Source organism: Canis lupus, chromosome 3 (assembly GCF_048164855.1).
Source record: "Canis lupus baileyi chromosome 3, mCanLup2.hap1, whole genome shotgun sequence".
In the NCBI taxonomy this organism is placed as follows: domain Eukaryota; kingdom Metazoa; phylum Chordata; class Mammalia; order Carnivora; family Canidae; genus Canis; species Canis lupus.
This window is the reverse complement of record NC_132840.1, coordinates 39,341,302-39,485,480: the sequence shown is the minus strand read 5'-3', so window position 1 is coordinate 39,485,480 and position 144,179 is coordinate 39,341,302. Positions and strand designations below refer to the sequence as shown.

Genomic DNA, 144,179 nt, shown 5'->3' with positions numbered 1-144,179 from the left:
TTTGAGTGTCTGCCTTTGGCTCTGGCCATGATCCCAGGGTCCTGAGATGGAGTCCCACATCAGGCTCACCATAGAGAGCCTGTTTCTCCCTCTGCCTATGTCTCTGCCTTTCTCTTTGTGTCTCTCATGAATAAATAAATAAAATCTTTTTAAAAATGCAGAAGAAAATAGAGATGATTTCTAAAAATCTTACCAGAGGAGGGAGGCTTCCAAATCTTAAAAAAATAAAATAAAATATTAAAAAAACACTTTCAAAAATAATGTTCACTTACTCTTTTTAAAAAAAATAATGAAGAATATTACTATCATGAGCCCCTCTGTATTAGATATCCATACATACATGTTTCTAAATTAATAGATATTTCTGGAAAAATACACAAGGAACTAATAACAGTAGGTATCTCTAAGTACTATTTTGGTACCAGAAAATAACCCAACTCTGAAAATATTTAGGTTATGATATTCTCCATCATAGTAGACATTGAATTTTTTGAGAGTTCATAATAGTTTAGGAATATACTTATATTATTGGATAAAGAATATATTATATTCATGACCATATGATATTGAAAAATATATACTATCATTACAGTAATAAATGCACAAAGACATTAGCATAGTAATTTTGGGGTAGTTCAATTAAGAATTTTCCATCTCTTACTTGTATATATTTCTGAATGTTCTGTATATATTATTAGTAGAGTACATTTTATTTTACAAAAATATCACCAACTCTGGGAAAAGCAGATTTACAAAGGTGGAGCTTAGCCTTGGTCCCGTTAATGACCTCAGTAATATTTATTAAGGGTGGTGACAAACATCTCCCCACAAAGTTTTCGGTAGAAGAAAAAAATCTACGTATAAGGAACTTTGGCTATGCTCTAAAATGCCTAGTCAAAATCCATTAAAGAGAGGAAGGAAATCCAAAGCTAACACAAAACATCACAGAATTCATACTTAATTGGGATAATACCTATTGGATTAGACTGGTATAGAAGACCATCAGAACAAATGAAATACTACTGAAAAATCAGGTTGAAGAACATTCTTCATGGTCCTTTTCAACAGTGTTAGGATAGGTTCTGGCATTAATTGTGCTTTCTTTGTTATGTTACTTACTGGAGCAGCATATGGCTGTTCTGTTAAAGCCACATAGATACACGTCTGCTCAAATAAATTAATGTTCCCATCTCAACTGGATGATTTGGCAGGAATAATACACTCACCAGCCGATGTGTAGACTGACCCACATGACTCCCTCACTGAAGGATCTAAAGTGGAACATTGTGTATTATGCTAATAAGCAGATAGAGGCAATACATTTTTAAAAAATATTTTTCTAATAGCATCTATTGACCTTTACCTAGCATCCTGTATATTATATATGTGTTAGAATTTGAAAATGCAGGAGAGAATCTGGGAAACGGTATGAAAATTGGGAAGGTACACAGGAGGCGTTTTTCAAATTAACAAAATAAGGGAACTGGCATCTCAATGTTTTACAAAAAGACTGTTTTCAAGGTGAGTTATGCATGCACACACTCATACACATGCATACATTTATATATACTATTTTCTAATAGGCAGATTGCCTGAAAAGTTTGAAAAACTTTCTAGGTCTGTATTATTGAAAAGCAGACAAAAACATTTTGTAGTAAGACTATTTTTATCCTGTTTGATCTGACTCCAATTCCTTCTATAAACTATTGCCAGACTCGGCAACTTAAAGCCTCCTTGCTCAAGCGGGTATGGAGGTATTTTACAGTGATGGTGTATTCAGGTTATGTATTCTGTTGTATTGCTGGAAACTGAAATGGACTCCCCTCCATTCTAGACATAAAGCACTAACTATAATTAAATATAATCAACATGTATAGTTTATGATCTGGGAGGCATACTTATATTTTAGAAAGAGCAGACGTTTTGATGTCAAGCCTCAGCTATTATAGCCCACTACATGATACCAAAGCAGTTAAGAGAATGAGCTTTCAATTCATTCTAACCTTGCATGCAAATTCTCACACCCTTCCTTACCAGCTGAGTGATTTGGAGCTGTCACTTGATTCTCTGAGCCTGTTTCCCCATTGGTGAAAGGAGATTGTCTAAATGTCTGGCACATAATAATTCAGAGACATTTTAAAAGACATTGTGGGGAGGACAGCCCATTTGAAGAGTAGAGATAGTGAGGGACATACAAGCCTGGAGAGTCAGTGACCATGTAGGAGTCTCAAGCTTAAGGATTTGACTATTTACAAGCTTGGTTAATAATGTTAAGAATTTACAGAGATACATTCCAGTAAAGGCTTCTTGAGGGGATTATTAAAAGGTATCTAATGTGTGATAACACATATTTTAGGCACTACTGAGTTCAAGAAAAACAATCAGCCAAGAAGTCGTTCAAGTTGTCTGAAATTCAACTCTACCAAAGCTTCTGATTCTACATCTTATTAACCATTTTGATATTACTTTGGACATCATGTCTCTGTAAGTTTAGATCTACATTTTAAACCACTTATTTTGTTTTAATACTATAACCCAGTTTTTTGTTTGTTTGTTTGTTATTTGTTTTTTGTTTTTTGTTTTTTCAGTTCCCTCACTCCTACTCTTCATCGAGGCCAACTCTTGATTTTGGCTAAGGTCATGATCTCGATCTCAGGGATTGAGCCCTGCATGTGAGATTTTAAAATTTTTTAGATGCTGTTCTGGTGCATAAGCAATCTTTTGTACTTATTGATGCTTTAGAGTCTAAAAGGTGAGGCTCGTGGGAAATTCAGGGTTGTAATGAATTTAACATCAAAGCCTTAGAAACTGCAGGTACTGAAGAAACAATGGTTGATTGAGGCTAAAGAGAAAACTTAATTTAGGTGAGGAAACATTTGGACTTGAATTCTTTTGAACTTTAATTAAAATGGTTATTTAATTTTTGGAATTACTTCTCACCCTGATTTAATAATTGATCCATCTTGTTCAAATTGGGAGACTTTTTGTATTGTAGGCACTATATTAATTTATATATTTTTGTGTGGCCATCATTTGGACTTATTACATAGCCTCTGGTGCACCATATTGGATAACATGCCTCTGCAATAATTCGAAATGGGATTCAGAACAGGGAATGGAGTTCCAGCCTGGGGTGCAATGTGGCCTTTAGTCAGTGAAACAGGCACACTATTTCTGATCCACTTCTATGGTCTTTCTGCCTGGAAGGCTGCTGCATAGACTAAACAGGTTGGGGCATATATACTCTCATGTGATTGTTACCACTTACAGCACAACCACAAGAGTCAGCTCTGCCTCTGGGGATAAAAGCTGAGTTGCCCATCATCATCCCAGGAGCAGAGGTTGCTTTTGATGGCAGAACTATTCTAAGATCATTGTTGTAGTGCTAACCTGCAGGCCTGTTTCCAAGGGAGATAGTCCACTGGGTATTGCCTTGGGCTGGAGTGTTAAGATCAATGAGTTGAGGAAACAAAAAATTCAGCAATTATAGGAAATAACATTTTTCTTTCTCCTTTTTCCTGTTTCAGTCCATAAAATAGGAATTCCTTCCCTTTCATAAATACTGGAAAGTAATCTTGTGCCTTTCTTCCTTCCATCCTCATTTTGTCCTAAGGGTTAAACCATTTTCTCAATTATAGCTTTATCTATAACAAGGTTGGCATCTTGATGATTAAAAAGTAATGCATGTACAAATACATATACAATTAAAAATATATACATATATACATATACAATTAAAAATAAATAAATAAATAAACCTCACTATGCCCCCAAAATGCCAGAGAGACTCCTTTTAGAACATTTACACATAGGGGTGCCTGGGTGACTCAGTCTGTTGAGACTCTGAGTCTTGGTTTCTGCTCAGGTCATGATCTCAGGGTCGTGAGATGGAGGTCAGCATTGGGCTTGGTGCTCAGTGCAGTGCTTGCTTGGGATTCTCTCCTTCTCCCTCTGCCCTTCCCCCCCTTTCTAAAAGAAATAAATAAAATCTTTATAAAAAGGACATTTACACATATATAATACTATTTTCTTTTTTTTATAATACCCCTTCCTATGTGTAAAACCAACACACCTTGTATCTGCAATGTATGAGAGTCCTTGGTTCTCAAACCCTCATTGAATATCATCTAGCTAGGATGATAATAAGAAGCTGTTAGTTCCTAACTTGAGACAGTGCTGAACAAAAAAATATGTTTGAAGCTATTTGCTGTTTTACATAATTCACCAAGGACAGGGGTCTTTTGTCACAACCTTTTCAGCAGATTATTAAAGGGCTCAGATATTTATGAGAAGCCGTTACTTCTTCTAAGAGAAGAGTTGCTTTTCAGGATCACCAGCTCACAGTATTTTAGGTGCATGTCTCCTCATCCAAATGGTTTATGCTAGAGCACCTGTTTGTGGTGAAGTAGGAAACAGTTGGCAGTGAACTACAAGTGTAAGAATTTGAAGGTAACTAGGTCTTATTACCGTATGCCTGTATAAAAACATTATTTCCCTACTGTGGATGGAGGAACAGAAGCCTTGTGTCTGCAAAGATATGAACATTTGTTTGGGAAATTTATGTTGATATATAACAGCATATGGTCTTTTTCATCATGGATTTATGTACAGGAGGCAAGCTTAATGTTCACAGTTAGAAGCATTAAAGATGGAGCCTCATGAGTGACCTACTGTGTGGCTGTCTTGTCATCTGCGATAAGAATCACAGTGTTTGGCACACACACACCAACTCCTTTCCCAAAGAGGAAAGGCCAACATTCCTGGTAAAGAAATTGATCTCTCAAATTATCAAAGGGACACTGAAACTACACAGAGACATAGAATCCAGCAAGGACCACATCTCCCTAATATAAAGAAGCCACTGTATTTCAGAGACTCCTCAAGCCTGGAGGTCAAAACAAAGCACATGATAGTTAGGAGCAGCAAGAGTATATTACTAGGTCTTGCTAATGAGTAGAAAATACTCCTTACACCTGCTTTCCCCCCATTTTTCAATTAAAAAAAAAAAACACTGGAGTGTATTTGGCAATGTTACGTTACTTTCAGGTGTCCAGCGCAGTGACTCACAGCTGTATATGTTATGCTGTACTCATCACAACTTTAGCTACCATATGTTACCATATATTGCTATTCTAGTACCATTGACTATACTTCCTATGCTGTAGCATTCATTTTTGTAACTTATTCATTCCCTAACTGGAAACCTATACTTCCCCTTCCCCTTCAACCATTTAACCATTCCCTCCCCACTCCCCTCTGGCAACCATCGGTTCTCTGTATTTATGGGTATGTTTCTCCCTTTCTCTCTTTGTTCATTTGTTTTGTTTTGTTTTACATTGTCCATATACGTGAAATCATATGGTATTTGTCTTTCTCTGCCTGACTTAGTTCACTTAGTACAATATCTTCTAGATCTAACCAAGCTGTTACAAATGGAAAAATCTCATTCTTCTTTTATGATTGAATAATGGTCCAAAGTGTGTGTGTGTGTGTGTGTGTGTGTATTATACATAAGTTCTTTCATCAATGCTTTACGGTTTTCAGAATATTGGTGCTTTATCTCTTTGGTTGAGTTCATTCCTAGGTACATTTTTGGTTCAGTTATAAATATTTCTCTTTCTGCTGATTTATTATTAGTTTATAAAAACACAACAGTTTTATGTATATTAATTTTGTATCCTGCAATGCTACTGAATTCATTTATTACTTGTAATAGTTTTTTGATGGAGTCTTTAGGATTTTCTATGTATATATAGTATCATGCTAACTGTAAATAGTGACAGTGTAACTTTTTTCCTTACCAATTTGGATGACTTTTATTTCTTTTTCTCATCTGATTGCTGTGTTATGTGAAATGAAAGTAGTGAGAATGGACATTATTCTCTTCTTTATGATCTTAGAGAAAAAACTCGCACTTTTTACCAGTAACTATAATGTTAGATGTGGGTTTGTCATATGTGGCCTTTATTATGTTCTCTCTAAACCCAGTTTGTTGAGCATTTTAATCATGAATGGATGTCAAATTTTGTCAAATACTTTTCCTGCATTTATTGAGGTGATTATGATTTTTATCCTTCATTTTGTTTATATGGTGGATCATATTGATTGATTTACAAATATTGAACCATCCTTGCATCCCCTGAATAAATCCCACTTGATTATGGTGGATGATCTTTATAACGTACTGTTAAATTGAGTTTGCTAATATTTTGCTCAGTATTTTTGCATTTATATTCATCAGGGATGCTGGACTGTAGTGTTCTTTTTTGTGTGTCTTTGTCTAGTTTCTGTATAATGGTAATGCTGGTCTCATAGAACATATGTTGAAGCTTTTCTTTCTCTTCTGTTTTTTTACAATAATAATAGGTATTAACTCTGCTTTAAATTTTTGGTAGAGTTCACCTGCGAAGCCATCTGGATTTTGTTTGTTGGTTACTTTGATTATCAGGGCAATTGCATTTCTAGTCATGGGTCTATTTGGATTTTCTAATTCTTTCTTATTCAGTTTTGGAAGAGAGTATGTTTCTAGTATTTTATCCATTTCTTTTAGGTTGTCAAATATTTTTTCATAGTAGTTTCTTATAATCCTTTGTATTCCTGTGGTGTTGGGTTATTACTTCTCTTTCATTTCTGATTTTATTTATTTGGGTCCCACACTTTTTGTCTTAATGAGTCTACCTAAAAGTTAATTTTGTTTTACTTGTCAAAGAACCAGCTCTTGGTTTGATTAAGTGTTTTCACTGTTTTTATTTTTTAGTCTTTATTTATTTCTGCTCTGTGCTTTATTATTTCCTTTCTTCTAACTTTGGGCTTTGTTTGTTCTTATTTTCTAGCTCCTTTAAGTGTAAAGTAAAGTTGCTTATTTGGGATTTTTCTTGTTCCCTTGAGGTAGGTTTGAATCTCTCCAAATTTCCTTTTTAGAATTTCTTTCTATCCCAAAGATTTTGGACCATTGTGTTTTCATTTTCATTCATATCTATGTAATTTTTAACTTTTCTCTTTGGATTTTTCATTGAAACCATTGGTTGTTTAGTAGCATGATGTTCAGCTTCCATGTTTTCATGTTTTGTTTTTTTTTCCATTTTTCCCCCTGTAATTGATTTCTAGTTTCATACTGCTGTGGTCTGAAAGGATGCTTACTATAATTTCAATCTCCTTAGAATTTTTGAAACTTGTTTTATGGACTAAGATGTGACCTATCCTGGAGAGTATTCTGTATGCATTTGAAAAGAATATATAGTGCTGGTTTTGGATGGAATGTCTTATAAGTATCTGTTAGGTCCATCTAGTCTAATGTATCTTTCAAAGACACCTTATTGATCTTCTGCCTGAATGATCTGTTTATTGACATAAGTAGGGGGAGGTGTTAAAGTCACCTACTATTATTGTATTACTGTCAATATGTCTGTTAATATTTGCCTCATGTATTTAGATGTTCCAATGTTGGGTGTACAGATATTTACAATTATTATATCTTATTGTTGGATTGATTTCTTTATTATTATGTAGTGTACTTTTATGTCTCTTTTTACAGTCTTTGTTTTAAAGTCTATTTTGTTGATTTAAGTGTTGCCATCCTGGCTTTTTCTCCTCTTCCATTTGCATGACATAGCTTTTTTCCATCCCTTCATCTTCAGTCTTTATATATCTGTATGTAGTTCTGAAGTGAGTCTCATGTAGGCAGTATATACATGAGTCTTATATTTTTTAATCTATTCCATCATGCTGTGTCTTTTGATTGGAGTATTTAGATTTACACTTAAAGTAATTATTGATATGTATGTACTTGTTGCCATTTTAAAAATTGTTTTCTAGTTGCTTTTGTAGTGCTTCTCTGTTCCTTTTTTCTTGCTCTCTTTCCTTATGACTGATGACTTTTTTTAGTGTTATGCTTGGCTGTCTCTTTACTTTTGAAATATCTATTACAGATTTTTGGTTTGTGGATACCATGAGGTTTGTACATAATATACTAAGTATATGGCGGTCTATATTAAATTCAAAAATTCTAGAAGAATTTCATTTTTAACTTGTCTCTTCACATTTTATGTAAATGTTTTCATACTTTACATCTTTTTCTTTCATGAATTATTTAATTTTTTATATATAATTGATTTTACTGTTTTTGTCTTTTAACCTTCGTACTAGCTTTATTATCTTTACTATATGCTTACTCCATTTATGGGCTTTTTTTCCTTTTAAAGTTTTCTTACTTTTAATGATGGCCTTTGCCCACTTACAGATGTTACTTTAACATTTCTTGTAAGACTAATTTAGTGAAAATGAACTTCTTCAACTTTTGTTGTCTTAGAAATTCTTTATCTGTACTTCAATCTAAATAATGATCTTGCTGGGTAGCATATTCTTGGTTATAGTTTTGTTTTGTTTTCTTTTCTTTTGTTTAGTTTTCCCTTTCCAAACTTTGAATATATCATGCCATTTTGTTCCGGCTTGTACAGTTTCTGTTGAAAAATCAGCTGATAGCTTTATGGGGCTTCCCTTGTACATAACTATTTCTTTCTCTCTTTGACTTTTTCCTTTTTTTGGTATATGTTTTTTTATTAGAGTTCAATATGCCAACATATAGCATAACACCCAGTGCTCATCCCATTAAGTGCCCCCCTCAGTGCCCATCACCCAGTCACCCCAGGCCCCGCTCACCTGCCTTTCCATTACCCCTTGTTTATTTCCCAGAGTTAGGAGTCTCTCATGGTCTGTCACCCTCACTGATATTTCCCACTCATTTTCTCTCCTTTCCCTTTGATTTCCTTTCACTATTTTTTATATTCCCAAAATGAATGAGACCATACAATGTTTGTCCTTCTCTGATTGACTTACTTCACTTAACATAATAACCTTCAGTTCCATCCGCAATGAAGCAAATGTTCCATCCGCATTGAAGCAAATGATATGGTATTTGTTGTTTCTAATGGCTGAGTAATATTCCACTGTATACATAGACCATATCTTCTTTATCCATTCATCCCACGATGTACACTGAGGCTCCTTCCACAGTTATCTATGGTGGACATTGCTGCTATAAACATTGGGGTGCAGGTGTCTCAGCATTTCACTGCATCTGTATCTTGGGGTAAATCCCAAGCAGTGCAATGGTTGGGTTGTAGGGCAGTTCTATTTTTGACTCTTTGAGGAACCTCCACACAGTTTTCCAGAGTGGCCGCACCAGTTCACATTCCCACCAACAGTGCAAGAGTGTTTCCCTTTCTCCACAACCTGTCCAATTTTGTTGTTTCCTGTCTTGTTAATTTCACCATTTGCACTGGTGTGAGGTGGTATCTCATTTTGGTTTTGATTTGTATTTCCCTGATGACATGTGATGCGGAGCATTTTCTCATGTGCTTGTTGGCCATGTCTATGTATTCTTTGGTGAAATTTCTGTTCATGTCTTTTGCCCATTTCATGATTGGATTGTTTCTTTGCTGTTGAGTTTAATAAGTTCTTTATAGATCTTGGATACTAGGCCTTTATCTGATAGGTCATTTGCAAATATCTTCTCCCATTCTGTAGGTTGTCTTTTAGTTTTGTTGACTGTTTCCTTTGCTGTGCAGAAGCTTTTTATCTTGATGAAGTCCCAATAATTCACTTTTGCTTTTATTTCCCTTGCCTTCATAGATGTATCTTGCAAGAAGTTGCTGTGGCCAAGTTCATAAAGGGTGTTGCCTGTGTTCTCCTTGAGGATTTTGATGGATGCTTGTCTCACATTTAGATCCTTCAATCCATTTTGAGTTTATCTTTGTGTCTGGTGTAAGAGAATGGTCTAGTTTCATTCTTCTGCATATGGCTGTCCAATTTTCCCAGCACCATTTATTGAAGAGACTGTCTTTTTTCCAGTGGATAGTCTTTCCTGCTTTCTCAAATATTAGTTGACCATAGAGTTGAGGGCCCATTTCTGGATTCTCTATTCTATTCCATTGATCTATGTGTCTGTTTTTTTGTGTCAGTACCACACTGTCTTGATGAACACAGCTTTGTAGTACAAGCTGAAATCCAGCATGGTGATGCCCCCAGCTCTGGTTTTCTTTTTCAATATTCCCCTAGCTATTCGGGGTCTTTACTCATTCCACACAAATCTTAAGATTATTTGTCCCAACTCTCTGAAGAAAGTCCATGGTATTTTGATAGTGATTGCTTAAATGTGTAAATTGCCCTGGGTAGTATTGACATTTTCACAATATTACTTCTTCCAATCCATGAGCATGGAATATTTTTCAATCTCTTTGTGTCTTCCTCAATTTCTTTCAGAAGTGTTCTGTAGTTTTTAGGGTATAGATCCTTTACCTCTTTGGTTAGGTTTATTCCTAGGTATCTTATGTTTTTGGGTGCAATTGTAAATGGGATTGACTCCTTAATTTCTCTTTCTTCAGTCTCATTGTTAGTGTATAGAAATGCCACTGATTTTTGGGCATTGATTTTGTATCTTGCCACACTGCCAAATTGCTGTATGAGTTCTAGCAATCTTGGGGTTGAGTCTTTTGGGTTTTCTATGTAGAGTATCATGTCATCGGCGAAGAGGGAGAGTTTGACTTCTTCTTTGCCAATTTGAATGCCTTTTATTTCTTTTTGTTGTCTGATTGCTGAGGCTAGGACTTCTAGTACTATGTTGAATAGCAGTGGTGACAATGGACATGCCTGTCGTGTTCCTCATCTTAGGGGAAAGGCTCCTATTATTTCCCCATTGAGAATGATATTTTCTGTGGGCTTTTCATAGATGGCTTTTAAGATGCTGAGGAATGTTCCCACTATCCCTACACTCTGAAGAGGTGTTTTCTTTCTTTTTTTTTTTTTTTTTTTCACTCTGAAGGGTTTTGATCAGGAATGAATACTGTATTTTGTCACATGGTTTCTCTGCATCTATTGAGAAGATCATATGGTTCTCGTTTTTTTCTCTTGTTGATATGATCTATCACAAGATTGCTTTTGATTGCTTTACGAGTGTTGAACCAGCCTTGCATCCCAGGGATAAATCCCACTTGGTCATGGTAAAAAAATCTTCTTAATTTACTGTTGGATCTTATTGGCTAGTATCTTGTTGAGAATTTTTGCATCTGTGTTCATCAGGGATATTGGTCTATAATTCTTTTTGGTGGGGTCTTTGTCTGGTTTTGGAATTAAGGTGATGCTGGTCTCATAAAATGAATTTGAAAGTATTCTGTCCCTTTTTATCTTTTGGAACAGGTTTAGTAGAATAAGTAGTGTTTCTTCTTTAAACATTTGATAGAATTCCCCTGGGAAGCCATCTGGCCCTGGACTTTTGTGTCTTGGGAGGTTTTTGATGAATGCTTCAATTTCCTCCCCGGTTATTGGCCTGTTCAGATTTTCTATTTCTTCCTGTTCCAGTTTTGGTAGTTTGTGGTTTTCCAGAAATGTGTCCATTTCTTCTAGATTGCCTAATTTATTGGCGTATAGCTTCTCATAATAAGTTTTTAAAATTGTTTGTATTTCCTTGGTATTGGTTGTTATCTCTTCTTTTTCATTCTTGATGTTATTAATTAGAGTCTTTTCTCTTTTGCTTCTAATAAGGCTGGCTAATGGTTTATCTATCTTATTAATTCAAAGAACCACCTCCTGGTTTTGTTGATCTGTTCTACAGTTCTTCTGGTCTCTATTTCATTGACTTTCTGCTCAGATCTTTATTAACTCTCTTCTTCTGCTTGGTGTAGGTTTATTTGCTGTTCTTTCTCCAGTTCCTTTAGGTGCAAGGTTAGCTTGTGTATTTGAATTTTTTCCAATTTTTTGAGGGTGCTTGTACTGTGATGTATTTCCCTCTTAGGACTGCTTTTGCTGTATCCCAAAGATTCTGAATGGTTGTATCTTCATTCTCATTAGTTTCCATGAATCTTTTTAATTATTCTCTTATTTCCTGGTTGACCCTTCCATCTTTTAGTAGGATGGTCTTTAACCTTCACATGTTTGAGTTTCTTCCAAATTTCTTCTTGTGATTGAGTTCAAGTTTCAAAGCATTACGGTCTGAAAATATGCAGGGGACAATCCCAATCTTTTGGTATCAGTTGAGACCTGATTTGTGACCCAGTATGTGGTCTATTCTGGAGAAAGTTCCATGTACACTAGAGAAGAATGTGTATTCAGTTGCATTTGGATGTAAAGCTCTGTAAAAATCTGTGAAATCCATCTGGTCCAGTGTATCATTTAAAGCTCTTGTTTCTTTGGAGATGTTGTGCTTAGAAGATCTATCATTTACAGAAAGCGCCCTGTTGAATTCTCCCAGTATTAGTGTATTATTATCTAAGTATGTCTTTACTTTGGTTATTCATTGATTGATATACTTGGCAGCTCCCACAGTAGGGGCATAAATATTCATGATTTTTAGGTCCTTTTGTTGGATAGATCCTTTAAGTATGATACTGTGTCCCTCTTCATCTCTTACTTCAGTCTTTGGGACAAACTTTAGTTTATCTGGTATGAGGATTGCTACCCCTGCTTTCTTTTGAGGACCATTTGAATGATAAATGGTTCTCCAACCTTTCATTTTTAGGCTGTAGGTGTCCTTAGGTCTAAAATGAGTCTCTTGTAGACAGTAAATAGATGGGTCTTGTTTTTTTATCTAGTCTGGAACTCTGTGTCTTTTGATGGGATCATTTAGCCCATTCACATTCAGAGTTATTATGAAAGATATGAATTTAGTGTCATCATAATACCTATTCAGTCCCTGTTTTTGTGGATTACTTTTTTGGGGCTTCCTCTTTCTTTTACAGGGTCCCCCTTAGTATTTCTTGCAGTGCTGGTTTGGTGGTCACATATTCTTTCAGTTTCTGCCTATCTTGGAAGCTCTTTATCTCTCCTTCTATTCTGAATGACAGCCTGCTGAATAAAGGATTCTTGGCTGCATGTTCTTCTCATTTAGGACCCTGAATATATCATGCCAGCCCTTCCTGGCCTGCCAGGTCTCTGTGGAGAGGTCTGCTATTAATCTCATATTTCTCCCCATGTAAGTTAGGGATCTCTTGTCTCTTGTTGCTTTAAGGATTTTCTCTTTATCTTTGGAATTTGCAAGTTTCAATATTAAATGACGAGGTGTTGAATGGTTTTTACTGATTTGGGGGCAGGGGATGTCTCTATCCCCTGGATCTGAATGCCTGTTTCCCTCCCCAAATTAGGGAAGTTCTCAGCTATGATTTGTTCAAATATGCTTTCTGGTCCTCTGTCCCTTTTGGTGCCCTGGAACTGCAATTAAATGTAGATTTTTCCTTCTGAGGCTGTCATTTATTTCCCTTAACCTTTCCTCATGGTCTTTTAGTTGTTTTTCTCTTTTTTCCTCAGCTTCCTTCTTTGCCATCAACTTGTCTTCTATGTCACTCACTTGTTCTTCTACTTCATTAACCCTCATTGTTAGGACCTCCAGTTTGGATTGCATCTCATTTAATTGATTTTTAATTTTGGCCTGAATAGATTTAAATTCTGCAGTCATGAAATCTCTTGAATCCCTTATGCTTTTTTTCTAGAGCCACCAGTAGCTTTATAATTTTGCTTCTGAAATGGCTTTCTGACATCAAATTGTAATCCAAATTTTGTAACTCTGTGGCAGAGAGTACTGTTTCTGATTCTTTCTTTTGTGATGAGTTCTTCTTTCTAGTCATTTTGCTCAGTGAAGAGTGGCTAAAAATGAGTTGTACTGGAAAAAGGAAGAAAAAGAAAAGAAAAGAAAAAAAAAAACAAAACAAGGAGGGGTGTCCTCTGGTTCTATATACTCTAAATCCCTTTACTTCCCCTGGAACTTTCCAGTGCTGCTCAGTCAAGAACTTGTTCTTCCCCTGTCCTTCCAGCTGGTCTTCTGGGGGAGGGGCCTGCTGTGCTGATTCTCAGGCGTGAGCAGGGCTCAGTGGGAGCTGCCCCGCCCCGCACCAGGTGCTAGGCTCAGTGGAAGCTGTTTGTCCTGTGAGGCTTCTGTCCCTTGTTGGCCCCGCCCCTCCCAGGCACAGTGTGACACCAGGAGGAACACCACCACTGGCGGTGACCAGGTCCCCAGCTCTGGAGGCAGCTCCCACAGTAACTACTGCAGTCTCCCAGTCGCACTGGCCTAGGTGCTCCGGGGTTGGCGGGGGGGGGGGGGGGGGGGGGGGGGCACTGACCTGTACAGCTTGGGGGCACCCCGCAGCAGGAGCGACCTTGTTGCCCTATGTCCTCCCCACTTTCCCCTATCCCGGGGGGAGCGCAGGATCCTGGGCTGTGTCTCCCAGCATCCTGGGATTCCAGTGCTGCTGGAATGACGCTACTGGGGCCACGGCTCCCGAAGGCAGCAGGGTGAACTACCCTCTGCCCGGAGCCCCCGCCTGAACTGCTCCCCAGGTTCCCCGGGCGTGCACTCCAGCCTTTTACCGAGCTCGGCCCATGGTGTGTGGGGTGCTGTCCCCCAGGTGCACTTCCTCTGTTAGTGACCCCGGGAAACTGGAGGCTCTGCTGCCCCTCCTGCGATCCTGCCAGAGTTCCCTGCTCAGCGCCTTTCCATACAGGAAGAATCCTGGTGCAGATTTTTAAAGTTCCTGCTTCTCCGGGCCTGGGCTTTCCTGTCCTGGAGGCTCTCCCTGCGGGGCTTAGTCTGGCTTCTCGTGGTGCCCCTCCCCGTCTTGATTCTTTTTTATTTTTATTTTTCTGCCTTCCTACCTTGTTAGAAGCACAGACTTCTCTCTATAGCGTTCCAGCTATTGTCTCTTTAAATCTCAGGTTGAATTTGTAGGTGTTCAGGATGATTTGAAAGTTATCTAGGTAAGTTGGTGGGGACAGGTGACTTGGGGACTCTACTCCTCTGCCATCTTGCCCCACCCCCTCTCTTTGACTTTTTTATTATGATGTGTTGAGGTGTGAATTTGTTTGGTTTCAGCTTGTTTGGAACTCTGTGATTCCTGAAGCTGGGTATCTGTTTACTCCCTCATGTTTGGCAAGTTTTTAGCTATTAATTCTTCAGGTAACTTTCTGTCCCTTTCTCTCTTCTTCCTCTGTGACTCAAAAAATGTGAATGTTTCTTTGCTTGATATCCAAGAGATTCTTTAATCTATCCTCAGCTTTTTGTTGTTCTTCTTTTTCTTTTTGCTATTCAGCTTGGGTATTTTACATTAATCTGTCTTCCAGGTCAAGTCATTGATCTGTTCTTCTGCATCCTCTAATCTACTGTTGATTCCTCCTAGTGTATTTTTCATTTCAATTTGTATTCTATAACTCTAATTAGTCTGTTTTAATATCTTCTATCTCTTTGTTGAATTTCTCCCTGAATTCATCCACTTTGTCTCCAGCTCAGTGAGTATCTTTATGACCATTACTTTTAGCTCTTCATTAGGTAGTTTCATCATTTCTATTTCATTTAGTTCTTTTTCTGAGGTTTTATAATGTTCTTTCAGGTGGAAGATATTCTTTGTTTTCCTCATTTTGTTTGACTTTCTGTGTATCTATGAATTAGGCAGAAAAATTACTTCTCCTAAATTTGAAGGGCTGCTCTTATGTATACTCACCCCCCGTATAGGCTGTTTATGCCTAGTACCTTTGACTGGCTGTCTGAAGCTGTGGCTGGCATGGCCTGGGACATTCTGTGCTGGGGTGTCCTGGTAGGATGGCAAGAGGTAAAGTTGGTATGGGCCAGGACCTTTATGGGGCTCTTTGCACAAAGAGCACCCTGGAAGGAAAGCTGAAGTGAGTGTAAGCCAAGGAATCTCAGAGCACTCTGTGCAGTGGGTACTTGGTACAATGATGGAGCTGAGACAGGGTGCAGGTGATGCTGTCCTAGGGTGCTCCACCGAGAGGACACTCTGAGACAATTGGAGTTGAGGTGGGCACCATCCCAGAGCATTCTGCACAGGGGGCACCCTAGTGAGTTGTATAGTGCCAAAGTGGGCATGGGCCAAGAAGTCCCAGGGCACTGTGCACCAGGGGTGCCCTAGCAAGTTGTCTGGAGCTGAAATGGTGTGGGCTTGGAGAGTTCTGGGCTGCTTTCCATCTGTGTCACTATGGCTAGACATGGCTGAAGCTGTAATGAACACTGACCAGGGTCATCCTAATATGTGTAGTGCTGAGGCCACCTTGCTGGAAGAGTTTGGTCTGGTGGGCTAGAGGCCCAGCTCACTGATATGGTAGGCTGGCTAGGGCACTCCAATTCTTTCCTCTCTACACTATCAGGTTTGCAGCATTGGGTGTGGGAGTTCCTGTTGTTACCATGTCTCCACCTCTCTTGCTGTTCTCTCTATGTCGTCTCTCTCCTTTGTTATGCAGAAACTATTCAGTCAATTCTCAGTTTTTCTTTTTTAGGAGGAATTGCTCTATAAGTGCATATTTGGTATGTCTATGGAAGAGTTGAGTTTAGGGTCTTCCTATGTCACCATCTTATACCCTCTCTTTCAGTACAACACCCCTTTACATTTGCTTTTGAAGTTAGAAAGTGGGACTTTTCTAGGTCCTACTAGAAGACCCTGGCAAAATAAGATTGTCAGTATTTGGGATTAATAAGCATTAGGGTTTGGATATAGTTTTACTGGTTTTCTATGGTTGCTGTTATGTTTTATTTATTTTTGTTCATTTTGCTAACCAACTTAATATTTATCTCCCTTTTGTTTTGTATATTTATGCCATCCAATCCACATAATGCTGGTAGATATTTAAGTTATGTTTAGAGGGTACCAGTTTTGAAACTATTCTTGCTATTTCTAGTAGTATATGTGAACAGTTTATAAACTCAGAACTCCATTGCTTTATCCAGGTGGTGAAGTAGTCATTATCCTGCCTTCTTAACAGGAATGCTATGAAGTTCAAATACAGTAATATACATGGAAGTGCTTTTTAAACTAGAAGGAGGAAGGGAAGCAGGGATGATATGAATATGAGTATATTTGTGTTTGTTCAGGCTACGAAAACAAAATACCACAGATTGTGTGGCTTAAACAACACAAATTTATTTTCTCACAGTTCTGGAGGCCAAAAAGTCCAGCAGGATTGGTGTCTTCTAAAGCTTCTGTTCTTGACTTACAGATAACTGTCTTTTACTCTTTCCTTCATGTACATGCATTCCTCATGTTTCGTGTGTCCAAATATCCCCTTCACTAAGCACACTAGTCATATTGAATTAGAGCCCACCCCAACAGTCTCATTTTAACTTAATCACTTCTTTAAATGCCCTATCTTTAAACATAACCACATTCTGAGGTACTGGGGATTAGGACTTCAAAATGGGACTTCAATTTGAGGAAGCATACATAGTTCAATCCATAATAATACTGTACAAACCATATTTTAGGGTTTCTGATTTTGTATAGACTTCTTGACTTTCTTTTTTATTATTTATGAAAAAAATTTATTTTAATTTCACAAGTTAATATGATTATGATTAAAGTAGGGGAACTTGGCCACATGCTTCCTTGCAACTATTCCACTCTATGACTTCAGAATTCAGTTATATTAAGAGATACCAATTAATTTGGAAAGAAGTTTCAAGATCTAGCTTTAGTTTAAAGCAAATTATAGGAGAAAACACACACACTCTATGTAAAATTATTATCATTCCTCCTAGTATGTTTTCTAGAAGTCCTGTGAAGAATCATATTTGAGAAAGCATACAAGAAATGTTCCAGCAAAAGTTTAGCATTAAAAAGTGTAATGAGAAAGTACCTCATCTTTCTGCTGATTCACTCTGTTTGATGGCACATTGCTAACCTCCATCTGCCTTTCACTCTGCTTCCATTCTTCTGGTCCTATAGCTGCAGGTTTCTCTCCTCTGCATCCCTTTCAACCCATACTTCTGTTCCCTATATCATAGCACAATTCCTCCATAAATAGTGCTAAGGCAACCACCTGCACCATCATTTGTCACTAGTATTTCTCTGTTATTTTTTCACTGCTATATTCTATAGTTCACATGCTGGCCCTTAGCATGAGTCTAATTATCTAATTTACCTGCATTCATATCATGTGGCAAGCTATCATATTACTAACAACCTAGATCTTCTCTGGCAACAGTTTATTCCTCAAAATATATTCCAGTAGCATATTTATATTTCCTCTGTTGTAACACTTGTCACTTTGTGTATACTTGCTTGTAGATTCCATCTTTTCTGCAGGATGAATGTTCCTGAAGACAGTAACCATGTCTTCTTCATTGTGATTTATCTTTAAATTAGCACAGTGCCTGATGTAAAGTAGATATTAGTATACTTTCAAAAGATAGGGTGGTATAGTGGTTTAGAGCATCCTGGAGCCAAACTACTTTAATTTTTGACAATGTGTGATCTTAGGTAACTTGCTTAGCCCTATGTTATCTCTAAAATGGAGGTAATAACAGTACTTACCTCTGAGACTTGTGGGAATTCTTATGGGAGGTGATATAGCTAAGGATTTAGAACAATGTCTGATGCATAGAACAATGTCTGATGCATACTAGAAAGGATTGGTAGTTACTGTTATTAGCAGTTAAATAATGCTTAGTTGAATGAAGGGATGAATGGGTGAATGCATTTTCAGTTGACATTTGGCAATAAGTTGCCAAGTTAGTATCACTAATAAAGTTTGAGGCATATTTTGTTCTAATTTTAAAAATACATTAGACATTTAAGATGTCTTTAAAGCAATCGCGCATTTTGTTTTACTATGAAATTTTTCTTTTCAACAGTGATAACATGGACTCTGTCAGAATCAATATTCTGGATAAATGTTTAAGAGGGAATGGGCTAGGATATAGTTTCCCATAGCATTTCTGATGGCATCTGGGATTGTATTCACATCAGATTTCCTTTCATAGTATATTGTCTTTTCATTTTTCAAAATCTATTTTCCTTACAGAGCTGATACATAGTAAGGCACTTAATATTTATTGAATGAATGAATGCATAGGGCAAACCATTTGAGGAATTATTGTTTATGAAGTTCACTGCTAGAAAAATACTGGAAAATTACAACTAGAGAATATCTTTAAAGAATAGATTCATCATGGTGATATTCTTTATGTTGTCTTTGTTCCTTGTCTTACATTATAAAATAAGCTTTCATTGTGATAGAGTAGAAAGATCCTTAGTCTAAATTTTTGGATGTATGAAGGGTGAATGTCATTTAAGTTCCATGGGGCTCATAATTAAATAAGGATAATTATATAAGTATAATTTTATAATAGTGTGTAGATTAAATGATATAGTTGTATTGAAATACCTATGCATAGTAGTATCTGTAAAGACTTTCATTTTCTTTCCTCTGGTTAGTCATCAGCCATATTTTTCAGTTTCTCATTGCAACAAGAGAATGGTGATGATTAATGAGACACTACAATTAAAAGCACCTTGGTGGGGAGCTCTCTTTGCTCATTCTGAGAAGGTATTTAATAAAAAAATTTCAAGTTGAAAATGTTAACTGTATGATGGAAAAATGAATATCAAGATCAGATAGCATTTTTCAAAGTATTGGAACTTTGGACAAATAATTGGAAGTTTGGCCCTCAACTACTTCAGAAATCTATAGACCAAAGAGTTTCTGTGAACTTGATCAAGGCCTAGAGGCCTCCAACTTGAAACAAATTATTGTAAGAGCAATATAGCTATAGGCATTTCTATCAATCATAGAAGTAAAAAGCAAAAATGAAATTCCCTGCATTTGAAACTATTTATATGTTTTTGTTTCAAGTTTTTATTTAAATTCCAGTTAGTTTATATGTAGAATAATATTAGTTTCAGGGGTAGAATTTAGTGATTCATCACTTACTTATAATATCCAGTGCTCATCAGAACAAGTGCCCTCCTTAATACTGTATTTGCATTTTAACCTATTTCTTTAATTTTTACAAAAGACTACCATTTAGTTATACAGGTACATCTTTCAGCTTACAATGGCTATTGTATGTCAGCTAGAGAGAGAGCTTGGGAGAATAGAGATGTGGTTTCTTGACCTATTCTGATTAGGTGTGCACTTTGGTCAAGTCACAACATCTACCAAACAATCTGCGTGAATCCAGGACAGCTTTTTCCTCAAAGCTGTGAGGTTTTTGTACAAGAAATACCCAGCCTCACCTATTCTAAGAGACTTCAAGGTAGAGAGGCCAGAAGAGGGAAAGGCTATGAAAGCAGTGGTAATTCTAAAAGCAACCAGTTGGCCCCATTTTAATGATAAATGACCAAAGAAGGTACCATATAAATCAACCATTAATCTGATTCTAAGTTTTCCCTTTTTCAGTTGAGTTCTTTTTTCTAATAAATTTTTGAGGTAGCATGGTGAAATGGAAAAGGCACTAAACTAGAAATCAGGAAGTACATTTCCTTTTTGGACAAAGGTTATTATTTCCTTCATACGTTTTCCTTGGACAAGTCTGTCTCTGATTTTTTTCAAAGTCTGACTTTTTTTTTAAGTGAGAACAAATTTTCAGCCCTAATTTATATATCCTTTGTGATAACTTAATTTGATGAATTTAACAAGTATTTATGTGCTGTTACTGGGTGCCAGGGCACTGACTGTTCCTTTATGCAATTCTTACATTCAACAAAAAATTCTTGGACATACACCATTTACTAGATGCCCTGCTTAGTTCTAGCCTACTGTCATAGATGCTACAATCTTGCGAGGGATGATGCATTAAATCCATTGAAGTGTTCAATACTATGCCAAAAATATGACTACATTACTATAGGAAAAGAGGATGGGATAATTAACTCTGCCTCAGGTAGTGGCAAGGTCACCAAAAGCCTCAGAGAGGGAGTGGCACATGAGTTTGGTCTTAAAGCATAGATAAGATTTCTCTAGGTGAAAAGATTAGCAAAACAGAGAGTAGATATAGAAATATTTGGCAAAATAGAAAATTATGACAGATTACTGCTATTATTTGTAGCACCCTCATAGTGTACTACTGCAGACATTGAAATAGCAGTGATGTAAATCAATCTTAATTAGTCAATTGTTCAGGAACACAAATTAGAGAACCCAGACCCTAAAACCATTCTTTTATCTTCAATGTTAAGTGTCCATTTATGTGACTGGTTTGGAATTGGTTAAACTATTTACTTCACCACTGTTTGTATCAGTTGGTCACACCATTGCTTTCTTAACATTTATAAAGTCTACTATAGACTATATGCCACAGGCTATATCCCAAGTGCTTTACATACATCTTTTTGCTTACTCAATGATAAGTAATGACCCAATGATAGAGATACTGTTATTACATTCACAGAAATAAAGTTGGACACCATGTGGATCGATGTGACTTGTCTGATGACATAGAATTACTCAGGGAGGTGGGTAGGGGGATGGGGGTAACTGGGTGATGAGCATTAAGAGGACACATAATGTAATGAGCACTGGGTATTATATGCAATTAATGAATAACTGAACTCTACTTCTAAAACTAATGATACACTATATATTAACTAATTGAATTTCAATAAAAATTTTAAAAATTCATCAGTGATGGGATTTCAAAACTGATATATCTGAGTCCAGTTCTCAGCTTCCATATGTTAATTCTCTAATGTATAAGAGAATATATTTAAATGGGTATATTTAAATCTACACTATATTATATGTAAATATGTTCAGCAGAGTCTGGTATATTAGATTCTACTTTGATAGCTGATTGATCTGCAATAATTCCTCCATTCACTTAGAGTAGTCCCATTCATAGAACTGGGACCCATGGTTATATTTGTGTTGTATGATTATGTCCCTCTGCCCAAAGCTGACAGTCTAAGAATGGACTCCTGATGAAATATGGGCCAATAATACTTTCTTCTCCCTTTAGATGTATTTTGCTCTCTTTGAACTCAATATGAGAGAGTTGGCCTTTGGTGATAAAAGCCACAGTATGACACCTGGAATTTGCCAGAGGCCATTTACTTCAACCTGGAGAGGAAACTATAGTTTGTTTTTTTTGTTTTTTAAATAACAGCTTTATTGTTTTAGAATTCACAACCATAAATTTCATATTTTAAAATGTACAGTTCATGGGTTTTTGGTAGATTCAGAGTTCTACAACTATCACCACTAATTCTAGAATATTTTCATTGCAAAGCAGGTCAACTCATTGAACTCAGATTTGCAGATACAGTTATTTTGCCTATATGTAATTTAAACATCTTTCCTAGACTCTCACCCACTAATCAGGAGGAAAAACTTGCCCAATATATTGTAAAGCCCAGTCCAATCCAACAATATAGCATGTCAATTCAGCTAAAACTCAGATTCTTTTAAAGAAATAGGCAAATCCTGGTAATGTATGTGAATCCTCTTTAGTTCAGTGGATAGGGGATGTGCTTTGTTATCAGACTGCGCTAGATTAAAATCTGATCTGTCAAACCAAACAGCTCCATCACTTTGGGCTAGTCATATCTCTTCCATTGAATTATTTTTCTGATAAATCAGGATAATAATTCATGGAGCTTTCAGAAAGATTAAGTGAGATAATATATGAGAAGAATCTAATGCAATCCTTGGAATAGGTAAATCCATTCTCCCTTGAGAGTCTAGGCATATGTAGGGAATGTAGGAGTAGCAGAATATACTAGAAAGTAGTATTTCCTCTTCTATAGTGTGAGGTTATTGTTGGGGCTGTTGTTGGAGAGAGGTGAGGGAGAAGCTTTCCCCTTTTGTGGTGTAGGGTTATTGATGGGGTGGGGGAGGCGGGAGGCATCCTTATCTGGAACTCTATTTTTTCAGCTTTCCTTGTGTGACCTGGGCATGATCTATATTTGTCTAGTGGTATGTGAGTGAAAAGGATGTATATTGCTCTGAGCCAGGGTTTTAAAGATGCAAATTTATCTTTTTCCCTCCCTCTTTCTCCATATCTGGCTCTGAAGCCCTTTTGGATGCCAAGCTATAAGACTTGAACTACTCCATGGAGGAAGACTGCACACCAAATAGGAACAGAGGTATGGAAGCTTGCACAAATGAGGAATAAGCTTTTATTGGGTTATTGAAATTTGGAATGTATTGATTATAGCAGTGAGTGTTATTCTAATACAATCTACAATAAGGCTCTATCCTTGGGATCTCATGGAGAAAACACAAGTTATACTATCCTGGGGTCCATTGCTTTGTTTCTTTACAGAATACCAAATCTAATTCATTTGAATCCATTGCCATTTATGTTGCCTTTATGAGAGTATTTTTTCAAAAAAGATCAATGAAATAAAACCGTAAAATTCATGAGGCTATTCCATGACCCTTGAATTATTTTTTTCTACCCTCCTTCAACATTCATTCAACAAATATTTATTGAGTGCATTGGTTGGATGAGGGGGACTAGTGGAGTTATATTTTAAAAAATAGAAATACCAGACTAGGTAATTGGAAGGTAGTGTGCTCAAGGCAAGCTGTAGATCATAGGTGTATTACAACAGCCTTCATGAAAACCTGCTGACTTTTCAAAGCATATTTGATGACTGTGTCTACCTTTAAGTCGTTAGCTGTTGCTTATCAGATATAATACATTTAATTTTAAAAATATTTTTCTCTCCTAAGTATTAATCCTATGTGAGCTTATTGCTAGAGGAATTTCTACCACAAGATGCTGTTAAGAGAACAGAGACTACCTAGCAGTAGGGTTTTGTAGAAAAAGCGAGGCTTTGGAGCCATTGAAATCTACATTCAAAACCTGTTTTCAACCTGAGACTCATTTTCCTTATCTGTAAAATGAGAAATTTAATGGCTATTTCTCAAGGTTTTAAAGAGAATTTTAAGTCATTTATATATAGTTAATAGTAGCCTAGTAAATGACAAAAGATAACAAGTATGATATTTGCCCCCCCAAATTCCCATCTAATTAACTCAAATTTCTTATGAACTCATGACTAACAAACACACTGCAATTATTGTGTGATTTAGCTCCTCCCCCTCTTTAACATATACAAAGAGCTCTCTGACCAAGTCTGACTCCAGTATGTGGGTATAACCATATGTGTATGCATGGTCACACATGTATACCTACCTCATGTGCACACATGGACTCTTACACATTTTTATTCTGTCAGAGCATTCATGATGGGCAGCCTAATTTCCTCAATCTGAAGATTCTAGAGATTTTTCTATTTCTACCTACATTTTAAAGTCTCTACTCAGTTTCCTGAGTGAAATTTGTTAATTTGTGTCACTATTGCATGCTTTAGGTTGTCTATTATTATTGTTTAGTCCCACTGAGAAGAGAAACCTCAGTGTATCACACCAGGAAACAAATGAAAACTCAGAATTTTAAAAAAGTCATCCTAAGCCACAATCTATAAATAAGCTAAATTAAAATTTAAAAAAAATTATCTGATGTTTTTGGAAATTGTAAAAGCCCTAGTGTGAATCGAATATGCCCAAGTTTGTTTTGTTTGTCTGTTTGGTAAAAACACTTAATTTGATGAGATGCTTAATAAACTTTGGCCTTTCCTCTGACAGTATGTATCTACCCAGGTGTGCTTTTTGGCTCTTTGCATCCATGTTATTGAGGGAGAAAGCCAAACATGGAGTAAATTTAGTGGTAAGATTTGTTTTCCATAGTTTTTAGGTGGGAAGGACAGATTTAAGGTATGAAATGGTGAGGACAGCACTAAATGCTTCGCTCTAACTGCTTCTGTGCATGAAGGTAGACAGTCTGATGCTCCTTTCAGATTTAAGAAGATTGATAACTCAGTCCCTGTGGTATACAAGAAATAAAAAATCTTTTCCATTCTGATTTTTATGCCTACCAACAGGGCTGTCACCAAAACCCATTTCAGAGGAATGAAAAATCATTGTCCTAATGAACAGGGTATAATGAACATTTACTGAGTATCTAAATATTTTGTCTATTTCATTAATTCACAATATTCTCAACAATGCTTTGAGTAAGGTACTGTTTTGAGTAAGGTACTGTTATTACCCATGTTTGTGAGGAAGGAGACAGACACAGACTAAATACATGGTCAAGTAAAGAGATAAGGCTTGAACTCAGGCAGTTTGGCTTTTCACAACTTGGCTCTACCTGCCCTCAAAAGCATGTGCCCAGAGGTACCTGTGGTGGGCAGCTGTGTAATCATAGTTAAGTATATGGGTTATGGTGTTACATATCTTTAAATTGTGGTCCTGGGTGTGCCATGCATACCTGTGTGTGACTTTGAGCAAAGTATCCCATCTACTTGAAGTTTATTACTGAGTAACATGATGAGATAATACCATCTACCTGATAGGATTCCTTAGATATGTAATGGAATTTGGATGCTGAGCACTCAATACATGTTAGCTATTACAATTATTTTTCTCCTACTAGCTTTTAAGCTCCTCAAGGATAAATTGTCCTGGTCATTACTAGATTGCTCAGTGCCAGCACCATGTTTAGTAAATGATCAATAGAAGTGGAATGGTTGAAGAAAAAACACTTCCTTTTTGAAGGGCATTGACTGTTCTCTGAATGTGTGTCTCTTGTCCCAAAGGGTCTCCTGTTTTTGTCGTTGGGATACTGAACATATAGGGGCCTTCAGGCAAAGATAGGCTCTTTCCATAAATAGGTCAGGTTATTTTCCCTCCATGAGACTCTATACACTAACACAAAGTACCTTTGGGCCAGAGTCTCATGAAAAGTGGTAGGCTGGCTGGTGGCAGAGTCATCTACACAAAAATATACATGGATTTCTCTGGGTCATTCATTCATTCACCAAATAGTCATGATATAATTTTTGTGTTTCTGGCTCTATAAAGCACAAGGAAGATAAAATCAAGTGACATCAGTTCTCTCTCTTCAACAAAACTGTAACCTGGGTTAAAAATGGCAAATACATGTTCCCTACATCCTCCCTAACCATGCCCACAATAGAATATGATAGTTGTCTTCATGTTGCTATGCCTGGGCCAAGAAGTTACTAGAATAAAACTCCTTAGTAGCAGAGTTTCTGGTGTATTTGCTATGCCATTACCAGGATGTGGTCATAATAGGTGTTCAGTATATACTTGTTGAATGAAGGGATTAAACACAATTGGCACTAAGGGTGAAATCTATTAGAGGTCTCAAGAGTTTGGGAAGTTATAATTCTGATTCTAGGAAATAACAGCTTATCAAGGAAAACTAGTCTTACCCTCTAGACTTATAATTGGCAAACCCTTCCAATAAGGACTTTCACATGGTTAGTTTAGAAAGGGTATATATATATATTTTTTTTTCCTTCCCACATGCTCCTTGTGACATATCTATTGTATATTACAGGTGGTATATGCTAATGCCCTTACCTCCTCTTTAATATTAATGAAAAATAAAGCAGAATGAACAGAAAACTGTCCCAATGTGTGACAAACACAAAAACTTCAAAAAACATTTGAGTATAACACATCTGGCATCTATAGTCACTGAGTGGTCATTAAAGTGGCAGAGACTCTATAGGCTAGGCTAGGTGGGCAATGGCCCATAACTAGACTATTATAAAATTGAATGATTATGAAAAAAATGGAAAGAAGAGATTTCAGAGACAGACTGAGGTTTGTTTCCAACTATTGCTATGTGGTTTTTTTTTTTTTTTAAGATTTATTTATTTATTCAGAGAGAGACAGAGGCAGAGACACAGGCAGAGGGAGAAGCAGGCTCCATGCAGGGAGCCCAACATGGGACTTGATCCCAGGTCTCCAGGATCACACCCCAGGCTTCAGGCGGCGCTAAACTGCTGCACCACCAGGGTTGCCCTGCTATGTGGTTTTGAGTGTTACTCAAAGCCTCTCTGGGTTTGCTTACTTAAGTTGAAAAATAGCCATGTGATCCAGCAATCCCATTTGTGGGTATACATCCACAGGAAATGAAATCAGTATCTTGAAAGGTATCTACACTTCCATATTCACTGAACCATTATTCACAAATTGGAAAGGCATGGAAACAATTGTCCGCCAACAGGTGAATAGATAAAGAAAATGTGAGATATACATATATATATGTACACACACATATACACATATGCACACACACAATGGAATATCATTCAATTATTAAAAAAAAGGGAAATCCTGCCATCTGTGTCAACATAGATGAATCTGGAGGACATTATGCTATAAGTGAAATAAGCCAGACACAGAAAGACAACTGTATTATTTCCCTTACATGTAAAATATCAAAAAAAAAAAGAAAAGAAAAGAAAAGAGGAAAAGAAAAGAAAAGAAAAGAAAAAAGAAAAGAAAAAGAAAAGAAAAGAAAAGAAAAAAAGAAAAGAAAAGAAAAGAAAAGAAAAGAAAGAAAAGTTGAACTCACTTAAGCAGCAGAGAGTAGAATGGTGGTTACCAGGGTCTGAGAAATGGAGAAATGAGGAGACATTAGTCAAAAGGTACAGACTTTCAGTTAGAAGATGAATAAGTTCTGGGGTCTAATGTAGGGCATGGTGACTACCAGTTAATAATACTATACTGTATACTTAAAATTTGCTAAGAGAATAAATATTAAGTATTCTTACCACACACCCAGGAAACGGTAATTATATAAGGTGATAGAAGTGTTTAGCTTGATTGTGGTAAATGTTTCACAATGTATATGTATATTAAGTCATCACGTTGTATGCCAGAATTTTTATTTGTCAATTATACCTCAATGTAGCTGGAAAAAAATTAAAAAGTCAGAATAAGAGTTAATACTACATACTTCATAAAGTTCTTGCAATTAGTTATGTGAAATTATCCAAACTGAGAGCCTAGTTCAGTGAAAGCCTAAATTATTAGTAATTTTTAGTCATAGCCATTGTTTTCTTGATTCATCTTTTACATCACAATGCAGTCAGTAGAGGACAATGTGCTTAATGTACCTACCACTTTTCTAATTGTCTGCTGGTATATGATGCCAATTAAATGAGTTTCAATTATGCAGCACTTGAATTAAAGGAGGTTGGAGAATTGAATTCTAATCAGCAAAAGAGCCAGTTTCAACCAGTGTGTATCTGTGTCCCGTGACCACTTGTGTTTGTTATATTATGAGTTTCAATTGACCAGAGTGGACTTCCTTTGCTTCTAATCCCTTGAGCCAAAAGTTAGCCATCTTAGCATTCTTTCAGCCACGTAGTAAAGTACATCATAATATAATGAAAGGACCCATATTTTGGAATGAGAAAGATCTTGCTTTAAATTCTGCCTCTGTTACCAGCTCTACTGATTTGGGGAAGTCACTTAACCTCTCTAAACATTAGTTTCTCATCCCAAATGTATAGCAATATAATGATTACTTTAGAGGGGTTCCCTGGCTTTAGTCCTTACCCCTTCATATTTGTATTCTAGTCTATTACTGAAATAATCTATCTAAAATCTAAATCAGAGACACCTGGGTGGCCCAGCGGTTGCACGTCTGCCTTTGGCTCAGGGCATTATCCTGGAGTCCTGGGATCGAGTCCCACATCAGGCTTCCTGCATGGAGCCTGCTTCTCCCTCTGCCTATGTCTCTGCCTCTGTGTGTGTGTGTGTGTGTGTGTGTGTGTGTGTGTCTTTCATGAATAAATAAGTAAAATATTTTAAAAATAAAATCTAAATCATATCATGTTTCTTCCTTGCTAAAACTCTTTAAAAGACCTACTACATCTGTATTAGGTGTGTGGGGGGGTTGAAAATATAGGTTCTCTGCTCCCCCCCTCAGACTTAGTAGATTATAATCTCCCAGCATGAGGCCAGTTATCTAAAATTTCATGTGGCTCTCCTGTGAATCACAATGTTTACATTCATTAGCTTAACTTTTCCATGATTTGATCCCAGTATCATTTTAGCATTATTTCACACCCACCTTATCACAGGCTATCTGCAGCTATACCAAAAGCTGATCACTGTCCTAACATGGTACGTGTCTGCCGTTGCTCATGTCACTTTCTCTGCTGGAATGAATATCACATCTAATTTTTCTACTAGGTAATCTCATCCACATTTTATAACACTCAGATAAATCTTACTTCATCTATGAAGATTTTTCTCGCCCTCCTCCCAGAAAGAACTGAATACTTTGTTTAGGCCCCCAAATATGATGTACAGACTTGAAAATCAAGTGGATGACGATTACATTCATTTTCTTGCCTATACGCCTCTAAATGGCTGGATTGGAGTTGTCTTATTTGTCTTCGTGTCATCAGCACTAGCACATAGTACATGGGCAACAAAATTTGATGAAGAAATGAAGCCCATCTTTTGAAATTATGCACTCTGGTACAGAAATGTGTAGCTTTGATGAATGAGGGCATAGAAACTACAAGTTGTAAATGATCTCTTTGCCTTTGATATGGTAAGAAACAAATCAGTCTCTCTCTCTTTGGATCATTAAACTTGGACCATTTCATTTGGAGCTTCGGAGAAGCTGTTTCTACTGAATACTGCCTTCTATTTTTTAGAGCAGTGAGTAGTTTCAGAGGTTGGTCTGCAGCTGTGGCATTAATACAGATGCTGACATGTCAGTACACCCAAGGAGCAATGCTTTTTTGGGTGGAAAGATTATCAAAGATTTTCATTTCAGTCCAACCCAGAGGTTCAGGGATGATATAAACAGTATGCTGTTTTATCCATCCATGATTGCCCAGGGAAGTGTGCTGTATTTTATGGGCAACCTGGCGGCAGGAGATATATTGTCCAGTGGTTTTTCTACCTGCTGTTTGATTTATGATTGAAGGTCAGCTATATTATGGCTCACCTGCCAATGCTAACTACCTTTTATAAAATTATGGTCCTTCTGAATGGATGAATGCTTCTTGGTTCACACTTTCCATCAGAGTTTTGTAGGTAACAGTTACTGATGCCAGTTGGTTCTTGGCAATAGCATTAAACTTCAAGCCATAGATGATGAGGACCCTTGGACCTTCTGATGTGTGGCTCAGGCCTTAAAATCTTTACAGGGAATACAAATGGTGATGCTAAATCAGGTTGATCTTTCTCCTACTCTCCTTAAACTTCTTTTCCTCTCTAGTGTCATGTTCCACTGCTGTAAAGAAGTTAAGGGTCTGTCAAACTGGTATTTATTCTCTGCTGAGTCAGGAACTCACTTTATAGCTGCATATTTTTTATTCCCTTTCCATCTAGGAGCAGTGATTTTGGGCTCCAGTTAGGTTATGAATTTTGTTGAGAAATCCTTATAGGAAGAGGGTACATCCACATAATATTCTGAAGTACTCAGTTGGCTATCACTCAGAAAATGAAGTATATAGGTTTGAATCCTGACACCCCTTATATTCCTACAGTTCTTGACCTCTTATAAGATGTTCTCACTTACAATCTCAAGGTGATGCAGTAGAATGTTGACAAAATATACTCCAAAGCTAGATAGAACTATGTTTGAGTCCTGCTGATGTCATTACGTGATTGGCCCTGAGATTTTCTCTGTGCTCACCAGCAATAGTGCTGACAAAGTGTCATAGACAGCATATAGTAAGCATCCATTAAATATTATTTTATAGTTTTTTGGTAGCGTTTTTAGCTGGTGACTTCATCAATGCCTACTTTCTCTTGTGATCATTAATAACAACATATTAACTCAGTGGATGTCTTTGCTTCAACTTTACACAAGGTTAAGAATTCTCTAAAGGTCATCTCACTTATAGTTCTCCACATATATTTATATTGGGATTTTAGCAAAAATATTTACCTTTTAGTATAATCTCAGTATTTTTCCAGAAATACAAATTTCCTAGAAATGATTATTCTAGTCATGCTATCTGAAGAAAATATGTCATTTTAATAATTTCTTACTAAGAATCTGACTTTGTATTGAGCCCAAGGTATAGCAGGAGAGATTCAAAGTATGAGTTCAGGTATAGCAAGACATGTAACAAGGCTATGCTTTGGCTCTTTTGATTACATGCTGTCCGAATTTGGGTCAGTAATCTACCTCAGTTCGTTCTCTCTCTCTCTCTCTCTCTCTCTTTCTTTCTCTTTTTTTTTTTAAATGAGTAACAGTGTACAAATATGAACAACAAAATTCAAAGGAATTTTTTGACAATGGATGAAGAAAACACTTAGATAAAACACTTATAGTGTCTGGCCCATATTTAGCACTTAACATGCAAGCTCCCACCCCAATAGCGGACTTGGCCTGAAGATGTCCAAAATCTAGTACCTACAGAGATAGGCAAAATGGAAACAAAAACATTCTTAGCAACAGGTAGGGACTTATAGTAAGTATTTACTATTTACTACTGTAATTTCAAAGAACTTCTGTTCCCCAAACAGTGGTATTGGGAAATGCCATTTGGAAAATGTCCAGGAAACTGCATGCATAGTACAATATATGACCTCTTTGAAACGTTTTTTGTTCATAGCCTCCCTAATAGTGACACCCAGGGGGAAAGTGAGGCAACACAGCTCAGCACTGCGGTCATCTGATCTCCAGGGCTACTAAGTTACCTAATGATTGAGTCCCTTGAGTACAGAGATCTCTTTTTTGGCTTTGCATAGCAGAACACAAGGCTCAAAGTCTCAAAAATTGCTGTTGAATTAACAGATAAATGAATGGAATTTAAAGATATTCAACAAAAGCTGCATTTATAATTTGCCTTGCATAAGATAGGAGCTCAAGAAATGGTTAATTAACTAATTAGTTAATGGGGATATAGTAGAAAGGTAGGTGACTCTTGAACTCCAGTGACTCAGGCATAATTGTAATTTTTCTTCAACATCTCAAAACATTTCAAATAACCTTTACTTTTCCTAATGAATGATTTTGAGATTTTTCCAAAAACTTACTAGCCAAAAACAGTCAGCATATTTTCTACCACTTGGCCAGAATTATAATGTGTAGGGAGAAGGATAGGCTAATTTTTAAATAGAGTAAGAGAGGCTCCCTGTGGAGGACTCGGTTGGCCTAAGAGTTCTTAGCTCTTACTGATTGGTCTAAAAAATCTTTGAAGGTGCAAAATAGTACATTTAGTTTTTGGTTTTCACTCAAGCTCCTAACCACAGCAATATGCCTAATTCTCTCCACTTATAAACTAATAAGAAAACTTTTCTTATTGAAATAGACCAACAGCATGTTGATTCATTACTGGTCCCCTTTATAACTCTCCATTATATTGAAGACTGGAGCTTCATAGTACAGACTTTAGGCCATCTTTAAGACATAACATCTTTCAGCTATTAGAAATTGTCATGGACTTTTTGAGTTATTTAAGCATCTGTGGAAACATGGACTACTACATCTCAAAGTGAAGTTCACATTTTACCAAGTATCATCTATATGTCTCATCAGTAGTTTGAAAATGATTAAAGGAACACAACATAAAACTACAATACTGGCTATTACAGGGGCACTAATTCCCAAAGCAGCATATTCTTTCAGTTACACTAAGTGTTACACTAGTGTAATCACTAAGCCATCTGGGTCTAATTGATTTCCATACAATAGATAGGAATGCTTTCTAAGAGATTATTCTATTACTAAATGAAGACTGCTGAAACCTTGGATTGGTTTGTTATTAGATTTTGAGATATATTGTTGATTCAATTTAGGCTTATCCACTTTTATTAAGACAGTCCTATGGGTTAATTGTTCTAATGCTAAGAATATATTCATGCTGCATGATAAAGGCCCTATATATTTTAATAGTTAACTAAAACACAACACATGATGACTGTTTCATCACTGCAGAATCTAGAGCTGCACTGTCCAATATGGTAGCCACTAACAGAGTGTGGCTATTCAAATTTAAAATTTAGTTAAAACTAAACAAAGTTAAAAATTTGGTTTCTCAGTAACAGTAGTCATGTTTTAGGGGCTCTATTGCTGCATATAGCTACTGTATTGGGCAGCATGTACATAGAACATTCCTACCATTGTTGAATGTTCTATTGGACAGCACTGATCTAGGGCGACCAACGAAGATATCCCAATTACAGCAGCCTTAATTAATGTCTGCAGGGTAAGCCACATGGTGTTGCATTTATCTCCATTAGCTCTGTAAATCAGAAGGAAATGTGTTTATCCTGGATGACGTGGAGTTCTCTATAGGTCATTTCTTGATTTGAGCTTCAGGATTCTGAAATTCCATATCATTATTTTTTTACCTGCTGCTCTCCTACCATTTTTCCAATTAACTCTTTGTTTCTCACATATTTCTTTAAGAATGGCGGCACACTGTCTGGCAAGGGGTAAGGAGAGTAAGGAAAAAGGATTAGAGGGTACACTGATGTCTAAGCAATAAAACCCTAGCATTCTGGGTTTAGACGTTCTCACATTGTAAGAAGTTCTGAAGTTTCACTTTAGAAAAAGAAGGAGCCTTTAAAGGGTTGATTTCTGCTTTTTCTGGCAAACCTTAACTTCCTGGTTCAAAGAAAAGACATGTATAAATGAGGCCCACAAGGCTTCTTTGACATCAAATCACTCTTACAGCACAACATTTTGATGAGTTAAGTGTAAATGAACCAGAAACATATGGATTAAATTTCCCCCATGATAGTAAGAGGTTAGAAAAATGGAGGAGGAAACGTGCCTAGGAAAATGCATTTGGGGGCTTGCTGGGCCCTCCCCTAGTGCTTAACACTCAGAGTGTACTGTTTTGCTGGAAGCAAAATGTAAAGTAGAAGCAGTCACCTCAGCTCTGTTCCTTATGCAAAGCTTCCAGGGGAAATTGGAAAAGACATTTGGGTTTCCCTTTTAGTTGATAAGACAATAATCCAGGTAGAGTGAAAGCTATGGCTATGTCTGGCACAATGGTGAATAAAAGGGAATGTGTGAATGTGTATGTGTGAAGGGGGTGCTCCCTTCCCTGTGACAGTGAGCAGAGTCAGTTGATTAGGTGGGGTGGCCCTGGCCCATCAAGGTCTCTTAGAAGAAATAACATTTTGTGAAAGGCAGAGTTTTTTTTTTTCATTTGAATACCAAGAGTCTCATTTGCCTTTTTGGGAGCCACTGAAAGATTTGAAGTGGAGGAAGATACATGATCAGATTACTCTGGCAGCCTTGTGCAGGGTGCATACCGAGGGGGAAAGATGTAGGTGAGGGAGAACAAGTCAGGGAGAGTAGGTGAGAGATGATGAGGTCTAGAAATCAGGGGAAAATGTAAATATTTATAAAAAAAAAAAGGATTTTAGGGCTTGGTGATCCACTTGATATAGAAGATGAAATGAGGTAATTAGGTAGAAGTTAAGTAATTTGTCCAAAGTCATAATTTTTTTTTACATCCAGCTCTTCTTTACCCCAAAGTTTGTGACAAACATAAACCAGGCAACCAATTTAATTGTCGATTCAATTCAATCACTGACAAGTATTTATTGAGCACATACCCTGTGTAAGATATTGTGTTAGATGTTTGAGATAATGCTGCTGAGTTTGGAGATAATTATTGCTGTAGCAGGGAAATTAGCTCATTAGTATCTTAAGATACTGTCTTCCAAAATCACTCCTGGAGGGCAGCCCAGGTGGCTCAGTGGTTTAGCACCGCCTTCTGCCCAGGGTGTGATCCTGGAGACACGGGATCGAGTCCCGCGTCAGGCTCCCTGCTAGGAGCCTGCTTCTCCCTCTGCCTGTGTCTCTGCCTCTCTCTGTCTCTCTCTCTGTCTCTGTCTCTCTCTCTCATGAATAAATAAATAAAAAGTTAAAAAAAAATCATTCCTGGAGACAGACCAGGTAATCAAAGAAATCTGATTTACTCATACTCCAGCGAGATTACTTTAGAACAGTTGCTGTTATACTTTGGTGTAAAGGTTTTGAAATAAGTTTGAGTTAAGGGAGAGCTGCCTGCTTTCTCTAAATCAGTTTATCTGTCTGTAACAAGCCCTTGGCCAGTCTCACTTGGCAGGCAGCAATATGCTGCATTAGAGGAAATTGCCACTGTTAATACTTATGGGCCCTTCTAAATCATTACTGCCATATAGGGTTTTAGACTAAGATGTACCAAATTAGGTCATTTACCCAAAGAAGTAACCCATTCCTTCAAAAGGACAATATGTTCCCTTTTATTATCAATAGAAGCAATAGCCTTTCTGTCCATGGCTGGCCTTGTTCAAGAAAAAAAAAAAAGCATCTCTGTTTTTCTTTCACTTCAAGACTGTATGATTCAATGAATTCCCACTTGATGAATTCTTGTTTAACATAAGGGATGAAAGAGGGAAATGGTAGGATCACTTCCCAGAACTTATTGCACTGACTGAAATACTCCCACAGCAAAAAAGGGGGTAGAGCTGATTTAGATGAGGTCTATCCACCTCTAATCCATGATCTTTCCATACCACCACCAGTTATGGAGTTGAGAGTGAGTAAATCTAATGTACCAAGTTAATCATCTTTCCTCCAAATTTTCTCTATGAAGAGGTGCCACAGAGAGGTGGGGTAAGGAGAAGATACACTGTAGACCAAGGAGTAAAGAAACCAAAATCTGTCACCTCTCCTGAAAGCTACAGACCCCTATACTTCACTATAGTATTTTTAACACAAGTTAAGCTTAAATGTAAAAGACATGATGGTCTCCAAATATATAGTATATTGACTGAGAAATACATGATGATGTGGAGATATGTGTATTCTTGACTGGGACTTACCATATCTGCTGTGTTTTGAGAAAGATCATTACCTTCATGTTATTGTCAACTATCAATTGCTGAGTTATGCTAAGTCCATGTTTACCTATATGTCTTCTGTGAGAAGAATAAACTGTGTTTACATACACAAAAAGGAATGCTAGTGAACATTAAATATTTACTTTAAGGAAGATTTAATATTTTTTCTCTCTTCTAAAACTTCCAAGGGCCATCCATTGTTTTCAGAAAAAAGTTCAAGTCCCTTAGAATGGCATGGGTCCTCACAAATGGCCTATATAAAATAGAGAAAATAGACTCTAGGGGTTAAGAGGAAGATCTGGAAATAGTGTGAGTTTGTGCCTGGGCTTAGTGAGTTCCCTGCTGTGTAAACTTGGCCAAGTCACATATCTTTCTCCATCTCAGGTTCCTCATCTTGATAATGAAAAAAATAATAACACTACCACCTAACGTTTTTTGAAGATTAAATTACTGTATTTAAGGTCTTAGAATAGTGCCTGACATATAGTTAATACTCAATAAATGTCACCATTACTCTTTTTTCTCCTATATTAACTCTAAGCTACTTTACCTAGTATTCAGTGTCTAAGCCCAGACTGATTGAATTAATGTTAGTCATTTCTAGAAATTACCATTTCCTTTCAATACAAGTGAATTATTTTTAAACTCAGGAAAAATATAGACTTTTTTCAATAAAAGACTATTTGATTAAATCTTCATGTCTATAATAGAAATTTTTTAAATTTTTGGCACTTTGTATCTTTTCTATACTTTTAACCTTCTTAGGAATATAATAAATTTTTTTAATACTGCTCTTTGCTCCACTACTATTATTTTTACTATCATAACACTGTTGCTGCTACCATTTCTTGGGAATTTACTATGTCAGGCAGTGTACCAAGTGCTTTGTATGAATCATCTACTCTAAGTCTTAAAAAAAAAAAGAAAACCTTAGGGGTATTTATTCATTCAACTCATATTTATTCAGGGCTTTCTTCTTTTTTTTTTTTTTTTAAGGTTTAAGTGGTTTTTTTCTTCCAATTTTTATTTAAATTCTAGTTAGGTAACATATAGTATAATATTGGTTTTAGGAGTATAATTTAGTGATTCATCACTTACCTACAATACCAGTGTTCATCATAATAAATGCCCTCCTTAAGACTCATCCCCACCCTTCCTCCATTAACTCTCAGTTTATTTTCTATATTTAAGAATCTCTTACAGTTTGCTTCCTTCTCTATTTTTTTCTTCCTTCCTCTATGTTCATCTGTTTTGTTTCTTAAATTCCACATACTAGTGAAATCATATGGTATTTGTCTTTCTCTGACTGACTTATTTTGCTTAGCATTATAGACTCCAGCTCCATCCATGTCATTGCAAATGGGAAGATTTCTTGTTAATGTTCTAGGCATTGAGAAGACAGTGCTTAGGTTAAAAAAAGAAAAGAAAGAAAAGAAAAGAAGAAAGAAAAGAAAAGAAAAGAAAGAAAAGAAAAGTAAAGAAAGAAAAGAATAGAAAAGAAAAGCTCCTGCCTTCATGGAGCCTCTAATCTGGTGGTACCTTCTGATGCCTCGTTTTAAGAAGGTACCTTTTTCCTCTGCAGTTCAGAGTGAGCAATCAGCCCAAAGTAATTGGATGCTAAATCCCATGCAGAGCCCCTTTCCAAAGGTGCCATTGACAGTTTTTGTTTTTCCTCCTATTTCCTACTTTTCCCTTCCTAACATTCTCCATTTCCTGTTTGGAGATCCATGGAATTCTGAGGAAGCTGATTCTATCTTAGCTTGAGAGAAACAGGTCTAGTCTAAGGGAAACAATGCATGCTTTCAACTCTGCCAACTGCAGAGATTGGTTCAGGGCTAGGGAGGTGATCTAAGCTGGCCAAATCACAGTGAATTTTCATATCTTTCCTTTACAAGCAGGGATAAAATTACTCTTTTTGTGGACAGCATGTGTATACAAGAAGCCTGAAATAGCTTTAGCCATTTTTACCTCCATTAGGGAACCCAGAGTAAGAATGAAATCAACTCATCAAGGAAAACAGAGCCAAGAAAATTTGAGAGAAAAGATTGGAGTCCCAATGACAACATGAGCTCTAGTTCAAACTATGCCTGAAGCTGCCATATTTCAGAATCTGTAAGATTCACGAGGCAAGAAATTCTCTTTATTTTTAACTAGCTTGATTTTGGTCATGTTTTTACTGTTTTTACATGTTTTTACTGTTGTTTTGTTTGCTTTGTAACTGAAAGCATCTTAAATGATAGAAAAGTAAAGGTCAGTGCCAGTTCTTCTCCCTGCCCGTCCTTATCACTTTCATCTCCCTATCATCTTTACTTTATCCTTCTTTTACTTTTCCTTTCTATCTTCTCTTTCCTACTTCCCTGCTGTTTCACTCTCCCAAAATTCATATGGCTCCTATCAACACTGCTGGTAGAAACATTAACAGACATAATAATGAACTCCTGAAATATTTATTTCATAGAAAAATACGTTAGGACTGGAAAGGACTTTGAGAGATAATGTGTTCCAGCCCCTTCCTTCAGGCAGATAAGCTATTATTATTCTCAGGAGGCAAATGAAGTCCAGAAATACTAACTGACTTGCTCAAGCTAGTTAATGTCAGACTGGGGAATAAACCTCCAATCATAGGATCAGAGAATCTCAGCACTCAGTAGCTTTAAGGATTTTAGAGATCGTCTGGATCCAACTCATTTATTTTCTAACTAGGGAACTTGAGTATTGGTGAGGGTTAGTGACATGCCTAAGGTCACATTGCTGATCTGTGGCAGATCTAGAACAAACACATGAACTTTCTGAATTTTTCTCTAGTGCTATTTCCACTAAGTTAAACTTTTTCTTGCCTTTTTAATTTATTTTTTAAGTGTTAGCTATTTATTGAAATTAATATACCAATACTTGATGTTCAATTCTCATTCCAAATGGCCTGTTAAATCCTCTATTTTGCCCTGATCTCTGTGGGAACTACATCCATTCATAACACCAGACTCCAGGACTCAGAAACAACTTTATTTTTTTTTAAGATTTTACTTATTTATTCATGAGAGACACAGACACAGAGAGAGAGGCAGAGATACAGGCAGAGGGAGAAGCAGGCTCCATGCAGGGAGCCCGACGTGGGACTCGATCCTGGGTCTCCAGGATCATGCCCTGGGCTGAAGGCGGCGCTAAACCTCTGAGCCACCCGGGCTGCCCACAGAAACAACTTTAATCGTAAATACTTTCTTCTTCTTTGTTGAAATCAGTTGCTTTACACATACAGTATCCCCAACTAATTTTTAATACAGTATTTTCTTTCTCTCAGTGTTAACCCTCTAGCATTCATGGTGGGAAGGGGATTAGATGCTAAAAGCTTGCTTCTCCACCATGGCACTTTGGTGAAGTCTGGATTTTTATTATAAAAGTACTTCTCTATCAACAATTACTTGGATGAGATTGTTTCTGGATTTTAAAGCTAAAAGAAACTGAGGCAGGGTTTTAGCATCTATAACAACAGGAAATTTCCCATGTTGCTCATCCAAACAAGTACTGTTTTTCAGTCCAGTGAACTAAGAGTTGAAGAGTTTACATTTTTCTTTTTTAAATTCAAACTTAGCATCTCTTCTTTTTGTCTGAGACTAACATAGCCAGAGGTCAAAAGCTTATCCAATCTTCCTTCTAAGTCCACAGTTCTCAACACTGGTCATGGTGAGAGGGAAAATCTTTCCCTCACTCGCCTTCCTAAATGTTTTTCACACTTGATAATGTTTCCTAAGGAAATATCTACAATTGTATCAGCCAGGATTTTTGTATTTAAAACAACTCCAAACTCTCAGTTGGATAAAACAAAGTGTTTTTGGTTCCTCCCCAACCCCTGCCCATTATTCATGCTGTTTGTGCAATCAGGGTCAGCCAGAGATTCCCCTTTGTGTCCTTATTGTACTTATTCACTACCCAGGCTAAATGGGAAACTTAATATTGCTATTACAGAAAGGAGAAAGAGTTCTAGAAGGTTAACATTAGCAAATAGATACTCTCGTCCCAAAGTGATATGTATATTACCTGTGTTCAAATTCATCGCTCAAAGAAATGGCCACATCTAATTACTAGCAGAGTTCGAAAAAGACACAGTATGTGTGCAAACCCCTACATATCATCACAACAACATTTACATTTTCTCTTGAAAAAGTGAGTTAACTGAGGAAGAAGGAGGAGAATTAGGAGGAAGCTGAGAAGGACAAAGAGGAAGGGCATGAGGGCTAGTGAACTTTAATAATTTACTTATGGGGCTTAAACATGGCATTTTCTTTATCTTGCTACTAGAATATAGACTTAGTTTTGTCCCTGGGAGATGAAAAGGGGCTGGGAACACACAGGGTAGGTTACAAACATCATTAAGTAGCTAGTAAGGGTCTTTATGACATGGATCCTGCTTATCTCTTTTTTTTTTTTCCTATTCTTTGCTACGCTCCATCCAAGTAAAAATTCTTGAGTTCTTTCTTTATTACTATTCCATATTTTCAATAACAATTTTATTTAATAAGCTTAGTTAATTTTTTTTACATCAACTGAATGATTACATTAAAATCAGCCCATGGGGGCACCTGGGTGGCTCAGTTGCTTAAATGTCTGCCTTCAGCTCAGGTCATGATCTTGGGGTCCTGGGATCAAGGTCCTCACCTCAGGCCTCCCTGTTCAGTGGTGAGTCTGCTTCTCCTTTTCTTCTGCTCCTCCCCACCCCGTCTGCTCATTCTCTCTCTTTCAAATAAATAAACAAAATTAGAAAAATCAGTGCACAAGTTCTATAACTGAAGTTGCCCTTTCTAATCTAATGCTTGTTTCATAAAGCTACAACTAATAAAACACTTTAGATCTTCATAGATTATTTTTAATCTATCAGACATACTGTTTTTTTGCAATATTATTTTGAAATAGAATAGGCCCAAAGTTTACAGATAAAACCCAATAACTTTCCATCTGCAATAAGGGTGACAACTTAAAAAACACTTGTTCTAGCACCTTTTTGCCCTAGTGTAGACCTTTTAATCTTTGAATATCTGTTAAAGATGAAAAACAGCTGTGCAAATCATAGCCTTAGAGACAAATGATCTTATGCTAATGAATTATTTTCTTTAGGTGATGCTTGGTTTTCTTGTCTATGGATTATTTTTAGTGTCCAACTTTCTGGTTAAATTACAACTTTTATTTTACCTGAGCTTTAATACTGAAAACTTATTCCTGAGTTCAATTCTTAGTTTAAAAACTAGAAGCCATTTGATATGGAGTCATGGATTGGAAGCAACCTGTCACTTTCAATGTCGCATTCAAAGAGAAACAACCTCTCTAGTAAGAGAAAGAAATAAGCCTCTTTAAAACTCTTGTAGCAACAGAGAACTTACTACATCAAGCTTCTAGTCCATTCTTTTTAGGAAGGACTGGAGTAGGGGAAAATTGGGGTTGATCATAATTTTGGAATGGGTTGAAATGTCATAACACTTACATTTAAACAAATCCGTGTTTATGTGCCTCTATGCATTAATCTTATTCTTGTTATTTTTGTACATATAGAACAAAAGTCTCCCTTTTTATATTTAATCTTCACATATTTGAAGTTAGCTGCTACAGCCCCTAAGCTTTTTATTTTCTTAATCTTATGTCAGATGTTCTTTATATGAGATGGATCACCATTTTTATTGTTCTCCTTTGGACACAGTCATTTGTCACGGTCACTCCTTAGGATATAGTGCAGCATATATGAATCTTCTTGTATTGGGATTCCACAAGATGTTGCATGATGTTACTTGTCATCATGTTTGGAGTAATTGTGCCTTAGAGAAGCTGAGTAAGTATACCTTAGGTAAATTTTTGTGGCCAATTAGGAAATAGGAGATCTCAATTGTTTTAAAAGTTGGTGTGAATATAGCATCGTTTTGTGTATAAGTAGACAAATGGAATACAGATAATAATCTATGTCCAAGTCTTATAAAGATAGAACCATTTTAAAACAGAACAATAACTACAGTAGTCAAATGACACTCCTAGTGACTCAAGAGGCCCTCTTTAAAATCAGGCATCAATTTACCCTTATGTTGAGGCTCTCCAACTCCAATATAACTCAGTCCCTTTTCTGGGTCTACTCTTAATAATGTATTCCCTTTTCTTCTACCAGAATTAATTAAACTACAATTGTCTTATATCGACAGTTCATGTCCCCAAAGGAATTTAGTTGGCATATGAAAACATCTTTCTCTAGTAGACAGAACTTTTGTATCAGTGTATAGTATAGGCTATGGTGCAGCCTATCAGTTGTCTGTCTTTAGGTTAGATAGCCACCCCTGGGCAAATCAGGCCTGGTCCAGAGAGAGTTGGGACATGTGTTATAAAATGTGAATTCTTTTTAATAAAAAAATACATATGGTTGTCACCTTATCAATAGCATGGAGACATGGAGAGATTATGGCTTCTTTTTGGGGATCAAAGGAAAATGAGAAGAAGAACTCAGCTATACACCTGGATCAACTCTTGATGTAAGTGAGAACAAGACAACTTTTCAGGATCTTTTCTGAAGACAATTTCCTTAAGTCTTATAATTCCGGAAGCTGCTACTGCTAAATAATGGGCTATTGATTAGAAAACCTCCAGATAAGAGAAGAGTAGATGGAACCATTGCCTGGTACATTAAAAAGCTTCATGAAGGCAGGGACAATAAGATACTTATTTTTAAAAACCCAAGCCTAATATTTAGCACACTGTAGATCTCAATAATAAGGGTAAAAATCCCTTAAATGAACAACCAAAGTACATCCCAGGATTGCTCTAAATAGAAATCTCTGAAAACAGCAATATAGACATTGGCCAAGCGGGAAGCAGGAGATAAAATATTATGATGAATTTGTTTTGGTGTAGTCCCAATAATTTTTTTGTTTCTCTTGCCTGAAGAAACACATCCATAAATATGTTACCAAGGCTTATGTCTAAGAGATTAATGCCTATATTTTCTTTTAGAAGTTTTATGATTTCAGGTCTTATGTATAGGTCTTTAATCCACTTTGAGTTCGTATGTGTGTATGCTGTAAGCGAGTTGTCTAGTTTCATTTGCATGTAGCTGTCCAGTGTTCCCAACACCGTTGTTGAAAAGATTCTTTTTTGATTGCATATTCATGCCTCCTTTATATAGATTAATTGATCATATAGGTTTATTTCTAGGCTCTCTATCCTGTTCCATTGATCCTTGTGCCTATTTTTGCACCAGTAGCATACTGTCTTATTACTATAGATTTTTAATATATCTTCAAATCTGGGAATGTGATACCTCCATCTTTGTTGCTCTTTTTCAAAATTGCTTTGACTATTCAAGGTCTTTTGTCATTCCATACAAATTTTAAAATTTGTTCTGGTTCTGTAAAAATGGTTTTTATATTTTGATAGGGATTGCATTGCATTTCTAAATGACTGTGGGTGGTATAGACATTTTAATAATATTAATTCTTCCAATCCATGAACATGTACATCTTTCCACTTGCATTGTCTTCAAATTCATTCATCAGTGTCTTAATGGTTCTCAGATTATAGGTCTGTCACTTCTGTGGTTAAATTTATTCCTCAGTATTTTATTCTTTTTGGTGCAGTTATAAATGACATTTTAAAAATTTATCTTTCCACTATTTTTTATTAATGTATGTAAATGAAACAAATTTCTGTAAATTAATTTTTTGTCCTGCAGTTTTACTGAATTCATTTATTTTAATAGTCTTTTGGTAGAGTCTTTAGGATTTTCTTTATATAGTATGATATCATCTGCAAATAGTGGCACTTTTTTATTCTTTTTGACTGATGCTTGCAGCTAGGCTTTGAGTACTATGTTAAATAAAAGTGATGAAAGGGAACATTCTTGCTTTGTTCCTGATGTTAGAGATAAACCTTCAGCTTGTCATCACTGAGTATGATGTTAGATGTAGGTTTGTCATATATGGCCTTTATTATGTGTGTTACCTATAAATCCACTTACTTGAGAGTTTATATCATGAATGAATATTGCATTTGTCAAATGCTTTTTATGCTCCTATTGAGATAGTTCTATGGTTTTTAATCCCTTTTTTTATTCTTACTGTGACGTATCACCATTGATTTGTGAATATTGAACCATTCTTACATCCCTGGAATAAATCCCACTTGATCATGGTGAATGATTTTTTAAATGTATTGTTGAGTTTGGTTTGCTAACATTTTGTTGAGAATTTTTGCATCTTTTTTGGAGAGGTCTTTGGTTCTGGCATCAGGATAATGCTGCCCTTGGAGAATGAATTTGGAATTTTTTTCTTCCATTTTTGGAGAATAGTTTGAGAAGAATAGGGACTAACTCTTCTTTAAATGTTTGGTAGAATTAACCCATGAAGCCATCTGGTCTTGGACTTCTGTTTGTTGGAAACTTTTTGATTACTGATAAAATAGTATCAGATTGATTAATAGTAATCAATCTCTTTTTTTTCTTCCTGATTCAGTTTCTAGGAATTTATCCATTCCTTCTAGATTTTTCAGTTTGTTGGCATATATTTTGTCATAATAGTCTCATAATTCTTTGTATTTCTGTGGCGTTAGGTATTCCCCCTTCATCTCTGATCTGCCTAAGGTTTATTAATTTTGTTTATCTTTCCAAAGAACTAGTACTTGGTTTCATTGTTCTTTTTAATTTTTTTTAAAGATTTTTATTTATTTATTCATAGAGATACACACACACACACACACACACACACACAGAGGCAGAGGCACAGGCAGAGGGAGAAGCAGGCTCCATGCAGAGAACCTGACGTGAGACTCGATTCAGAGTCTCCAAGATCATGCCCTGGGCTGCAGGCGGCGCTAAACCGCTGCGCCACCGGGGCTGCCCCTCTTTTTAATTTTTTAAGTCTCTGTATCATTAATTTTCTCTCCAATCTTTATTAATTTCATTTCTCTACTAACTTTTGAATTTGTTTTCTTTTTCTAGTCATTTAGGTGTAAAGTTGATCTATTTGAGATTTTTATTTTTCCTTGTGATAGGACTGTATCACTATTAACTTCTGTCTTTGAACTGCTTTTGCTGGGCCCTGTAGATTATGAATCATTTTTTTAAAAAATTTCCTTGGGCTCTGCGTATTTTGATTTCCTCTCTGATTTCTTGGTTGACTTGTTAGTTGTTTAGAAAATGTCACTTAGGGCAGCCTGGGTGGCTCAGCGGTTTAGCGCTGCCTTCAGCCCAGGGCATGATCCTGGAGACCTGGGGCTGAGTCCCACTTCAGGCTCCCTGCATGGAGCATGCTTCTCCCTCTGCCTGTGTCTCTGCTTGTCTCTGCTTATGAATAAATAAATAAAATCTTTAAAAAAGAAAAAGAAAAAAAAGTCACTTATCCACGTTTGCATTTTTTTCTACGTCCTTTTAATTGACTTGTAGTTTCATACTATCATGGTTAGAAGGATGTTTGATAGGATTTCAGTCTTCTTAAATTTATTGAGACTTGTTTCATGGCCTAACGTGATCGATCTTGAATGTTATGTGTACACTTGAAAAGATGTGTATTCTGCTGGGTTTTGATAAAATGTTCTATGTATATCTGGTTTGGTCTATCTGGTCTAATGTGTCATTCAAAGCCACTGTTTCCTTGTCAATTTTCTGTTTGGGTGGTCTATCCATTGATGTAAGAAGGTTGTTAAAGTCCCTTACTGTAGTACTATCAATTTCTTTTTTATTAATATTTGTTTTATGTATTTGGGGGCCCCTATGTTTGGTACATATTTACAATTGTTATATACTCTTGTTAGATTTTTTAACTTACTTTTTCTGTGGTACCAGTTATTTCTCTTCCTTCATCTCTGATTTGAGTCTATTTTTGTTTGAGTCTGGCTAAAGGTTTGTCAATTTTATCTTTTCAAAGTCCAGCTCTTAGTTTCATTGATCTTTTCTATTGTTTGTCTTTGGTCTCTATTTCATTAATTTTCTCTCCAACTTTTATTATTTTATTTCTTTACTACTTTGGGGTTTGTTGTTCTTTTTCTAGTTCATTTAGGTATCAAGTACCCTTCTTTGTCTTTTGCTACAGTCTTTGTTAGTATCTGTGTTACTGCCCTGGCTTTTTTTTTTTCTACTTCCAATTGTATGGACTACATTTTCCATCCTTTCGCTTTCAGTCTCTGTGCCTTTAGGTCTAAAGTGAGTCTTTTGTGAGCAGCATATATAGATGGTTCTTATTTTTTATCCATTCTGTCATTCTGGGTCTTTTGATTGGAGCAGTTATTCCACTTACAGTTAAAGTAATTATTGATACATATGTACTTAAGCCATTTCATTAATTTTTTTTCTGGTTGTTTTTGTATTTCTTCTGTTCCTTCTTGTGGTTTAGTGGCTTTCTTTAATGGTAAGTTTGTCTATTTTTTTCTTTAAATTTTTATTTAAATTCTAGTTAATAACAGTATATTAGTTTTAGGAGTAGAATTTAGTGATTCATCACTTACATATAACACCTTTTTGTTTTTATGGATCAGTCATAGGTTTTTTATTTCTTGTTACCATTGGGCTCATATGTAACATCTCAGGTATTGGGAATTATACATTGAATTTGTGATCCCTTACTTTCAAACACATTCTAAAAGCAATACATTTTTATTCCCTCATCATTTTATGTATATAATCTCATATTTTATATCTTTTTGTGTATTTGACTTTGTTTTGTAGAGTTAACCTCTATTCTGTAATTAATCTACATTTACTATATATTTGTTTTTACTTATGAAAATTTTTCCTTTAATAATTTTATTTTAGTTATGACCTCTTCTCTCCACTTAAAGAATCCCTTTAACATTTCTTGTAAGATTGGTTTATTGGTAATGAAGTACTTTAATTTTTATCTGCAGAATTCCTTCTCTTTCAGTTCTGAATGACAACCTTGCCAGGTAGGGTATTCTTGGTTGTAGTTTGTTGGTTTTCCCAGCACTTTGAATATACCATGCTACTCCATTCTAGCCTGAAAATTTTCTGCTAAAAAATCAGCTGATAGCGTTATGTGATGTCACTGTATCCTTTTGTCTTGCTGCATCTAAAATGCTTTCTTTAACGTTGGTGTGGACCTCCTCGAATCTTTTGGGGCTCTCTGTATTTTCTAGTCCTGGATGTCAATTTCTTTTGCCATATTAAGAAAATCTTCAAGTAAGTTTTCTGCCCCTCTTCTACTTCTGGGATCCCTGTAATGTGAATGTTATTGTGCTTGATGTCCCAAAGTTCTTAACCTATTATCATTTTTTATTCTTTTTGCTGTTCAGCTTGGTTGCTTTTCATTACCCTCTCTTCCAGATTGCTGATCCATTCTACAACACCTAATCTGCCATGATTCCCTCCAGTCTATTTTTCATTTCAGTTATTGTATTCTTCAGCTCTATCTCTTCAGTTATTGTACTCTTCAGCTCTCTTTGTTGAAGTTCTAAGTTCATCCACTCTATTTAATTATGATGAGTATCTCTAGGATCATTACTTTGAACTCTTTATCAGACATATTACTTATCTTTGTTTCATTTGTTTCATTTACTTTTATTGTGATTCATTTAGTTTTACTGTGATCTTGTCTTGTTCTTCTATTTGGGACATATTCCTTACTCTTCATTTCATCTGTTTGTATGTATTAGATGAGCTATGTCTCCAACCCTCCTGTCTACATATGGCTGTGGAAGATCTGTTCTGTGTATTCAGGTCATTTTCAGAGTTAGTCATATAGATGTAGCTGTTATCTCAATGTATCCTCGGGATAAATGCAGGATTTTATTTTTCTGCCATCTTCCTGCTTTCAAAGCTATCTTGTATATACTATTTATGTACTCGTTTTACAAATGTGAAAACTAAGACTTTGCATGATTAATATATCTTGCTGTTGGTATGCAGATGACAATTCAGAAGGTTTGTTATAGTAGAATACAACCCCCAGCCATGTTAAATGAAGAAACAGACATTATTCAAACAACTACTTGTTAAATGGACACTTTTAAAGTCAGGATAATATCTAGCATGTATAGATTTTGGACATATGGACCAAGGAAAATGTAATAAATAGAAAATATTCTTTGATACAGCAAAATGAATGGATTATTCTTATCCAGTTTAGCAAAACACTTAATTCTAACCATTGAGATTTCTCAAGCTGATGTGGCAGGGTATCTGCCTCTGTAAAAATCAAATGAGATATTATGTTAAATCACTTTATAACATGCTGTACTCTAACACAAATATAAGAAATTATTAGACATATATGTGACCCCAGTTGACCTGGTGAAAACTTGAATTTTCCTTTTATAAAATATTATATTTAGAAAAAGTATCCAACATTTGGAAAACAAGAACTGTGCAGTTGATATAAAGAAATGTATTAAGTAATTGATTCTGGTAGGAATTTATGAAAAATTTGGCAGTGAGTAGACAATCCAAAATTACCTAATAAATTATAATTTTACTTTAAGCCTCTTACTGATCTGCCAAAGAAAATCATTTCAATCATTTCTACATCTATATGTCCATTTCTTTATCACTAGCTGAGAGATTGATGTATAATAGTTCTTTCATATTAGGGTAGCCTTCTAATATTGTTAATAACATTAGGTTAACAGATATTACTAGCAATAACAAAAATACTAAGTACTAATGTGTTATTGCTAGTAATATCTGCCCAACAGAATTTTACAAATTATGATCTTAAGTCCAAATTTTTTTTTTTAGTCATCACACGTTTATCATACTGTTTTAATTCAAGTATATGCCCAACCTAGCCATGGAAGTTGAAGAGAAAAGATGGGATCTAAAGACTCAAAGCCAAGTTGAGAGAAATATCAAAAACTATGATTCCTTCCAGTTTTAGTCTCAGATTGACAATTACTGAGACCAGTTTCCCCCCGTTTGAGATATACAATGGTAAGATGTAGTTTTAATGTTTAGATTAGTTTTTTTTTAGAAAAACTAATGTTAGTTTTTCTAAAAATATATTCTCTCAATGTATTGAAGTCTACTTTCTCATATTTAACATTAATACATTGCACACAGACACAACATACTGTATTTAAACTGCATAGGGATGCCTGAGTGGCTCAGCAGTTGAGTGTCTGCCTTCAGCTCAGGACATGATCCGGGAGTTTCAGGATCAAGTTCCACATCAGGCTCCTGCATGGAGCCTGCTTATCCTCCCTCTGCCTATATCTCTGCCTCTCTTTGTGTCTCTCATGAATAAATAAATAAAATCTTAAAAAAAAACTCTGCATAGAAAAAGACTATATTTTTTTGCTTTTAACTTATTCAATAAAGCTTTCCTTGTCCTCTTATCTGCATTAGGAAAAGTTCCAGATTTCAAATAATCTGCAATTTAGAAAGAGAGGCTTAAAATAAATAGGACTAATACAAAGTGATCCATGCTCAGATCACGCTGTGTGGTAGAGAGAGCATGGCAGAGAGAATGTTAGTATGAAAATTGTGCTAAAGAAAGGGTTTCTGGGTGAGAACTAGTCCTCATAAATACTGGGAAATTAGGTTTAAGTATTTCAGTAGAACCCACAGGATAGGATGCACATAAGAAAATGTGGTCAGAAATTAGACTGGACAGTCAGTAGCTAGATCCTGAACTGATACAGATGTCCTATTAAAAGTCTGTGCTTTATTCTAAATGAGCTAGAGCAATTGAAAATAAAAGTCAGACTGACAGACTGACACTAAGTTTTAGAATGATCTCTCTTGTATCAGAGTGGAGGGCATATTGGAAAGATACAAGGAAAAGAATGGGGGTTTGTAGTAGGGATTAAAAAGGAGAGGAATAAACTCTCAAAATACTTACAATTAGAACTGATATACCTTGGATGTGGTAGTAGTGGGGTGAAAGAGGAGGATGAATAATTCAATTTTTACTTGCTCAAGGTCTAACCTCATGCTTGACATATTGAAATCACTCAACAAGATGTTCGTAGAATGAATGAGTAGAAAACTAAATGAAGCCTAAACACCATCATTACTATCTCATTATCATCAATATCATTGACTGGATGCTTATTAGGCACCATGCTCCTGTTAAGTTATTCAAATATATTAACACACTTTGGATACTCACAATAACCCTATGTGATGGGTTCTTTTAAATTTCCATTTTATAAATGAGAGAACTGAAGCTTTCTAAGTTACTAAGGGGAGAGTTCATACCTTGGGCCTCAGAGGTATAACTGGAAAATTTTATCTCCTATAATATTTTAGAAATTGACATATATCCACTGTTCTTAGAATTTAACAATGCTATAAAAAAACTAGTCTTAATTTTTAAGGAGACTGCCTTCTATATTTTACAGAATATTCCAGACATTGTTGTCAGAGAATTAGTCAAGTTGGAACGTCATGAAAGATCTATTGAACCATGCTCCAGTAAAGCCTTGAAACTTGGGAAAATATAACCTGTGTGAAAGAGAGCAATGTTTCTTTTCATCTGTGAAAATCCACTTACAGAAACAAAAACTAGGAGAAAGGTAACATGGTGCTTTGCATTCAGTTGCTCCAATGTCACTAAAAATAACACAAGTGATGCTGCATTTTTCTTCTCTCCATAATGAATGGCCTAAGTGCATTTGATAATTGCATATGACTGAGAATAATTTAATTGAAAGTGAACTGTGGCTTTGCTTTTTGCAAATGCAGGCATTTTGGGTTTCTCATTGGTTTATTATGTCTTACATGAGGCCTTGCCACCATAAAGAGAGGAAGCCCCTCAACACTTGAGACCTCATGGAGAGGTATCTTAACGGACACCATAGATGTCAACAAGTTAGGGGCAATTTGATATTATTCCTTGAATTTTTTCACCTCCATAATACTAAAAAATAATTCATCATTATCATTATCATCTTATCACAATTCCTATAATCTGTATAATGCTTGAGAATCTACAGAGCAATTTCATTTACAGGTGAAAAAAAGCAGGGTTTTTTTATTGCTTATTAAAAACAAAATTCAGAAAAATTAAGTGACTTCCCTAGATTGCATACTTGAAGAACCAGAGTTTGTACCTTAGAATCTAAACACAATATTTTCCCACTCTTAAGTGCCTACCTAAAGACATGATAAAAAGAAAAAAATCACAATATACATTCCTTTAGGACACCTGAGGAAGAGAGCCAAGAGGAATGGGACTTTATTACAATAAGAATTTTTTTAATTAAATATTTTTAAATGTTTAATTCCTAATAATATTAAATGGCATTTAATACCTGCAGTATTAAATCAGCAGTGAGCAATAATGATAAGAAACTACAAATCAAAAAGTGGTAGGCAGACCATTTGGGTGGCTCAGTTAGGCCTCTGACTCTGGGTTTTGTCTCGGGTCATAATCTCAGGATCCTGGAATGGAGCCCTGCATTGGGCCTTGTGCTCAGTGGGGAGTCTGTTTCTCTGACTCCCTCTCCCTCTGCTCCTCCCCTTACTTGTGCACCCACGTGCTCTCTTTCTCTCAAGTAAATAAAAGGTGATGGACAAGGGAAGATACAGAGGATTCAGACAGTAAACTAAAGGGTATGGCTCCTTACCTGCACTCAGACATTAGGAGCAGTACTGAAGACAGAAGCTAAGAAGATTGAGATTGAATCTCAAGAGTCAATACTTTCAAATTGGAAAGGAGGCTGGTGACCAGGTAGTCCTAAGAAGATGTCAAGTAGTATTCCATTAAGGTACAGCATATATTTTTTTTCTTTTTTTTTTAATTTTTTTATTGTAAAATATAAAGTTTGCCATCATACCCTTTAAGTATAAGGTTCAGTAGTATTAAGTACATTCATATTTTAACAATTGCCATTTCATCTTACAAAACTGAAACTCTATGCCTGTTACACAATAACTCCCACTTCCCTCTCGCCCATCTTCTGAAGACTACCCACTATCTCATTGATTTTGAGCACTCTAAGTACTTTATAAAAATTTAATAACACAGTTTATCTTTTTGCAACTGGCTTTTTCACTTAGAATTATGTCCTCAAGTTTCATCCATGCTGTAGTAGATTCCAGAATTTCCTTTTCAAGGCTGAGTAATATTTTATTGTGCATTTATATCATATTTTGCCTATCTGTTCTGCTGATGGACATTTGGGTTTCTTCCATGTTTCAGTTATTGTGAATAATACTCCTATGAATATGAGTGTCTTAGTCAGCTTGGGCTCCTGTCACAAAATACCACATATTGAATAATTTAAACAATTGAACTTATTTCTTAAATTGTTGAGGGTGGGAAAATCGGAGACCAAGATGCTTGCGGGTTAGGTTCTTAGTGGGAACCTCATCCTGGCTTGCTATATTCTCACATGACCTTTCCTTACTGCATGTGCAGAGAGAGAGAGAGAGATCTTATCTCCTCCTCTTATAAGTGCACAAATGCCATCATGAAGGCACCACCCTCAGGACATCATCTAAATCTAGATACTGATTTTAATTCTATTGGGTATAGCCACAGAAATAAAATTGCTGGATCATATGGTAATTCTATTAACACTGTTTCCCACAGGGGCTGTACTGTTTTTACATTCCCATTAAATTCTCCACATCCTTCCAACACTTTTCTTCAGTTTCTTTGATAGTAGCCATTTTAATGGGTGTGAGGTGATAGCTCATCATTGTTCTGATTTGCATTGTCCTGCTGATTAGTGATGTTGAATATCTTCATGTGCTTAGTGGCCATCCACATATCTGGAGAGCAATGTCTATTCCTTTGCTTATTTCTAAATTGGGCTGTTTTTATGTTGTTGAGGTTTTTTTTAAAGATTTTATTTTTTTATTTATTCATGAGGGACAGAGAGAGAGAGAGAGAGAGAGGCAGAGACACAGGAAGAGGGAGAAGCAGGCTCCATGCAGGGAGCCTGATGTGGGACTCGATTCCGGGTCTCCAGGATCATGCCCTGGGCTGAAGGCAGTGCTAAACCACTGAGCTACCTGGGCTGCCCTATGTTGTTGAGTTTTAAGAGTTCTCTATATATTCTGGATATTAATCCCTTCATAAGTATATTATTTATAAAGAGTTTATCACATATGGTGTCTTTTCACTGTTGATAGTGTCCACTGATGCATGTAATTTAATTTTCAAGAAGCCAAATTTACTTCTTTTGTCATATCTAAAAAATTACTGTCAAGTCCGTCATGAATCTTTGTCCTGTTTTCTTCTAAAAGTTATATACTATTATTGAATTTTCAGGTAATTTTTATATATGATTTTAAGTAATGATCCAACTTCATTTTTGTATATGCAGATATTCAGCTTTCCTGGAACCATTTATTAAAGAGACCGTCCTTTCCTCCATTGAATGGGCCTTGTCACCTTTGTCAAAAATTGATCATATATGTGAGGATTCATTTCTAGGATCCCTATTCTATTCCATTGGCCTTCATGCCAGTACCACACTGTTTTGATTACTATAGCTTTGTAGTTTTGAAAGCAAGAAGTGCAAGCTCCTTAACTTTGTTCTTAGGCTATAGGGGGAGAAGTTTGCAACAATGTCTGTCTGCTTCTGTGTCTGAACCTCTATGATCAGAAGCAGCAATCAGTGATCAGTATGCAGAATCTTGATTTTTGAAAGACATGATCCTTACTGCCCACCCTGGCTCCCATAAGCTGCATGTAATATGCTCCTGGAACATGCATACAGATGTCTACCACAGGGCTGGAGGACTGCTGCTGAGCTAAGAGCTGATTTTGGTTGAAATTAAATACAGTTTACTGGCTCAAGCCCTTCCTTAGAAGTTATAGGCCTTCAATAGATTCCAGAATTCCAAAATAGTTACATCAGACAGAATGTTCTATTGCAATTGTTGTCCAGGTGGGAAGACTGATTCCTAGGGCTTCTTACTCTGTCATCTTCCTAGAATACTCCTCCTATAGCATACTTTTAAAATTCATTGTCTCATTAATGGTCATGTTGATTATTTACAAATTTATAGCTATCAGGAATAAGACTATTAAGAGAATTCTTGTACATAACTTCTTAAGATGACTTATTTTCTTTTATCTTGGTTAAATAGGAGTATAATTACTGCTTAGGTCATGTGTATTTAACTTTGTGATTATATACACTCACCAATAGTGTATGAGACTTCTACTTCAAGTTTGGTATGTTTTCATTTTTTTTTTCATTCAAAAGTATTTTGTTTCATGATTTTTTTGACCCATGAATTATTTATAAATTGTTTAAATTCCAAATATTTTTAAGACATACTTTAAGTTTCTACTTAAATTCCACTTAGTTAATATACAGTGTAACATTAGTTTCAGGCATGCAATATAGTGATTCAACACTTTCATATGACACCCAGTGTATATCACATGTGCAGTCCTCAATCTCATCACCTATTTGATGCATTTTCCTCACCCCCTCTACCCCACCTCCATTCTGGTGACCATCATTTTGTTTGCTATAGTTAAGAGTCTGTTTCTTGGTTTTCTTTTTTTTCCTCCCTTTGCTCATTTATTTTTTTAAATCCACAGATGAGTGAGATCATATGACTATTTCTAGTTTAGTCCTTGGGATAGAGAACATTCCCTTTATTTTAATCCCTTAAGACTTGGGACTAGTTTTATGGTCAGTCATATGGTATACTACAGAATATACATTCTTTATTTTTTTTAAGATTTTATTTATTCACGAGAGACACAGAGAGAAAGAGAGGCAGAGACACAGGGAGAGGGAGAAGCAGGCTCCATGCAGGGGGCTCAACATGGGACTCGATCCCGGGTCTCCAGGATCACACCTCAGGCTGCAGGCGGCTCTAAGCCGCTGCGCCACCGGTCCGCCCTATACATTCTTTAAGTATACATTTAACATTCACCAAGAAATTAATATAGTGTTTTAAACATGTCCACGAGGACAAGTTGGTTGGTAATATTGTTTAGATCCTATGCTGTCTTAGTTGATGTTCCCCCAAATTTCTTCTCCCAATTTCCTACTATAAATTGTTTAGAAAGGGTTTTTTAAATCACCAATTATAATCGCAGATTTTCTGTTATCTCTTTAGTTTCTCTTTCATGTATTTTGAAACTATTAGATGAATACACACTTAGAATTATATCTTTTTAATAGATTTATTTCTCATTATGAAGGTCTCTTTTTTCTCTGAGTACATTCTGTCTCTTGCAGTTGACACTAATATAGCCACACCAGCCATTTTACACATAATATTTGTAATGTACATTGTTCCCTATCCTTTAATTTTCAACCAATCTATGATGTACAGGAGGCAAATGATTGACTCTTTTTTTCTATCCAACTTGACAATCTTGTTTTAATACTTAGTATATTTACATTTAATATAATTATTTGTATGGCTGAGTTTGAGTCTAGTGCTTTGGAATTTTGATTTTCAGTGGGCCTATTATATGTCCATCTGCTTGTCGTTGACTCAAATATTTCAATTAATCTTTTTTCTTGTGTTTAGGTGTACTTTTTTAAGTAAAGCTCTAGAGATTATGAAATTTTAACTTATGTCATTTATATCCAGTATTGCTTAGCCATTTGTAAGTTGTTTCATCATGTGTTTTACTTATACATGAACTATAAACCATACTATTTATTAGTATTATTACCTTAAATTCTTTTATAGAAATTTAAAATCTATTTCTTGCCCTTCTTCCTGAAGTTTGGGACATCTACTTGGTATTATTTCTTCTCAGCCTAATAACCATCTTTCAGCTTTTCTTTTAGTGTGGGTCTGTGGAAGACAAATTCTTTCAAATTTTATCTTAAAATGACTTCAGTGTTGCCTTTATTCTAGAATATTTTTTACTTAAATATTTAGTTACCTTTCCTTTTATTTCTAGATCTCGTGTCAAATATTGGAATAAAGTACATTAAAATCAGTCACTGATATCTCAAAGAAGGAAGAAAGTCATTTGATTGTTCAATGTAAGATTCATGGAGATGACAGGGTTTAAACTGAACATTAAGAAAACTAGAAAATTAGGGGCAATAGACATACTGGGGAAGGATCTTTCTTTTAACCCTCAGGTTGGGGGCCTCTACTCCTTATGTACTTCTTTCCAAGGAAAAGGGAGAAATATATAGGACCATGAAGATAATACAGCAGATGAGAGAATGACATTCATTGAATCACACTGGAGTCACCGTGTTGAAAAGGTAACATAAATCCTGTTTCACTCTTCCAAACTCTCTGGAACTCTGTGTTTTTAGTAAGATTGTGTTTCTAAGAGTATGGAGATTCCTCAAGAAGTTTAAAAGTAGAACTACCGTACAACCCAGCAATTGCACTACTAGGCATTTATCCAAATGATACAAACATAGTGAGTCAAAGGGGCACCTGCACCCCAGTGTTTACAGCTGCAACATCCACACTAACCAAAGTATGGAAAGAGCCCAGATGTCCATTGACAGATGAATTGATAAAGAAGAGGTGGTGTGTGCATGTGTGTCTGTGTATGTATAAAATGGAAAATTACTCAGCCATCAAGAGAATGAAGTCTTACCCTTTGCAATAACATGGATGGAACTATAGTATGCTAAGCAAAGAAAGGCAGAGAAAGACAAATACCCCATGATTTCACTCATATATATAATTTATTTTTTAAGTTTGTTTTTATTTAAGTTCTATTTGCCAACATATAGTATAACACCCAGTGCTCATCCCATCAAGTGCCCTCCTCAGTGCCCATCACAAAGTTACTCCAACTGCCGCCCACCACCCCTTCTGCAACCCTTTGTTCATCTCCCAGAGTTAGGAGTCTCTCATGGTGTGTCTCCCTCTCTAATTTTTCCTCACTCAGTTCCTCCCCTTCCCTTATAATCCCTTTCACTATCTCTTATTTTCTCCGAATGAGCAAAACCATATGACGATTGTCCTTCTCTGATTGACTTACTTCACTCAGCATAATACCACCCTCCAGTTCCATCCACGTCAAAGCAAATGGTGGGTATTCATCTTTTCTGGTGGCTGAGTAATATTCCATTGCATATATAGACCACATCTTCTTTATCCGTTCACTTGTCAAAAGACATCATGGCTCCTTCCACAGTTTGGGTATTGTGGACATTGCTGCTATGGACATTGGGGTTCAGGTATCCTGGCTTTTCACTGTATCTGTATCTTTGGGGTATATACCCATTAGCGCAATTGCTGAGTCACAGGGTAGCTCTATTTATAACTCTTTGAAGAACCTCCACACAGTTTTTGAGAGTGGCTGCACCAGTTCACATTTTCACCAACAGTACAAGAGGGGTCCCCCTTCTCCACATCCTCTCCAACATTTGTTGTTTCCTGTCTTGTTAATTTTTGCTGTTTTCACTGGTGTGAGGTGGTATCTCATTGTGGTTTTGATTTATATTTCCCTGATGGCAAGTGATGCACAGCATTTTCTCATGTGCTTATTGACCATGTGTATGTCTTCCTCTGTGAAATTTCTGTTCATGTCTTCTGCCCATATCATGATTGGATTTTTTGTTTCTTGGGTGTTGAGTTTAATAAGTTCTTTATAGATTTTGGAGACTAGCCCTTTAGCTGATAATGTCATTTGCAAATATCTTCTTCTATTCTGTTGGTTGTCTTTTAGTTTTCTTGACTGTTTGTTGTGCTGTGCAGTAGCTTTGTATCATGATTAAGTCCCAGCAGTTCATTTTTGCTTCTGTTTCCCTTGCCTTCATAGATGTGTCTTGCAAGAAGTTACTGTGGCTAAGTTCAAAATAGTTGTTGCCTGTGTTCTCCTCTAGGATTTTGTTTTTTTGTTTTTTTTTTTTAATAAATTTATTTTTTATTGGTGTTCAATTTATCAACATACAGAATAACACCCAGTGCTCATCCCGTCAAGTGCCCACCTCAGTGCCCGTCACCCAGTCACCCCCACCTGCCACCCACCTCCCTTTCCACCACCCCTAGTTTTTTCCCAGAGTTAGGAGTCTTTCATATTCTATCTCCCTTTCTGATATTTCCCACTTCTTTTTCTCCTTTACCCTTTATTCCCTTACACTATTTTTTATATTCCCCAAATGAATGAGACCATATAATTTTTGTCCTTCTCCGATTGACTTATTTCACTCAGCATAATACCCTCCAGTTCCATCCATGTCGAAGCAAATGGTGGGTATTTGTCATTTCTAATGGCTGAGGAATATTCCATTGTATACATAAACCACATCTTCTTTATCCATTCATCTTTCAATGGACACCGAGGCTCCTTCCACAGTTTGGCTATTGTGGACATTGCTGCTATAACCTCTAGGATTTTGATGGATTCTTGTCTCACACTTAGGTCTTTCAACCATTTTTTAGTTTATCTTTGTATATGGTGTGAGAAAATGGTCTAGTTTCATTCTTCTGCATGTGGTTGTCCAATTTTTCCAGCACTATTTATTGAAGAGACTGTCCTTTTTAAGTGAATCTTTTTTCCTGCTTTGTTGCGTATTAGTTGACCTTAGAGTTGAAGGCACATTTCTGGATTCTCTATTCTGTTCCATTGATCTATATGTCTGTTTTTGTGCCAGTACCACACTGTCTTGATGATCATAGCTCTGTAATACAGCTTGAAATCCGGCAGGGTGATACCCCTGCGTCTGGTTTCCTTTTTCAATATTCCCCTGGCTATTCGGGGTCTTTTCTGATTCCACACAAATCTTAAGATTATTTGTTCCAACTCTGTGAAGAAAGTCCATGGTAATTTGTTAGGGATTGCATTGAACATGTAAATTCCCCTGGGTAGCATAGACATTTTCACAATATTATTTCTTCAAAACTATTACCATAGAATATTTTTCCATCTCTTTGTGTCTTCCTTAATTTCTTTCAAAAGTGTTCTGTAGTTTTTAGGGTATAGATCCTTTACCTCTTTGGTTAGATTATTCCTAGGTGTTTTAGGATTTGGGGTACAATTGTAAATGGGATTGATTCCTTAATTTCTCTTTCTTCAGTCTCATTGTTAGTGTATAGAAATGCCACTAATTTCTGGGCACTGATTTTGTATCCTGCCACACTGCCGTGTGGCCTTTTGGGTTCTCTATACAGTATCATGTCATCTGCAAAGAGGGAGAGTTTGACTTCTTCTTTGCCAATTTGAATGCCTTTTAGTTCTTTTTGTTGCCTGATTGCTGAGGCTAGCACCTCTAGTACTATGTTGAATAACAGTGATGAGAGTGGACATCCCTGTCATGTTACTGATCTTGGGGGAAAGGCTCTCAAATTTTCCCCATTGACAATATTTGCTGTGGGCTTTTCATAAATAGCTTTTAAGATATTGAGGAATGTTCCCTCTATCCCTACACTTTGACAAAATACAGCACCAATTCCTGATTAAAACTCTTCAAATGGTTTCTCTGCATCTATTGAGAGGATCATATGGTTCTTGTTTTTTTCTCCTGTTGATGTGATCTATCATGTTGATTGAACCACCCTTGCAACCCAGGGATAAATCCCACTTGGTCATGGTAAATAATCCTCTTAATGTATTGTTGGATCCTATTGGCTAGTATCTTGGTGAGAATTTTTGCATACATGTTCATCAGGGATATTGATATTGGTCTATAGTTCTCCTTTTTGGTGGGGTCTTTGTCTGGTTTTGGAATTAAGAAAATGCTGGCCTCATAAAATGAGTTTGGAAGTATTCCTTCCCTTTCTATTCTTCAGAACAGCTTTAGTAGAATAGGTATTATTTCTTCTTTAATATTTTGATAGAATTCCCCTGGGAAGCCATCTGGCCCTGGACTTTTATGTCTTGGGAGCTTTTGATAACTGCTTCAATTTCCTCCCTGTTTATTGGCCTGTTCAGGTTTTCTGTTTCTTCCTGTTCCAGTTTTGGTAACTTGTGGTTTCCCAGAAATGCATCCATTTCTTCTAGATTGCCTAATTTGTAGGCATATAGCTGATCACAATATGTTTTAAAATCCTTTGTATTTCCTTGGTATTGGTTGTGATCTCTCCTCTTTCTTTTGTGATTTTAGTAATTTGAGTCTTTTATTTTTATTAATGCTTGCTAGGGGTTTATCTAATTAATTCTTTCAAAGAACCACCTCCTGATTTTGTCGATCTGTTCTACAGTTCTTCTGGTCTTTATTTCATTGAGTTCTGCTTGAATCTTTATAATCTCTCTTCTTCTGCTTGATGTAGGTTTTACTTGCTGTTCTTTCTCCAATTCCTTTAGGTGCAAGGTTACCTTGTGTATTGGAGTTTTTTCCAGTTTTTTAGGGAGGCTTGTATTGCAAAGTATTTCCCTCTCAGGTCTACTTTTGCTGTATCCCAAAGATTTTGAACAGTTGAACAGTTGTATCTTCATTTTCATTAGTTTCCATGAATCTTTTTAATTCTTTTCTAATTTCCAGGTTGACTTATTCATCTTTTAGTAAGATGCTTTAACCTCCATGTGTTTGAGTTTCTTCCAAATTTCTTCTTGTGATTCAAATAATTGTGGTTTGAAAATATGCAGGAGACAATCTCAATCTTTTGGTATTGGTTGAGACCTGATTTGTGACCCAGTATGTGGTCTATTCTGAAGAAATTACCATATATAGTTAAGAAGAATGTGTATTCAGTTGCATTCAGATGGAAAGTTCTGTATATATTTATGAAAGCTATTTGGTCCATTGTATCATTTAAGGCCCTTGTTTATTTGGTGATGTTCTGCTTAAAATATCATTTACTGAAAGTGCTGTGTTGAAGTCTCCTACTATTATTACTATCATTATACTATTACTAGTATAATAGTATACTAGTATCAGATACTATTATTGTATCATTATCTAAGTATGCCTTTACTTTGGTTATTAATTGATTGATATACTTGGCAGCTCCCACATTAGGGGCATAAATATTCATGATTGTTAGGCCTTGTTGGATAGACCCTTTAAGTATGATGTAGTGTCCCTCTTTATCCCTTACTAGATAGTCTTTGGTATGAACTTTAATTTATCTGATATGAGGATTGTTACCTCAGATTTCTTTTGAGGACCATTTGAATAGTAAATGATTCTGCACCCATTCATTTTCAGGCTGGAGGTATCCTGAGGACTAAAATGAGTCTCTTGTAGACAGCATATAGTTGGGTCTTGCTTTTTTATCCAGTTTGATACCCTGAGTCTTTTGATGGGATCATTTACCCCATTCATGTTCAGAGTAACTATTGAAATATATGAATTAAGTGTCATTGTAATACCTATTCTGTCCTTGCTTTTGTGAATTATTTCTTTGGGCATCCTCTTTCTTTTACAGGGTCCCCCTTATTATTTCTTGCAGAGCCAGTTTGGTGGTCACATATTCTTTCAGTTTCTGCCTATCTTGGAAGCTCTTTATCTCTCCTTCTATTCTGAATCAGAGCCTTGCTGGATAGAGTATTCTTGGCTGCATGTTCTTCTCATTTAGTACCTGAATGTATCCTGCCAGCCCTTTGTGACCTGCCAGGTCTCTGTCGAGACATCTGCTATTAATCTGATATGTCTCCCCATATACGTTAATAATCTCTTTTCTCAAGCTGCTTTAAGGATTTTCTCTTTATCTTTGAAATTTGCAAGTTTTGGGCAGCTTGGGTGGCTCAGCAGTTTAGCACTGCCTTCAGCCCAGGGCATGATTCTGGAGTCCCAGGATTGAGTCCCACATCAGGCTTCCTGCATAGAGCCTGCTTCTCCCTCTGCCTGTGTCTTTCCTCTCTCTCTGTCTCTCATGAATAAAATTTAAAAAAGAAGAAGAAATTTGCAGGTTTCACTATTGAAGGTTGAGGCGTTGAACAGTTTTTTATTCATTTTTTTGAGGGGGTCCTCTCTATATCCTGGATCTGAATGCCTGTTTCCTTTCCCAGATTTAGGAAGTTCTCAGCTATGATTTGTTCAAATATACTTTGTGGTCCTCTCTCTCTCAGCCTCTTCTGGAATCCCAATTAGACGAATAATCTTCCTTCTCAAGCTATCTTTTATTGCCTAAGCCTTTCCGTATGGGCTCTTAATTGTTTTTCTCATTTTCCTCAGCTTCCTTCCTTGCCACCAACTTGTCTTCTATGTCACTCACTCTCTCTTCCACCTATTAATCCTAACAGTTAAAGCATCAGTTTGGATTGCGTCTCATTTAATCCATTTTTAATTTCAGCCTGATTAGATCTAAATTGTGCAGTCATGAAGTCTCTAGAGTCCTTTACACTTTTTTTTTACAGAGCCACCAGTAGCTTTATAATTGTAATTCTGAATCAAATTTCTGATAACATATTTAAGTCCAAATTCTGTAACTCTGTGGCAGAGAGTACTGTTTCCAGTTCTTTCTTTTGTGGTGAATTCTTCTGTCTAGTAATTTTTTCCAGTGCTGAATAGCTGTATGAGTGGGCTGAGTCAAAAATATCAACCATGACCTAAGTAAAATACATCTTAGATGATTCCAAAGAGCTCAGAGATCAGAAAGTAGAAGAAAAAGAACAGAAGAAAATAAAGCAAAAGGACCACTAAAGTGGAAAACAAATTTTAAAACAAAGTAGTAAAACTAAATAACCAAAAACAAAGAAGAAGAAAGAAAAGAGAGAAAGAAAAAAGGGGAGGGATGGTGGTGGTGAGGAAGTGGTAGTGGAGAGAGAATATAGTCTACCTGAGGGGTCCTAGAGGGTGATACTCTTGGTTCAGAGTATATTTTGTGGTGTATGTTAGAAGATATCAATCCCAAATTTATATAAACCATCAATATTTATATAATGCCCCAATAATGACCACAAAAATATAAACAAGATAAGAGGGGGGAAGAGTGAGAAGGAAGGAGAATATAATCTCACAGAATGAACCAACATGGTGTTCCACTTGGTTCTGAGTGTATCCTGGTCCTGTGTTAGAAGGCATTAACTTCCACCATTGTAAAACAAAATGAAGCAGAAAAGACAAAAAACAAATACCCATATCTTATATCTATCAAAATTAAATTGAATACGTTGAAGGGAATCCAGAAGTGAAAAATACATCTAAGACATGTAATTGTAGAAATATCAAAGTCAAAAGAAAAAAAAAAAAAACTTAAAAATGAAGAGTTGGTAAAATATAGTTAAGGTGGGAAATGAGAAAAAGTATTGGAAATTTTTAGTCTGATATAAAAATGAGTCATAATAGAAAAAGAAAAATTAAAGACCTTCTAGTTCTATACACTATTTTCCCTCAGTCCTGGAGCTTTCCAATTTTGCTTGTTCAGTAAACTTGCGTTTCCCTTGTTCTTCCAGCAGTTCTTCTGGGGGATGGTTCTGCTGCACTGGTTCTCAGCAGAGATGCCCCGCCCCTTGCCAGGTCTGGGCTTAGTGTGAGCTGTTTATCTGGGAGGCCTTTGTCCCCTAGAGCCCCCACCTTTCCCAGGCACAAGGTGAAACAAAGAGGAAAAACAAAAATGGCAACAGCCAGATTTCCAGCTCTGGAGTTGAGCTTGCTGTGAGTAACTAACCGCAGTCTCCCAGTCCACACTGGCCTAGATGCTCTTGGGGGCAGGTGCAAGTTCACGGATCTGCACAGCTTGCCTAGTGCCTAGCAGCAGGAGAGTTCTCACTTTCCTGTGTGTCCCCTCCCCCCTCCCCCCCCCTCCCCCCGCTTCCCCCTGTGGCAGGGGGAATGAAGGATTGCTGGCTTTGTCCACTTGGGCACCCTGGGATCAGGGGCCCTGTGCCGCTTGACCTGCACTCCTGGGGACCACTTCTCCTGAAGGGAATGGAGTACAGCCACCTCTGTCCCTTGCCAGCCTCTAGGGTAAAGGCACCTCCAGAGTCAGCCTGCCTAACCAACTGGCTTCTCCCAAATGCCCCGGAGGGCTGCGGCGCTCCAGCCCTTTACCAATATTGGACCATGGTTTGCAGTGAGCTTTCGCCCAGGTGCCCCTCCTCTTATAGTGACTCCAGGAAACGAGATTTCACTGCCCCTCCTGTGATTCTGCCCGATTTCCCTGCTAAGCAGTTTTCCACCAGGGAAAACTCTGGCGTAGATTTTTAAAGTTCCCGCTTTTCCGGGGCTGGGCTTTTTTGCTCCAGAGGCTTTCGTTGCTCTGCTTTAGCCTTGCTAATCATGGTTCCCTTCCTCAACATTATTCCTTTTTTTTTTTTTTCCCTTCCTACCTTGTTAGAAGCAAAAACTTTTCTCTCTGTAGCATTCCAGCTGTTCTCTCTTTAAATCTCAGGTCGAATTCGTAGGTGTTCAGGATGTTTTGAAAGTTATCTAGATAAGTTTGTGGGGCCAGATGAGTTGAGGACCCCTACTCTTCTGCCATCTTGCCCCTCTCTCCTCCTCATATATAGAATTTAAGAAACAAAACTGATGAACATAGGAGATGGGAAGGAAAAATAAGATAAAAATTGAAAGAAGGGCAAACCATAAGAGATACTGAACTCTAGGAAATAAAGTGAGGGTTGCTGGTGGGGGGGTGGGAGGTAACTGGGTGATGGGCCTTAAGGAGGTCACTTAAAGTAATGAGCATTTGGTGTTATTGCAACTTATTATAATTACTAAATTCTACCCGTAAGACTAATAATACATTCTATGTTAACTACATTGAATTTAAATAAAATATTTTTTTAAAAAATTTTAAATATTGGGTTTCTAGGTCAGGTCACAATACTCTAGTTTATTGGAGGTACAGATGTGAAGGCAAGAGTTATTTAATCTTTGCAGTATTAATTCTCCCCAAGGTTTCAATTCAGTATCTGGTTTAGAGTAGAATGGTAAGGATTGCTTTTTCTGGCCTCAGGTAACTCCTTAATACTTCAATCCATTTCTGCCAGGAACACATGGAAAGAAAGAGTTATCAGTTTCTCTATTTATAAGGGTGATAATTTATTTCCCATTTACCTCTTAACATCTGTTCCCTCTTGTTGGAACTCGGTTTACAGCAGAGAAATTGAGAGGTGTAATTGTATCTCCAAAACTTCGACACCTATGAAAAAGTAGAAGGGAAGAAAGAGACGCTCACATTTTATAGATAGCAGTGCTGAAATATGAGAGACAGGAAAACAGGTAAGAGGGATTTTATGCCCCACGTATATCTGATCTCTAATTTTGGATTTCATATATATTGAAAGGTAATGTGGCTTTGTTATGTAAAAGCATAAAAGCATAGAAATTCCTTGGCCACTATTCTTTGAAGAACATCATTGCAGCTACCTTTCTTCTCCTTTTTTCCTTTTTCATAGAAATGCATAACTCTATAATAATTCTACATATTAGACTTCCAGACTTTGAAATCAACCATGTACTGGCTATATAAACTTCAGTTTATTTCTCTTTTAGAGTTTATTAATCCACATATAACATATATAAAGTGTATCTAATTATATACATAAAATACTTGGCCTAGTTGCTGGAATATGGTGTTAAATAAGTGGTAGCTTAAATAAAAATAAACTCGACACCTTCTTTATTCTGTTGGACTTCTGTAGTATAGGAGGAAATCAAAGGGTTAATATGGAATATTATATTTAGGGGTTAAGAAGTTCTTAAATATACCTAATCTAAGCCTGTCATTTGAGAATTATAAGGAGGCTCAGATTCACAAGATTCAGAGCAAGCTACTGGCAGAGTCAGAGGACTAGGTTACACTAAGTCACAGTGGGAGGAGACAATATAAATTATGTTTTATACCATCAGGACCAACCCAAATGTCTGGTGCATGGTTGATGTTGAATAAATGATTATAAGAGTGGAATACAAATAAAACACAAAAATTAGGCACACTATTGTCATCCCTTAAATAAATGGAGCTCCTTTTTCTTTTAAGAAGCTTTATCTTTGGCCTTATACCTTTAACTCTGGTTGTACTATCCTGGATTATGAAGGGGAGAAAGAGTAACTGGGACTTCCTTCACTTGAGAAGGTCATTTATGGTTCTAGGAACCATAACTTTGTTCTCATGATGGCTATGCAGGAGCAATGAACTGCAGAAATAGCCATTTTGAAGAGTCAGGTGGTAGTCATGGACAACAGATAATGTTGAGGAAAAAGGGGCTGTAAGAAATTACTGTCAGGAATGGCTAAAAATCAAGACCTATTTATATCTTCCCTCCAAGAGACTTATTTTAGACCTAAAGACACCTGCAGACTGACCATGAGGGGATGGAGGAAAAAACTATCATGCAAATGGATGTCAAAAGAAAGCCAAAGTTGGGATCCCTGGGTGGCGCAGCGGTTTAGCGCCTGCCTTTGGCCCAGGGCGCGATCCTGGAGACCTGGGATCGAATCCCACGTCAGGCTCCCGGTGCATGGAGCCTGCTTCTCCCTCTGCCTGTGTCTCTGCCTCTCTCTCTCTCTCTCTCTCTCTCTCTCTCTCTCTGTGACTATCATAAATAAATAAAAATTAAAAAAAAAAGAAAGCCAAAGTTGCAATACTTACATTAGATAAAATAAACTTTAAAACAAAAGACTCTTACAAGGGACAAAGAGGCCACTATATAATAATAAAGGGGACAATTCAATAAGAAGATATAACGATTGTAAATATTTATGCATACAAAATAGGACAACCCCAAATGTACAATAAGAAACATAAACAAACTCGTTGGTAATAATGCAATAATGGAGGACTTTAATATCCCACTTACCTCAATGGACAGATCATCCAAACAGAAATCAACAAGGAAGCAATGGCTTTGAATGATAGACTGCAACAGATACATTTAACAGACTTTTAGAACATTACATCCTAAAACAGCAGAATACACATTCATTTCAACTGCACATGGAACAGCCTCCAAAATAGATCACAAAGTAGGTCACAAAATAGACATTGAAGACTGAAGTCATACCATGTGCCATGTGCCTTTCTGACCATAATGCTGTGAAACTGGAAGTCAACCACAAATACATGGAGGTTAAATAACATGCTACTAAACACTGTATGGGTTAAAGAAGAATTAAAGAAGGGAATTAAAGAAGAAATAAAACGTAGACAAATGAAAATAAAAACAGAATGGTCCAAAACCTTTGGGATGCAGCAAAAGAAGTCCTGAGATTGTAATGCTGTATAATTCTGTCTTACCTTCAGAAGCACAAACAACCTAACCTTACATCTAAAGGAGCTACAAAAAGAATAAAGCCAACAGAAGGAAGGAAATAATAAAGATTAGAACAGAAATAAATGATATGGAAACTAAAAAACAATAGAACAGAACAATGAAACCAGAAGCTGGTTCTTTGAAAAAATAAATATAATTGATAAACCTCTAGCCATAATCATTAAAAAGAAAAGAAAAAGACACCAATAAATAAAATCACAAATGAGAGAAGGGAAATAACAGCCAACACCACAGAAATACAAATAGTTTAAGAGAATATTATGAAAAACTATATGCGAACAAATTGGAAAATCTGGAAGAAATGCATAAATTACTAGAAACCTATAAACAACCAAAAATGAAACAGGAAGAAACAGAAAACTTGAACAGACCAACAACCAGCAAAGAAATTAGTAATAAAAAAACTCAACAAACAAAAGTCCAAGACTAAGAATATCTACCATACATTTAAAGAAAAGTTAATATCTATTCCTCTCAAACTATTGCAAAAAATAGAAAAAGAAGGAAAACTTCCAAATTCATTCTATGAGGCCAGAATTACCCTGATACCAAAATCAGACAAAGACTCCACTAAAGCAGAGAACTACAGGCCAATATCATGATGAACATAGATGCAAAATCTACAACAAAATGTTAGCAAACTAAATCTAAGAATACTTTAAAAATATCATTCACTGTGATTATGTAGGACTTACACTTAAGTTACAAGCATGGTTCAATATTTACAAATCAATGTGATACATCAATCAATTAAAGAAACCATAAGATCATTTCAAGAGATGCAAAAAAGCACTTGACAAAGTACAACAAACATTCATTAATAAAAGCCCTCAACAAAGTAGGTTTAAAGGGAGCATACCTCAACATAATAAAGACCATATATGAAAATCCTACAGCTAACATCATCCTTAATGGGAAAAAAACTAAGAGCTTTTCCTCTAAGGTCAGGAACAAGACAAGGATTCCACTCTCATCACTTTTATCCAACATATTACTGGATGTCCTAGGAACAGCAATAAGACAACAAAAAGAAATAAAGGCATCCAAGCTGGTAGGTAAAAAGTCAAACTTTCACTATTTGTAAAAACATGGTACTCTACCATAAAATTGCTAGAACTGATAAATTCAATAAAGTCACAGGATTAAAAACCAATGCACAGAAATCTGTTGTATTTCTATACATCAATAATGAAGCATCAAGAAGAGAAATTAAGGAATCCAACCCATTTGCAACTGCACCAAAAAGAAGATATCTAAAGAAAAACCTAACCAAAGAGGTGAGAGATGCATACTCTGAAAACTATCAAAGACATTCCATGCTCATTGATATGAAGAATAAATACTGTTAAAATGTCTATACTATGAATCTGCACATTGATTGTAATCCTTATCAAAATACCAAAAACATTTTTAAGAGAGCTAGAACAAATAATCCTAAAATTCCTATGGAACCACCAAAGATCCTGAATAACCAAAACCAGACAACAACTTTGTAAAAGAAAGGCAAAGCTGAAGGACTTACAATTCTGGACTTGAAGTTAAATAACAAAGCTGTAGTGATTAAAAAAAAAAAAAAAAACAAAAAAAACATGGTACTGGCACAAAAATAGACATATAGATCAATGGAGCAAAATAGAAAACTCAGAAATGAATCTACAACTATATGATCAATTAATCTTCAACAAAGCAGGAAAGAATATCCAATGGAGAAATGGAGAAATCTCTTCAACAAATGGTTTTGGGAAAACTGGATAGCAACATGCAAAAGAATGAAACTGGACCACATTTTTATATCATACACAAAAATAAATTCAACATGGACACAAATGAAAATGAAAATACAATGGTCCAAATCTTTGGGATGCAGCAGAAACTGTTCTAGGAAGGAAATTTATAGCAACACAGGCCTATCTGAAGAAACAAGAAAAATATCTAATATAGGAATATAGGAATAACAATAACAATATAGGAATATCTAACAATGTAAAGGAATTTAAAGAACAAACAAATCCCAAAATTAGAAGAAGGAAGGAAATAACAAAGATCAGAGCAGAAATAAATGAGTAGACTAATAAAATAATAGAAAAGATCAATGAAATCAAAAGCTGACTCTTTGAAAATACAAATACAATAAACATTTAACCAGGATCAACAAGAAAAAAGGGAGAGAACACAATAAAATTAGAAATAAAAAAGTAACAACCAATGCTATAGAAATTCAAAGTATTATAAAACTACAAAAAATTATATGCCAACCTGAAAAAAATGAGTACACTCCTAGAAATATACAGTTTTCCAAAACTGAATCAGGCCGAAGTGGAAAATTTAAAGAGATCAATAACTATGAACAAAATAATGATGGAAAAACTTCCAACATACAGAAGTCCAGGGACAGATGGCATCAAAGGATAATTATATCAAACATTTAAAGCAGTTAATACCTATTCTCCTCAAACTATTCCCCCCCCCAAAAAAAAAAATATAAGAGGAATGAAAGCTTTGCAGTATAATCTATGAGGCCTGAATTACCCTGATACCAATATCAAGCAAAGAAACTACAAAAAAGAAAACTACAGGCCAAAAATCCCTGACAAACATGCATGCAAGAATCATCAATAAGGTATTTTCAAACCTTCTCACTCAACAATATATTAAAAGGATCAAGTGGGATTTTTCCGCAGAAAAGCAAAAATGGTTCAATATTCACAAATAAATCAATGTGATATACCACATCAACAAAACAAATAATAAAAATCATATGGTCATCTCAATAAATACAGAAAAAAATATTTGACAAAATTACACATCCGTTCATGATAAAAACTCTCAACAAAGGGGGTTTAGAGGGACATTTCAATATAATGAAGTCTGTTTATGACAAATCCACACCTAACATCATACTTATTCATGAAATTTTTTTTTCCATAAGAGCAAGAATAACACAAGGATTTCTACTCTTGCCACTTTTATTCAACGTAATTCTGGAAGTTCTAGCTACAGAAATCAGAAGAAAATTAAATAAAATTATCCAAATTGGTAAGAAGGAAAACAAAGGACAGCTATATGCCGGTGAATCATCCTGGATGACTTTCTTAGTCCATACACAAAAATAAATTCTAACTGGTTTAAAGACCTAAATATGAGACAATAAAGCCATAAAGCTTCTAAAAGAAAACATAGACAACAATTTCTTTCACATCAGCCATAGAAACATTTCTCTGCATGTGTCTCCTCAGGCAAGGGAAACAAAAGCAAAATTAAACTATTGGAACTATATTAAAATAAAAATCTTTTGTATAGTACAGGAAACCAACAAAACAAAAAGGCAACATATTGAGTGGGAGAAGATATTTGCAGATGATATATCCAGTAAGATGTTAATATCCTAAATATATAAACAACTTTGATGACCCACCATCAAAAATACAGATAAATTGGGATCCCTGGGTGGCGCAACCGTTTAGCGCCTGCCTTTGGCCCAGGGCGTGATCCTGGAGACCCGGGATCGAATCCCACGTCGGGCTCCCGGTGCATGGAGCCTGCTTCTCCCTCTGCCTGTGTCTCTGCCTCTCTCTCTCTCTCTCTCTCTCTCTGTATGACTATCACAAATAAAAAAAATTAAAAAAAAAATACAGATAAATTGATGGAAAAGATTATGGAGTTTCCTCAAAAAATTATAGTAGAAGTACCATTTGACTCAGTAACTCCACTCCTGGTTATTTACCCAAAGAAAATGAAAACACTGGGGCACCTGGGTGGCTCAGTGGTTGAGCATTTGCCTTTGGCTCAGGTCATGATCCCGGGGTTCAGGATCAAATCCCACATCAGGCTCCCTGTAGGGAGCCTGATTCTCCCTCTGCCTATGTCTCTGCCTCTCTCTCTGTGTCTCTTATGAATAAATAAATAAAATCCTTTTTAAAAGAGAAAATGAAAACACTACTTTAAGAAAATATATGCATCCCTATGTTTATTGCAGCATTTTTATAATTTGGAAAATATGGAAGCAACCTAAGCATCCAATGATAGATAAATGGATAGAGAAAATGTGATATGCATATAAAATAGAATATTACTCAAGGGATGCCTGGGTAGCTCAGCAATTGAGCATCTGCCTTCAGCTCAGGGCATGATCCCAAAGTCTGAGGATCAAGTCCCACCTCGGGTCCCCTGCTGGGAGCCTGTTTCTCCCTCTGCCTATGTCTCTGCTGTTCTCTCTCTGTCTCTCATAAATAAATAAATAAAATCTTAAAAAAAATAAAAGAATATTACTCAGCCATAAAAAAATGAGACCTTGCTATTTGCAACAATGTGGATGGACCTAGAAAGTATAATGCTAAGTGAAATAAGTCTGAAAGAGAAAGAGACAAATACCATATGATTTCAACCACATGTGGAATTTAAGAAGCAAAAATGAACAAACAGATAAGACAGACTCTTAAATACAGAGAACTGAAGGTTGCCAGAGGGAAAATACCTGGGGAGATGGGTGAAAAGATAAAGAGGATTAAAAGTATACTTACTATGATGAGTGCTGAGTAATGGATGGAATTATTGAAATATATTGTACACTTGAAACTAGTAAAACAAGCCTCAACAAATTCAAAAAGCTTGAAGTCATACCATACATCTTTTCTGACTGAAGCACTATGAAACTAGAAATCAACCACAAGAAAAAAATCTAGAAAGACTACAAATACATGGAGGTTAAATAATATGATACCAAACAATGGATGGTTCAACCAAGAAGTCAAAGACAAAATTTAAAAATACATAGAGATAAATTAAAATGAAAACACAACATCCAGAATCTTTGAGATACAGCAAAAGCTGACCTAAGAGGGAAATTTATAGAATACAGGACTAAAGAAGAAAAAATCCCAAATAAACTACCTAACCTTACATCTAAAAGTATTAGAAAAAGAACAGCAAACAAACCCCAAAACTAACAGAAGGAAATAATAATGATAAGAGCAGAAATATAAAAAATAGAAACCAAAAAACAAAACACAAGAATATATCAATGAAACTAAGAACTGGTTCTTTGAAAAGATCAAAAAAATTTCAGTAAACCTTGAGCCAGACTCCTCGAAAGAGAGAGAGAGAGAGAGAGAGAGACAGAGAGAGAGAAACCTCAAAATCAGAAAAGAAAGGGGAGAATTTCTGACACCATAGAAATACAAAGGATGGTAAGAGGATATTATTAAAAATTATATGCCAAAAAAAGGATAATCTGGAAGAAATTGATAAATTCCCATTAACATGTAATCTCTTAAAACTGAATCAGGAAAAAATAGAAAATTTGAAAAGACCAATGACCAGTAATGAAATTAAATTGTAATCAATAAAACTTCCAATAAACAAGAAGTCCTGGGCTGGATAGTTTCACAGGTGAATTCTACCAAACATTTACGTAGGAGTTAATACCTAATCATTTAAAAATATTCCAAGCAGCCCAGGTGACTCAGTGGTTTAGCGCTGCCTTCAGCCTAGGGCCTGATCCTAGAGATCCAGGATCAAGTCCCACATCAGGCTCCCTGCATGGAACCTGCTTCTCCCTCTGCCTGTGTCTCTGCCTCTTTCTCTCTTTCTTTCTCTCTCTCTCTCTCTCTCATGAATAAATAAATAAAAATTTTTAAAAAGAACATATTTAAAAATATTCCAAAAAATAAAGGGAGGATAACTTCCAAATTCATTCTATGAGGACAGCATTACCTTCATAGCAAAACCAGATAAAGACATTACAAAAAAAATGACAGGCCAACATCTCTGATGAATATAGATGCAAAAACCCTCAACAAAATATTAACCAATCAATTCCAACAATACATTTAAAAAAATCATTCACCCTGCTTGAGTGAGATTAATCCCTAGGATGCAAGGGTGATTTAATGTTCACAAGTCAAACAATGTGATACATCATATCAATAAGAGAAGGGATAAAAACCATGAAATCCTTTAAATAGATGCAGAAAAAGCATTTGACAAAGTATGACATCCATTCATGATATAAGCCCTCAACAAATTAGGTTTAGAGGGAACTTGCCTCAACATAAAGGCCATATATGTTAACACAGTTAACATCATACTCAATTGTGAAAAACTGAGAGGATTTCCCTTAAGGTCAGGAAGAAGACAGGGATGTCTACTCACCGGTATCATTTAACATAGTACTGGAAGTTTTAGCTGCAGCTATACAATGGAAGAAAGGAATTAATGGCAAGTTTGTAAAGTATTAATAAAACTTTCACTAATTGCAGATGACATGATTCTGTATATACAAAACCCTAAAGACCCCACCAAAAAACTACTACTACTATATGATTCTGTATATACAAAACCCTAAAGACCCCACCAAAAAACTACTAGAACTGATAAATGAATTCCATAAATGTACAGGATACAAAAACCAATGTACAGAATCTGTGGCATTTTTATATACTAATAATGAAGCAACAGAGAAATAACAAAGCAATCCCATTTATAATTGCACCAAAGATAATAAAAATACCTAGGAATAAACCAAAGAGGTAAAACACCTGTACTCTGAAAACTATAAAACATTGATGGAAGATAACAGAAATAACACAAACAAGTGGGAAGATAGTCTGTGCTCAGGGATGGAAGAACAAATATTGTTAAAATGTCCATACTACTGAAAGACCTACAAATTTAATGCAGTCCCTATCAAAATACCAACAACACTTTTCACAAAACTCGAATAAACAATCCTAAGATTTGTATGGAACCACAGAAAACCCTGAATACCCAAAACAATCTTGAAAGAGAAAAAGAAGGTTGTAGGTATTATACTTACAGATTTTGAGTTATGCTACAAAACTATAGTTATCAAAACCGTATTGTACTGGCACAAATATAGGCACATAAATCAATGGAATAGAACAGAAAGCCCAGAAATAACCCAATATTTGTATGGTCGGTTAGTCTTTGACAGAGGAAAAAATACGCAATATGGGAAAAAAAGGTCTCTTTAACAAATGGTGTTGGGAGAACTGGACAGCCAAATGTAAAAGAATCAGACTGGACCACTTCCTTTCTCCATACACAAAAATAAACTCAAAATGGATTCAAGACCTAACTGTGACACCTGAAACCATAAAAATCCTTGAAGAGAGGCAGTAATTTCTCTGACATGAGTCATAGCACCATTTTTCTAGATATGTCTCCTGAGGCAAAGGAAACCAAAGCAAAAATAAACTATTGGGATTACATCAAAATAAAAAGTGAAGGAAACACTCAACAAAACTAAAAGGCAACAAGCTACTGAATGGGAGAAAATATTTTCCAATGACATATCTGACAAGGAGATAGCACCCAAAACATACTAACAATGGATACCACTCAATACCCAAAAAACAAATAACCCAATTAAAAACTGAGAAGACATGAAAAGACATTTCTCCAAAGAAGACAACAAGAGGATAATAAACACATGAAAAGATGTTCATCATCACTTATCATCAGGGAAATGCAGATCAAAACTACAGTGAGATATTACTTCACACCCATCAGAATTGCTAAAATAGAAAACACAAGAATCAACCAGTGTTGATGAGGACATGGAGAAAAAGGAAGCCTCTTATAGTGTTGGTATAAATACAAATTTGGGCAGCCACTATGGAAAACAGTATGTAGATTCCTCAAAAACGTTAAAAATTGAACTACCTTATGATCCAGTAATTGTATTACCCCCAAAATACAAAAACACTAATTCAAAGAGATACATGCACTCCTATGTTTGTTGCAACATTATTTACAATAGCTAAATTTTGGAAGCAGCCCAATCCAAGTGTCCATTGATAGATGAATGAATAAAGAAGATGTGGAATATCAGCCATAAAAAGAGAATGGAAGTCTTGCCATTTGCAGCAATATGGATAGAGCTAGAGAGTATAATGATAAGCAAAATAAGGCAGTGAGAGAAAGACAAATACCATATTTTTCACTCATATGTGGAATTTAAGAAACAAAACAAATAAACAAAGGGGGAAAAAAAGGAGTGCATTTCTGGGTTTGTCTCTAGCAATAGAGAACAAATAGATGATTACCAGAAGGGAGGTGGGTGAGAGAGAGAGAAATAGATGAAAGCATACACTTATCATTTGAGCACTGAGTAATAGAATTGTTCAATCCCTACATTGTTCATCTGAAACTAATATAACACTGTTAACTAAACTTGAATTAACATTTTAAAAATACAAATAAATAGAACAAGTTTGAATAATTTAAGATTAAAATAATATCAAGCATCTTTTGAATTACAACCACATAGCCTAGAAATCAATTACAAGAAAAAGTTAGAAAAAAACACACACAGGGAGGCTAAAAAACATGATACTACTCAACCAATGGGTCAAAAAAAAAAGAATCAAATCAAAGAGGAAAAAAATGAAATAATACCTGGGACAAATGAAAATGAAAACAATGGTCCAAAATGTTTGGGGATCTGGCAAAAGTAGTTATAAAAGGAAAGTTTATAGTAATACAGGCCTATCTCGAGAAACAAGAAAAACAAAACAAAACAAAACAAAAACCCCTAACCTTTCACCTAAAGAAGCTAGAAAAAGAACAAAGACTAAGTTTAGTAGAAGGAAAGAAATAATAAAGAATAGAGCATAAATAATTTAAATAAAAAGACCAAAAATAAATAATAATAATAATAACAACAACAACAGAAAAGATCAGTGAAACCAAGAGCTGTTCCTTTGAAAGATTTATAAGCTTTAACTAGATTCATTAAGGAAAAAAAAAAAAAGACCCAAATAAACAAAATCAGAAATGAAAGAGATGAAATAACTACCACACCTCAGAAATTCAGAGGGTTAGGAGGGCACTACAAAAAAAAATATGTCAACAAATTAGACAAACCAGAAGAAATGGATAAACTTCTAGAAACATAGACCCTTCCAAGGAATAGATTATTTGAATAGATTAACAGTTATGTAATTGAATTGGTAATTAAGACTTCCAACACACCAAAGTACATGAGCATATGGCTTCATAGGTAAATTCTTCTGAACAGTTAAAGAAGAGTTCATATCTATTCTTCTCTAACTATTCCAAAACATAAAAGAGGAAGAAAAGCTTCCAAATACATAGGATTAGCCTGATACCAAAAAAGACAAAGATACTAGAAAAGAGAGAGAGAGAAACAGAAAGAGAGAGAGAACTATAGGCCAAGATTCCTAATGAACATAGACGCAATGATTCAATGAAATATTAGCAAAATAAACTCAACAATACATTTTAAAAAGCCATTTATTGCACTCCTGGGTATTTACCCCAAAGATACTGATTTAGTGAAATGCCGGGACACCTGCACCCCAACGTTCATAGCAGCAATGTCCACAATACCCAAACTGTGGAAGGAACCATGTCCTTCAACAGAGGAATGGATAAAGAAGATGTGAGATACACACACACACACACACACACACACACACACAATGTAATATTAGCCATCAGAAAGGATGAATACTTTGCTTCGACATGGATGGAACTGAAGGGTATTATGCTAAGTGAAAAAGGTCAATCAGAGAAGGACAATCATCATATGGTTTCACTCATATGGGGAATATAAAAAATAGTGAAAGGGATTATAAAGGAAAAGAGGGACTTGAGTAGGAAAAATTAGAGAGGAAGACAAACCATGAGAGACTCCTAACTCTGGGAAACAAACAAAGGGTTGCAAAAGGGGAGGTGGATGGCAGATAGAGGGTAACTGCATCACAGGCACTAAGGAGGGCACTTGATGGGATGAGCACTGGGTTTTAAATGTTGGCAAATTTAATTTAAATTAATTTTTTAAAAAAACACAGTCTTTCTAATGAAAAAATAAAATATTCTATAAACATAATTTTTTTAAAAAAACATTTATCACATCAAGTATTTATTCCAGGGATGAAATGGTGATTCAATATTTACATATCAATGTGATATATTACATTAAGAAAAGGAAGGATAAAAACTATATGATCATCTCAATAAATGCAGAAAAGGCATTTGGCAAAATGCAACATCCATTAATGATAAAAATTTAAATCCAGCAATTGCACTACTAGGTATTTACCCAAAAAATACAAAAATACTAATTCAAAGGGATACATGCCCCCTCCCCCAGTTGTTTATAGCAGCATTATCTACAATAGCCAAATTATGGAAACAGGCCAACTTGATTGATGAATCCATCGACTGATGAGTAGGTAAGAAAGTTGTGTGTGTATGTATGTATGTATGTGTATGTGTGTATATATATGCATATATATGAATATTAGTCAAAAAAGAATAAAAGCTTGCCATTTGCAATAACATGGATGAAATTAGGGATTATGCTAAGTGAAATAAGTTAGAAAAAGACATGATTTCACTCATATGTGGAATTTAAGAAAAAATGAGCAAAGGGGGGAAAAAAAGCCAAATCAAGAAATGGACTCTTAACTATAGAGAACAAAGGGGAGGTAGGTGGGAGCATGGGCTAAATAGGTGGTGGGAATTAAGGAGTACACTTGTGATGGGCACTGAGTGTTGTATGGCGGTGTTAAATCACTATATTGTATACCTGAAACTGATATTGCACTGTATGTTAACTAACTGGAATTTAAATAAGAACTTAAAAAAATAAATAAGTAAACAGTAGGTTTAGACAGAACATACCTAAACATAATAAAGGCTATATATATAACAAATCTACAGCTATTGTCATACAACTCTCCCATTAATGGTGAAAAAAAAAAATGAAAGCTTTTCCTCTAAAATCAGGAAGAAGATAAGGATGTCCACTCCTGCTACTTTCATTCAGCCTTATACTGGAAGTCCTAGCCATAGTAATCAGATAAAATAAAAGAAAAAAAACAGATCAAATTGGTATAAAAGTAAATCAGTCACAATTAGCAGATGACATGATACTAAGTATAGAAAATCTTAAAGACTCCACCAAAAACTCTTAGATTTAATAAATTAATTCAGTAAAGTTGCAGGATACAAAATATACAGAAATCTGTTTCATTTCTATATGCTAATAGCAAAGTATCAAAAAGAAAAAAATGAGAAAACAATCTCATTTACAATTGAAGGATAAATAACTAGGAATAAATTTAACCAATGAAGTTCAAGACTTATACTTTAAAAACTGCAAGATATGCAGAAAGAAATTGAAGACAACACAGTAGAAAGATGTACCATGCTCATGGATTGAAGAATACATTTTTTAAATGTCCATAGTACTCAAAGCCATACCACAAATTCATTGCAAGCCTTATCAAAATACCAATAGTATTTTTCACAGAACTATAATGAATAATCCTAAAATTCATATGGAACCACAGAAGATCTCAAGTATCTAGAGCAAAGTTGAGAAAGAAGAACAAAGCTAGAGGTATCACAATCCAAGATTTCAAGATATAGTACAAAGCTAGAGTAATCAAAATAGTATAGTATTGGCACACACACATGCAAAAAGACACATAGATCAATGGAACAGGATACAGAACCCAGAAATAAGCCCACAACTACATGGTGAATTAATCTATGACAAAGAGATAAGAATATACAATGGGAAAAAGAGTCCTTTCAATGAACAGTGGTGGAAAAACTGGACAGCTATATAAAGGAAGGAAAGAAAGAGGGAAGGATGGAAAGGTGGAAGGAAGAAAGGAATATCCCTTTTTTGCACCATACATAAAAATTAACTCAATGGAGTAAAGACCTTTATGTGAGACCTGAAACCATAAAACTCTTAAAAAAGAAAACATAGACTGTAATCTCTTGTATACTGGCTTTAGCAACATATTTATGGATCTGTCTCTTCAGGCAAGAGAAACAAAAGCAAAAACAACTATTTGGGTTATAACAAAATAAAAGGCTTTTATGCAATGAAGGAAACTATCAACAAAACAAAAAGGTAACCTATGGAAAAGGAGAAGATATTTGCAAGTGAAATATCTGATAAATGGCTAATATCCAAAATATGCGAAGAACTTAACATAACTCAACACCAAAGAAACCCAATCTGTTTAAAAAATTGGCAGAGAACCTGAAAAGACATTTTTTTTTTTCCAAATCAGACAAACAGATGGCCAACAGACATATGAAAAGGTGCTCAACACCACTAACCATCAGGGAAATGCAAATCTAAACCACAATGAGGTATCACTTTACACCTGTCAGGATAGTTATAGTAAAAAAAAAAAAAAAAAATGAGAAAGAGGATATTGGTGAGGATATGGAGAAAAAAGAACCTTCATACACCATTGGTGGGAATGTAAATTGGTGCAACCACCATGGAAAACCATATGGAAATTCCTCAAAAATTTTAAAATAGAAATACCTTATGAACCAGTAATTCCGCTACTGGGTATTTATCCAAAGGAAATTAAAACACTAGTTTAAAAAGATCTATACACCTGTATGTTTATTGCAGTATTATTTATAATAACAAAATATAGAAGAAACCTAAGTGTCCATCAACAGGTGAATGAAAAAGAAGATGAAAAAGATGTGGTGTATACACACACAAACACACACACACAGAAGACTATTACTCAGCCATAAAAACAGAATGAAATCTTGCCATTTGTGGTAACATGAATGGATCTAGAATATTACAGTAAGTTAAATAAGTCCTACAAAGAAAGACAATTACCATATGATTTCACTTGTATGAATCTATTTTAAAAACCACCAACAACAGAAAAATCTCCAAAAGTCTTGAATGCAGAAAATGAACTGGAGGTTGCTAGAGAATAAGTGAGTGAGGAGGACGGGTACAATAGATGAAGGGGGTTAAGAGATAATAAAAACTTCCAGTTATAAATATATGTCAGAGAGATGAAAAATAAAGTATAAGGACTATAGGCAATAATATTGTAGTAATATTGTATGGTGGAAGATAGTGTCTACGCTTATTTTGGTAAGCACGGAGTAATATGTAGAATTGTAAAATCAATATGTTGTACATCTGAAACTAATAGAACATTGTATGTCAATTGTATTTCGATTAAGAAACAGAAAACATACAACTATAGGCATATCTCATTTTATCATGCTTTACTTTATTGCATTTCACAGATACTGCATTTTTTTTATATAGATTGAAAATATGTGGCAAACTGTGTCAAGCAAGTCTATCAGCACCATTTTTCCAAGAGTATTCGCTGTCTCTGTGTTTTACATTTGGGTAATCTTGCACTATTTCAAATTTTTGCATTATTCATCATTACAGTACCTGTGATCAGTGACTGTGACTGCTAAAAACTGAATTAATGATTAGAATTTTATCAACAAGGTATTTTTTAATTATGCTATGTACTTTTTTTTAAGACATGATGCTATTGCATGTTTAATAGGCTATAGTACAGTGTAAACATAACTTTTATATGCACTGGCAAACCAAAAATTTGTTTGCCTTGCTTCATTGCAATATTTGCTTTATCGAGGTGATCTAGAACTGAACCCACAATCTCTAAGGTATATCTGTATACATTTTAGCTTCAAATATTCACTTTAAAAATAAACTTTTTGATTCAAAGACACAAATAGGGTGAAAGCAAATAGATTGAAAATTATATGCCATACAAATAGTAAGAGGAGACAAAATGCTTTATGATAAAAGTAGTCATTAGAGCTTAAAGTATTTATAATAATAAAAAGGGCCAATCCATAAAAAAATAATTATAAACATAGATGCAACTAACAACAGAGCTCCAAAATACATGAAGCAAAAATTGACATAGTTGAAAGGAGAAATAGACAATTCAATAATAGAATTTAGACATCTTAGTACCTAATTTTCAATCATAAAAGAAATAAGCAGAATGTCTACAGCAAAAACTAGACTTGTGCAACATTATATAATCAACTATATAACAAACATCTTAAATTCACATCATACGGGGATCCCTGGGTGGCGCAGCGGTTTGGCGCCTGCCTTTGGCCCAGGGCACGATCCTGGAGACTCAGGATCGAATCCCACGTCGGGCTCCCGGTGCATGGAGCCTGTTTCTCTCTCTGCCTGTGTCTCTGCCTCTCTCTCTCTGTGTGACTATCATAAGTAAAAAAAAAAAAAAAAAAAAAAAAAAATTCACATCATACAAGAATGGCAAAACACATATTTTTCTCAAGTTCATAGGAAAAGCCCAACATTCTTTCATGATTAAAACCAACACAATAGAAATAGAAGACACCTTTTTTTTTTTTTTTTTTTTTTTTTTTTTAGAAGACAACTTCTTCAACTTGATAAAAGACATCTATGAAACACTGACACCAATCATGGTATAGTAGAATGAAGATTTACATCCCAAGATCAGGAACAAGACAAGGTTTTCATTTCTATTCATTATTGTAGATGTACTAGCCAGAGCATCTGGGTAAGAAAAAGAGGGTGGGGGAAATGCATCCAGATTGAAAAAGAAAAAGTAAAATTCTCTCTTTCAGCAGATCTTTTACATAAATTCCTAGGGAACCCACAAGAAAACTAATAGAAGTAATAAGATTCAACAAGCCTACAAGAAATAAAGATCCAAAACTTAACTGTATTTCTAAACACCAGTAATGAACAATCTGAAAATGAAATTAAACAATTTTATTTATGATGGCATTACAAAGAATAAAATGCTTGAAGCAAATTTAACCAAAGAATTGCAAGTCACGTACACTTAAAACATTATCAAAAGAAATTAAATAAAATCTTTTTTTTTTTCATAGCCTTTATTCTTAAGTAAATCCTCAGGGTTTTTTTTTATAATAAATTTATTTTTTATTGGTGTTCAATTTATCAACATACAGAATAACACCCAGTGCTCATCCTGTCAAGTACCCCCTCAGTGCCCGTCACCCATTCACCCCCACCCCCCACCCTCCTCCCCTTCCACCACCCCTAGTTCGTTTCCCAGAGTTAGGAGTCTTTATGTTCTGTCTCCCTTTCTGATATTAAAATCTAAATAAGGGGAAAAACATCCAGATGTTACCAGATTTAATTGATCTACAGATGCAGTCCAATCCCTATCAATATCCTAAATGCTTTTCTGAAGATACTGACAAGCTGATCCTAAAATTTATATAGAAATGAAAAAGACCCAGAAAATCTAAAACAATTACAAAAATAAAGAGGATACATGATTTCCTAATTTCAAAACTTATTACAAAGCTACAGTAATTGAGATAGTGTGTTGGTATCATAAGAACAGATGTATAGAACAATGGGACAGAATTGAGAATCCAGCCATAGCCCAGATATTATGTGATTCTATCTATATAAAATATTCAGAGTAGGAAATTCATAGATGTAGAAAGTAAATTAAGGACAAGGGATGGGAGTGGGTTGGTGAACAGTGACTGCTAACGGATACAAAGTTTCTTCTGAGAATGATGGAAATGTTCTAAAATAAAAATCAATAGTCATGTTGATGTATAACTGTAAATATACTAAATACCATTGGATTTTATATTTTAATAGGTTGACTATTATGCTGGGTGAATATTATCTTAATAAAACTGCTATATAAAAAAGAAATCACCTCTTTAGTTATGGGTTTTTTTTTAAGTGAGATTTATGACATGTAGGATAGTTTGATACAAAATTAAATATTTCTCTAAATTTAATATAACAATTACAATAGACTGTTATATAAGAGTTTTATTTTCCTCTTCCAGATTTCTGATTCTTTTCTATCCAGTTAATGAGTGTCCCAGAGACTTATCTCTATTGCCTTTCTTTTTGTCCCTTTCCTTTTTCATGAGGTATTAAGTAATACTTCTATAACAAGTAAGGCAAGAGGATAGCGTCTAATTATTATTATTTTTTAGAAAACCTGGAATTTTCTGCTCTTCAAATTTTCCCCAAAGAACATTCTCTGAAGATACTCATTTTTTTAGGAATAGCTAGTTCATCCACTAATGCAAGTGGAGGCTGGGGGCAAGGGGAATGATGGAAAAGGTATTTCACAATTTTTCAAGGTAAAAGCAACAGCTTTTCATTTTGCATTTAAAAAGGTAAATAATTAGAAAAGGAAAGAAAGAAAACAGTGCTCATTGTTGGTAAGCACATCAAAGTTCACTTGCTCCTTTTTGAATTCTAAAAGTAGAGGTCAGAGGTAAAGTATGTGGGTAAGGAAATTGATTCATACAATACTTGAGGTTGAGAAGAATCTCAAAAATATCTTGTTCGGGTAGCCTGGGTGGCAGTTTAGCGCTGCCTTCAGTCCAGGGTGTGATCCTGGAGACTACGGATCTAGTCCCACGTTGGGCTCCCTGCATGGAGCCTGCTCCTCCCTCTGCCTGTGTCTCTGCCTCTCTCTCTCTCTCTCTCTCTCTCTCTCTCATGAATAAGTAAATGAAATCTTAAAAAAAAAAAAAAAGACAAAAGTGCAAGAAGGAAAGGCATGGCATGGAAAGACAAAAGGGGAAATTGTATTTGTTAGCAAAACAACAAAACTACTAGTTAGTGAAAATTAAAATTGCCTTTAGGTTGCTTTTCCACAGGATCTTTCCTCTCTTTCTCTGCTGTCACAACTTAGAGTCCATAGAGTTATCCATACTTAATTAGAAGTATTTTGTTGTTGAATTCCCCCTGGCTTCCCCTGGAGGGTCCAGACTTGCTTTGCCCTGATTCTGATTGGAATCTTACCTTTTAATAGAAAAGTACACTTGTAGTTAGTTTTTAAGAGCACAGAATCAGCATTATTCCAAACCACCTGAATATTGTGGAAAAGGTTATCTGTTACCCACAATGTCATGTTTTTTTCAGCCTGTGGTAAAAGCTGTGTTAGAATATAGATAAACCAGACAAGCCAGACCTAGTTGATAAATGGGTGACTAGCACTAGCAAGGTATACCTTTAGTTTTTTTAAGACTTTTAAAGGGAGGGGTGGGGTGATGAACATGCTTGAACCCCATCCCCCACCTCAAATAAGAGATCTATAACATGCATAGAGATTAGATTCCATTCTGGCCCTGAGCAGATCCATTTTCACTCTAAAAAGTACTTTCTGTATTAATATTCAACTAGATAATGGCAATGCCTTGAAAACAAAACTAATGAAAATTTTTTTAATGAAGGCAACAACATGAATGCACAGGAAGTTGTACTATGGAAAGTAGGACTTTAAGGGACCTATCAATTCATCTTGTACATCCTTGGCCACTAATGGATTGTTCCCCAGAGTAAATTTCTAATTATTTTAACCAGGCTACTTTTAAATGACTCAGGTGGAGAGGGTTTTTACAACTTCCATTGGGGGAAAGTTTTCTGCGGTCTGATACACATCGCTGTTTTGAACTGGTTGGTTTGGTACGAAAATCTCCTTTTTAAATTTATTTGTTTTGTTATTTTCCACCAAGAACTTGCTATATTGGGAAGAATTGGGTTACCACATGCTGGTTTCTTATTCTACTCATTTCAGTGTGAATCTTTGCTCATAGTAAAGTTTCAATCAGACTTCTGGATGTCACAGCCTGCTTTATCAATTCTATCCAGCCCTAGGATCCTCAGGTGAAACTCCCTGGAGAGGGACTCATGTGCCATCAGGAATGATTTCTATCCTCACCTGGGGGCATCCTTCTGACTGATCCATGATATTGTTCCCTTTCTATAAGGGCTGATCTCTTCAGGTATTCTTCTCTTTATACGCAGAAACTAAACCTTATCATTAACTGTTCATTCTACTCTAATAGTGTATGATAATTTTTTTTATTTTTTAAAACATAACGTAAATATTACAGATCGTAGAACACTTTGTAATAGCATTTAATATATTCTTTCTACTGAGGCATCTGTCATACTCTTTACTAACTTTCTCCAACCCAAATACTGTGGGCAAAAATTATGTCCTTTGCTTTTTTGTATCCGAAGATTTTGTATCTTATGGAGCTTTGTGTCTGACATGTAGCAGGCACTAAGGATACAGTTTTGTTGTTTTTTTTTATTTAAAAAATTTTTTTAATTTATTTATGATAGTCACACAGAGAGAGAGAGAGAGGCAAAGACACAGGCAGACGGAGAAGCAGGCTCCATGAACCGGGAGCCCGACGTGGGATTCGATCCCGGGTCTCAAGGATCGCGCCCTCGGCCAAAGGCAGGTGCCAAACCGCTGCGCCACCCAGGGATCTCAAGGATACAGTTTTTAAAAACATAACTGAAAGAATGATTATCTGGCTTTTTTCAAGATTGCTATAAGTCATTCATATATATATATGAATATATTCATATACATATATTCATATAAATATGCATATATATATTCACCAACTGCTTCACCTTAATAAAATAGCCAGCATGTTGTTGTCTTCATAATTAAGTTAATATATTTTCTAACTAAATTTGCATTTATGCCACAGTCTCTCCAAAGAGTTGTCTTAGTGAAGTAAAAAATGCATGAACTAGATTCAAACAGTTTGGTTTCATTGACTATTACTTGTTTTCAGTGTAAAGTTGTGTAGGTCATCTAACCTCTCTGAGCTTCTGTTTCTTCCTCTTCAAATTGAGCATAATAATAATTATTTTATGGTCATGTCTTCAAGATTAAATGAGATACTTATTTGCAGGTATTTAATTTGGTGCCTGGCCTATTTAGTTTTTAAGTTGAATCAGGATGCTTTAGCATAAGGAATAAAAAAGGCCAACTAAAAGTAGATCAGAACAGCAAGATAAATTTATCTTATTTTATGAAGAGACTATGTTAGAGCATTTTGGGTTGCTGTAACAATATACCATAGACTGGGGGGCTTAACCAACAGACATTTATTTCTCACAGTTCTAGAGGCTGAAAGTCCGAGGTCAAGTTGCCAGCAGATTCAGTTTCTGGTGAGAATTCTCTTCCTGTCTCATAGATAACTGCCTTTTCACGGTGTAGTCAGTTGGCAGAGAGAGAGACAGAGAGACAGAGAGAGAAAGAGAGAGATCTGGTGTCCTCCTCTTCTTATAAGGACACTAATTCCATTGTGGGGCCTTACCTTAATAATCTCATCTAAACCTAATTACTTCCTAAAGGCCCTATCTCTAAATACCCACACATTGGGAATCAGAACTTCAATATATGTATTTTGGGAGGATATAAATATTTGATCCATGATAGGCAGAGTCAAGGTTGGGAAATTCAGAAGCTCTACAGTGCTCATCATTGTGCTTTCTACCTTTATGCTCTATCATTCTCCACATGACCACAACTTCTCTGCTGGTGCTCATTGATTGGTTGCATGTATGCTGCTTAAAGACATATTGTCCTATCCAGCAAATAGGATCTTCTTGGGCATCTCTTTTTATTTAGGAGGCATGTTTTTTCTTTAGACCCTATTAATCAATATTGTGTTGTATTTTATGTTCCAGTAGGCAAAAAATTCTAGAAAAGCAAGTTCCTATCATTTTAAACCTTTATATAAAAAGCAGCAGGATCTGCCAGATAGGAAGAAACTGATAAGAGTTATTGAGAAGAAAAACTAATGAGTTGTTAACTCCTTTCCCCCTTAATTAGATCCATGACATGTTTTAGTTGGTAAGCATATAGTAGGTGCTTTATAGATTATTTAATGCTTATAATTTTACTTTCTAAATGGAAAAATGAGGCAGATGATTATATAAGAAACAGAATCAACCTGAATTGTAAATGAATCCCAAGTCTGAAATGCAGAAAAGAGCTCTGGAAGTACACATTTGAATTATTTATGTGCCTCTACATCTTCTTACTCAATGTTAACACTGGGGGCAAGTCATTTGATCTCCGTAATCTTCTGTCTCCTATCTTCATGAACAATTAAATAAATAAAGCTCTAGTCTAATAAGCTCATTGTGAGCTTTAAAATAGGTAATATTCATGTAGGCATCTAAAATAACAGCGGACATAAAAAAATAAAAAATAAATAAATAAAATAACAGTGGACATATTATAGGCCTGTCCCCACTGTCAATTCAAATAAAATCTAGGTGATTGTTTAAAAGCTTTTGCTTTTTCCCTCACTATTACAACTATTCTGAAAATCAAGTTCATCGCAGAAAGATGATTCTAGAACCTGAGGATCCAAATTCTATCTCTGACTCTCTTTTTTTCTGTGATCCCAACAAGCAAGTTTTCCTCTCTGGCTTACAAGATGGATTCTCCCTCTTTATAGAGTGTCACAGGAAATCATATCAACCAGTCACTGTGCCTGTCATATAGAAGGCACTCAAGTAGTGAATGAGTAGCATCTTTAAAGTATTTTTCGGAGAAAGAAATTATAAAACCATCAGGTATAAGTGAAGATACGGAGAAACTAGAACTCTCATATTGCCACTGGGTGTACAGTTGTACAACTACTTTGGAAGTTTCTAAGATATTAAACATACCTACGATACTATCCAGCCATTTTGCTCATATATATTTACTCAGCAAAAAGGAAATATATATCCATACAAAGACTTGTACATGAATGTTCATAGCAGTTTTATTTGCAACTGCTGAAAGCAATCTAGATATCCATCAACTAGTAAAAGGATAAATAAAATTCAATATAAATCCACACAATGAAATGTTTGACAATATAAGGAAATTAAAAAATAGCTATTAGTTCATGAAATAAAATGGATGAATCTCAAAATAATTATGCTGAAACATTCTAGATCAAAAACATAATAAATAATGATTCTATTTATATAAACATCTCAAGAATGTAACTTAATTGATAGTGGCAGAAAGCAGATCAGGAGTTGCTAGGGATAAGGATCAGGGATGGGCAAGGAAGGATTACCAAGGGACAAAACTTTAGGTGATTGGTATGTTCACTATTCTGATTATTGTGATGGCTTCATAGTTGTATATATATGTCAAGCCATATCAATTGTGCACTTTAAACATGTACAGCTTATTGTATGTCAGTTATACAGCAAAAGGTTTTTTTTAAAAAAAAAAAAAGATGGTAAAAGTCATAACCCAGTAGGTGCACTCTTCTGAAGCATAGAGATACAACCAAATGATTAAGTTAAGTGGACCAGGAACAATTACCATGTAAATGCATTTGTAGGTCAATGACTAACCGAAGTCTAATGAATTATTTTAACCTACATGAGGATTTTCAAGTAAAAGTGGCTTTGAAGCTAGGATGTGGTCTCAATTAGAATCTTAAGCAAAATAGGGCGTGCCTGGATTCACAATTCTCACCTTGCTTAATTGAAGTGAGTTTTGCCTTTGCTGTGGAGCTGGGAGCTTGCTTGTGCTTTCCATTGTCCCCATTTTGCTTGATCCAGAGCTCTTGATTTATTGCTAATCCCTCCACCCCCTTGCAATTTGATGGCCATGTTCTACTTCTCAAGCACCTCTCTAGCTTATTATTTCTTTAATTGCACCCCTTACCCATGCTGCTTTTCCTTTACCATTTGCTCAATTAGTTTCTTAATTTTAGACCAGGGACATAGCCTTGTGCATCGCAGTTTTTTAACTGCCCTGACACTCAAAATGATGAATGTAAATACCTTTAACGGAGTTGCTGTTCCCATTCCAAATCCAAGACAAACTTGTAATTTTTTAGATGGTTCTATAATCAGGTATTTTATTTTTGGAGAAAAAATGAAACTCAAAAGTAGATAAAACAGAGGAGAAATATAGCTTTCAGGGTGACCTATGTGGAAAATACAGGGGAGAAAGAAAGGTGAGATTTCAATTACAGAAAAATATAATGCATGTCTAAAGTTGCCTACCTATGCTCAGACTTCCTAACCTCTGCTTGGAAGCCTTGGCAAGGCATTGTATTCCAGATGTGCTTCACATTTCCCATCTCCTTTCAAAACAACTGTTATCTTTTCCTCTCTTGGCAAGAGACTGTGGTGAAGAGAAAGATGTCAAGATTCTGAGTGGAGATGAAGACTGAGGTTATTTAGAAGCCAGCAATAGGAGATAACCCAGTGTAGGTGATATCCAGCCTTACCTCTGGATATCTCTTACTCCAAATGCTGGGCACTATTTTATGCCATTCAAAAGTCTTATGGAAGGAGATATGTTCCATGAGGTCAGTGTGGTCTTGAATTCTATATAAGATGTTAAAAGACCTCATTTAATCCAGTCTTTTCATTTTATAGGTAGAAAAATAATTAAAACTCAGAAAATTATTTGCTTAGGTCACATAGCTAAAAGAAACAGCTGGAGATGGTCAGCCCAGGTGGCCCAATGGTTTGGCACTGCCTTCACCCTGGGGTGTGATCCTGGAGACCTGGGATTGAGTCCCACGTCGGGCTCCCTGCATGGAGCCTGCTTCTCTCCCTCTGCCTGTGTCTCTGCCAATCTCTCTCTCTCTCTCTGTCTGTTGTGAATAAATAAATAAAATCTTTTTAAAAAAATAAAAAGAAACAGTTGGAGAAATTGGGGAAAAAGAAAAACTTCTCTGGGGAATAGAGAAGTTAGACAGTGACCTGGACTTAAGAAAGCAGTATGCATCAATGGCAGCTGAAGTCTAAAGTTAAGTAGACAAGGAACATTCACGTGATGCTGAAAACAAGGGCAACAAAAAGGCTGTAGTAGATTGTTGACCAATTCATCCTGCTGCTAGATGGGCCTCTTGTTGAATATGGTTTCTCAAATAACCATCTCTAGTGGACGTTGCAAAGCAGGACAAACACTCAAAATTCAAAACGAAAATTGTTTCCTCTGGGCTGGCAAGGCACAAAATCAAAAAGCTCTGTAAATCTGGACTCCCATATGTGATTCTCAGCTGGTGTGAGTCCCTGAATGAATTACATGCAGCCAGAGAAATTAATGCTACACACATGGGGACTCAACTTGAAAGGAAGAATTGCATCTGAGAAGACTTTGCCAGGCATTAAGGAACTCTGGAAAGCAGACAGAGTCCACATTGATACGGTATGCTAACTATGGAAGACCCCCAGTGACATTATGATCAAGCCCAGGAATAATGTATAATAAATGAGCAAGGACACAAATTGAAAGAAGAGCAAAAATGCAATATAAAGATGACTTAATATTTAGTTTCCACTAGTTGGGTGAACTAGATTTTGTTAACTCTCCCTTTCCTGCCCATCGGAAATGCTACCTTGTTCTGAGTGAATTTAGTGCTCTTTACACCCGTTAAAGCCTGTAGTCAAATGATTTAGGATGACCCCTTTTCCTTCTGGCCTCATGCTAATTGACTTGAGAGTGAGTTACAGTCCCAAGAGAATAGCAGCCACACACTGGGTATATTTTTAATGTCAATTTTTGCAGGAGCTTTCACATAAGGAAATTGTTGTAACAATTATTCTATCCTGGGCCATAGGATAGATATTGATTTTTAGCCTATTAGATAAGGAAGGATGGACCGGTCTATGTAAATGCAAAATGGGATGACAGTCACCTGCATCTCTATGTAAAGAAGTGATACCCAGATACTTGGGGAGTTGTGCTATTTTTACCCCTCTTTGAAGAGTCTTATGGATTTGGAAAGCTGGGAAACAAGTCAGCTAAAGGATGTTTATGGCTATAATTACAGGGTTAGTAGATAAAATTGAGAGGAATATCAACAAGTAATGTCAACACATGTATTCAGAAACGCTTTCATTTTGCCATTGATGGGGGCTTTTTGTATTTCTGACAATTATAAAATGTCCAGGAGAGAGGGTTGCCATGATGTACAACTCAAGGAGCAAAATTCACCAGCAGGATTGCCTGGAGAGACCAAAATTACTCAATTGAAAATCATGTCTTTGTGACACCTAGGAGGCTCAGCAGTAAGCATCTGCCTTTGGTTCGGGTCAGGATCCCATGGTTCTGGGATCTAGTCCTGCATCGGGCTCCCTAGAGTCTGCTTCTCCCTCTACCCATGTCTCTGCTTCTCTAGCTCTACCTCTCATGAATAAATAAATAAATAAATAAATAATAAAAATCTAAAAAAAAAAAGAAAAGAAAATCATGTCCTACATTGCAGCATAGAATATATGTGTGCAATTGAAAGGTGTTATTACAAAGATATGTTAGAAATAGGAATTACCTTTCCAAATTTGAAAATAATTTACTTAAAAACAATTAAGTTGGCTAAAGATTATAGTGACATCATTCTATTTGGATTTGTTGGATTTATTTTCTTGGGTAGAAATGAAAAGATGGAATACATTATGCAAGAGACAGGCATCTGATATAAGTTTTGGTCAGAGGAAAAAGAAAAGCCCTGAGTTACTAGAGCAGGCAACTTCAACAATATTTGCCAGAGAAGTCTGGACCCAAATTTATAGGAACAGACATTGTGGTAAGAAAGGAAAAACCAAAACATGTTTCACATTTTGCTTAAGGTCTGTATCCTAAAGTGGGTAAAGGGCTAGATTTTAGAAGTCAATTAGGAAACAATCTTTAAAGAAAAAAACAAGATCCAGATTGGGAAAATGACAGATTAAGAGGACTTTTTAAAGATTTTATTTACTTATTCATGAAAGATACAGAGACAGAGAGAGGCAGAGACATAGGCAGAGGGAGAAGCAGGCTCCATGCAGGGAACCTGATGTGGGACTTGATCCCGGGACTCAAGGATCACGCCCTTGCCTGAAGGCGGTGCTAAATCGCTGAGCCACCCAGGAATCCCCAGTTTAAGAGGATCTTAAGCTCTCCTCCAATAGGTAAATGGAGGCAATAATTACATCTATACAACAAACTCTAAAAACAACCACAAGACTGGGAGAACAAATTTTATATAGAGAGTCATAGAGAGAAGGCGACATTGAAAAGTGTAAGAGGGGTGGAGATGCAGTTGAGAACCAAACCTGGGTTGTGACTAACCACAAACAGGAGGGACATTACAAGCCCAAAGTAGTGCAGGGATCAGACCCCACACTGGGCATTCCCAGCCCTGGAGACTGGTACTGGGTGGAAGAATTCCCATAACATCAAACTTTGAAAATCAGTGAGGCTTAACTCTAGGAGCTTTGAAAATCAGCAAGGCTTTCCTCTAAGAGAGCCAGAGGATGATAGGAAATCAAGCTCCCCACCCTTAAAGAGTCAGCAAGCTAAATGACTCAGCCTGAAACACAGCATAGAAATAGTTTTAAAAGCACTTGGCATATACATAAAGGGAATATATCAATTAATCTTATGACATGTGCCAGAGGGGCAGGGATCTGTAGGAGATTCCTCCAAGAACAAAAGTGCTAGTGGGTACCATTTTTCCTACCCTCCTCAGAATAGATAGCCAGATGCTTGTGGAAGCCAGTTCTAACACTATCTGCCTTGCTAACACCGCATGGCGCATCTCAGCATTCCCCTACAGACCCTCCCCACCCAACCTGTCTGCTTTGGCAGGTGTTCCTCTAAGCAGCTCCTCCCTGCTATACATAGGCAGTCAGCCCCAGTTGGGACTAATGCCACACAAAATTGACTCCTGTCCTGGGGAGGGAGGCAGAGATAACTCCACACACCAGAGTGCCTAGTTTCTGTAGCTGAGTCTTCTAACTGTCTGTACAGGGAACAAGCCCTGAAATTTGGTGCACTGGCAGCTATGACAAATAATATTTACAGACAGCTAAGCTAAGTGCTGGTGCTACCCACCAGTGAGCCTAGGCAGCTGTAGCCAGCCTTCTTAAAAGTGTGGGGAGCAAACCCTTCTCAGTGCCCCCACGGTGACAAAGCAGGTCATTGCAGCTGGCTCAGATAAAGACCAGCTACATTCACCAAAAGGACCACAGCAATTGTGGCTTGTCATAATACAAGAGTGCATGACAACTATACAGAGGATAGGCCTCTGGAGTGCCTGATTCTACTGACCAGTAGAAATTGCATTATAGGACACCAAAGGACCCTTTATACACAAGGCCACTGCTTTCAAACCAGGAGACATAGCTGTCCTACCTAATGCACTGAAAAAAAAGAGTTAGACAAAAAGAGAAGGCAGAAGAATATGTCCTATGAAAAACAAGAATCACAGAAAAAGTGCTAAATAAAATGGATATATGCAATATGCCTGATAAAGAGTTCAAAGTAAGAGTCATAAAGCTCCTACCAAACTTGAGAAAAGAGTGGATGGACTTGGTAAGAACATCAAAAAACAAATTTTAAAAAATGAGCATACTTGAATACAATAACCAAAATAAAAAATACAGAAGAGAGCAACAGCAGACTAGAGGATGTGGAAGAATGGATCAGTGATCTGAAAGATAAGGTAATGGAAAGCACCTAAGCAAAAAGGAAAAAAAAAATTAAATGAGAATAGGTTAAGTATCATCATCAAGTATAATACATTTACATTTTAAGGACCCCAGAGGGAGAAGAGAGAGAAAGAGGTAGAAAATTTGAAGAAATAATGCCTGAAGACTTCTCTTCCCTAATCTGGGGAAAAAAAAAAACAGACATCCAGATACAAGAAGCAAAGAGAGGCCCAAATAAGATGAACCATCAAGACACATAATTAAAATGACAAAAAATAATAAAGAATTTTAAAAGCAGCAGAAGAAAACAATTACATATAAGGGAAAGCCCATAAGGTTCTTGGCTGTTTTTTTTTATTTTGTTTTGTTTTTTAGCGGAAACTTTGCAGGCCAGAGGGAGTGGCATAATATATTCAAAATTCTGAAAGGAAAACACCTACAACCAAGAATATTCTACTGGCAAAATTATCATTCATAATTGAAGAAGATAAAGAATTTTCTACAGAAACAAAAGTTAAAGGAGTTCATTACCACAAAACCAGCCTTATAAGAAATATTCAAGGAAATTCTTTAAGGAGAAAGAAAAGGCCATAACCAGAAGAAAATTATTAAAGGGAAAAAATCCACAGGTAAAACCAAATATATAGTAAAGAAAGTAGATTATTTATAAAGCTATTATGGAAGTCAAAACAGGAAAGCAGTAAAGTCAATTACATCTACAAAAATTAGTCAAGGGCTAGTCAAGGGATACATGAAATAAAAAGATGTAAATCAGACATATACATAATGCATGGAGAGGGAAATAATAATTTAGTAGTTTTAGAATGTGTTTGAACCTAAGCAACCATCAAATTTATATATTTATATAAAGGCAGAGTTAATACCCATTCTTCTTAAACAATGAAAAAAAAAATACAAGAGAAAGACAAACTTCCAAATCAGAATAGTCTGAGGGCAATATCTTCCTGAAATCAAAAACCAGATAAAGACACCACAAAAAAAAAAAAAAAAGAGAGAGAGAGAGAGAGAGAGAGAGAGAGAGAATTGTTGGCCAGTATCTCTCATGAATATGGATGCAAAATCCACAACAAAATGTTACCAAGCCGAATTCAACATTAAAAAAAAATCACAAACCAAAAAAAAAATCATAAACCCTGACCAAGTAGGATTTATTCCTAGGATACAAGGGTAGTTTGATATTTGTAAATCAATGTGATAAGTCACATCAATAAGAGGAAAGTTAGAAATCACAAGATCATTTTGATAGAGGCAGGAAGAGCATTTGGCAAAGTATAACATCCATTCATGATAAAAAACTGTTTGCAAATAGGTCTAGAGAGAACATATCTCAACATTATAAGGGCCTTATGTGAAAAACTCATAGCCAACATCATACTCAATGGTGAAAAATACTTTTCCCCTAAGGTCAGGAACAAGACAAGGTCCACTTTCACACCTTTTATTCAACATATTACTACAGGTCCTGACCACAACAATTTGACAACATAAAGAAATAAAAGGCATCCAAATTAGTATGGAAGAAGTAAAATTCTATTTGCAGATGACATGATACTGTATAGAGAAAAACCTAAAGACCTATCAAAACACTACTAGAACTGATACATGAATTCAGTAAAGTCACAAGATGCAAAAATCAACGCATAGAAATCTGTTGCATTCTTATACACTAATGAACCAGCAAACAGTGAAATTAAGAAAATAATTCCATTTACTTACACCAAAAACAATACAATATCTAGGAATAAAACTAATCAAGGACGTGAAAGAGTTGTACTCTGAAAACTAAAACATTGGTGAAAGAAATTCAGGATGATGCAAAGAAATAGAAAGACATTCCATGATCATGGATTGGAAGAACAAATATTGTTAAAATGTCCATACTACCAAAAGAAACCTACAAATTTAATGCAGTCTCTATCAAAACATCAACAACATTTTTCACAAAACTACAAAAAACAATCTTAAGATTAGTATGGAACCTGGGATCCCTGGGTGGCTCAGCAGTTTGGCGCCTGCCTTTGGCCCAGGGCACAATCCTGGAGTTCTGGGATCGAGCCCCGTGTTGGGCATGAAGCCTGCTTCTCCTCCCTCCTCCTGTGTCTCTGCCTCTCTCTCTCTCTCTCTCTCTCTCTATATATATATATATATATATATACATATATATAAAAAATATATAATATATAAATATATATATATATAATGAATAAATAAATAAATAAATCTTAAAAAAGAAAGATTAATATGGAACCACAGAAGACCCTAAATACCCAAAACAATCTTGAAAGAGAAAAACAAAGCTGTAGGTATTATACTTCCAAATTTTGAGTTATACTACAAACCTATTGTTTGTAGTATACTACAAACCTATATTACCAAACCAATGGTAATCAAAACTGTACTGTACTGGCACAAATATGGGCACATAGATCAATGAATAGAACAGAAAGCCCAGAAATAACCCAATCCCAAAATTTATATGGTCAATTAATCGTTGACAAAGGAGGAAAGAATATGCAATATGGGAAAAGACAGTCTTTTCAACAAATGGTGGATTTGGATAGCCAAATGTAAAAGAATCAAACTGGACCATTTCCTTTCTCCATACACAAAAATAAACTCAAAATGGATTCAAGACCTAACTGTGACACCTGAAACCATAAAAATCCTTGAAGAGAGGCAGTAATTTCTCTGACATGAGTCATAGCACCATTTTTCTAGATATGTCTCCTGAGGCAAAGGAAACCAAAGCAAAAATAAACTATTGGGATTACATCAAAATAAAAAGTGAAGGAAACACTCAACAAAACTAAAAGGCAACAACCTACTGAATGGGAGAAAATATTTTCCAATGACATATCTGACAAGGAGATAGCACCCAAAACATACTAACAATGGATACAACTCAATACCCAAAAAACAAATAACCCAATTAAAAACTGAGAAGACATGAAAAGACATTTCTCCAAAGAAGACAATAAGAGGACAATAGACACATGAAAAGATGTTCATCATCACTTATCATCAGGGAAATGCAAATCAAAACTACAGTGAGATATCACTTCACACCTGTCAGAATGGCTAAAATAAAAAACACAAGAATCAACAGGTGTTGATGAGGATGTAGGAAAAAAAGAACCCTCTTGTAGTGGTGGTGGGAATGCAGACTGATGCAGCCATCATGGAGATTCCTCAAAAAATAAAAATAGAACTACCTTACAATTCAGGAATTGCACTACTGAGGATTTACCCCCAAAATACGAAAAAACACTAATTCCAAGTGATACATTCATCCCTATGCTTACTGCAGCATTATTTACAATTGACAAATGGAAACAGCCCAAGTGTCCATTGATGATGAATGAATAAAGATGTGGTATACATATACAATGGAATATCATTAATCCATAAAAATAATGAAATCTCATTTACAACAACATGGATAGAACTAAAGAGTATAATGCTGAGTGAAATGTCAGCTATTGACAAATACCATATGATTTCACTCACATGTGAAATTTATGAAACAAAAATGAGCAAAAAAAGGCAGAGACAAACACGTGGAGGCTAAACATTCTTCTAATCAAGTAAGTGATCAAAGAGAAAAATCAAATAATACATGGAGACATATGAAAATGAAAACACAATGGTTCAAAATGTTTGTGACACAGAAAAAGAAGTTCTAAGAGGAAAATTTATGGTGATTCAAGAAACAAGAAAAATCTCAAATAATCACCTAAAAGAACTAGAAAAGAGGAACAAACTCCAAAGGTAGTAGAAGGAAGGAAATAATACAGCTTAGAAAAATAAATGAAATAGAAACTAAAAAGCAATTGAAAAAAATCAGTGAAATCAATAGTTGTTTTGAAAAGGTTAAATTTATAAACCTTTAGCTAGACCCAGAAACAAACAAAAAAAGATGACTCAAAAAAATAAGGAATGAAGGAGATATAACAACGCTACAAAAATAGAAACAATTATAAGGCAATACTATGAAAACCTATGTGAACAAATTGGACAAACTAAAACAAACAGATAAATCCCCAGAAACATACAAACTTCCAAAACTGAATTAAGAAGAAATAGAAAACTTGAATAAACCAATAACTAGTAACAATTTGAATAAATAATCAATAAAATCCCAGCAAACAAAAATCTAGGACCAGATGGCTTCACAGGTGAACTCTACCAAATATTTAAAGAGGAGTATTAACTCCTCTTTAAATATTAATAGTTTAATTTAAATTTAAGTTAATTTAATAGTTAATTTAAATGTTAATAGTTTAATATTCTTCTTAAACTATTCCAAAAAAATAGAAGAGAATGGAAATTTCCCAAATTCATTCTTGAGTGTCAGCATTATCCTGATACCAAACCCAAAGACACTATTAAAAAAAAAATGAAAACTACAGGCAATATCCCTGATGAACATAGATGCCAAGATCCTCAACAAAATATTAGCAAAGCAAACTCAAAAATACATTTAATAATCAGTCATCATGATAAGTGATATTTATCTCAGGGATGCAAGAATGGTTCAATATTCATCATGATGTGATACATCACATTAACAAAAGGAAGGATAAAAATCATATGATCATCTCAATAGATACAAAAAAGCATTTGACAAAATACAACATCCACTCATGATAAAAAACTCTCAACAAAGTTGGTTTACAGGGAACATACTTCAACATAATAAAGGTCATATATAGAATACCTACAGGAAACATCATACTCGATGAAGAACTGAGAGCTTTTCCTCTAAGATCAGGAATAATAAAAGAATGTCCATTCTGACCACATTTGTTCAACAAAGTAATGGAAACTGTAGCAGCAGCAGAAAGACAAGAAATAAAAGGCAACCAAATTAGTAAGAAAAATGTTAAATGGTTACTATGTGCAGATGACATGATACTATATATAGGACTCTAAAGACTATCAGAAAACTGATAAATGAATTCAGTAAATTTGCAGAATGCAAATTAATATACAGAAATCTGTTGTATTTCTGCATATGAATAACAAAGTAGTGAAAAGGAACGTTGAGAGAACAATCCTACTTAAAATTACACAAAAGAGAATAAAATACCTAGGAATAAATTTAACTGAGGAGGTGAAAGACCTATACTCTGAAAATTCTAAAATACTAGTGGCAGTAATTGAAAATGATACAAAGGGAAAGAAACCATGCTCCTAGACTGCAAAATTAATACTGTTAAAATGTCTATACTCTTCAAAGCCATAGCTTCAGTGCAATCCCTATCAAAAGTGCAAATCAAAACCACATTGAAATATCACCTCACAGCAGTCAGTTTGGCTGGTATCAAAAAGACAATAGTGTACTTCACAGAACGAAAACTAATAACAAAAAAAATGCATACGGAACCACAGAAGACCTTGAATAGCCAAAGAAATCTTAAGAAAGAAAAAAGCTGAAGGTATCACAATCCTGTTTGAAGATATATTATAAAACTGTAGTAGTTAAAACTGTATGGTACTGGCACAAAAATAAGCACATAGGTCAGTGGAAAAGGATACAGATCTAACAGCAAAACTATGCTTATACAATTAACCCATGAGAAAGAGTGAAGAATATACAGTGGGGAAAAGATAGTCTACTCAATAAATAGTATTGGGAAAACTGGACAGCTACATGCAAAAGAATGAAATTAGGCCACTTTTCTGACATCATACACAAAAATAAACTTAAAAAAGAATTAAAGACCTAAGTGTGAGACCTGATGTCATCAAAGTCTTTGAAGAAAACATACATAGTACTCTTTTATTACACATCAGCTGTAGCAACATATTTGTGGATAGATCTCCTTAGGCAAGAGAAACCAATAATAATAATAATAATAATAATAATAATAATAATAATAAACAACTACTGGGACTAAAGTAAAAAGCTTTTGGGACCCTGGGTGGCTCAGCGATTGAGCGTCTGCCTTTGGCTCAGGGCCTGATCCCAGGACCCATGAGCAAGTCCTGCATCAGGTTCCTTGTCGGGAGCCTACTTCTCCCTCTGCCTATGTCTTTGCCTCTCTCTCTTTCATGAATAAATAAATAAAATCTTGAAAAATAAAAAAAGCTTTTGCACACAAAGGAAACCATCAACAAAACAAACAGGCAATCTACTGAATAGGACAAAATATTTGCAAATGATATACCTGATAAATGGTTAATATCCAAAATAGACAAAGAACTTATACAACCCAATGCTAGAAAAACACAGCCTGATTAAAAAATGGGCAGAAGTCAAGTCAGGGGGATGATGGTGCAAATAAGGAGGACCTTAGGCTTGCTTTGTCCCACAAATACAACTAGATAACAATCAAATCTTCCTAAATACCCCAAAAATCAAACTGAAGACTGGTGGAACAAGCTCCACAACTAAAGGTAGAGAACAGGTCACAATTGAAGAAGTTAGGAAATGTGGGGATGTGGTCTGGGAGACCAATGGATTGTGGCTGCTGAGGTGGGGAGGGAACAAGTGTCATGAGGAGTGAGAAATAGACTAACAATCAGGGGAATGTGTGGGGAAAAAACTAATCCCCATAGCAACTGGGTTGGAAAGTGAGAGGGACTGAATTTTATGAGTTCTTGCATCCAGTGGGGGCTTAACACCTGTAATTTTAAAGGTCACTGGGCTTGACTCTGATAGAGCTCAAAGGGCATTGGGGCTGCTCTTGGAGAGAAGGCAGGGAAAACAGCCCATGGCCATACAGTAGGGAAGTTAGTTGCTTATCTTGGAATGAGTTCCAGAGAGGCAGCATTCATGGAAAGACTCCTCAAAAACCAAGGAACCATTTCCCTCCCCCACACCTCAACATAAGGACAGGACCACCTGCAGGAACAAGTACAATTCAACACTCCCTAACTAACTTGTTTACACAAAGCCCCAACCCACCATGCTCCAATGAACCCCTTCTTCCCACATACACTTGCCTCAGACTCAGTGCAACAGGCTCCCTCCTCTAAAAAAACTAGCCCAAACCCCTACTCACAATGCATCTCCAAACCCAGGAGTTTTGTAGGGCCTCAGTTCTAATGGCAGTGGCAACACCTCTCACTTCACAAGCAGACCAGAGTATCCTAGTTAAAACTTGCTACATTTGGGCCAAGAACCAAACACCACCCACAAGAGGCAAAGAGTCTCTTCAGATAACTGACCTGAAGGATGAAGCATCCAGTATACAGTAACAGAGTGCTTGAAGCACATATTGGAGACATTCCCGGAAGCACCAGGCCCTAGGGGACAGAGGCCACTACACAGCAGGGCACTGCAGGATCTCTTCTTTATAAGACCATTACTCTTGAGAACCCTTAAAGATAGCTCACTTTTCTAACACACAGAAGCAGGCAGAGATTTTGACAAAATGAGGCAGAAGAGAAATTTGTACCAAATGAAAGAGTGAGACAAGGCCACAACCAGAGACCTAAGTGTAGCAGATATAATAAACATGCCTGCTAGAGAATTTAAAGTAATGATCAAAAAGTTACTCACTGGACTTGAGAAAAGAGTGAAAGGCATCAGTGAGACCCTTAACAGAGATAAGGAATAAAATAGCAGAAACAAAGAGCTTAATAAACAAAATAATAAACAAATTTGATGAAATGAACACAAGCCAGAAGCAGCTGAGGAACAAATTAATGACCAAGAAGACAGAGTAATGTAAAGTAATCAAGATGAACAAAAGAAAAAAGAATTATGCAAAATGAAAATAGACTTAGGGAGCTCAGTAGCTCCATCAAATGTATTAACTTTCATATTATAGGAGTCCCATGAAAAAGAATATGGAGAAGAAAATTTATTTGAAGAAATAATAGTTGAAAACTTCCCTAATCTGAGGAAGGAAACATTTCCAGATCCAGGAATCTCAGAGAACTCCCAATAAAATAAACAAAAACAGATCCACACCCAGACATATTGTAATTAAATTGGCAAAATATAGTGATAAAGAAAAAAGTTAAAAGCAGCAAGACAAAAGAAGACAATAACGTACAAGGGATATCCAATAAGGCTATCAGGGACTTTTTCAGCAGAAACTTTCCTAGCCAGAGAGTGGCAGGATATATTCAAACTGCTGAATGGGAAAAATCTGCAGCCAGGAGTACTCTATCCAGCAAAGCTATCATTCAGAATAGAGGAGAGGTAAAGAGTTCCCCAGACAAACAAATACTAAAGGAGTTCATGACGACTAAATAAGCCCTGCAAGCAATACGAAAGGGGACTCCGAGTGAAAAGGAAAGACCAAAAGTGACAGTATGAAGGTAGGAAATGTAAAAGCAGTAAAAATGAGTATTTTTCTAAAATAGATCAGTCAAGCAACTCACAAAATAAAAGGATGTAAAATGTGATACCATATACCTAAAATGTGTGGAGGAGAGGAGTAAAGAATGGGTTCAAACTTAAATGACCATCAACTTAATATAGACTGCTAGATGCTGAGGATGTTATATACAAGTTAATAGGAAACACAAATAAAAAAAAACACTAATAAATATACAAAATATAATAAGAAAGAAATCCAAATATATAACTAAGGAAAAGAAGCAAACCTGTAAGAAAGAAAGAGATGGAATCATCAGTGAAAATCTTCAGAAATAACCCCCAAAGAGGTGATAAAATGGTAATATATATCAATAATTACTTTGAATGTAAATGGATTAGATGCTCCAGTCAAAAGACATAGGGTGACAGAAAGAATAAAAAAATAAATAAAAAAAAAGGACTCATCTATAAAGCTGCTTACAAAATACTCATTTTAGACCTAGAGATACCTGCAGATTGAGAGTGAGGAAATGAAAAAAACATTTATCATGCAAATGGATGTTAAAAAAAAAGGTAGCAATACTTATGTGGACAAAATAGTTTTCAAAACAAAGACTGTAACAAGAAACAAAAAAGGACACTATATAATAATAAAGGAGATAATCCAACAAGAAGTAGTAACAATTGAAAATATTTTTGCATCCAACATGGGAGCATGCAAATACTTAAAATAGTCAATAACAAACAAAAGATCTATACCAATAATAATATAATAACAATAGGTAACTTACAACCCCACTTACTACAATGCACAGATCATCTAAACAGAAAATCAGCAAGGAAACAATAACTTTGAATAACACACTGCACCAGATGTATTTAACAGATACATTCAACATTCTATCCTAAAACAGGAGAATACACATTCCTTTCAAGTGTATATGGAACATTTCCCAGAATAGATCATATATTAGGCTACAAAACAAGCCTCAACAAATTCAAAAAGTTGAAGTCATGCCATGCATCTTTTCTGGACACAAGGCTATGAAAATAGAAATTAACCATAAGAAAAAATCTGGAAAGGCCAGAAATATGTTGAGATTAAATACCATGCTGCTAAACAATGAATGGGTCAACCAGAAAGTAAAAGGAGAAATTAAAAAGTACGTGGAACCAAGTTAAATGAAAATACAACAATCCAAAATTTTTGGGATGCAGCAAAAGCAGTTCTAAGAGGAAAGTTTATAGCAATAAAAGCCTACTCCAAGAAGCAAGAAAAATCTCAAATAAAGAGCTAGAATAAGAACAAACAAAACCTAAAACAAGCAGAAGGAAATAATAAAGATTAGAGCAGAATTATATAGAAACTAAAAAAAAAAAAAAAAAAAAGTCAATGAAACCAGGAGCTGGTTCTTTGAGAAAAAAAAAAAATCAATAAAATTGATAAACTTCTAGCCAGACTTATCAAAAATATAGTAAGGACTCAAATCAAACACAAACAAGAATGGAGAAATAACAACCAATACCATGAAAATACAAACAATTATAAGAGGATATTATGAAAAACTATATGCCAAAAAATTGAACAACCTAGAAGAGTGGATAAGTTCCCAGAAATATATTAATGATCAAAACTGAAACAGGAAGAAATAGAAAATTTGAACAGACCAATAACCAGCAAAGAATTGAATCAGTAATCAAAAATCTCCCAATAAACAAAAGTCTAGGACCAGATGGCTTCACAAATGCATTCTACCCAACACTTAGAATAATACCTATTCTCAAACTATTCCAAAAAAGAAAAGGAAGGAAAACTTCCAAATTCATTCTATGAGGCTAGCATAACCATGATACTGAAACCAGATAAAGACACCATTTAAAAAGAGAGAGAAAGGGAGAGAGAGAGAGAGAGAGAGAGAGAGAGAGAGAGAAAGAGAGAGAGAGAAAGAGAACTATAGGCCAGTATTCCTGATAAGCATAGATCCAAAATCCCCAGCAAAATTCTAGCAAACAAAATTTAGGAATACATTAAAAATACCATTCACCATGATCAAGTGGGATTTATTCCTATGCTGCAAATTTGGTTCAATATTCACAATTCAATGTGATACATCACATCAATAAGAGAAAAGATAAAAATAATATAATTTTTCATTTATCATCATTTCAAAAGATGCAGAAGATGCACTTGACAAAATACAACAATTATTCACAATAAAAGCCCTCAGCAAAGTAAGTTAAGAGGGAGCATACTTCAATATAATAAAGACCATATATGAAAATCCCATCATCCTTAATGGGAAAAAACTGAGAGCATTTCCCCTAAGGTCAGGAACAAGATAGAGTTGTCCACTCTCATCACTTTTATTCATCACATTACTGGAAGTCCTAGCCACAGAAATCAGACAACAAAAAGAAATAAAAGGCATCTAAGTTGGCAAGTAAGAAGTCAAACTTTCATTATTTGCAGAAGACTTGATACTATATAGAGAGAGCTGAATGGGTCCATCAAAAAAAAAACTGCTAGAAATGATAAATTCAGTAAAGACACTGGATACAAAAATCAATGTACAGAAATCTATTAAATTTTTATACTCCAATAATGAAACATCAGAAAGAGAAATTAAGGAATCAATCCCATTTACAACTGCACCAAAACCAAGGAGACACCTAGGAAGAAACCTAACCAAAGAGGTGAAAGACATGGACTCTGAAAACTATAAAACATTGATGAAAGAAATTCAAAGACATTCCATGCTCATGGATAGGAAGAAGAATATGGCAAAATGTCTATACTACCAATCTGCACTTTGAAAGCAATCCCTATCAAAATACCAACAGCATTTTTTTTTGGAGAACTAGAAGAACAATTCTAAAATCTATGGAATCTGAAAAGACCTTGAATAGCCAAAGCAATCTGGAGACAGAAAAGCTGGAGGCATTGCAATCTGGACTTCAAGTTATATTACAAAGCTATAGTAATCCAAAAAGCATGGTTTGACACAAAAATAGGCATAGATCTACGGGGCAAAGTAGAAAACTCAGAAATGAACCCACAACTATATAAGGTCAATTAATCTTTTTGAGAAAACAGAAAAGAATACCAATGGGAAAAAGACAGTCCCTTCAACAAATGGTATTGGGAAAACTGGCCAGCAAGAGGCGAAAGAATGAAACCAGACCATTTTATTTCACTGTACCCAAAAATAAGTTAAAGATAGATCAAAGAGCCAAATGTGAGACCTGAAACCATAAAAATCCTAGAAGAGACACAGGCAGTAATTTCTCTGACATTGGACATAGAAACTTTTTTTCTAGATAGGTCTCCTGAGGCAAGGGAAACAAAAGCAAAAATAAACTATTGAGACTACATCAAAATGAAAAGCTTTTGCTCAGCAAAAGAAATGATCAACCAAAACTAAAAGGCAACCTACTGAATGGAAGAGAGTATTTGCAAGTCCTCTGATAAAGGGTTAGTATCCAACATATATAACGAATTTATAAAACTCTACACCTCCAAAACAATCCAATTGAAAAATGAGCAGAAGACATAATCAGAAATTTCTCCAAAGAACACATACAGATTGGCCAATATACACATGAAAAGATGTTCATCATCACTTATCATCAGGGAAATGCAAATCGAAACTACAATGAGATATCACCTCATATCTGTCAGAATGACTAAAAAAAAACCCCACAAGATAAAACAGGTGTTGACAAAGTTGTGGAAAAAAGGGGGGCCCTCTTGCACTGTTGGAGGAAATGCAAACTGGAGCAGTTTGGAGTTTCCTCAACGAGTTAAAAATAGAACTACCTTATGATCCAGGAATCACACTATTGGACATTAACCCCTCAAATACAAAATCACTAATTCAGAGGGATACATGCACCCCTATGTTTATTACATCATTATTTACAATAGCCAAGATATGGAAACAGCCCAAGTGTCCTTCAACTAATGGATAAAAAAGATGTGGTATACATACACATATAAAATGGAATATTATTCAGCCATAGAAAGGGGTGAAATCTTGCCATTTGAAGCAATATAGATGAAGCTAGAGAGTATAATGCTAAGTGAAATAAGTCAATCAGAGAAAGACAAATCCCTATGATTTCACTCATAAGTGGAATTTAAGAAACGAATAAGCAGAGGGGGGAAAAAAGACAAACCAACGAACAGACTCAATTATAGAGAACAAACTGATGGTTACCAGAGTAGAGGGAGATGTGTGGTTGGGTTAAATAGGTGATAGGGATTAAGGAGTGACTTTGTTGAGCTCTGGGTTATAAACAGATTTGTTCAATCACTACAGTGTAAACCTGAAACTAATATCACTGTATGTGAACAAACTGGAATTAAAATAAAAACTGAAAAATGTGGGCAGAGGACCCAAGCAGACACTTTTCCAAAGAGGGCATATTAATGGCCAAGAGACATGAGATATTCAGCACCACTAGTCATCAGGGAAGCGGAAATCAAAACCACCTCACAGCAGTCAGAATGGCTAGTGTCAAAAAGATAAATAACAAGTGTTGGTGAGGATTTGGAGAAAAAGGATCCTTGTGCACTTTTGGTGAGAGTGTAATTTAGTGAAGCCACTATGGAAAACAATATGGGGGGTCCTTCAAGAATTTAAATAGAAGTATCATAATTCCACTACTGAGCATTTACCCTAAGAAAACAGAAACATTAAGTCAAAAAGATGTGTGTGCCTCTGTGTTTATTACAACATTATCTACAATAGCCAAGATATGGAAGCAACCTAAGTGCCCATCAAAAGATGAATGGATAAAGAAGATATGGAATATTACTCAGCCATAAAAAAGAATGAAACCTTGCCATTTGAGACAACATGTATGTACCTGCAGGGTGTTCTGCTAAGTGAAGTAAGTCAGGCAAAGACAAATACCATATGTATTTGGTATTTACTTATGTGTGGAATCTAAAATTAAACAAAAATATAAAAAGGTTCTTAAAGAGAAAAAACTATTAATTGCTAAAAAGGAGGTGAGTTGGAGGAGTGAAATAGGTGAAGGGGATTGAGAGGTACAAACTTCCAGTTATAAAACAAGTTACACAGATGAAAAATACAGCGTAGAGAATATAGTCAACAATACTGTAATAATCCTATATGATGACAGATGGTAACTATGCTTAACATGGTATTGAATAATGTATAGAATTGTTGAATCAATATTATATGCCTGAATGTAATATAAACTTTTGTATCAATTATACTTCAATAAAAAATAAATACATAAGTAGATATCGAAAAAGAAAAATCTCAATTTCACTAAAGGGATTATTGGATTTGCAATGATTTATATAACCTACAACTCACTGTTCATTCATTCACCAAGCGAGAATGCACTAGCTCACATTTAGATATATCAAGGTGGAGTGTTTCGTCTGAGGTCACAAAGTTAATGATTGCCAGAACCAAGGTCTTCTGACTCCTGAGCCATGAGATTTCTTCTGAACTAGAATAGCCTTCTCCCTTTCCAAACCGGGCAAATCCCTGGCACCTCACAACCTCCCCTTCCTCTTGTGCCCCATGACAAACATTTCTCATCAGTCACTATACTCGTCAGGGTAAAGCTCATGTCAACTAAGTTTCTTCTCACAACAGCCCTGAAGCAGCTGCTGTCATCTGATTGGAATTGGCATAGATATTGAAAACTGGTTATTTTAGTGCCTTACACTAAGATGCCTACATAGTATATAACCAGGCTAACTTTTTTGCCCTTTTCACTTTTCAATTTGTTTGGATAATAGAACTAGATTGGTCAGCATCATTTGTGCTGATTTTACTTTGCACCACTCTTACCAGCCTGGAGTTTTGCTGGAATCTATGATGCAATGGGGAAACATTTAGCTCTTAAACAGTATTTCATATATCCTAGAGGCAAACTGGGAAAAGGGCAGGAGGGTGGGGAGGTAACACCTTCTAAAATTATTTTCCTTTTAGGGGAACAAAATTTCCTTTAAAGAATCAAATTATAAACCTGAGATTTTATTTTGAATCTTCTTTTAAATATAATGTGAAATAACTGCCCATGCCTTGCATTTCCCTGCCTGAATAGTACCTCAACTAGTATCTTCACTGACAAATGAGAACTTCTGAAAAATGTTTTATTTAAAAATAAGCTAAATAGTTGACAAAGTCTTATGAAGAAAAGCAATAAAATGGGGTAGAAAGGGAATAGGGAATATAGAGAGAAGACCAGGGTTTCTATTGGGAACTGAGTCAGCTTTGTTCCTCTGAATAACTGGAAAAGCAGTGAAGATCAAGGTGAAAGTATTTTATATACTGTATATAAAGATCTCTCAGTTACTATCACTTTTACTAAACTCTTTTCATATAAATTATGAGATAATGGGGACAATGGTTCTCCCACAACTTCTAAAACATAGGCAGGGCTGGCAAAATCCCCATTACTCAGATCAAGAAACACAGGCTCAGACATGTTTTCACACTATTAGGCAGTGGGGCAGTTGGAATGAAATCAAAGCTCTCTGAGTGCGAGATCATGGCTCTTTCTCCTGTCCCTTGGCATTTTAATACACCGATCATAGGAACGACCCAAAGCTTTTTGGACTGGACTCCCTGCCAAAGCCTCTGGATAGGGCATATCCTAGAGTGAGATTTATGTATCTATTTATTTATCTAGTTCTTGAAATCTTGGACATAAGATTTTCTGAAAGTAGATTAGGGACAAATTACTGATTTTATGGAGTATTCTGTAATAAAACAAGATGTGCATTATGCTGCGGTCTTGGAAGAATACCCTTAAATGACATCCTTTTTAGAACCCATGCTCCTCATCATGCTGCAACTAGAGTGACCTTTCTGTTTCTTGAACATTCTAAGCTCTTCTTTGCTTGGTAAACTTTGCAGTATTTCACCTCTCCCAAGATTCAGTGTCCCAAGATCTTTGCATGTCCAGTTCCTTCTCATCATTAAAATCTCATCTTAATAATCACCTAATCAGAGACGCCTAGGTGGCTCAGTGGTTGAGCATCTGCCTTTTGGCCCAGAGTGTGATCCTGGAGTCCCATGATCAAGTCCCACATTGGGCTCCCTGCATGGAGCCTGCTTTTCCCTCTGCCTATGTCTCTGTCTCTGTCTCTGTCTGTCTGTCTGTCTCTCTCTCTCTCTCTGTCTCTCATGAATAAATAAATAAAATCTTTTTTTTTTTTAAATCACCTATCAGTAATACTCTCCCTGACCACAAGTAGCCCTCTTTCAGTGGATCTCTGCATCATTATTTTGTTTGGTTTTCAGAGGATTTACCTAGAGGAAATCATATTTGATTGTGTGTGCATGTGTTTGTTTATTGAACCTATTGAAAATTAGGTCCCATGAGGACAGGTACCTTGCCTGTCTTTTTCACCAGTGTATCCTTACCATTTAGAAGAGCCTGGCACATCATAGGTATTCATTAAATATCAGATCAATGATGAATATAATCTTTGAAATTACCTTAATTTGTTAATTAGCACATTACTCACTTTGATTGGCCTTTCTTATGTCACTGGTTCTTATCTTTTGGTCTTTGGCTGCCCAGTGATGTTTAAACTGAAAAGCCTAGGTAACTGGTATGGTTACCAGATCTGGACTCCTCCAGAGAAGTTTCTATACTCAATGCACAAGCAAATAGCACATAGAAGATTGCTCAGGGCACTTCAGGGCCAGGCTAAAAAGTATCCTACATCATCAAGTCTTCCCACATTTTCTTGGTGGGAAGCCAATAACCCAAATTTAACCACAAAGGACAGAGAAACAATCTTCCAATATTCTAGGAAGTAGAAATATTGGTGATAATCTGGCCAGTCTAGCTATATACTTCATTGGTAGTCTCAAGAGAACTATATTCTAAACAGCCAGTATCTCCATTTGCTATATTCACTAAACTGCTCCCAATTTTTCTCATTTCAGAAACTTGTTGGAATACCTTGTTCCATTTTACTTTGCTGTAATGGGTTAATGGGTTTGTTTCTTTTTAGACCTTAGTATTTTCATCTTGGTGGATGAAAATTAAAATCATCTCGGGATAAATTTTAAGAAAGAAGCATCTCAAACTAGAATAAGATAGATCTTTTTTTTAAGTCTTTTAGCCCTTTCTCCCTACTGAATTCCTCAGTGGCTGTATTTCACCCTTAATCTCAACTGCTAAAAGTCTGTATCTCTCCATCTCTTTATCAAAAGAAATATACCAAAATTCAATATTTGGAACTTAGATTATAAAAGGAAATTATTATGGAAAATTATATTTAGACATTCACTTGTTCTCTTGTTTGATCCTTCAGCTTTGTGAGATGTACACCTTTAAACTTTTATACAAAATATTAAGACTAAATAATTGATCTAATTTTGTAAGACATACAGAGAGTAGTTCCTGTTTAAATGCCTGTGAATATTGTCTTCAACATGGTTGCCTAGATTGTAATATGGTAAAAACACCGGAGATCTGTAGTCAGAGAAATCAGGTAGAAGGCCCAGCTTTGTAACTTATTATGTGAGTCTGCATATGCCTAAGCTCTTTAAACCTCAGTTTGTTTACCTATAAAAAGGTGGGAATGTAATCACTTAAGGCTTGGAGAGGGTATTAAATATAAAATGACTAATATAATGACAAGATCAAAAAGTACTCAATAATGTTAGCTATTCTTATAATTACATTCACATATTAATTTTTTGGCTAAAAGAATATGGAAACATCTTGATCAAAATCATAATCTAGCTGACTCAAGGACAAACCTGGAATAGGCAGCGGTACCTCTAAACAGTAGACAAATTCCAATTTCTCTTCCATGACACTTTCTGCTATCTAGGGCCATAAGAAATAAGAGTTACCTGGCATGGTTATAAATATTGAGCTTCAAGAAATTGGGGGAAACCATTATTTTCCATTGACTCATGCTTGGAAGGACTTTAACAGTTCCTCTCCTTTGTACAGAAGAATTTAAATGTCAATCTTTTTAGAAGGAAAGATACGGTAAATGAACTCTCAAGTACATCTGTAGATCTGGGAACATGAGCCTAGATGCACAATAGAAATGAAGCGATTTAAAACTGGAATGGATAGGCCTATTTGTTGAGCATCAAGGCCTAAACTAGAACATTTTATCTTGATTAAAATATTTTTTATGGGGTCAGGAGAATGGAGGCACGAACCATGACATCCTATACTCTCTCTTCTTAATAACCTAAGGTACACACACACACACACACACACGTATGTATGTACAAGGCCTAGCCACCCACCTGCACCCAACCTCAAACAATCCATACATGCTTTTGGCAGAAAGGATGAAAATCTTGTTCAAATTTTTTTATCCCTTCCACTAAGTAGAGCTTTCTCCATCTGATTTCCATAATTGTCTGAAAACTCAGGGGTTCAAACTTAACATACAAGAAAAATAATTCTGTAATACTTCAGTGTTAAGAACCTTGTGAAGTAAAAATAAGAGTATTGATTAAAGCTATTTGACCAACCTCAACTTATCAAGTTAATAAAGTATAGAAACATGAGCATTAAAGTCACAACTTGGGATTTTCGACATTCTTTAACTTTAGCCACTCTTGAGCAATTCATATCTTTAGGGTTCAGCTTCTTCATTCGTTAAAGGAATGTACCGTTAATTCCTATGCTATAGAGTTATTTTATTGAACTACAGTTGACAAATAACATTATTTTCAGGTATAGAGCCTAATTTGATATTTGTATATATTATGAAATGGTCAGCACAATAAGTTTACTTAACATCCATCACCTCACAGAGTTACAAGTTTTTCTTGTGATGACATTTTTGAGATTTTCTTAGTAGCTTTCCAAATGTATAATACAGTATTAACTATAGTCACCATGCTATACATTACATCCCTATGATTTATTCTTAACTGGAAGCTTGTACTTCTTAACTTTTTTTTTTTGCCTATTTTGCCCACCCTTCTACCACCAATTTGTTCTCTTTGCGAGTTCATTGTGTTGTTTAGATTCCACATGTAAGTGAGGCTATCACAGTATCTATCATTCTCTGACTTTTTTCACTTAACAGAAAAGTTTTAAGAAAACTTTTAACAGAAAAAAGACAAGTTTTCACTAATCTTCAAGGTCCATCCATATTGCTGCAAATGCTAATATTTCCTTTGTTTTTATGTCTGAGTAATATTCCATTAATATATCCATATATTACATGTATTCTTTCTTTATCCATTCATCCATCAATCAACACTTAAGTTGTTTCTATGTCTTGGCTAATGTAAATAATGCTGCAGTGAATATGGAGTACATAGATATTTGAGTTGGTATTTTTGTTTCCTTTTGGATAAATACTCAAAAGTGGAATTGCTGAGATGTCTACCCTATGGAATTTATTCATTTTACAGATTTTTAGCATTTTCTATATTCTGGGCTGTGCTCTACTGATACAATATGAATTAAAACACAGACAATTCTCTGAAGTAGCCCACAGTCCATTGGGGAAGAAGTCATGTAAAATGTTATTATAGAGTCATGTCCAGAATGCAGTGGCATCAAGGACATCTGAAGCAATATATAGGGTATCATTAGATCACAATGAGAAAAGTCAATTATCTTCTCAGTGATGCATGGTACTTTCTCAAACAGAAAAGCCATTCCAGAAAGCCCTCAGATGGCTCTATACTGTTCCCCAGGACTAGCAGCCATCAAATAGTTCCTCCTATAATACTCAACATTTTCCCTCTGCAAACTCTACTTCTGTCCACATGCCTCCCTGATTATGGAGTTTTCCAATAGTCAAAGAAAATGAACTAAATTACTTGATCTTACACTTTGGCCATAGATCTTTATATTGAACAACAAAGAATTTAGTACCTTTGACCTTTTGTCTTGAGAACTTCCTCCAAGATGAAGAGTACAAGGACAGAGGGTGGGAAGTGAGGTGATTGAGGATTAGACCCAGTAGTCCTTTCCAAATGTGGTATTTCTGGAAGCCAGAATTTGGCAAAGCCAGATTACACCATCATTTTAGGAATCCATCCTGCCTCTAGTTTTAAAATGGCATGGGGCATACTTTATAGCCTCTGTTAGATAGCAAATTTAGAGAAATAGAATGATTTGCTCAAACTGACATAGCAAAGTCAAGGCAATATCTCACTTCCAAGTTTAGGCTTCTTCCCAGATCAGTCTTTTCCATCATTTTGGGCTTTTGTTTTGTTTTCTTAGATTAACATTTTGTTGTTGCTATTGTTTTGTTTATTGTGCAACCCTTAAATCAGACTCTTTTCTTGTTCTAGTCCTATCCTCTGCTACTTAGATAAACTTGAGCAGTCAGTTTATTTCTCTGTGCCTCCGATTCTTCTCTGAGATTCTCATCAGGGGGAAATAATGCAAGCCCTTTATCATTATGGTGAAGAGGATGATTTAATTTATGTAAAGCCATCAGCACAATATATTATATATGATAGTTGCTCAGTAATCTTTAAAGACATTTTAGACACAGTATTTTCTAAAATGGCTCTCTGGTTGTTTCTCCCTTCTTTAAAATTATGATTATTATGCATTAAGTGCTATTATGTGTGAACACTATGCAAGGTAAACTCACTTAAAAGCAGGATTATAAAAGATATACATTATTCTCTGGATTTTATGAATAAAATTTATTTTTAATTTTTACTACATTTATTATTATGTTCATGATCATATCTATTGTAACTGCATGGTAACTATGTAATGGTATACTACTGTGTATCTCTTCCTAACTATGTTCAGTGACATTATCTTGATAGCTTGAAATAATCCATTGGAGTATTTACACCATAGAAATGGCAAATGTTATAAATCAAAGCTTGATTTGTTTTGTTGATTTTTCTAAACTTGATAGGTTAATAAGGCAGATTCAACTCATGAGTGAACTGTTTCTAGTGCATAGTAAACAACACAAATAATTGAGGAAATATTTCAGTATTCAGACACTATTATAGGATTTAGCAAAGTATTAGTTCATGCCATTAACAAGAATATGAAGTTTCAACATATGTCTTTGTTGTTTCATTTTTGTTCTCCTCGTTAACATAAGTGAAAATATCAACCAACATTCATGGCACCACCACTCATTCTTCAGTGAGGTGATTTCTTTGCTGAACCAGCAAGAAGTCAAGCATATTTGTAGTCTGAATTTGTCAAATCATGACAAGTTGTCTGTGGATACAAGAGTTTGGCAAAAATTAACTGATATAGTCAGTTACCTGGCTATATGGAATTTATAATAAAGATTATATGTTTTATTATATGTAAGCTATGTGAACCTGTACGTCAGTAAAATGAATTATAGATTTATGTGTATTTATACATATGCACACACTTCCTCCCCCCCCCAAAAAAAAAAAACTGGTTATTAAATACTTATCAGTACCACTGACCAAGACACATTAACCTTCTAGTCATCACTCCTCTGGCTCCTGAGCAGATTATAAATAAATTCAAGGATCCAGAACCAATCCAATACAAATCCCAAGCCCTACAGAACTTCTCAGGACCTGTTTTCCCAAGATGACCTTGTGTGAGCTATGAGTCAACAAGACCTGGTTTCTTTGATCTGCCCTGGGCAAAAGGAAATATACCCCATTTGCATGAACAAAACTTTCTGAGGAACTCAGCTGGTAAATAAAGCATTAAGAAAAGTTGAAATGCACTGACATTCCTACAAGCTCGGTGTGCAAGAAATTGTTAGGGTCATTTATTTCGGAACTTTTGTCTTTGTAGAATGAGTATTGTAACAGGCCAGTCTCAGGCTCCTGTCTCCATGCTTTATCATTTTCATTCATCATGTCTAAGGCTGAGCTGGCCTTGCTTTGCTTGTCTGGGCCGTGGATGTCCCCTGCTGGAAACCAGAGCTCACTGCAGTTACGGGAATTGGAGCAATATCACAGCAGTATATGTGTGTGAGAGAAGGCTCCCTTTTGCTGCTGCCTTCATGCATCTCAACAGGAAACCACTTAGAAGATTTACTTTCCTGTCCTAGTTTACAAGGCTGTTCTCATTTAGTAGTTCCACCTATCAAGTAGTCAGCATAGTGTCCATCACATGGTACGCTCTCAATAAATATTTATTGGGGAAAAAATGAACATATGGTTAATCCTTGGCAAATCATTACACATCATCTCATTTAACAATCAGTCAAGCTAGGATCTATGATTAACCAGTTGTCTTGTTTTTAGATCAAGGAACTAGGGTATAGAGGTTAGAGAATATAAGGCTAAATAACTTGGAGGTGGCAGGGTCAGCATTCCCACAGGGACTGGCTCTCCTTGTCCCCTGGGTCCCTCCTGTTATACTCTGCTGCATGCTGTCTCCAAGAGTTTTCTCCAGTCTTTCATTTATAAGCAAAGGACCAATTCCCATTTGCTTTCAGACTTCCCCACCCCCAGCATTCACCCAGGATCAATGGCTTCCTTTGTCCTGCTCACTATGTACCTTGGCCAAATCCCTTCCACTTTCAGAGCCCAAGTTTTTCTTCATCAGATAAATTAAGAGGATGGATTAGCTGACTCTTAATTTTCCGTCCAATTCTAAAATGCTGATGCTTTCTGAATTTAATTTCAGAACAGACATGCTGAAGTCCAAACTGCTGGGGATTTCCTCTCTGGCCAACAAAACAAAAACTCAGTCATGTACTGCTTGTAAATTTGCATCAAAAGGATGGAATTCAGCCCCAAAACAGGGCTGCCCTATGGGAATATATTTTTCGGATCAGAAGCTACTGATCACTTACAGCAGAGGTTATCAGTAGGTGGACGAAAAGTGCTATTTCTCCCTTCTTTCCGGTGAGCCAAGCATGGTTGGCAATTCAGACAGCCAGTTGGGAGTTTTCACCATGTGACAAGCCCAAAGGCATTTCTAAAGCTGCCAGCACAGAGGCCTGTCGAATCTACTAAGGAACCAGATGCAGCAGATAAAATATCTTCCACAGCTTGGCATCTGGGGCCTATGCTTGCCAGCTGAGAAAAGGGGCTGGGTGGCACAGTGCTGGAGGTGGGGGTGGTAGAGGGATGGCAGCAGAACAAATGACATACTTTCTCATTAAAGTAGGGGGAAAAGCAGCTCTGGAGAGCATGTCACAATTCTGGAAGTACTTGATTAAATGAAGGTGAATTGCATGTAGGTTATTATTATAGGAAATAGATTATAAGTAGGTCAATTATACCTTGTCACCTTAGACACTATTATCTTATTGAAAATAAAATTGTTACTGTTTTGCATTTCTAGAAAATGATAGTCTTTTCTGTAATTGATTCAGTATAATTGTATTCATCAAGGCAATCTTTATTTATATGTCTTGGATATTCTAGTTCTGCCCCCAATAGGAAATTTAAGATTAATGTGGGTTTTTTGTTGTTGTTGTCAAGCAGTAAATGACTATATGTTGAGCAATGTACCCTGATTTTTTTTTCAGAAGTATGTTTCCCATGTAGATTCTTCACATGATATTCATTCCATTCCATTCCTTTGGTACAAGTCATCATGTATATACTACATACATACATTCATTCATAGGGTGAGGATTACAAAAAGGAAGGAAAGTGTTTGTCTTCAAGGAGCTTACAGCCTAGAGGAGATACTGCTCTTAGGATCAGTGTAGGGGGAGAGCAGTACATGAGTAGAACAGTAGCCAAATTAAGGACATCTTTCTGCGTGTCATGTTTATGGCCAGACCTCCTACTTTCTAATACAAAAGATATGTATGTGCACATATGTGTATTTTTCTTCTTTGATTTGATTGAAAAAAACAAGAATATACTAAATGTACTTTTCTAACTATGTCAATAGTCTTTTTGAAAATAACTTTTTGCGTTTTTTGTTTTAATATAGTTTATGGATATATTAAAATGACAAAAAATGGTAAAAAAAAAAAAGTGGCCCATAACTCTGTGCCATTTTCAAGTCATTGTTTTAGCTTCATGCCACTTTCTAGAACTTGTTTTTATGCACTCATATAATATGTTAAATATAGAACATTCTAGTTTTTCCATTATCTAATGTCAATCATTCCTCTACAGCTTCTCTCTTTTCTTTGTCCTTACCCTTCCCCACTTTGCACCATTACCCCCAAGCCCAGGGGGAAAAGAAATTGAAGACCACCTAGGATATATCTTTCTGTATTCCAGCAAGCAGTCCTAAGCCAGCAGTATTTTATCTTTTTTTCTCTCTAAAATAAAGGCCCTACCACATACTCTCCGCTTTTAGGTTGCATTTTTCACTTAATAGGATTTTTATCAACCATTCTACTATTGATGAGTATTATTTTCAACCAGTGTGCTTTAAACGACAACTAATGCTGAAAAGACCATTCTGTACATCTATCCTCATACACTTTTATTCTGTGGAGTAGATTTTCAGGAGTAGGATTAATAGATAAAAGGGTATATATATATGTATATATATATAAATAGCTACTATGAAATTGTATTTCAAATTTCTATCAGCAATATATGCCAGAGTGATTTTTCTCCTGCATCTCCACCAGTACTAGTTATTATAACTTTTCACATTTTGCCAATTTAATGGATGAGCAGCACTATCTCATTATTCACTTGATTTACATTTCCTAACTACTACTGATATTTGTGTTTTCACAAGTATTGTCCTTTTGAATTTGTTGTTCAGTGGACTGCTGTTCTGATATTATAAAATGAGAGTTCTTTCCCAAAGTTCACAGTATTCCTTTCATCTAATTTCTGATAAGTGAATGGACTGTTAGGTTCTAGATGTCATGAAATAATTACGAGTCAGAGTAGTCATCCTGGCCACAGATCCAGCAGTGTCTAAATTGGAAAGGAACTTTGTGATTATGTAATATTCATTCACTCAACTAATTCATTAGAAAATACTTAATGATTTATGTGGTTGATACTATCCTAGGCACTAGAGGAAACACGAATTTTCCAAAGATAACAATTCATCTAATCATAAAAAGTATAAAAAGTCTCATCTAGCTAGGAGATCAGGAAGAGGAGTATGAAAGGTTACTTATTTTTTTTTAAGATTTTATTTATTCATGAGAGACACACAGAGAGAGGCAGAGATATAGGCAGAGGGAGAAGCAGGCTGCCTGCAAGGAACCTGATGTGAAACTCAATCCCAGGACCCCAGGATCACAACCTGAGTCAAAGGCAGATGCTCAACTACTAAGCCTCCCAGATACCTCCAAGACAGTTTATTTTAAATGGAAGGAAGAGGAGCAAAGTAAGGTTGTATGAATGTATATAGGGAATGGCCAAATAGTGCCACAGGATTTTAGAATAAGGTTTCTAGAGCCAAATTTAGGGAATCTTTAAAGTGGATAAATAGAGTCTACTAGAGTCAAGCATGAGCATTTAGTACAACTGATGTTGCCCACAACCAATGTTAAAAGAAATTACTTACTATTAAAACCTTCACCTAATATTCCCATTTACTTCTGGATCCCAAAAGGATCCCATATGGATTTCACTTTACTGACCCAGCATTGACATTTCTGTTAAAGAAGCCTTATAACAAACACTTAATATCATCCCTGCCATGTATCTAAAATTTCACTCTGTCTTTTCCCAGCATGCTTATTTTCAAACCACTTTTGGCTACACTCTATTCTTAAAGACTTGATTTTGATAACTCATTCTATCTCATCCCATAGCCCAACAGGATTCCCAAGGCCAAGGAGTAGACTCTAATGCCAGTTTTAAAAAGCTTTGAATACCACTCTTAAGATGTGTAGATTTCATGTCATTAAATAAGTACCTACTATGTTCCAACCACTGTTCTAGAAGCTGGGAACACAGTGATGAACAACACAGACCAAATACCTATGCCATGGAAGGACAATCTAGCAAGAAGACTTACAAGTGTTAAGTCTGTAGAAAACAACCTGAGGTAAAATCATGAGTCTGCCGCTTAACCAGCTGAGCCACCCAGGCACCCCAGAATCTGTATTCTTTTTAAGCACACTCAAAATATTCACCTAGATAGATAATTTGTGGGTCAATAAACCAACTCACAATAAACTGAAGGGAACTGAATTCATTTGAGCCCTGTTTTTTTTTTTTTTACAACAATGAGATTAAACTAGAAATCAATAACAGAACAATATCTGAAGGCTCTATCAAATATCTAAAATTAAACCACTATTTCTAAATACATATATCTTGAAGTAAAAGAGCACAAGGTAAATTAGGAAATATATTTAATTGGATTGAAATGAAAATGCATCACAATGTGGGATGCAACTAAAACAGTACTTAGAGGAAAACTGATAGCATTGAATGATTTCATTTGGAAAAAAATTTGTCTCAAAGCAGTCACATAGTCTTTCATCTTAAAACAGAAAAATGAAGAGCAAATTAAATTTAAAGTAAGGAGAAGAAAGGAAATAATAAAAATAAGCAAAAAAAAAAAAAGAAAAAAAGAAAAATAGGGGAAAAAACTGTATCACTGGCAAGTCAATAAAATTAATAAAACTCTAACCAGACTCATTAGAGATAAAAGAAAGAATATAACAAATTAGCAATATCAGATTGAGAGATCCAAGATGACAACGTGGAAAGACCCCAACTCCCCTCCCCTCCTCCATGAACACAATCCCCTCCTCCTACACCTACACATAGAACAATTTCTCCCAAAGAAGAACATAGGGCTGATAGACAGCTTCTGCTCAATAAAAGACCCTACACAGAATGGCAAGAGAGACAAATGGTAAAAAGAGGAACCCACTTCCCCAACACCAAACTACAGTGGGGAGGGATAACACTGACTAAGCAGATTAACCCAGCCTGGGGCACAGAAAAAAAAATGCTATGGTATAAAAGAGCAACTAGAATTTAAAGGAACCAGCCAAATGATGGGGGACCTGCAGAATACTCCACATGGTCATGTCATGGCTGACAAATGCCATTGTTTATGTTCTCCCTCTACTTTGATTGCAGATAGGAGCAAGATATGGATACCTTAGCTCTAGATTCACCAGGACATTGTATGGAGCACCCCAGGATCTCCCAGCCCACACACTTCAGTTCCAACTCTCCTGCCAGAGCTCTCCCCACCCTACATGAACCACCACAGACCTCCTGGCCTGTGCCCATCTCAGCTTCAGCCATCTAGCAAGGGCATCCCTTGTGTATAATGCTCTCAGATACCTTGGCCTGTGTCTATTTCAGCTCTAGAATCCTACCAGGGCATTCTCAATGTAAAATGCCCCAGGATCTCCAGCTCACACCCTCTGAAGCTCTAGCCAGCCAAAGGAACCAGAAATACACAGTCTAGATGTTTCTACACAAGGCCATTCCTTCGAGATTGAGAGAAGTGCCTGTTCTAGTTCATAGAGACAAACAAAGAAGTCAAATGACAGAGGAATATGCTTCGAACAAAGAAACAAGATAAAACTTTAGATAAAAAACTGAAATGAAATGGAGATTGACTTCTTTATCAGGTAGATTGCCTAAGTAATTGTTATAAAGATGCTCTCTGGACTGGAAAAGATTAGATGAACTCAGTGAGAACTTTAGAGATAGGAAATATAAAAAAGAACCACCCAGAGCTGAAAAATATAGTATCTGAATTGAAAAATACCATAGAGGGAATCAACAGCAGATTAGAGGGTACAAAAAAATATATCAGTGTTCTGACTGACAGGGTAATGGAACACACCTAAGTTGAAGATTAAAAGCAAAAAAGAATTATTTTAAAAAATGAGCATAGGTGAAAGCATCTCTAAGAAAACATTAAACATACTAACATTTGCATTAAAGGGGTTCCAGAAGATGATAGAGAAAGGTACAGGAAATTTACTTGAAGAAATAATAGCTGAAAACTCCCTTAACCCGGAGAAGAAAACAGAAATCCAGTTTTAGAAAAGAGTCTCAAACAAGATCCCAAAGGGGTCCACATTATGATACATAATTAAAATATCAAAGATTAAAAATAAATAGAATATTAAAAGCAGTTACAGAGAAGCAATGAGTTACATATAAGGGGAGAGCCATTAGGCTCTCAACTGATTTTTCAGCAGAAGCAGACAGAAGAGAATAGCAGGATATATTCAAAGTGCTGAAAAGTCAAAACCTACAACCAAAGATACTTTACTCTGTGTAAGGTTACCATTCAAAATTGAAGCAGAGATAAAAAAATAAAAGTTAAAAATCTTTATCATCATTAAATTGACCTTACAAAAAATGTTAAAAGGGACATCTTTAAGCACACATACACAAAAAGGTATTAATTCAGGGGTGGGGGGAATGAAAAAATTTCATGAGTAAAAGCAATATATCAAAGGTAATAGATCAATCACTTGTAAAGCTAGAAGAAAGGTTAGAAGACCAAAGTAATAAAATCAATTTTATCTAAGTAATTAGTTAAGGGACTCAAAAATATAAAATAAGACATCGCATACATAAAACATGGAAGGGGAAGTAAAATATAATATTTTTAGAATCTGTTCAGCCATCAACTTACTATAGACTCCTATATGTATAAGATGTCATATATGAGCCTCGTGGTAACCACAAACCAAGAACCTATAACAGATAACATTAAAAAGAAAGAAATCTAATCATAACACTAAAGTAGGTCATCAGTCACAAGGGAAGAGAGCAAGAGAAGGAACAGAACTACAAAAAAATACCAGAAAACAATTAACAAACTGACGGTAAGTACTTATAATTTCATTAAATGTGAATGACCTAAATGCTCCAGAAGACATATGGTGACTGAATGATTATTTAAAAATAAAAGTGAGACTCATTTATATACTATCTATAAGAAACTCACTTCAGACATAAAGACATATACAGACTGAAAATAAAGAGAGAAAAGATTTTCCATACAAATAGAAATTTTTTTTAAAAGCTAGGGTGCAACACTTACATCAGACAAAATAGACTTTAAAATGAAGACTATAGGGACTCCTGGGTGGCTCAGCGGTTAAGCACCTGCCCAGGTGCTTGATTCTGGAGTCCTGGGATGGAGTCCCACGTCGGGCTCCCTGTGTGGGGCCTGCTTCTCCCTCTGCTTGTGTCTCTGCCTGCCTCTCTGTCTCTCTCTGTCTTTCATGAATAAATTAATAAAATATTAAAAAAAAAAAACACGAAGGACTATAATAAGATACAAAGAAGGGCATTATCAATGATAAAGGGATCAACCCAACAAGGACAATTGTAAATATCTATGCACCCAACATAGGAACATCTGGATACACAAATCAAACATTAATAGACAAAACTAGGAATTGAAAATAAGACAATAGGAGACTATAACATGCCACTTAAATCAATGGATAGATCATCCAACAGAAAATTCAATAAGGAAACAATGACTTTGAATGACAAATTAGACCAAATTAGATTGAATGGATATATATAAAACATTCTATCCAAAAACAGAATACACATTCTCTTCAAGTGCATATGAAACATTCTCTAGGATAGATCACATGTTAGGCCACAAAATAAGTCTTAATAAATTTAAGAAGATTGAAATCATATCAAGCATCTTTTCCAACCAAAAGGCTATGAGATTAGAAATCAATTACCAACCAACCAACAAACAAACCTGAAAAAAATACAAATACTTGGGGGCTAAACAACATGCTACCAAATAACCAATGGGTCAAAAAAGAAATCAAAGAGGAAATTAAAAAATATGTGAAGACAAATGAAAGTGAAAACACAGCTTCAAAATCTTTGGGACACAGCAAAAGTAGCTCAGAGAATGTTTATAGTGATACAGGACTACCTACCTCAAGGAACAAAAAAAGTCTCAATCTAACTATACACCTAAAGGAACTAGAAATGAACAGGCCAACAAAACCCCAAGTTAGTATAAGGAGAGAATGGAGTGGAAATAAATGAAATAGGGATTTCAAAAACAACTGAAAGGTGAAACCAGATTTTTTTTAAAAGATCATCAAAATTGATAAGCCTTGGGATCCCTGGGTGGCGCAGCGGTTTGGCGCCTGCCTTTGGCCCAGGGCGTGATCCTGGAGACCCGGGATCGAATACCACGTCGGGCTCCTGGTGCATGGAGCCTGCTTCTGCCTGTGTCTCTGCCTCTCTCTCTCTCTCTCTCTCTCTCTCTGTGTGACTATCATAAATAAATAAAAAAAATAAAATAAAAAATAAATTGATGAGCCTTTACCCAGACTCATGAAGAGAGGACTCAAGTAAAATTTGAAATGAAAAAGGAAAGTTGAAACTGACATCACAGAAATATAAAGGATTCTGAGACTACTACAAAAAAATTCTATGCCAAAAAATTAGACAATCTAGAAGAAATGAATAGATTCCTGGAAACATAATCTTTCAAAAGTCACTCACAAAGAAATAGAGATTCTGAATGGACTCATTACTAGTAATGGAGTTTAGTTAGTAATCAAGAAACTCCTAACAAACAAAGTTCAGGACCAGATGGCTTCACAGGAAAATTCTCCCAAACATTTATTTTTTAAAAGATTTTATTTATTTATTCATGAGAGACATAGAGAAAGAGAGGCAGATACATAGGCAGAGGGAGAAGCAGGCTCCCTGTGAGAAGCCTGATGCAGGACTTGATCCCAGGACCCTGGCATCAGGACCTGAGCTGAAGGCAGACACTCAACCACTGAGCCACCCAGGTACCCTTCTCCCAAACATTTAAAGAGTTAACGCCTATTCTTAAATATTACCATAAAAGAGAGAGAGAGAGAGAGAAGGAAAACTTCCAAATGCATTTGATAAGGCCAGCATTACCCTAATAACAAACCACACAGAGATACTACAAAAAAGAAAACTACAGGCTAATATCCCTGATGAACATAGTTGCAAAAGTTCTCCACAAAATATGCATTCAACAACACATCAGAAGGATCATCTACCAGAACAAAGTGGGATATTTTCCAGTGATGCAAAGGTAGTTCATTATCTGCACAACAAATGATATGATCCATTGCATCAACAAAATAAAATATAAAAGTCCTATGATCCATTCAAGAGATGCAGAAAAAGCATTTGACAAAACTCAATGTCCATTCATGATAAAAACTCTCAATAAGGTGGGTTTAGGTAAACTTACTTCAACATAATAAAGGCCATATATAATAAACCCACAGCTAATATAATAAATGGTGTAAAACTGAAAGCTTTTCCTCTAAGATAAGGTACAAGTCAAGGATGTCCATTCTTATCTTTATCAACATAGTGCTGGAAGTCCTAGCTGTGGCAGTCAGACAAGTAAAATAAAAGGTATGACCAAATTGATAAGAAGTAAAATGATCATTATTTGCAAATGACATGATACTATATATATAAAACACTAATGTCTCCACCAAAAAAATCTCAGAACTAATGAATTCATTAAAGTTGCAAAATATAAAGTTAGTAAGCAGAAAGCTTCTATGTTTTTATGCACTAATAATGAAGTAGCAGAAAAATAAAAGAAAAATCCCATTTATAATTGCACCAAAAAGAATAAAATCTTTAGAATAAATTAAATCAAGGAGATGAAAGGCCTATACTCTACAAACTAGAAAATATCAAAGAAACTGAAGACAACACACACAAAAAATAGAAAAATATACCATGCTCATGCATTTTAAGAAATAATATTGTTAAAATGCCCATACTATCTAAAGTAATCTACATATCCCTATCAAAATACCAAAATATATATAGAACAAATGACTCTGAATAGCCAAAGCAGAATACTCATCAATCTGGAAGTATCATAATCCCAGATTTCAAGATATACTACAAAGCTGTAATAAACAGTATGGTACTGTCACAAAAATAGACACGTATCTATATGGAACATGATAGAGAGCCCAGAAATAAACCCATACTTATATGGTCAATTAATCGACAACAAATCTATAAGAATATACAGTGGGGGAAAACAGCCTCCTCGATAAGTAGTATAGGGAAAACTAAACAGCTACATGCAAAAGAATAAAACTGGACCATTTTCTTTCTTTTTTTTTAAGATTGTATTTATTTATTCATGAGAGACACAGAGAGAGGCAGAGATATAGGCAGAGGGAGAAGCAGACTCCTCACAGGGAACCTGATTCAGGACTTGATCCCTGGACCCCAGGATCATGCCCTGAGCCAAAGGTAGATGTTCAACCACTGAGCCACCCAGGGGTCCCAAAAACTGGACTACTTTCTTATACCATACACAAAAATAAACTTAAAAAGAAGTGAAAACCTAAATGTGGGACCTGAAGCCATAAAAGTCCTAGAAGAAAACATAGGAAGTACATCGGCATTAGCAACACATTTATGGATCTGCTTCCTCAGGCAAGGGAAGCAAAAGCAAAATTAAACTATTAGGATCACATCAAAATAAAAAGCTTTTACACAGTAAAGAAAACCATCAACAAGACAAAAAGGCAATCTACTGAATGGGAGAAGATATTTGCAAATGACATTATTGATAAAGAGTTAATATCCAAAAGATAGAAAGAGTTCTTTTTTTTTTTTTTTATATAGAAAGAGTTCATAGAAAACCACCACCCCAAATGATCTGATTAAATAAGTAGAGGATCAAAGTAGACAGTTTTCCAAAGATGACATCCAGATGGCCAACAGACACATGAAAAGATGCTCAACATCACCAATTATCAGGGAAATGCAAATCAATACCACAAAGAAATATCACCTCACAGAAGTCAGAATGGTTAGTTTCAAAAAGACAAGAAATAATATTTGTTGGCAAGGATGTAGAGAAAAGGCAACCCTCACACAATGTTGATGGGAAGGTGAATTAGTACAACCACTATGGAAAATAGTATGGAGTTTCCCATGAAAATTAATAGAAATACCATACATGGTATACGTATGGTATACGTATACACCATACATACGATGTAGTAATTCCAGTACTGGGTAATTACGTAGGGAAAGCAAAAACAGTCATTTGAAACAGATACATGCACACCTATGGTTAATGCAGCATTATTTACAATAGCCAAGGTAGGTAAGTAACCTAAGTATCCATTGATGGATAAATGGATGAAGAAGATGTGGCAAATATATATACATTGAAATATTACACAGTCATAAAAAATGAGATCTTGTAATTTGTGACCATATAGATGGATCCAGAGAGTATAATGGTGAGTGAAGTAAGTCAGAGAGGTGAGCAAGAAAAGAAAAGAAACTGGTGGTTGCCAGAGGGAAGGTGGGTGGGGGAATGACCTAATCGGTGAAGGGGATTAAGAGGTACAAACTTCCAGTTATAAAATAAGTCACAGAGATTAAAAAAAAATACAGCATAGGGAAATAGTCAATAATACTGGAATAATTTTGTAAGGTGGCAGAGGCTAACTACACTTACTGTGGTGAGTACTGCTTAATGTATTTTATTGTTAAATCACTATGCTGAACACCTGAAACTAATATAACACTGTATGTCAAACATACTTCAATAAGAAAATTGCCCATATCAGAAATGAAGTTAAGTAGATAGAAAGGGAGAGGGAGAGAAGGAAAAGGAAGGGAATGCAGGAGGGAAAAAGAATATCTCTGTAGAGTCAACAGACATTTAAAAGGAATATTGTGAACATTTGCTGATAAGTTGAACAATTTAGAGATGGGAAAATCATTTGAAAGACATAGATAGATACCAAAGATCATTCAAGAAGAAATAGATATATTTAATAGCCATACATATTAAAGAAAGTAAGTTTGTAGCTAATAACTTCACCACAAAGGAAACTCCAGGCTCAGATGACTTCACCGGTAAATATAATCAATCATTTTGTGGAAAAATAATATTAATTCATCAGTTGCTCACAAACTCTTTTAGAAAATCAAAGAGATGGGATACTTCCCAACTAATTTTATGAAGCAAATATTACCCAGATGGTTAAAGCAAAATCACTGTAAGAAAGTGAAACTCAAGACTTTGTTGAGCCATCCATTGTATGAAATCTTGTTATGACAGCCCAAGATAACTAATACAGCAACTATGAATAATGAAAATTGAACTAAAAACAGTTACAATAGCATCTGCAATGTAAAATGCCTAGAAAAAAATGTAACGTATAAACATGTACATGCATATTATATACACATGTAAGTCTATATATCCTTATGCAGATTGTAAAGTCAATATATAAAATACATATAAATAATATCAGTGATGAAGCTGTTATGAGTGGCTTTCACCTCTGTAGGTTATTAGAAAAACATTAGCAGATGACGTTAGGTGGTAGGCATTTATCATGAAAACTCACAGGGAACGAAAGAAGCCTGGGGGATGCAGCTCAGCAGCTGTGAAGATACTTGTAGACACTAAGTCTTTGGTTACAGTACGTATTTAATTATTATAATTTCTGAATGTTTTTCGGAATGAATGTGTGAAATGCTTTTTCCTGGTATTTCTTCCTGCTGACTGCAAGATTCCAGTATGCTGATTAGCTGAAATCAGTCACCATAAGTCACGCCAGAGACACTGTTAGAGTCAGATTGTGAATCTGGAATGCCAAATAAGTTTCAAGCTGAGGGCCAAACTCTGATAGATTAGTAGTGACTGCCTGGAGCAAAAGTTTTGAGAAAGGACGTTGAGACTTTACTAGAACTCAGTAAGGGAGAGGACTACAGTCAGAGGCCTGTCTACTGTGGGGGTGTCAGCATACACACCTTACATTAGCCATTCATGTCTGAAACATCAACTTTGGATCCAGGGGACAGAATCTGGCCCTCTATTGGCATTAAATAATGGTACAGAAAATCAACCTTTGACTTTTGGTGACATTCAGCTTCCTGCTCTATGCAGAATGACCTTATACATTTTTCTTGCCCTTTTCACAATTATTAAACCCAAACACAATTACTGACCTTCTGAATGTCATCATTTGATTAGCTATTCTGCAGTGTTACAGAAATGAAAAATTCTTTTAATGTATGCATGTGCCCGCCCACACTCCCACACCACACATATCACACACAAAGTAGAAAGATGTGCTCTAACAGAAGGAAAAACTAAAGTTCACAGATGTGTTTTGACTTGCCCATTCAGGCAACTGCTAAATGACAAACACAGACTTAAAATTTAATTCTTTTGTTCCCAAGTCCAGTGTACATTTCAGTATCACAAGCAAGGATCTTTTTTTTTTTTTTTTTTTTTTATTTATGATAGTCACAGAGAGAAAGAGAGAGAGAGACAGAGACACATGCAGAGGGAGAAGCAGGCTCCATGCACCGGGAGCCCAACGTGGGATTCGATCCCGGGTCTCCAGGATCGCGCCCTGGGCCAAAGGCAGGCACCAAACCGCTGCGCCACCCAGGGATCCCAAGGATCTTTAAGTTATAAGACAGAGTCACATGTAAGAACAATATGTAATTTGGCCAAAAGCAGAAAGTTATGGAGTTGCCAAAGAAAGACTCCATTTATAAATCTCATTACAGTTAGGATCACTTTTCTTTTATGGTTAGAGATCCTTTCTGGGGGGATTACTTCTATCATATGAGGTTTCATACTGTTTTAAAATAATCTATTTTCTGGTTTCTTCTCTACTCCATCAGAAGCAACTTGAAAACATTCCTTTAATCTATGTCCATAGAGAGAAACACAGTATCTGACATAACAGAGGTACCAAAAAATGGTAATTGAGTGACTAAATAAATGAAAATGATTTTCAAACCTTTATAAGATTGTTGCATTTGTCACAAAAGTGATCCAGGGATCTGAAGAAAAGTAATGATGTACCTTCAAATACAGTCTGTCACTTATTAATGTCAGCTAGATACCTGGCACTGAGCCAGGCACTTTAATACACTTTTTCTTTCCTTGACCACTCACACTAAGTCTGTGAAATTAATGTTTGGCCCTTTGTACAGAAATTAATGCTCTGAGAGACCAATATATCCTATTTCACACAGTAAGATCCAAACCTTTACCTTCAAAGCCCAGTGCTCTTTCCAAATATTAAATTAAGGAACTAAATACATATCTGGGAATATTTCCTAGAATGATATTGATCAGGATTCTACATAATTCTAGTCTTTGAGATTATAAGATCTAAGAGCATATTTGTAAAATATTTATCTTCTATTTTTAAATTATATTCTTTGTGTCCTAGAATTTGAAGTAAAATCTACTTCACAGTGTCATGGCATATAATGTTTTCCTCTACAGATCCCTGAGCAGGTCCAACCAGGTTGTAATTCAAACTTACAACAATTTTCCACTTGTAGCATAGCTTTCCTCCCCATTTTGTCCTTTGGATAACCTTATAATGACTTTTACTGTATTTATGCAAGATCTTTCCAATTAGCCCATTGGAACCTTCAAATAGAGAAGAAACAGAAAAGAATGAAAAGAGAAAAGAAGAGAAACAATGATCTGGGGTAGCATTTAACTAGCAGGAATTTTTTACACTGTCAGGTCATAGAAACACAGAAAGTCAGAAGAGTCCTAGGGTTCTCATAATCCAGCCCCATGATATTTAGCGATATGTTTACTTTGGCATTTGTAAAAGAACAGAGAGTTTATAGTCAGCCAATCTGGGGTCAAATCCTGACTTTGCTACTTTTGGCTTTATGAGTTTTATTTGGTATGTTACTTTACCTTGTTTTCCCTAATGATAAAATAAGAATACAGATATTTAACTCATAAGATCACTTTAAGGACCAAATGTGGCCATATATACAGCACTTGGCACATGCCTGGCACATAAGAAGAGCTTATAAGGGTCACCCTCTCTGTTGTTATTGTCATTGCATGGTTCATGGGGGCAACTATTGCTTGGTAGGATTGCACACTGATGTTATTGATTGTTCAGCTACTCTTAGGCAATGGCCTCCAGCTTAGTAAAAGTGTCAAAAAGTAGACTGGACCACAACGCCACTAGTAAGCTTTTTCATTTTGATACTTAAAATAGTATTCTAGTGGTAATATCTACAAATTTCAGAGCAGGATTTTCTACTTCAATATGTGTATTTTCCAGTGGAAGCTTCCTTTTTTCCCATTCATTTATACAAACTTATTTTATTAAAAGTTTAGGATTGATTTCAGTCTCCTTGCCTCAATTTCTGTAATACTACTGAATGTTCTCCCTCTCTTTACATACCTCAGTCAAGGGAAAGTGAAGTGACATACATGTCAATGGTGCATACATTTGGGAAGTGTAAACTGGGCATGCTCAGTTTAACCCCTTCCTTTCTTCCACCATCCCCCCTTGGAGCAGTATTTCCCAGGGAGCACACATTCCCCCCCTGTCCCTAAATGCCAAATATTTTCTGGGGCCCTGTGGATGTTTGGTTTTGTCTCTAGGTAGGGGATAAATCTGTAAAATCTGTATTAATATTAGGAGTTTACTGCCCCATGTATAAAATACATCCTCCAATTTAGTCTTATCAAAGTTGGGAGCCAACATATTTTGGCTCACTGTTTAAGAACTTGAACTATAAGGGAAGTGCTGTTTTGAGAACTTCCCCAAAAAGCCCTGGGTTGAATCTGGGATGACAAAATCTTTGGTTCAGGCTATTTTTATTAGTTTTCCTTCTAGTCCTTTACTAAACAGTTGTTGTGTGCACTACATTAAGATATGCCATCTAACATATTTGTCAACTAGGTCTGCATATGATTCCAAGATATTTTTCAGATTATAAACATGGACCTTGTTTGGAACCAAGCCAAGGCTAGTCTGGAGTTTCAGGGCTTTTCTGCTTATATATTATTTCTGAGGCTGTATGTTATAGTATCTGCTAATTATACTTATGAATATTGGAGGTCCAGATTGTGGTTAGGATTTGAAATAAAATAGATTAATGTGCAAATAAAAAGAAGTGTGGGCTACTATCAAGTTAGAGATTCAAATTCTGCTTGTAGAGAGAAAAATAGGAAAAATAATCACAGATCCCAAACCAAAAATTCATTAAAGCATTCCTGTGATGCCTTAGTCTTGGGAAATAAGCTGGCTCAGAAACACGCAAGGGCCAAAAGCAGCAAAGTAATTAAAGGGTGCTCTGTAGGTGAAGAAAAAATGGGGTCTTAGGAAATAATTTTAATTCTGGCAATGGCAAAGGATAATCTATCAAGAAATCAAAGAGTAAAGAACGTATTTATAAAGATAATCAAGCTTTCAGAGGACAAGCTAGACCTATATAAATACAGGGATAAAAACAGTGTATCAAACACACATCTGATTGATTTAAAGGATGAAACTGGAGAAAATGGAGGACTTAGGCTGAGAGTGTCTTGTTTATTCTTCTCAGATTTACCAGTCAGATGAGTCACTCCATCTCCCTTGGGATATACTGAGTAAAGAAGCAGAAAGAGGTCAGAGGTATAAGACTACCTGGACTCAATTTACCTAAAAGAAAATACAAGAAATTGAGAGAAAGGATTTCTTCCTAATACTCAGCAATGAACTGCATAGGATTAAAATGAAATATAAAATTAAAATCCATAGAAGAGCAAACCTCTTAACCATTAGTGTTAATTCATCTGTTACTAGCATATAGTTTATAATTTAGCAAAAAAAAAAAATCCCTACAATCTTCATACCAGGTACTATGCTAGTTACTATAGATGAACTAATATAGAAGATACAGTCCCTACTTTTAGAGTCTTCAGGTAAGATGAATAAATTTAGTGTGTAACTGAAATATGATGTATAAATGGTAGCATGGAGGTATTCATAGGAGGGCTGGACAAAGAGCAGACTTAACACAATCTGGAAACTGCTAAGCTTCAGGGTTGGCTTTTAGCTTTTTCACAGCCAAGATGACGAGGTAACCATGGTGAGTTTCATAACTTTCAACATCTTGAAGGAAAAAAATATATCAATTCTTCAGGAAAGACTGTCTTTTTCTTTTCAGCACTAAATTAGAAATTCTTTTCATGGAATTTTGTAGGAAACATTGCATGATGTAATTGGTAATGTTCACAGCATCAGTTTTTCAGCCATCACAGAAGTGATATAGATTTGTCTCTGATCATGGATTTTAATGATAGTAAAGAACATATTGTACAATATACATTACCAAACTTATTGCATATCAGAATCACTTTGGGATCTGTTTTAGAATACATATTCCCCAGCATTAATACTCATTCTCCAAATCTTAAATTCTAATAGCTTATATTCAGACTGTAACTCTTTCTTTTCTGTTCTTACACTGTATTCCCACTAGAGCTGCCATTAGACCTTATAGAGATTTCTAGTCCATAATCTTCCCAACCTATCTGTTCTCTTCTTGGTGTGCTTCCTTTTTTTATTTCAAGTTTTTATTTAAATTCTACTAATTAACACATTTGGTAAAATTGGTTTCAGAGATAGAATTTGTAGTGGTGCAGAACTTACATATAATACACAGTGCTCATCACAGCAAGTGCCCTCCTTAACAACCATTACCCATTTAACCCATCCCCCACCCATCTCCATCCATTGACCCTGTTTGTTCTGTATAGTTAAGAGTCTCTTATATAAGTAAAATGTCTGAATTAGAATTTAAAACAATTATAAAGATAGTAGCTGGGCTTGAAAAAAAGCATAGAAGACACTAGAGAATCCCTTACTGCAGAGATAAAAGACTAGAAACCAGTCAAGCTAAAATTTAAAAGGCTATAGCCAAGATCCAAACTTGAAATGGGTGCCATAACAATGAGGTTGGATGAAGCAGAGTAATGAATCACTGACATAGAAGATAAAATAATGGAAAATAATGAGGGCCTCCTGGGTGGATCAGTCAGTTGAGTATCCAGCTCTTGTTTTCAGCTCAGATCATGAGATTGAGCCCTATGTTGGGCTCTGAGTTCAGTGCAGAGTCTGTTTGAGAGTCTTTCGCCCTCTCTTTCCATCCCCCTCTGCTCCTTCCCTTGCTCCTCTCTCTAAGAAGTAAATAAAATCTCTAAATAATTAAAAAAAAAAAAAAAAAAAGGGATGCCTCAGTGACTGAGCATGGTGACTCAGTGGTTGAGCGTCTGCCTTTGGCTCAGGGCGTGATCCTGGGGTCCTGGGATTGAGTCCCGTCAGGCTCCCTGCAAGAAGCCTGCTTCTCCTTCTGCCCCCCCCCCCCACATTGTGTCTCTCATGAATAAATAAATAAAATCTTAAAAAAATAATGAAGCTGAAAAGAAGAGGGAGATAAAGGTAATGGACCATGAAGGTAGACTTAGAGAACTCAGTGATTTATTAAAATGGATAACATTGGTACCATAGGAGTCCCAGAAAATGAAGAGAGGAAAGGGAGGGGAAGGAAGATTGGGGGGGGGGGGAGAGAGAAGCAAACAATGAGACTCTTTAAAATGTATTTTCTTTCTAATTTTTATTTAATTTCTACTTTAGCTAACATACAGTGCAGTATTGGTTTCAGGAGAATTCAGTGATTCATCACCTACATACAATACCCAGCCGTCACTGTATCAAATGCCCTCCTAAATACTCATCATCCACCAGCCCATCCCCCACCCATCTCCCTCTATCACCCGTTTGTTTTGTCTTTAAGAGTCTTTTGTGGATTGCTTCCCCTCTTTCCTTCCCTCCCCCTTCTATATGCTCATCTGTTTTGTTTCTTTTTTGTTTTGTTTTGTTTTGTTTTGTTTCTTAATTCCACATATGAATGAAACTATATGGTATTTTTCTTTCTCTGACTTATTTCCCTTAGCATATTACACTTTACCTCCATTCATGTCATTGTGAATGGTAAGATTTCATTCTTTTTGATGACTAAGTAATATTTCATCACACACACATACACCCCTTCTATATTCATCAATTGATGGACTTTTGGGCTCTCTCCATAGTTTGGCTATTGTTGATAATAATGCTGCTATAAACATTGGTGTACATGTACCTCTTTGAATTAGTATTTTTGTATTCTTTGGGTAAACACCTAGTAGTGCAATTGCTGGATCACAGAGTAGTTCTCTTTTTTGCTTTTTGAGGAATACCCATACTGTTCTCCAGAGTGGTCCCACTAACGTGCATGAAGAATTCCCTTTCTCTGCATCCTAACCAACACCTATTTTTCTTGTGTTAACTTTAGCCATTCTGACAGGTGTTAGGTGGTATTTCATTGTGGTTTTTATTTGTATTTCCCTGATGATAAGTGATGTTGAGCATCTTTTCATGTATCTGTTGGCCATCTAGAGGTCTTCCTTGGAAAAACGTCTATTCTTGCCTTCTGTCCATTTCTTAGCTGGATTAGTTGTTTTTGGGTGTTCAGTTTGATAAGTTCTCTATAGATTCTGGACACTAACCCTTTATCAGATATCTCATTTGCAAGTATCTTCTCCCATTCTGTAGGCTGCCTTTCAGTTTTGTGAGCAATAAGTTGCTATGGTGAGGCCAGAGTGGTTGCTGCTTATATTCTCCTCTAGGATTTTGATGGTTTCCTGTCTCACTTTTATGTCTTTCATCCACTTTGAATTTTCTTTTCATGGGTAATTACTTAAGCTACCTTCTTCCCAGAATCCTCAATCCCTCAAGATATACATCTTCAATCATCCCATGATAAAACTTTGATCCTCTCTGATTTACCAGAATTCTAGACTTATGGATGCAAGAAACAAGCAAGGATTTTAGGATTTTAAGAGTATCAAATTATCTTTAGAAAAGGTCTCCAAGTTCTAAGAATATAATCGTGATAAAGAGCAAAGAAATTGTGTAGGACATCTGCTTGCTATTTCTGTAAGATATTGGACTGAAATTTAAGTATTTACCACATGGAAACTGAGAGAGAAGAGTAGGATGCACTTACTAATAATGCTTTTACTTAAGGAAATTATGGACTAGTTAAAGAGATATAGCAGATAACAGTACCTAAGTTTCTTGAGTGCCTACTATCCTCCAGACACTTTAAATCCATAACTAGGCTTTAGAGTATCTTTGCCAGGTAGCTTTTAATATATTATCACTTCAACACCTAGCAGTGTAAAATGGTCATTTCCAAAATATGGTACCTGGACCATGTGCATCAATATTATAGGGAAACTTGTTAGAAATGAAATTTGGGGAACTCAACCCAAACCTGTGAATCAGAAACTCCAGAGGTGGGGTAGAGTAACTGTTATTTAAAGAAGCCCTAAAAGTGCTTCTGATGAAAGCTGAAGTTTGGGAACTACTTGCTTAAAACAGCCATATATTTTTAAGCTCACAATTTAATTATATGTGTTGGTAATTTGTGTTGGGCTGTCTGTGGGATTCTTTTCATATCACCTGTGTTCACTGTTCACTTATTCATCTTCCTGTGAGTCAGATTGTTGCTGGCTTTTCTACAATGTCCTTAGGAGGACAGCTCATCTCTGTTCCAGGTGGGCTCATATAATTCAGGAAGCTAGTGTTAGTTTGTTCAAATGATAGCTGAGTGGGAATCAGAAGAGCAGAAGTGAACATGTAAGCTCTCTTGAGGCCTACGTTCAGAACTAGCACATTCACATCCATCATATTTTATTAAAAAAGGTCTCAAGACTAGCTCGAGTTCAAGGAGTGGGAAATCAGACTCCACCTATTGATGCATAAGCTACAAAATCACATTACAAAGGGAAAAGATACGAGGTCAAGAATGGAGGCCATCATTTGCTAACAGTCTACAACCTAAGATACACTTACATTGAATCTGTTAGGTTAAGAAATTGAAATTCAGCAAATTTAAATAAATTTTACAAGGTCATTCATCTTGTAAGTGCAGATTCTAGATTTGAACCTAAGCTTGTCTAGTTGTAGTTTGGTACTACCATCAGTGAACACATAAAATCTCTTCTGGCTAGAATTTAGGGTAAAGAGGAAAAGGACATACATTTAGAAATATAGGCTCTGACAAAGAGACCTTGGTTACCAAGGTAAGGAATATGAGCTTGAAGATTTTTGAGGGAAACTTGAAAATAAAGTGTTCTAAAGTTCCAATGATACTTATCTTTATGCAAGTTATCTTTTTGTGGATTTATTCATGGAAACATTTTATTTTGGAGTCCCTTTCTATAATTTTTTCAACTGTCTTCTATCCTCTTTAAGTAAGTATTGTTCAGGGAATACAGAACTACCAAACTAATTTGGACACATTTAGATATGATACTAAATAGACTGAAGAGTTGAGTTAGGTCATACTTTCTCTAAATCAAAGCTTCCCAACTGAGCATTGTGCAGTAGCACACAAATATAACTCAGCAATCTGGGAACTGCCATAGAGTGGCTGGAGAGCCCTTGAGAGGAGGGTTGGTTCAGGCCACAAGCTAGTGTTCCTTTTCTCTGATGTGTAGTACAAACATTAAGCATTATTCTTTTCTATGTGTTCCATATATATATATATATATATATATATATATATAGAGAGAGAGAGAGAGAGAGAGAGAGAGAGAGAGAGAGGCAGGCCTATACTATACTAGAGGCCCTCTGTGACTAGCATCCCAAATCCCAGAGGATGCTAAAAGAACTCCATCAGTATTTAAAGAAAAAAAAAAGGGGGCTCTGGAACCCTGGAGCCAATTCTGGGAATATCCCAGAATTGTGTTCTAGGACTCCCAAGTGACTCTAATAACCCACCAAGTTTGTGAATCACTGTTATAGAAAGTTCTATAGTCCAGTAACCTGGTCTCCTAATTTCTTATCTTTGGTTCATAACAAAGTATAAAAGGAAAGATAGCAGTCATACCCTATTCCAATTTGTACCCACGCCCAATAGTGACCTCTTTAATAGTAGGAACCACATCCCCAAATTCTTTAACTACAAAGGCTTTCCAATTTCATTCCCTCCATGAGCCATACCTGGAATAGCCTGACTTCTCTGGGATGACCAGTCACAGGGAAAAACAGATACTCAAACACCTATTTAAATTTTCATGTGGCCTGGAACTTCCTATAAGGGGCCATAAATCTAGACCATAACCACACAATAAATGGTAAGTTTGTGAGGGGGCCTGGACTAAGAAAAAAAAATGTATATAAAGTTTCTAAGAGGAAAATCACACTAAGCGAAGTCTGGCAGAATGGAACAGACCAAATGGGCTTGACTATTGAAGAGAGCAGTATTTTCATTTATTCTAGCAGATTACTTTTGAGCATTCTCTCACCCAGACATAATACCACCACCACCATTATCCTGTGTCCAAAGTCTCTGCAAAGAAGAGTCATTTGAGAAGAATGGTATCACTAGGTGCACCAATCAGCTCTGTTATAGAAACTCCCACTGAAAGAGTTGGTCAGGTAAAGTGGAAAAAGTGAACCAGTTGGTGGGTGATGGAATCCTAGAAGTGGGCTCACAGAGGTCAGTGGTGGAATGGGTAGCTGTCTGGGGGCATAGAGTGCCATTGTTTAGACGAGGCCAGGAGGAGGCCATGTGGCAACAACCTGTGAGTGGATAAGTGGCTGGTGGTCATGGTCAATTAAGCAAGATGGTGAACATATAGGATGATAGAACGAAGGATTGTAAAGAAATAGTTAAATTATACTTGTTTATTACTTTTAACATAAAATACTTCTTGAGTTTTACTAGGTATGAAGTACTGTTTAAGGCTATGGGTGTTTGTCAGAACCAAAACTGAAAACAAAACAAGAAGGAACACTTGTTCTTATGGAATTAACATTTTGGGGTGATTATTTTATATAGAAAATTACATCTCCTCTGGAATACTCAGAATAATTTAAAATTATTGGCAAATAGTGGGAGTAGTGGTAAAGAACAAGAAAAGACTGTATTTCAGGTTAGTCAAATTAGTGGAGGCTCAAAGCTTTGATGATTAATGAAGGGATAAATTTTATTATATTAAACAAAAAATACTTAAAAGGGTTAAAGTCCTTACTTCATAAAATACATTCCAGCATATAATCCCAAACATTTGGGGAGTATTTCTGTTTTCAATTGTTCCAACACACATCTCTATGTGAACATATAGAAACAATAACTTGAAATTACATTCTAGCTATGAATGGTGACTCATGTTTTTGTTTTTAACAATTATGAATTAAGCATCATGGAGATCTGTGATAATTCTTGGGAATACAAAGATAATTGAACACAGCTCCTGCTCTTAAAGGGCTCACATTCTCATGGTGCATACACATAAAAATGAATATCCATAGTGATTCTTTTGCTCTAATTGAGGTAGATGAAAATTGTCAAGGAAGGGATATCACTGCATCTATTGGGAAGTCAAAGAAATCTCAATAAAGGACCTATCATTTGTGCTGGTTCTTGGACAACACAAAACGGTATCTATTAGTCAACAAGGAAGATGAAGGGTTTCTCTGGATGGATAAACAGGACTCACAGAGAATAGTAATGTTCAGGAGGATGGAGTATTCAGAGAACCACAAGATACTCAATATAGTTTTAAAAAGCTGGATAATGTATTTTCCTTTTCTCTGGCTTTCCCCAATCTTACCTCAAGGCGATATAGATTCTGACTCTGAGATGTATCAAAGAATATTAGAATGTTTCATTTGGAAAGGCTTCTTTAACCTTGTAGTTCATGTACAAATTATGTTTTGCACTGTCTATATTTTCTATGTTGCATATATGCACATAATTTTTCAAACAATTATAATAAAAAATAAGTACATTGTGCTTACCTATCTTACCCATTGAGAAGTCCTTAGCAGGCTGTTCATGCAACCACTCACACAGTGATTCTGTCCCTCAGCATAATCACAGGCTTACCAAGCCTTTTTATATAATTAGTTAGACTGACTACAGGTGCTACTAAATTAAGTTTGTGCTATTTTAAGCCCAGCAGGTGTAACCACATTCCATGAATCACAGTGATTACAGCTAGAAAATCATCTCCTGACACCCCCATTTAACCCTTTAGGAGAAAAGTTAAGTAAACTTGGATTAAACAGTATTCTTTTTTTTTTTTTAATTTTTTATTGGAGTTTGGTTTGCCAACATATTATAACACCCAGTGCTCATCCCATCCAGTGCTCCCCTCAGTGCCCATCACCCAGTCACCCCTTGCCCCACCCCACCTGCCTCCCCTTCCACCACTCCTTGTTCGTTTCCCAGAGTTAGGAGTCTCCCATGATCTGTCAACCTCTCTGATTTTTCCCACTCATTTTCTCTCCTTTCCCCTTTATTCCCTTTCATTATTTATTATATTCCCCATATGAATGAAACCATATGATGATTGTCCTTCTACAATTAACTTACTTCACTCATCATAATACCTCCAGTTCCACCCACGTTGAAGCAAATGGTGGGCATTCGTCATTTCTAATGGCTGAATAATATTCCCTTGCATACATAGACCACATCTTCTTTATCCACTCATCTTTCAATAGACAACAGTATTCTTAAAGTGAAATAAGGTAGGCGTTCATAGGAAGTGCCTGGAACCTTACCCCAGGAACCATGAAGCCGTCGCTCAAACATTGTTGCAATTAGGCTCTATGGAAGAGAATTTCATCAACTATGCAGTATTATAGAAACACGGTAAATGCATTTTATGTGGATTTCCTATGTAGGAACACTTCTCTCTAGATCTGCACTAATACAGTAGCCACTAACCAAATGTTGCTATTTAAATTTAAATTTGTATTAAATAATATTGTATAGAATTAAAATTCAGTCCCTCAGGTTGCATTAGATATGTTTCAAGTTTTCAATAGCTATGTGTAGCTAGTTGTCCCCATATTGAACAGCCCAAATATGGGATATTTTTACCATCACAGAAAGTTCTACTGGGTAGCTCTGCTCTAAATAATATCTTAAATGAGCCATTCATTTTATTATTTAACCAAAAGGAATAAAAATGATACATGTGTATTGTGTATCTATCAAATACAGAGGAGAAGCAGGAAGAATACAGACTGGACAGGTCCTTTCCTAAATGAACTGTGTGTGGTGGGGGGAGGTGGGGTTTTTTGTTTGTTTGTTTTTAACCTCCTTGGGTCCCAAGATAATATCCAATAGTAGAAGTTAAGGAAATAGTTATTGACAAAGGTACTGGTTGGACTAAATTGTCTATTTTCAGTCAAATCTTTTCTTGGCCACTTTAATATCCAATCTACTGCAAAATCCATTAGGACAATCAATCGAATCATATTGTGAAGACATCCAAATCCCACCGGATCACTTATTTTTCAATGCATAGCTTTTCGTAGGACAGATGCCATAGCAGGAAAAAGATATTAAAATACATTGAAATTTATTTTCCTCTTATTCATCCAGGGCTCCTAAAAAATATAATTACTCTTTACAAAGGCCTTGAAAGTCTGGCCCGACACTGCATGAAGTCCCAGCCTCTTCTCCCATGCAACTAGTTTGCTGACTTGCCCTGAATATGCATTGTTCTCTCCCACCTCTGCACCTCCCAGCACACATTCACTTGCCCCTAGGATCCTTTGCACTGCTTCCTGCCAATTTACCTAAAAATCCTACTATCCTTTAAGGCCAAGTCATCTCTTTTCCTCTATTAAGACCCATTTCTCCCTCCCTTAGCCTAAATGCATCTTTTCCCCTCTCTAATTAAATCTCTGCTGAAAGGATTTTGCTCAGCTCTTAGTGTAGGACCTTACATAACTAGATCCTCAGTAGATATTTGGTAAATGAAAGTGCCCACTGTCACAGAAAAGAACAATACATTTACAATTATAAACATTTTAGGAGTACTTTTAAATTTACAAAGTACTTTTTAACATATCTTATCCTCACAGAAATCCTATAAGTCACGTTGTTATTATCCCCATTTTACAGATGAGGACATTTAGGGTGGGACAGATAAAGGGTCTTGCCCAAAGTGTGTTAGTCCCTATCTTAACAGAAATGGCACACTCCGTGCGCTTTTTTTTTTTTTTTTTTTTTTAGATTTTAGTTATTTATTCATGAGAGAGAGAGAGAGAAGCAGAGACACAGGCAGAGGGAGCAGGCTCCATGCTGGGACCCCAACGTGGGACTGGACCCCGGGTCTCCAGGATCACACCCTAGGCTGAAGGCGGTGCTAAACCGCTGAGCCACCCAGGGATCCCTCCGTGGGCTATTTGAAGAGTTGCGTGAAAGTACTATGTATAGTGTAGCTAAGGTTAAGGGAAATGAGAGAAAATAAAACTCTTGGAAAACCTCATAGCCTGAGAAGCATTATCAACCTTGTGCCTGAATGGATAAGAGATGAAGCTACCACAACACCCTACAGGGTCACCACCACCTTTTGCTCAGGTCCCAAGATCAAGGAGCTGTCAGGCCCTTGTTGTTGGCTAAATCAAACCAGAAGGCACACCATAAGAGAGCCCGAGAGAGCAGTCCATGAAGGCCGGTGTCACAAGATTCAGGCAGGGCACACATGGGGATGGGCATGTGCTTTGTGCTGGAGGAAAACTAATACAGGGTCGAAAACAGATTTTATCCCAAATTTAAAGCTACACAGCTACTGGGCTACAGAGCCATGAACCAGGACTCAGAATTTCTATTCTTTTCATTTTGCTACAGCTTTGACACATAAGAAATAACTCTGCATGTGTGTGTGTGTATGTGTATATGACCTTAATTAAATTAAAACTTTCCCAAAATATAAGGATTACATCTTTTATGACCTTGAATAAGTGATTTAATTATATGGACCTTACTTCCCTATTTTGCAAAATAGAATCAATAGTACCTCCCAGGGTGTGGCAGAGATTAAATGAGACAATATTTATAAAATGCTAGCATGTAACTTGGCACAGAGTAGATGCTTCATGTATTTTAGTGATTAAATAAAAGTCATCACTCAAGGAAAGCAAAATATGATCAGAGTCTCTTGGAAATATTCAGAAAGAAGTTTGTTTTTTGTTTGTTTTTACTATGGCCTGATTATGAGGTTTTCAGATTGTTTTATGTAAATGATACCATGAGAAGAGTGGAAGTCAAGATATGATCCCCTTTCTCCAGGAGATCCCTGTCTGTGAGGAAAGATGGACATATAAACAGCTAATTGAGAAGCGGCTGAACATAGGCATGTGGAACATGAAGAGAGCCCCTACCAGGAGTTAAAGAAATCTTCAAAAAGAATGCAACTCTTAAATTGGGTCTTGGAAAATGTGTTAGAAGGGTGAACAAGAGAAGGCAAAAGAAAATTCCAGAAAAAGAAAGAAGACTTGTGAATTTAAGAGATAATGTGTGTCATGCAAACTGTGGCAACTTTTCCACTGTTTTCTTACAAATATAAATGAGAATGTGGTCTAGAAATATAATTCTAAGTACCCCACCATGACTGCAGATTTTTTTCTTTTGAAAACAATGTTATCTAAAAAGGTCATGCTAATGGTGTATTGTATTCCACAATATATTAAAATTTTAATATATCAAATTATTTGTCCCACATTTTTCTTTAAAAAAATAATTGAATCCCTAAAAAAAAAATCTGTCATTCTGATCCTGTAGGGTATATATTTCTTGGAACATCTACCTTCTACGTGAACATTTATTATAGTTTGAGAAGGTGAGGCAGATGTAAAAGTCCTATGTAAACTCTTTACAAATGTGAATTACCCTTATTATTTACAGACTTTTAAACTAAAATTGGAAAAGTGTGGTCAATTACTCTGGCCTTCTCAACCCCACAGGAGAATTGGTTTCCATGCTCTTTCCTTCCTTCTAATATTGGTCCAAGCCCAGTGGTCCAATGGCTCATGGCCATTTAAAGCAAGATTGAGAAAATGCTTCTCAGTTTGGCAATGGAGTTGGGAACTGGCCAGCCCAACTTACTTCAGTGATTTTAATGCAAAGCACTCAGCAAATTAAACTTGTTGATTATAAAATATTTTCCATTTGCCCCAGTGTCGGCACTTTTATAGGAAATTTTGCATCAAGCAAAAGAGAAGTGCAAAGTAAGAATATGTATAGTTTTCCAAGCCCACAAAGATTGCCTAGAGGAAAAAGCAAAATAGGGCCTGATGCAACATGTGGTATGTCTCTTCCACCCCCAGTGCAAGAGAAAAGTTTCATTGCCTAGAGCTTCATTACCTAGAATAAGAATATTGAGAATTTCAGTCCTGAATTAGGGTATACCTTGGAATGTAAGACATCTCTAATCTTTTGCTCATTTACTTATTCACTGAATTTTTACCAAGGAATTTTTTTTTTGTACCAGGCGTCATGCAGAAGTAGGGAATGCAAAAATAGATATGAATTATACCTAGTCCCTTAGAGAGCATATCAGTCCAATGGATGAGACAAATACAGAATCAAGTAATTATGAAACGATGTGGTGATACTCATTCAGCATTCAGGGGGTACCAAGAGCAAGCAACAAATTTAGCATTTGCCTGCTAGTGGAACAACTGCCAGCAAAACAAAGCACTAGATCTTAACATATTCCATCAGAGGCAAGTAAATTCCACTGTAGATTAATTCTACTCTAGACAAAGGTATGGACTAGATCAGAGTATTTTGACAGCAACACTACTGACATTTTGGACCAGATAATTCTTTGTTGTGAGGGGGCTATCCTGTGCACAGAAGGATATTTAACATCCCTGGCCTCTACCCTCTAGATGCTGGTAGCATACACTAGTTGTTAACCAAAAATATCTGCAGATATTGCCAAATAGGTCATGGGGGAAAAATTACTCCCAATTGAGAATCACTGGATTAAATGATCTTCAACATTCCTTCCATCCTTAAGGATTAAACTAGTAGCCCGCCTGGCGTTGCTATAAACCCCAGAGAATGCTCATTTCTCCCAACTGAAATGAGAGTTTCATTAGATTTGACCATAACTCTGCAGCCATATGCTCTTAAGGAAGCAATCTTAACCTAGAGAAAGAAAAACTCAAATAATAAATCTCAAAGCCATAATTACCCTCTATCTTCAATATTGTAATGCAGTCTCTGCTTGGTCAATGTTACTCGAACAAAGATATTCTGTGTTGGGAAGTTATGCTTCCTGGAAGCCAGAGTTACTGACTGAGAGGGGATATCTTACTACTTGGGCAGAAACAGCACTTAGAATAGAGAAGTGCATTTAACTGCGCCCTTTGTAACCCCTCCTTCAATCAAAGCAATTCTGTTCTTCATCTTATTTATCTATCCTCCTTAGCCTATGAAAAGATAGAAAATGTTTGGTAGAAACACTGGAGTTGGATCTGGAGCCCTGAGTTTGGATCCTAGTCAGGTCATTAAACCCACTGTGTTAATTTGAACAAATTACTTCATATATTGGCTTGCTCATTCAACAAACTTTTTCCAAGTGCCTGATGCACACGACAAACCACAACAGTTGGCTAGAGATACACAGGGAATGACACAGCCCTCCGACTAGTTTTTCTCAAGAGAGAAAAAGGAGAGAAGTACCATATCCCATGCGATAGTATTAGTGTGTCATTTTTGCACTACTTACAGGGAAATTATAACTAGTTCTGTTTGTTTTCACCTTGGCCAGGGAGCTAGGTTCTTCCTCCATGAGCTTGTCCCCACCAATTTGTCCAACATCCCTCTCTCTTTGCTCACTTCACATTGACTGGGACTAACCATGTTCAGGAATGTTAAAGGGCAAGTTATCATCATATGGAATATCCATGTTCAAGGAGAGCTTGTTCTGTATTTCTAGCATTTGATCTCTGGGCCCCTAAGGAATATTGCTCCTTCTGCCTCTAAATTAAAGGACTCCTTGTCTAGTTCCTCCCACAATGTCCTCCTCCCCTCTAAATCACTACTCCACCTTTTCTCTTTCTTTTTCCCATGTGTCAGAATTATCTAATTTCAGGGACTCTGCATGCATGCATCCAAGAATTTGAGACAGTGCCTTGACCACAGAGGTAAAGCATTCCTTCAAATCGTTATTTTTGTTTCATCTTGGATTGAGAGAAAGAAAAAAATGGTCCTAAAGACCAGTGAAAGAGCAAAGGGTGGTAGAAACACACAGAAAACAATGAAGTGAATGCTAGCAAGGTAGAATCATAACACCCTGTGGTAATTGACATGGTAGTAGCAAGCTCAGAGAGCTAGGGACCATGGCCTTTCCCAAGAGATGGCAGTTGGCAACCTGGCCATCAGTTTGTGATTATCTATAGGCTTATCCCATGGCCAAACACTATTTCCAGCTGATGGGAATGGCTCAGTAGAATATTATAAACAAAAGCTTCAAGTTTTTACTTCTTTTAGGGCTTCAGATTCCTCCAGTATAAAAATCAAGAGCTTGATTCAGAATTCAGAATTCTGAATTTAGGTCTGAGAGAGCATTAATATTCTATTATTCAGTGTCACTTGGATTTCTTTTCCCACCAGTATCTTTCTCCTTACTTAGGATGTATTCCTTGATCCAGATGTGAAGGCTTCAGGACTAGGTGAAAAGAATAGGACAGACTCCCCAGGGGAGGAACTCGGTAAGGTGTGCATGGAATATGAAGATTTGAGGAGATCCAATGAAAGCTTTCACATCTTGCATGCATTTTTAAAAATAACATTCTACAAAATGTGATCTCATTTCCTTGGTGTGATATGGAACTCTTCTAATTAAAGTTTGGAAATAAACA

General features: G+C 35.9%; 2 long non-coding RNA genes across 2 annotated transcripts; both read left to right on the top strand.

The window, feature by feature from the left end:
• Window positions 1–41,812: 41,812 nt before the first annotated feature.
• Window positions 41,813–140,907, top strand: LOC140624776 (uncharacterized). Its single transcript, XR_012024232.1, has 4 exons — window positions 41,813–41,915; window positions 49,726–49,899; window positions 50,882–51,093; window positions 140,596–140,907. It is a non-coding gene; the product is annotated as an uncharacterized lncRNA (long non-coding RNA).
• On the top strand, window positions 53,251–65,655 carry LOC140624768 (uncharacterized). The gene is made up of 4 exons (XR_012024229.1): window positions 53,251–53,516; window positions 55,221–55,536; window positions 64,221–64,344; window positions 65,394–65,655. It is a non-coding gene; the product is annotated as an uncharacterized lncRNA (long non-coding RNA).
• Window positions 140,908–144,179: the final 3,272 nt, after the last annotated feature.